The sequence below is a fragment of the Astatotilapia calliptera genome, chromosome 3, assembly GCF_900246225.1.
Source record: "Astatotilapia calliptera chromosome 3, fAstCal1.2, whole genome shotgun sequence".
NCBI lineage: Eukaryota > Metazoa > Chordata > Actinopteri > Cichliformes > Cichlidae > Astatotilapia > Astatotilapia calliptera.
In genome coordinates this window covers 36,271,404-36,415,582 of record NC_039304.1, presented here as the reverse complement: position 1 = coordinate 36,415,582, position 144,179 = coordinate 36,271,404, and the positions used below count along the sequence as shown (strand labels likewise).

Genomic DNA, 144,179 nt, shown 5'->3' with positions numbered 1-144,179 from the left:
TTTTGTGTTTTACACCAACAAAAAAAACATTGATCATAACTGAAAATAATCATTTTTTCTTATTTACAAGAAAAACTATTTTTTTGTTAGTTTTGATTAATTTAATGCTGTATCTATATGTTTCCTGCTTTATTTCCTGCAAACACTCTATGACCTATAATGTTATCTTACTGAAGATACTGACACACCTGACACACCTACACACAGCTTGACTTCTGAACAAACCAGAAAGTGTGTGACGCAGTACCTCCTTCAAACTGTAGGTGTCCCCCCATCATTAAATGGGCCAATAATTTTTGTCTCACCTTGCACTGAACTGACCAACAGCTAAATCCACTTAAGCTGAGACAAAGTGAAATGGTGTGTGTGTGTCTTTCTGAAGCACAATCTCTCCATCAGCTTTTTCTCCCTTTTAAAAATCAAATCCACATACACATATTTTTGTGTGTAGTAACTGTGTGCTTCATGGTCAAACTAAGGTATCAGTCATCTTTATCTTTTGGTTGGTAGGTCTGTGTGTGTGTGTGATAGAGAGTGTGTGTGTTTGTTGAAACAAATAACATTTATCTATCTTTACATACAAATATGTGTTTGCTCTAAATATGCCTATGTATGTGTCCTGCATGAGAACAATACTGTGTGTGTGTGTGCGTGCGTGTGTGTGTGTGTGTGTGTGTGTGTGTGTGCGTGCGTGCGTGCGTGTGTGTGTGTGTGTGTGTGTGAGGTCCTGGATGTGTTTATTTGTTGAATAATTCACAGCTGGGTGTTTATAGAAGACTCTACGGCCTCAGAGCTCCAATAACACAGGACAAATATTGTGACACACACACACACACTTTATCAGCCATTTCAGGGTTGACAGTTTATTTGGACACTGTGGACGCTGGAAATGGAATGTACAGACACACACACACACACACACACACGTGTATGTGTACCCACGGAAGCTTCTCAGTGTCTTCATATGTCCCATATCTCCCTCTTTGTCAGTCCCTGTGGAGGCCAGTGATTGTGTCTATGTACAGGAAGTCGGCTTATATGGAGACACATGCAGCACACATTCATTTATTCAACGTTCACTGATTTAACACCGTGGTTTGTTCCGGCAGATAAAATATTCAATATCAAGTCACAAATGACACATTTTTTCTTATTTTATTTGAAAAATGCAAAAAACGATTCATTAGGCAGATGGATTGAAATAGCGATAGTATCGATATCAATGCTGATATTGGTGTTAGACTGATATTAGTGCAACAGGATTGATACTTTGTTTCTACGCTCAGCATGTAGCCCACTGAATTGTGTTCATTTATTTTGATTGTTAATAGAAAGTATAGCTTAAATATAAACTATCTGAACCTTTTTGTGTTGACTGTCACGTCTATCGTTATTATAGCTTGTGGCACATTTAAACAATTGTGAAAGGTAGAAATCATTGATGTAGGGGTCATTAGTATGTTCAGAATATGCAAACTAATAATTAATGATCTCAAAAATCATGTGAAAATGTTCTCCTCTACATAAAACAAATTTATAAGATAAAAGTATCCATATTAATATTGGTACCTTGTATTTACTTATTATTACACTGCTACCAAATTTGCAGTATTGCACAGCACTGTCAGTTACTGAGTGGTTGTAACGGTCACTGTAACAGACATGCCATGCCAGTGAAGTTTCATCATTGCACAAATTACAAGTTCATCATATTTATGTATTCAAGACAGAGATATCGTCACAAAAAACATAATACTATGTTTCAACTGTTTTTAAGTGTCTTAGCTTCTCATCACAGTATCTTTGAAAATTAAACTGAAAATTGAGCTAAAACTAAACAGATAAAATTCACTCACTGTCATCTCTAAATGACACTTTATTTGCTTATATGCCAATATCAGCAACAAGGCCGATGTATTGAAGCATTTCTAATAATAATAAATTCAAGATCAAGCTTTATTATTGATCAGCGTTCTCTCATTTTTCTCCTAATATTGTTTTGCCGGGTTTGGTTTTTAAGAGGGCCTTTTTATGCTTTTTAAAAAAAAATAAATTAAAACAGAGCAGATTTGCATGATTCACAGTTCAAACTCAATACAGTTCAGTTTTTACATAGTGCCAAATCACAACAACAGTTCCCTCAAGGCGCTTTATATTGTAAGGTAAAGAGCTTACAATAATACAGAGAAAACTCCAACAATCAGATGATCCACTATGAGCAAGCGCTCTAGCACTTGTTGATAACTGTGTTGTTTGGCTCTATGTCTGAACCTGAGCTTTTGTGTGTTCTGACCTAGTTATTTTAAACTTTGGCCATGTTTAATGGGATCATCCACCGCTGTATCTGTGTTTGTATGACAGAAAATAAGGGAAAAACACAGTAGGTCCCATATAGTGTGTTTGTATGTGATTCCATGTAAAAGCTAGAAAATTCCATCGTGAGTGTGAATAGGCAGACGTAACTATAAATTTCTGTTATTCTTTGAATCATAGGATGTAGCATACGAAGGAAGTCTTGCACTGAACTGAACGTCCTTCACCGAGCAGCTGGTGGAAAAATATCACCCCTGAAAGACACACACACACACACACGGCAACACTGTTGTGTGCTCGGTAGTTGTTTGGTGATGGAACAGAGAGAAACGGTCTGCTCTAATCTGGAGAAAATGAAACAGACGTTTGAATGGAAATATTGATTCTTCCTCCAATTTCAATCTTCATCTGGTATTATCTGTCCCCCACTCTGTGCGTAAATGTGTGTGTGATATACAAGCTTACCTTTCTTGCTATCTCTCACAAACCCTCAGAAATGATTTTCTGTCCCTTGAAACAAATGCACAGTTACTAATAAATTATATATTTATGCACCTATAAAGTGCTCTAGACTTTTTGTCTCTCTGTCTCTGAACTGTGTGGAGAGGAGAGGAAGTAAACCAGTTTGCATTAATAGCTCTGTGACAGCCACGGGTGTTTGTAGAGCACCCTAAAAATGTGCATATCACAGCTGGAGTTACAGTATCACTGTGCAGTTTATCACAGCTCTTTTCTCTTTCACTGTCTACTTTACTGTATCCACAGCTTCTTATGGATGACTAAAGTACAGGGATGAATGTTAAAGGTGTTCAGTTTTGTGTCTCTGCAGCTATTTCTCCAACACACCTGGTCAGTCACTTCTCACAATAAGTACCGGTGTTGCAGTTTGTTAGCCAAGCTAGCTAGGATTAGCTGATCACTAAGATCTGCACCATTTCATCTTCTAAAAACCAAACTCTGCAGTGTTCAAAGCGCTAACATCCAAAATTCCAAAACCAATGGATGATGCTACAATGGCTACCTCAATCTTTTGTGCTGTTTGCGATATTAGCGGCTAGCTAACATCACAGACATTAGCTAGCTGATAGCTATAATATTAGCTGCTGAAAGGAAGCTGTGCAGTTATTTAGCCTCACCGTCAATGGCGTGTCCAGCGGGGTGGCCTGGGGGGGCACAGGCCACCCCCCAAACCAGACTGGCCACCCCAGGTGCCACCCCAAAGGCAAAACAATAAAATTCAATCAAATATCAAATGTCCGATTATGTTTTCACGGTGACGCTCAGATATCCGAGTGTAAGTGAATGCAGCATCGCTTCTGCGCTATGCCATCACGTTAGCAAAGGTAGGAGAGCCAAGCGCGAAAGATGGCACTGCAGGAAACAATTTTTCGGTGAAAGAAAATGAGGACAGAATAAATGTCCCGGTAAGTAATATCAAGTTTGTTGAGTTTAGTAAACTTCGGTGAAATTAGAATCCCAAGGAAAAAAAATAACACTTAAAGAATTATTGCAGCTGTGGAATATTTCAGACAGTAGGCTACTGAGGGCAGCTAACATAAAAGAGTTATGAGTTATAAGATATAATCTAAGTCGTAACATTGCTGTATGGAGCTGCAGATTTGGTTGCAGGTTAACATAGCTGGACTGGCCATCGGGCATACCGGGCATATCCCCAGTGACTTATTTTTTTATTTTTTTTGTAATGGCATGAACAATGAGAGGTGGTGGATTGGCCAGATGCAGGTCGATGTGTAGAAATAACTCCGTTGTTTGGTGGTGGCTATGACGGGGCTTCCACAGAGGCAACAGGTGGATGAGGGAAGGGGAGGCAGGAGGAGAGACCCGAAGCAGCCGCCAGTCCGAGTGTCAGGTGAACTGAACTTCAGGTAAGAAGTTATGACCTGCAGTCTATCTGGGTCAGATATAAACTAAGTTTAGGTGGAGTTTATTTTCATGTTGCTGACTTTTTACTGTCAGTTGCAATAACTCATACTGCGTTCTAGCCAGTTTGACGGAGTTTTTATACAGCTGGGTGGGTGCTATGATGTTACTGATAGTGAACTTTATTTTATTCATAAGGTTAGTAGAGTTGCCAACGGCTCCTTAAAAAAATGGAATGGTCCCTCAATCAGAGAAAATATTACGCGTTTCGTATTGAGCTGAGAAGAGACGCAGTTTGTCCCGAACTTTAGCTAGAATGGAAAAAAGACACAAAGCTGGATTTATTCTGTCTTTATGCTGCACAGCTGCCTCTTCTTCTCTCATTCTCTCCCCCTCCCTCTCCTGTTGCTACTTCAATCATGAAACTGATCAATGATCAGCTGATCGGCTTTTCTCTCTTGTTTGTTTATCGCCCACTTTGCGCCAGAAAGAGGAAACCAGCGGATATTGCGCTAAACAACAGCAGCACGTTTAAGCTTGATCAGCTGTTGTTAGAATGTATTTAATATTAATTTCTAGTATCAGCTGATGTTTGCTGGAGCCACAGCTGTAAAGCTGCTGGTCATGATGTCGGTTTGGATATGTGGTGAGAGGGAAACATGAAGATGAAACCAGGAGATGTCCTTACTGAACCATCAGAGCTGAACAGGTGATGGAGAAACAGGTTTACCTTTTAGGTGACATGAATGAGTTGAAATTATCAACTGTTTCTGAGAGATAAATAACACCAGGATCCTTTTTTATGTAGCTGACAGCTGGTAACTGTGCAGGGGCGGGTCTAGCAAAGTTTTGCCAGGGGGCCAGGTAGGGCATTAACAGGGAAAGGTGGGCACAAAGAAATACTTTTCTTTCTTATTCTCATTTAAAATACCTAGTTTTTATTAAATAATTATCTAAATCTTACAACCAAAGTTTTTATCTGACGTAAAATGTATAGAAATCATACATATACCAACAAGACTGTACATCACTGTCACAACAGCATTTGTTTTCATTCAAAGGCTTTATGGCTTTAACCCTTTAGAGCCGATCGGAGCGGGAACGCTCTGTTATGCGTAACTATTTTTAAATCCCGGTAGCACTGCAACCACGTAAGCTAGCGCAAAAAATTTTTTTGCATATGAAACCGGAGGAGTTGTACTTACATATTGTGCCATCAGCTTGTCCTAGGTCACGGTTTCCTTCCACATAAAGCTTTGCAAAAACTGCATAAAAAGCGCTTGCAGGAACAAAAACAAAATATTCCAGAAACACGCTTTGCCGGTCCGATCAGCTGTTCAAAACACTTCCTACGTTGGAATAGACGTCAGCGCGAACTTTTGCATTTCCGCCATTACCTGGCCGAAACCGGAAGTGACGTCATTTTCGCGGAAATGTAGTCTTTTTTGCGATCAGGGCCTCAGGGCCTATACTGCTCTTTTTAAAAGTTATCTTTGACTTTATGACTTTCTGTGTCGTTTCTGGGATGCTTAGGACTCATATTGCACTGCTGGAAATAGTTTATTTTGATGCATATGCTGCTTTTTTGCAAATTTGCAGTATAATATTTATTTTCGTTTTTCCTGCAGTGTATAAAAATTGGTGTATTTCAAAAATAAAACTATGAAGACACTCAAAATAAATTTCCTGTGGTGGGAAACTAGTTTGTGCAACTTTTTTGTATTTACAGTTTTGAGGGATAAGCCTCTTAAATTTCTCTAACTACAAATATATGTTAAAAAATCAAAAACGATTTTCAATTTTTTTGTAGTTTATTGCACTTTTTTGCAATTTATGTAATTACTATGCACTTAATGAATACATATTATTAAAATCTGGGCTATAATGGTTGTATTGATGTATAGCAACTTGAAATGCTCCCAAAAATGGCTCCACAGCATGTAAAAATATAATATAAGCTCTGGCGGACTTGGTTCTATGGTAGGTCTTAAAGGGTTAATACCTGGTGGGTCGGTCTGTAGTAAAAATGCCCAATTTTTTTGTCCCAGTCCAGCCCTGCAGGTTAATACTGGCAGTGTCACCATGCCAGCTGACTGTATTTTATCATCAGCCAGTGTTGTTCTTTATCAATATTACCAAAGTTTACCATAAGGCAGCATAGAAAGTATTTACTTGCTTTCAGGTTTTATTCAAATGTTAGTCTTTTCAGTTGTTTCCCCACTTTTTTCCTGTTTCAAAATCAAACACCAGTTTGTGAGAAGATTATCTTCTTTTTTTAACAGGCAGATAAAGTTTTGCATTGGCATTGGCTAATTTGTCAATTGTTTGTTACAAATGTTCGTATTTTAATTTTCAAAAATGTTTTTGCCCAAAACATATGTGCACTATATGTCAGTAAAAATACTATGCAAATATTGATGTCCTTGAATGCTGAGTAAGCACTGACAAAGCACTGATTGTATCTCTTGTACTTTATCAACGCAGTATCTAAAAACTTTGCACCGTAGTGGTTAAAATCTCATTCTAATAAGAGTTAAAAGTGCATTTGGTTATTAGGTTTATAGGATTATTGAATTATGGTTAAGGGTTGGTAGAATTTTTTTTTTAAACATTATCTGCCAATTAAATATGCCACCCTTCTCCAAATCTGTGCCCCTACCTGGCCCCCCCAACAAAAATTTTCTAGACACGCCACTGCTCACCGTCACCACCAAAGTTTGTTTTAAGTTTGTCTGTAAAATTGATACAGAGGAGAGAAATTGTAAAATTTGCAAATATTAATAGAATTCTTAAATCAAAGGTTTAAAAATTGAGACTCACTATTTAGCCTACCAGTGAGTAATATTAGCCTTTTAGCCGTTGGCAAGCAGTGTTGGTCAAGTTACTTGAAAAAAGTAATCAGTAACTAATTACTGATTACTTCCTCCAAAAAGTAATCATGTTACTTTACTGATTACTTATTTTCAAAAGTAATTAATTGCTTAGTTACTTAGTTACTTAGTTACTTTTTAAAAACACGATTTACAACCTGAATAGGTGATAAAGCGATAGATCTTTCATCCCAATTCTACTTTTTCTACATAATCCATCATACAAAATGTAATCAAATGGAAAAGTCTCTTTTTAAAACTTGTTTTATTTTTTATCTTTTAACTTTATGCATCAAGCAAAAAATTAATTATATGCAACATTCTCTGACTGGAAGAAATTTGTTTAACATTTAAACTTATTTTCTGCACATTCCAGCACATAATTATTTTTTTTTTTGTGTGTTAACACTCACTCTTTCAAATAGATGCAAGTAAAACACAGCAGAAAATAAATAAAGTCAAAGACTAGCGGTCCTTTTGCTCTATTTTCACCTGTAAAGCAGGAATAGGGTAGGCGGAGGTTTACCCTGGTGCAGGTGACTAAAATTTCTAAATTTTAATTGAGATGGCAGACACGACGGGCTAAAAAAATGTTTAAAAGATGTCAAAAGCAAAATGTCTAAAAATAATCTGAATAAATTATTTGACCACGCATGAAACAAAACTAAATAGTGACTAACAAAATTAAACAAAAGTATTTAAGGAATAGGAAATGATGAGAGTAACCTGTGAGTCCAAAAGAAATCTCATTCATTATTTTTGGCCTACACCCTGATTAGATATTTTTTTAGAAAAACTAAAACTTAAACGCAGTATAAAAATATTGTGTTTAGTTTCTGTATGACTGAAAATTGCATCCATTTGTGCTCCAAATTGTATACAAGAAATCAAAATAAACTCCAGAGAAGCATTTTTTTTAACCATCCTTTTCTTTCCTTTTTAAAAAGAAAAATCAAGTAGCTTAAAAATAATCTCTGTCAGCTCGGATGTTGACATTGCGGCTATTTCAAACTTGTTCACATCAACACTTTTAAGCCAGAGCAATAAAATGTCATACTTCTCTCCAGCTTGCTGCGATGTGACCTGAACGTGACACAAAGGAAGTACAAACAAAAAAGGTGACAGTAATTACAAGAGAGCGGAGAAATGTTTGACAGTGAGAGGTGGGAGTAAAATGAAGAAGAATGATGTGTGTGAAGGAGTCAGGTGAGATTTATAAAAAAGAAAAGTGATATTCTAACCCTGGATGGCCTGGTAGAACAAACACCATCATGTCTAAAGGTTAAAATTCAAATCTTTCACTGGCTCCCCCATTCAGTCTAATCTGTTTTCTTCTATTTAGTTTGCTGGCAGTTTGTTGTGTTTCCATGTCACGCAGGTTAAACAGGAGACAATCTGGCATGCTGTTTGTCCCAAACCTCTCCATGTACATCAAACACTCCATTACTCCCTATTCAGGAAACAGAGGGAAGGAGAAACAGATGACATTCAAAGAAAACTGCAGAGAAAACGGCAAACTGAAACAGAAATTGAAAGAAACACTTATTATCAATCGGTTCCTCCTCCCTTTTTTATTTTTCCTGTGAGTGGACAGCTTCAGCGCTCCAATTCATCTTCGTTCTCCTCACAGCGGTGTGTTCAGGGAAGGTCAAAACCCGGAAAATAGGCTACACACCAGGCATTTTGTCACCAGACACCCTTCACCTGCCTCCCAACGCCAAGGAGCCGCACACAACTGGGACACAGCTTCAGCCAAAAATACATTAGGTGGAGTGGAGCAGCACCTCTGCATGCATTTGCACCCCATTCGTTCTGCGTTTACGCTGCATTTGTTGTCCTTTTGGAAGAAGCAAAGACTGGGACGAGGTGACATTTAGTTGCTTTTAAGTTTAGAGAATTGTGCTAAATTACTGTGTCCATCCACATGTGTAGCAGGGCAGATTAAAAGTCATTTAGATTTCCTTAGACTTGATCTAAGAAAATCTAAATGACTTCATCCTGTATATTTTCAAGGCAAACTTTTCACAATGTGTTTTTGGTAAATCGCAGGAGGCATTTATCAGTTTGTTTGGGTCAAACAGTTATATTGTAGCTGTTGACAAAAACTGCAATAATTCTGGTAATTTTGGAAGCGAGTATATTAAACAGTACTTCCCAATCAGATAATACTGGCATACCATGTTGGCAACCCATTATGGCCTAATTTTTTGAAGCTTCTGGTTGTAGACAGCAGATATCCAAGCCTACCTGGTTTTATGTATAAATTTATTACAGCTGCGCTCTTTTCCTACAATCAACCTATTCTTCCCAAAACTTGACTCGTCAGCAGATCTCTGACTAAAACTGAACTACAAACAGAAACCAGAAAGCCTCTCTTATCAAAAATCTTCTTTATGTGCAGATAATGTTTTAGAGATTATACTTGCAAAACCTGAATTTTGTCACTAAAATCTAGGCTCATCTGTTTAATGTTCTTCTGGACGCTAATGAACATGTTAATGTACAGCTTGAACTTCCTGTTTTATTCAGTGAGACTGTTCTGTCGATGTTGACTGCCTTTTGTTCTGTTCTCTGTCAAGATGATACCCGCTGCTTTGATAATGTTGAGGTCCGTGCTCTGGGGGAGGCCAACCCATGACTGTTATGCCTCATCTCTGATTAGAGTAACACTTACTCAACTCAACCCTACTGAAGTTTGGTCACTTTCCATTACAACATGGGTAGAGTCGCTCTCATGACTCCACGAGTGACGCCATTTACTCACCAATCGGTTACATGCAGTCAAAAACATTTACTTTGAAAGCGAAATTTGTGTTGCACCCTTCATTTTCACAACTGCTTGGCTAGTAGTTAGCGAGTATTTGTTGACTAACATGGAAAAATTGCAGGAAACGGTGATCTCCTAGCAACCAAAGCAGTCACTCAGAGAATTTTTTGGTCAGCGGATACATGTGGTTGTATCATATCCAATAAGGTGGACAACACAATGATGTCAGAAACTACAATAGTTGTCTTTCTGACACAACCCATTTAAACAATCATGGGAGTCGCCCCCTGTTGGCCATTAGAAAGAATGCACTGTTTAAGGCGCTTCCACGTGCAGTCTCTATGGATCCTGTGTAGTTCAGCAAGACAAGGTAAAGGATCTGTTTGGTATTGTGGCGATGTTTTTGAAGATGTGCTGGTCTGCAAAAAGAGCCTGATAGCATGTTGTGTGCTCTCATCACACATCTCACAGAGGACATTTCCCCATTCTCCCCGCAATACTCACAGCTAAGCTGCTGACCAAACAGTCCTGAGTAACACTGCTAACAAAGCTAGCTTGGTGGCAAATGCATTGCATTTGTCTGGTGGTAAAATGAGGCCGAATCCTTGAAGTGCACACAGGACATAGGAGCACAGTAGTGTGTTGAAAGAAAAAAGAAACGGCTTGTGAACAGAGACATGCATATTCATAGTGTAAAAAAAGTAACCATAAAGATGTGCTCTCCAAGGATTTTATGACACTTGTCACAAAAAATAGATGCTACAAAGCTCTTCTGTTAGTTTAATACTCATGCAATTTGGAGAAATGCACCAGGGAGAAATTTAGGTGCTAACATGCATCTCCTCCTGCGCAGATATTAGCTCATAATAGAAAAATTAAACTTCTTCTGTGGTCGAATAAAGCAGTGAAGGGAGTGTCAGGTCACATTTCCAAACACACCCTGAGTTTCAAGCCCCGTGGGGACGATTCAGCAACGACACTAATGGCAGCCTGCATGGCATTTAGAGCAGAAAGGTGTGACATGCAAGCCTTCACACTCGCTGCCTGTCACACACATTTGCATACACACTCATCTGCTCTCCTCGGGGCCTGCCATTAATAACAGCTGACCTTTGCACGTTTAGGCTGTGAAATGATAGTAAAACAGATCTGAGGACGGCACTCCCTTCATCTTTCATCCATCCATCTCGCATCCATCTTTCTGATCAGATCATCCCTCCGTCCATCTCCCTATCACTTCTGCCACATATCCCTTATAATTATAGAGGCTGTTTTGTTTAGTTTTGCATTGTTCAGTCTTTTCCTGGAATACAGAACACAGCATCCTTTATGCTGATCCAGCCTGTTGACAGTAATTTAGTCTGCAGTAACTTTTACTACAATTTAATTACTTCCTCCATTTATCAAGCAAAACCGCCCAATCACTCTCTGACTCCAGCTCTCGTATTGTTTGGATGTGATTAATTTCTGTAGTCATAAACAGCATACAGAAGAAATGCTCCAACATACCGGACGCTCCATCGAACTGTCAGTTTTCCATCTGATGTAAGCCACAAATATTTAGATCACCCCTCCAGATAAGAAAAGCAAAGATGTTTGAGAAAAATGTAACTTTGGGCACCTTGAATCTACATCCAGGACCTTTAGCAGTTTCTGCTAGAGTTCCAGTATGGTGCTTCTTTTTTCCAATCATCTTATGGTGCTTCCCTCCCAGTATGTTCCCACTAGAATGGAAAAGTACTGTCTATATTTTATATAAAAATAAATAAATAACTCTGTGCTTTGCTAGCAATTATAGACAAACTTGGTGACTGTTGGTGCATCAGGCTTGACAGCAATTATATCACGCTTCAATAATGTTATTGTTTCTACTCTGAAAAGTAAAACAAATACTGTAGGAGGACTTCATAACACTGATATCCTGGATGCTGAGGAGGGCTGAGTCAGTGGTTAAAAATAAAGGAGTGTAAAAAAGAACAAAAGAAAGAGAGAAATTGAAACAGCAGAATATTTTAATACAAAAGTGTTCTGACTTTTGTTTGTCTGGACTTCCGACTATGAGACTTGTATGTTACATTTTTAAATTTTACAAATGAATCTACGTCGAGTTTAGAAATAATCTAATTACAATCAAATGTTGTATCGTTTTACATTAAAGTGCTAAAAATTGCAATCACATTATTTTCTAACGTTACCAATCAAAACAAAAGTTCTGCATAAAATGACTGGCCAAAAATAGACACTGGTCAAATAATTAAGTTTAAGGTTTTTGTTCATTTTGAAGTTTGGTCCAGCCATTAGCTCCATTGGTCTGGCCATCTGCCCCTCAGCCCCATGCATCCACTTATCCAGGTCTTGTTTGAGAGAGCAGCGGTCTAAATAGAGATTCCCAGCCACCACCTACAGTTTTTCTTTGGGCACACCAAGGAATTCCCAAATCAGCTGGCCAGACACTATCATTCCTTTAGAACATGCCTGAAATAGAACCTCATAGAACCTTGTTTTGGAGGTTCAGATGTCTGAATCACCTCAAGTTGTTTCTTCAGACTTCAGACTTTGAGGAGCTCATTCTCATCCGAGCTGCTTCACACTAAATATCAACATGCCCCAGTCTTGCATCTTGTTTATATACCTGTAGAAACACTGACACCACACTCGTGAACAGCCACACTCTGGATTTCACTCACTTTGACAGTGTGGGGAATTGTATTCCAAACACGTCTGAAGCTAGCTGTTGAAGCTAAACTGCCCTGTGAAGTGGCTCAAAGAGGTTTCAGCTTGTGCCTAACTGTAACCATTTGGTGAGACCATCCCTAAATAATTAGACCAGTGACACGGACAAAAAAGTTTGTGTTTGCGAAAAGTTTTTTTTTGTCCAAAGTCGACCAACTCTTAACTTGCTGTGAAAACTCATCCCTTCAACTAAATTCAAAGTGATTTTTCTTGGCATAAAAGTTGAAAGGACGCAGCTCGGCCAGACTCGCAGTTCTCAATTGAAGTGAAAGCTTTATTTGGATGAAAGAGCACAAGAACAAAAAATAAATATTTGCCAGTTTTGTTTCTCTCAGTTCACTTGAAGCAGTTCCGCTTTTGCTCAGCTCCCCTCTCTCTTCCAGAGAGGTCGATGAACGACAGGAGAATTTCTTTTCTGCCGCTGCTCTCTCCTTAGCTCTCCATCTGCTTTTCAGCTCGTTTTGCGCTCGAGAACCAGAACACAAACCAATCCTAAAACCATACGAGATGGCCAGCTGCTATCTTTGTAAAGGTCAGCAAAGAATCCAAGAGCATCCAGCTAAAACAACACACATATACACTGAATCCCTGTGGATCAATTTCCACCTCACCAGCCCTCATTCCACTTTTATTTTAATTCCTCCTTCCATTCTCCCTTCTGCTTTCTTTCTCACGTTCTTTCTATCCTCATCTCTCTCTTTCTCTCTCTTTCTCTCTCTTTCTCTTGTCAAGTGTCTGTCCTGCCTGCCAAGCTCCTCTTGGTCTGTTTGGAGAAAAACAAAAACACAGTTTCTAATTTGGTATCAATTTGTGTCCAGTTTTGTCATTGCCCTATGTGTGAGAGTCTGAGTGTGCGTGGCTTTCTCATTTTATTCCCATGATACCATATGGGCCACACACACACACAAACACAAACACACGTTCCCACCCCCAGAATCGCAACTGACAGAAATAGTTGTTCCAGCATTTTGGCCGACGTCATTCACATCCTGTTGTCCGTGTTTACATCAGTGTCTGTGTTTATCTCTCTCTTTATCTCCCTTATGTTTTACATCTGAAATAATCAGTTTAATTATGTTTTTGGACTCGTGATTATTTTATCATGATTCCATCCATCAAGTTCTAAAACTGTTTAGTTGTACTGGAACATTTTAAATGGACAACAGACTCCCTTAACATTGCTTTTTAAAGTCACACCCTGTGTCCTTGGCTATCTTATATCAATATTTGTGCACTTGCACATTTGGTACAGAGAGTTTTGTTTTGTGTGTGTGCATGTGTTTGTGCATGTTTTGTTTTTTAGGCTATCTAGCAATCTTAGCATTTAGCTTGTGAGTGGCACTATTAATGATGCTCGTTACTTTTTCATATACTTTTTTCATGAAAGGTAACCTGTATTTTACACATTTGACATAATCTCAGTTCTTATGAGCATCAAACTGAATATTAACATAACTTAATGTAAAAATGGCCTTCTTTATCGATCTGTCATTTTGATCCTGAAGAGAGAAGTGGAAATGTGAAGCAGACTATTGGTTGTTGGTCTTGTGGTTTATCACCAGGAAATGAGGATGTAACACATAAACAAACTTTTTTTTTCTTTTTTTTTTCTTTAGCTAACTGCTGACCTCAGATAACCACTTGCAAGCCTAAACATCAGGGTTTTAAAAAAACAAAATATGTTGATTTGTTTTAGGCATAATCATGTATCTTAATTAAGACTGTTATTGTGCATCAGTTTTATGAGTATACAACTTAAAATAAGTAATTTTTCCATGTGAAAAAGGTTGCACATGATATGGTGTTTACCCGAGGTTATAGCTTACATCCATGTCCTTGGCCAAATTTTTTTGATGACCTACAAATTTTTTTGAAGGCTGTTCCACATAAAGTGTAATTTATCATCCCGCAAATGTGTCTCCTACGTGGAGATAGTGGGGACTCTCAAAGTGGAGCCAATGAGAATCGATGAGGGAACTGACAAAGAATCAAATCAATAACTGCTACTGATAATGTAATCAAAATAGCTACATTCGTGTCAGTTCCCATCCCTACTGACAGCTGAGTTCACTTGTAAGCGAATAACTGTTTAAAAAAAAGTGGCTGAAGTTGAGACTTTTTGTTTTTAACACTCAGTTTCGCTTCAAGTCTTTGTATATTATAACTTCATTCTTCTTCATGGCTGGCTCATGGACTAACAGCAGCACAACCAATAGTGTCCCACAGACCAGTTGCACCACATAGCGGTCCCCAGACTATCAGTGGAGTGTAAATGTGCTAATCTAAACCTTAAATTCAGCTTAAAACACATGCAGGTTATTGCTACACATCATTCTCGTTTCTATTTGAGCTGCTGAACATGTTTTAATACTTAGATTAGAGCTTCATCGTGCATATTCTCTGAAATAAACTGCCAAAAAAATCACAAATTCACAGAAAATCCCATAAATCACAGAGAAGTTGGTTATGTGCTAATGCTAATACACGTCGATTGTAACTAACTGATCCCAGAGCAGTGAAAGCAAAGCCAGTGGCAGCTTGTGGGCATGGTAGTTTTCTATCAATTTTCTGTCAAAGACCAGAGAACCAGAAGAAGCTGCTGTTCTCTGGGTCTGACATTGCTAACGAGGCATTCGTGTGCTCATCCAAATACTGGCCTCACTTACAGATTTCAGTGAAATTAGAGGCAAGCAGAGCCCAGCTTGTTTCCAAAGACACATTTTTAAAGGTGGCTGCAAACAGGCCAGAAGATCTGTAGAACTGACAATAACAGATGCAAGGAAAAAGAATGCTTTTGTGTTGGCACGTGTGTATTAATTGTTGCCTATTAATTGTCCTTTAATTGTTTTTAGATTTCACTGGGCAAGCACAGTCTTCCTTGCTTGCCCTGCGAAATTGCTACTGTTGTGTTGTCCTAACAAATTAATGGGATTCTAAATACAAGTAGAGAGGGTTACATTACATTAATTACATTAAGCAAACAAAATAATCATTTACACATTTAATTAAAATGTTAATGCATCTATGATTGACAGATATTTGTCAGATAAATATTGTGGTGTTATTTGTATACAGTTATTGTGACACCTCTAATTGAGATGTTTGGCCAATAGTAACCAGAAAAAACAACCATTTCCATATCTTTGCTAAAATAGGTGCTTAAGTGTAAATTTTTTAGTTTTTAAATGGTCTTTTTATACATCTGTAAGGCCCAGAGCAGCAGTCATTTTGGAGTCATTTCTGTTTACTTTACCTTATCCTCAAGTATGCTCTTCATTTATCTTTGTGTTGGAACCAAGGGCTCTTGTGGTGAGAAATTGTTTAGGAGTGCAATCCTCAGATTTCCCTCATTTCTTCTTCTTCCTTTGTGGGATTTGCAGTGATGACCTCGGGGTTCAAATCCTCCCCCGCTTCTCGTGTTCTCTGTGCTTCTGCTGTCCATTTGTCCTCTATGGAGATAAACTGTTGTTTACACTTCAGGCCACATCGGAAGTCAACCATGGCAAGAGGGATCTGTCTGTCTGTTGGTGTCGACTGCATGTGTGCTTGCTGTCCTTAATTTGGTCCTCGCAAGACTAGATAATAAAAAAAATCCCTGGAAGTTAACAAGAAAGTACTTAATGGTTTGGCTAGTGTTGGGAAATGGCAGCTTTGTGTTGTGGTGTGTCTGTTTGTGTACTTATACTCTCATGTGGACATCAGTTTGTGACCTCAGATGTTGTGTATAGACAGTATTTGTGTGTTTATTTGCTGCGTTCTTCTTTCAAGCATATTTGCACACATTGATTGCATGCGTTGTGGCCCATTTTAGGTTGTGTGCATCTGTGTGTGCGCGTGTGGCAGGTGTTTTGCGTCACCACCCACCATCCATCAAGTCAAATGGGCGAATGACAGGAAGAACAAAAACAAATCCCTCGCTCGGGCAAGAATAAACGAGTGATGCCGACCAATGACAAGTGTTTATTGTGTGCGTGTGAAAGAGAGAGATGAAGGGATGTGTGCGTGTGTGTATTTTCGGCTGTACGTATATGATTGTGAGATTGTGTGGGTGAAATTGAAAGAGAGAAGGACAAAGCAAATGAGTGTTGAGAGACATGGAGAAAGGAGAATGGGATGGTTTTTTTGTTTTACCAGTTCAGTAGGCGGACACACACACATCCTGACCGATTCGACCACTCAATCCTTGTTAGACTCATGATATACTTACTTTTTTTTTAATGAAAGGAAATGTTCACATGCTTTGGGGCATTTAGAGCATTAGAGTTGGAGGGCCAAATCATCCGTGACACAAGATCCTCTCCCTTGAAAATGTTGATTTTTTTGATCGCATTAAAGACATTAGAGATTAGTCCTGATGATCAAAGTTGTAAGCAGTGCACTACAACATTTATCAGAGTGCTGCTATCAGAGAACTCCCCCACCTCCTTTTGTTGTTGTTTGTTCATAGTCAGCTGCTGACTTTATTTCACATCCTACCCCCACGCTTCAGGTGTTTAATTACATCTCGCAAACGTGTAGAGTTTATTTTTTCTGAGGATGCACACAGCAGTCACTCTGAGAGAGCGCAGGATGATAATTTCCTCTCAGGATGGATGAGACATGAGCCACTTTTCCCGATCTTATTTTTATGTGGCCTTAATTATCTTTGCCAAGGACGTTGTGTAATTGGCTCAGTTATTACTCAGAATTTATGGATGCATTTACATGATTTTTTTAATTTTTTAATTTTTTTTTATCAGGGCTTGGCCGAACTTAGAAGTGATTACCTTTTGGAATTTGTCCAGATCTGGATCCAGGGGCTGATGGAAGGGTTCACAATTGTGAGACAGAGCAGAATTACACATATTCACAAATACAAATACAATTTAAATTTTAAAAAGAGAGATAATTTTTTTTTTTGATTTTGCCAAGAAAACTTTACATGCAGTGGAGGGCATTCAACGTCCTATCAGAAAGTGTCATCACCCTACTGGTATCAAGCTAACATCATGCAAATTCTCAGGTACATAAGATTGAAGGTACAGGTAGATGGAACAGTGAAACTGTGTTGGTCAGCTTTGGTAACTTTTACTATCGAATGAGCCACGGACAAATCTATATGGAGCTATTTGAATTTTGAATGTGGCACAGACCATTAAGAATAAGGTTGTTTATCAAAATGTCTCATATGTATTTTAATTAATTAATTAATTAAAGAAATATATATATTATAATGTTATATACTCACGGAGTGCATAACAAATGTATTAATCCACCATCAAAAATCCATAAAGTTTATGAGCTTATAATTTTATGTCAAGTTTATTTAAAAGTTATAGACTGCCCTGATTTGTTTCTGTAATGGTAAATCCACCACTGTGCCCACGGTTTTTATTTCAAATGTTTTTAATGCTAAAATTTAATTTTAGTTGTTGGCCATGAATTTTCACACTTCCTGTTTTGCAGTAGTTAGTAGTATTTAATAGTAAAGTGCTTTATACTTTTTCGATGCCAGATTTCATTTACTGATTCCTGAACCTGGTTGAATGTTATGTTTGATTAATTTCTGACATCTTTCTCAAACTTAAGTATAAAAAACTGAATTCAGTTTGCTTTTTGCTTAATGAAAAACAGTGTGACCTTTAGTTTTTTGACTGGGTTGCTTATTTTCTCATGTTTTGTGAAACCGCTAATCTAGTTTCTGAATTCATGACAACACATTTAATATTTGGAAGGAATTTGGATTGCAGTTGTAATTCTGATTTGGTTTACAGTGGTCCCTCACTATAATGCGGTTCACCTTTCGCATCCTCGGTGTTTGGCAGATTTTTTTTCTGCAATTTTGCATGCTTTTTTTCTTTTCTTTTCTTTTTTTTTACAGCACATTGTGTTCTGTGTCCTGATTGGCTGTAGACCATTGTCAATCAGTCCCGTGCCGTGTCTCCTGTACAGTACAGAATGCGTTCAGCTTGTCAAATTTACATAAATCTTTGATCGGTAGCAGCGTGACTCTGAAGTGCTGCACTGTATGTTTGTAAGTTTTCTCCCCAACAAACACAACAACGTATTGTCAACCGTACCTTTGGTTTCATTCCATAATACTGGACTTATTTTTCTACGAACGTTTGAACTTTGAGAGTGTTTAAACAACAGATAAAAGTGTGAAAATGTCAATGCTTGTCTGAGAAAAGTGTATAATGTGTGTAGTGAGGGGTTTACAGCCTTAAAACATCTATAGTGATTGTAAAAAAATAAAGCTGGCTACTTTATTTAGCCTATTACAGGTTATTTTTAGAACATAAACTCCTGCGATAAGCAGGGACCACTGTATTTTTTTATCTGTATAAAAAAGATATAAATAAATAGATGACTAGTCCTACTGCTATTGAAAAATCCCATTTGAGCATGCTTTGGTTTCATGCATGTGCCAGTGTTTGTGTAAAGTAAGGACTTTATAGACAGAAATTCAGTCTGTAAACTAATGTCTGCTGTCTAAAAGTGACAACTTAGCTTTTTAATAGCTTTTTAATGATGAGAAATGAGAGATGAGAAATGCTTATTTTATTTAAAATTACTGGCTGTGGTCGATCCATTAGTAATGTTTTTGCTGTTTTAGCCCACATTTAGAAACAAGCTAAAAGAGCGCACTTAACCCTACTTTGCAAAGTAGGGCTAAGTGTTAAGTTGGGTTTCCTACGTCCTGTCAGCACGTAAGATTTAGGAAGTTGCACAAGCTCTGCTCTTATTTTCATACTGCTCTATTTTCCTCAAGGTTGTATTTGAGAAATGTAGTGCTGCATGACTTGAAGGCATTTTATGACTTTTTGAAGGAAGACATTTTGTGGAAAGTAAGCTCATCCTGGAAAATTAAAAACACATTGAGCAAACTAGAGACAGTTTTTGAGAGTAATGAATTAATTAGGTCAGGGTTGTGGACTAGTGGATGAACAATGCCACCGAGGGTCCTCAGCAGTACAGAGAGTGTGTGTGTGTGTGTGTGTTTTTGCGTGACAGAGAGACGGGGCAGTGATGACCTCCTCCAGCTGTCTGTGGCTAATGAGAAGCTGTCAGCACCAAGAGGACAGGACACACACACGCTAATAGTTACACAAAGAAACACACCTTATATTTACGCACGCACTGTAAGGCAGTCGCATAAACACACGCGGTGACTCAGTCACAGGCCTGAAAACAGTCTGTGTGCCTCAGTTTCTTTATCCCATCCTGCATTTTAGAGAAGACAGAATAAGCCAGGTGTCAGGTGGTGCCAATTAGGCAGCAACCAATGGCTTGGCTTGACTCTTTTTTTTTTTCTTTTAAGTGATACAGCTGCCTCTTTCTGAACAGCTAACACTTTAATGTCCCTCCCATAATATTATCTGATTGGTTACATTCTGTAGATGGCCTATGAATACTGCTCTCTGTATTTATGAAAGACATAGCCACTGTAACATTCAGCACTGATGCACAAAGGCATGATTTTTTTTTAAGCCCACAAACGAATTCTTTTCAAAGTTGGTGTCTACAAATGAAGCAATTCAGTTGTCATGGATCGCTTTGTTGCAGATGGTTGATTGGTAACAGGAATTCCAGGCTCTGCTAACCTTTTAATGTATTCATATGTCAGTCAGTGGTATAATATAATTGTTGTGGCTGGCTAACAAATAACAAAAATAAATCAGAATTAAACTTAAATGTTTTGTAATTTTTTACCTGAGTCACCTTAAATACTAACTTGTGTCCAATGTCAGTGCTGCTGCTTTTGCCACTGTTAGTCTTTGTTAGCTGCTGCTAGCCTGTGGTAGCTGCTCTTTATCCAATCTTACTAAAACTTTTGTTGAAGTGTAAATAATATCATCAGACTTTGGCAATTAGTGGATGAATTCTCATATGTGTGAATTTAATCGAGTTGTTTATCGGGTGGAATGTTCCTTTTTTGTGGGGGGAATTGGAGAGGAAAGAGAGAAAAACAAGCTCTACTATAGGTGGTCTGAAAAAACAGACTCATTAGAAACTTATCAATCACAACTTATTAGATGATGAGCCTCAAGTTTTTGTCAGTCCTGCCCCTCCTTGTCACAGCTGTTTTTTGTTTGTTTTTTTCAACCATGATGGCAATCATGGAAATGTGCATCTCGAGGATTCAAGACGGGCCTTCAGAAACCAGTGGACATGCCCATCTTCCATATACAGTTTATGCGATAGAGTTTTTAAGATTTTTGTTTTTCTTATTTATTATATATATATATATATATATCTGAAAAAAAAGATCCCAACTGCAATGACACATTTGGTCTCCAGTTGCTCTGCTGATATCTGTCCTATTAGGTTCTCTAATTATGGTAAAAAAAAAAAAAAAAACAAATAAATAAGTGTCCGTCTTGTCTCGCTGGTCATACTGACAGTGGTGTATGTGAAGCCTCCAGAGCTCCACCTACTGTAGGGCCTACGCCAAACAGCTCTCTGACCTTGACACACACCGTGAGATACTGCAGGTGGGTACAGCACAGCTAACACCACAATTTTACAATATTTTTTGACATGTCTGCTGTTTTCGGGTCTTAGACTTTTCGTTCCTATCTTAGCCGGTAATACCCCATGTGCTCCTTCGCTTTTAGTTCAGTAATATATTTTAAAAAATTAGGAATCCTCACACAGTTTTTGATTTACATCATTTTATTTACATTTTCAGATCCGTGTGTGTGTGTGTGTGTGTGTGTGTGTGTGTGTGTCTGCTTGTATCAAATATCTAGTACATAGTTTCCACACACACACACACTGAGTTACCGTTTTGTTTCCTCTTTCATCTGCTAAACCTCATGTAGAAATTAACCACAGTTACACACACACACACACACACATACACACAGAGGCAGGTTGGACCCCAGGGTTCAGTTTGGGAGGAAACTCCCTTTCTAATTTTCCTCATAAAGGCCCTAATGAAGACTAATGATGGAGCAAGGTGTGTGTGTTTGTGTGTGTGTTTGTGTGTGTGTGTGTGTGTCTTAACAGCCTGGCTGCTCTGTCTGGGAATGTCTCTGTTCGCTCTCTTTTCCTTCCATCTCTCCATCATTTGAGTCGCCCTTTATTTCCCTTTGATGTATTTTCTTCTTCCTTTTACATTTTTCAGGTGGGCTGGAACATATAATTCAGGACTGATTAACCCGAACATTATTGTTAGTACTGGATTTGACTTATTGTTTTCTGTATACAGACACATACAGCACTGTGCAAAAGGCCCGAGGCTCCTTTCAGCTTTTTCACTCCCTTTCAGTCCAAGTTCTTGTAAGTGATCATTTTAAGAGGGATGTGTTTTTGTTTGTTAAAGCAGACTTTCAAGCTTTCATTCAAGATTAAAAAAGTCACCTAACTCACAGGCAAAGAACTGATTTTATATTGTATCTTTAGGCAAAAAAACAGATAATTTGTTCCCATTTCTGTATTTGAATCTATGAAAAAGGTCAAAAATAACACAGTTTGACAGACATAAAATAGTATTTTTGCACCAACAAAGTGATTCCCAAAGAACTGTTAACTGGAAACTTACAGAAGAGAAAGAGGAAGTGACAGGCCTAAAAGAAAAATATCTATAGCATATACATGGTATCTAAACATCATGTCTGTAAGACAGAGAGAAAGAAATCCAGCAAAGAGCTGACACACGACCTGAGAGATGCATCAGGACCTTCAGTGGATCCATCTACTGACCACTGAAGCCTCATCAGAAATGCTCTCAGTGGAAGGGACAAAAGGCTGAGGTCTGATTGCACAAGAGCTGGCCTAAAGATCAGTGACAACAGGTCTGGTAGAGTTATTAATACAAATTTGGAATTCTTGGTTGAAATCATCATGAATATGTCCAGAGGAGGTCAGGAGAGGTGCAAGCGTGAGTGTCTACAGCCATGAGTGAAACACGGTGGAGGCTGTGTCATGGTTTGTGCTGCATTTCAGTCAATGCTGTTGGAGATCTTATCAAAGCTGATGGAAACACACCGTCTGTCGTGGTCTTCCTGTGTCTGCCATGCTCCTCTATCTGCGTCTGTGACCCCGCCCTTTTGTATTTCAGACTCGGCGTACTTTCGTGCTTCTGTCTTTCTTGCTAATGCACCTGAAAACTGTTTGCACTAATTTTGTGACCGTTTTATTTTTTCTGTAAGACTGGGCTGCATATGTAGAGAATAATTATGTAACTTTTTTTTTTGTATGAAACTCTGCTGTAGCTTTTATGCAACGTGATGAAATTTATTTCAGATATGTTAGAATAGTTGCAAAAATGTTCCTGTAGACTTGGTTTCAGTTAAAAATGCTTGATTGTGTTTAGTGTGTGTATTTACAGTTTAGCCATGATGTGGTTTTTTTTAAATGCACCACACAGTTTGCACTTTGACAGCATTTCTGCCAGCTGGAGCTATACTAGCCTGTTTGGAATAAAACAGAAGACTTGAGTCATTAGACTGAGCATCAGTGATGTTTTCAGGTTGATTTCTCCTTCAGAAAAATCAATAATTAACCTTTTTATGATGGGCCACTATCTTTTTCTTACCCATAATCCACCACTCTCTCTCCATCGTCTTGTTTTCCATCATCTTTTCACCTCCCTACACTCTCCGTCCATCATTTCATCTGCCTTTCTTTTACTGCTTCCTCCCCTCATTCTCTCAATCTTCCTTAATTTTCTCCCACGTCAACTCCCAGGTTCTTCAGTCTCTGTTTCCCCCGGCTGTCACCTTTTCATCCTTCCTTGTTGACTCCTTCGCTTTCCATCCATCCTTCTTCATCTCTGGCTGTTTTTCCTCACCGTCCATCGCTCTGTGTTTCTGCCTCCATTAGGAGGAAATGGAAAAAGTGACATCAGCTATTTGGTAAACGGAGAGAGATGGAGGGTGAGAGAAAGAGACAGAAGATGAAACAAAGGACAGAAGGGGCAGAAAAATGGAAAGCAAAGGTCAGAAGAGTGACAGTGGGAATGATTGTAAAAGAGAAAAGGAAAACAGAGAAGGAAAGAAAACAGAGGCAGGAATGAGAGGAGAATAAGAGACAAGCACAGGAAGAGAGCGAGAGAGATCCATTAAAGAGAGAGTGAGTGAGAGAGGGGAAAGCTTCACCTCATTAACCCCGTAATGCAGAGTAAATATACAGTCTAAATGGAACATAGACGACGTGTGTGTGTTTACTGTCAGCCCTCTGCGCTTGTGTGTGTGTGTGTATGGCCACAAAATACATTACCAGAATACCAAAGTGCCAATCTGTATTTGTATTATGTGGTTATCTGTGTGTGAGTATGTGAATATCTCCTGAAATACCAGAGTGTTTGTGTGAAAATGCCTCCTTATCCCGGATAGTTGTTCTTCTGTCCTCTGGAATCAGATGTCACCCAGGAGCTTTATCCTTGCATGTTTATGGCAAACACCTTAATCATTATTAATCACAGATTTACTGAACTGTTTGAAGAGTTTCATCTTACACAAATTTCTTTGTTTTATATTTAAAGTTCAAATTTCATATTAATAGAAGAGGTGGAAGGAGTAGTAGTAGGAGGAGGAGCAATGGTCCTCACAGGAAGTGATTTCTTTGTCATTTATCCCTTTGTTGGTCCCTAGTGGACATTCCGGTTTCCAGTTGCCTAAGTGCCAATCTATATTTACCACCCTGTAACGTGTCAATCAATGTTATCCTTCACTGTCATTGGTATTCATGTCAGTCGTTCACTTAAAAGTTGATAAAAGGTTAACTCAAAACCTGCCCACCTCGCGTTGCCCGTGGTTATTATGTCTGTCATCGCTCTTAGAATGTCTTTGACGTTCTATGGTCTCTGCTCGTCTGGCTTCAAATCTGTGTGGATGCCCAGAACAGTGGGTGTTTTAGATGGTAAAGAGAAGGCCACAAGGCAAAGAGTCATAGCATAACTAACCAACACCTCAGTCGTGTGACCCCAGAAGCAGATCGGATGAGAGACGCTCAGACATCTGAAGACCAAAGCCAGCCTGTTCTCATGGCAAAACATGAAATGCTAATGAAACAGTAACCTATTTCCTCGTGAGCAAAACTCTTCCTGTTAGTCCTGACAATCTGCAGCACATAGTATGGTCTTGAGGCTTTTAAGAGGCAAAGCAGCACCATAGCAATAACAATAACCATGCTTGGTTTGTGGAAACTCTTGTATTTTCACCACTGACAAACAAACAAATGGTTCACACCTGCATTCTTTTTAATGGTGAGCAGGGGGTGATGGCTGTGGATGCATAAAGACTTCTTGTCCTGTAGAAGTCTATGGAAAAAAATAGCCCACTGCCCTACAGCTATAAACACAGAATCTCCATAAAAAATTAAGTCCATTTTTAAAATTTTGATTATCTTAAATTTGAGGAGGACTATTCAGGGTGTGCTCGCTGGCTGAGGACTTGTTAATTACACGTTAATTAACTTGTTAGTGAAACTTCATGTCCTATGTCTGACTTTAATACCATCTGTGATGATTTTTTTCCAAAATCTAACAAAGTATCATCATCAGTGGTGTGAAATCATCAGTGACACAAACAAACGGAAAGATTCAAGACAGACCCAAACAGGCAACCTTCAAAGATTTCTTCATTTTCAAATGGGCTAAAGCTGACGTAAACAGTGAGTGAGTGTAAAAATACTCCTCTGAAAAGGCCGGGTGTGCTTGATTTATAACAAGATAAAATGTTGTGGTGAAAATGAATACAAAAAGCAAAAAGTTGGATCATAATGATCAAATCTGTAATCAAGAATTGTATCTGTCGTTGGGCATTTCTGGCTCAACTCTTTCTCTCTCCTTGTCTTCAGACATTCACTTTTAATTATAAAACAAAGCTTAGAAAGTTTCTCAACTTAATTTTGGTGAGTAAAATGGTATTATATCAGTCTGTTACACTGTTCAACTACTGGAACTTCTTCTTGTCTAAAAAAAACTAACCTTGCTAAAAAACTGCGACTGAAGCTTCAAAGAAAACATTGTGTGAGGTGTGTAGCTATCTACATGATTTATCCACACTCTAGGACAGAGTTCATTTTCTCAAGGGCCTACATTAGAAACATGGTGCGGCCCTCCACAATAGTCCCATGTGGACTGTTGTGGAGGGCCGCACAAACAACATAAGGAGATCAAATTAATATTAAGTAGAATTTAGTTGAGCTTACTAGTGCGGCCCAGTTTCTCATGTGCGCCCTCATGGGAAAATTAATTACTCACCTCTGTCCTGGAGTGCATAATAATGACCTACACAGCCGTTGTGACCTCACCCACTATTTTCTCCATGGGTGCCTAGGATGAAATCGTAATTGTTTTCATCTGAATTTAACTCCTAGTAATCAGACATGCTTGACGCAATGCCTTGCTGTTCGTTCATTACATCCAATTTAAAAATACTCAAGCCACCAGAAATACACTGAGCACAATTGCTTTGCGTAGTTTTTTCCCCCATGTCTGTAAAAAACATAGTGATAGAGCATTAAATTCTGTAAACACAAGGATAACTCGATACAAGAAAGTGTGGTGTCACAGTTCGTAGGACTTTACGGTTCAAAACTCTGCAGAGTGTTTAAATCGTATTAGCTTATGATGCCGTTCACATAAAGTCAGCAACGTACATGAACTCATGATGTAAAACACCAGGAGACAGCAGTCATTATAATACTGTATATTTGCAGTCAGCTCAAACCCAGAGAACAGTGACAGACTGAGAGATCATCAGGAGAAAAACATAATAAAACAAAAATCAAGAAAACGCTGAATGTCATTTCTATCTACACTTAATATCCCTTTAAGCCCACCCACCCTGGCCCAGCCCTCCCTCGTTCCTCCCGTACACTTTTCAAATAGTAATTCAACAAATAAACAAAACACGCAGTGGAATAAACAAAACTTCAACACAGTCTGCACTCTTAGTAGGTCAGAAAATCAGGAAGTGAACGCTTTCTGGTGTTTGATGTTGCAGGAGAGCGTCTTCACCTGCGGTACGTTTGATCACTGAAAAGTTCTCAAATCCAACAGAAAAGGAGCAAAACTGAATGAGTTATAGAAAGTTCATAAACCTTTTTTTTTCAGGGCAGTTAAAAATAATAATAATAACAACAACAATAATAATAAAATAAACTCCCCATCTTTAGTTTGACAAACAACAGAAACTGTACTAACACTTCCTGGTAACAGGAACGGGCATCAAAATGTGAAAAGGTCAAATGTAGAGGAAGAGAATTCGACATACTTTTAGGATAGTATGTGTCTAAAAATCACTCCATTGCAATAAAAAAACAGTTTTTGTTTTTTTGCATTTTGTTTTTTTTTTGTTTTTTTGTTTTTTTTTTTTTAACTCTTGCATTGTTTCATAAACTGATTCCATAGGTTGTTTTAAGGGTGATAGAAAATACTTCATACATCGAAAAGCTGCATCCAACATTTTCAGAGTAATGTCTCCTTTACAGAGAGAGGGAGAGAGAAGACGTCGAAGAGGTAGACGGGAAAAAAACAAGTATGAAAGAGAGGAATTGGGCAGTGGGAATATACAGAAGGATGGGAGGGGTTTAATAAAAAGGATTTAAAAAAAATAAGAGGTAGAAATGAAATGAAGAGGTGGTGGGGAGTTCATAAGAGGGGGAAGAAAAGGGAGAGTTCAAGTTAAGGAGTGTATGGAGGTTAAAATAAGCCAAACAACAACACAAAAGTTTTCCCATGCATTCTTTTCAGTCCCTGTACGGAAAATAAAAATTAATGAAACACAAGACAGAAATAGCCTCCCAAGTTGTTTTCCTCTTTTCATCTTCAGTTTGTTCCTTCCTGATATTTTATACATGCCTCCCTTTTATTCATTTATTTATTTATTTGTGTGTTTTTTGTTTCTCTTGTCCAGCGACACACTTAGAGAGTGAGAGTTGAAACTTTTTAGCTCCTGCAAATCATCAACAGCCTTGGAATTTTTTCTTTTAACTGATTTTTCTAAATTATGTCCAACCATGTTGATTCTCATCTGTCCGAATTTGAGAGTATGTTGACGTCATCCAGCCCAGTCACATCTTGCTGCCTCTTTTTTTTTTTTTTTTTTTTTCAAATCCTTGGGAATGACTTTCAGTTTTCAGTTTCGGAAACAAATGAGGAACAAGTTCTGCTGCAAGGACAGATAAAGAGGAATGAATGGAGTGAAGTTTGTCTAAAAAGAAGAAGAAGGAGAAAGAGAAGGTAGAGAGACAGGCCCCAAAGTACGTCCAGATAGGGAGTTTGTCTCTTAGTAGTCCCATTTTTATCATAGCAACGTCAAAAAAAGGTCGCTCTGCAGCAAAGATAGAGTCCCGCCTGGGGAGGTCATATCTGTGGTGATCCAGGCTGCCGTGGAAGTGGGCTGGTGGAGTTCTTCTGTGCAGGGCCGGGATTCTGGAGGCGGAGTCTCCCTCTAGAACATCATGGGAGTCTTCAGAAACGGCCGCGATTCTAGGCAAAAACATAAACATGTCATTTAAAAAAGAAAAAGAAAAAAAAGGTAGCACATGCAGCTAGCATAGCACTCAAAGATTCCTGAATCAACAATTATTAGAATTCATGGGTGCAATGGACTGGCGACCTGCCCAGGGTGTAACCCATGTGTCGTCCTTTGACTGCTGGGAAAGTCTCCAGGCCTGCCACAACCAAAATGTTTGGGAAAATGCTAGAACAGCAAATATCTTGGTAAAAGTATAAAACTGAGTGTGTGTGTGGGGGGGGGGGGGGATCCTTTGGCACAAAGTCAGAAAACTCTCAGCTTCCATCATATTTGACTGGTGATTCCAGCAATCCCTATATCCCAGTGATAATAAATTTAGATACTACCTTAAAATAACTGAAGAACTTGTTTCTTTGGTAAAACATTGATAAAGTTATGGAAGTGATTGTATCAAACTAGGCAACTATTTTATTTTTTAAATTATTTTCATTATCTATTTGTATCTTGTAACCCAGCCACAAGCCAGTGATGGTGCTGATCCCAAACCCAGATAAAAGGGGAAGGCTGCATCACAAAGGGGATCTGGCATAAAACCTATGCAAAACCAAACATGCAGATCATAAAGAAGAAGATCTATGTGCATCTTGTGTCTGTCTCCTTAGTAATGTTTCAGTCCTAGGTCAGCAGACTGCAAAAAGCCCAGGTTATACATTTAGATGGTAGAACAATAATTTGTTTGCCAGACCTTTAAAATGACATTAATGGAATAATTTAATGAGGAAAAAAACAGCTTCACACACAACTGGCAAAATATTAACCCCTTAACATCTACCAGGCCAAACACTTAGGGATAACGTTGGAGATAAGTTGCTCTTTAAGGTCAAAGTTATTTTCCAAAACAAGTTTTGGAAAATAACGAGTTCTTCTTCTTGACTAGAGTTCTTCTGCGATGAAATTTCCATTTAAGTCTGCCAAATGGGGGAAAAAATCCTTATAAAGGGGTAGATGTGAAGCTAAGGCCGCTGTTACACAGGCCTAGGGACCAGTCTGTGACCTCCTGGAAACCACCAGTCATTGGGGGGAAATGTGTATCCCCTGACACCAACCACCCACGTGAATGAAAGTTTCGATTTTTTTTGTTCACCAGTTGCTGAAGTCTGTGAGGATTCTTGGCTGTTATGGCATCACTTAGGGGTCTGTGTGACTTGGACGTAACCCATTTCCTAACTCTAAATGCATTGCTACAGAGCAGATGAATGCTAAAAGGTTAGCCAGTTTTAAATTGTAATGATGTTTTTTTACCTTCTTAATGCAATACCTTGAGCTAGTTTGTCTGACCGCCAAATGTGCCAATGGAGTGATTTTACATACTGCAAATCCGCCCGTCCAGCTACTGCAAAACTGCTCAAGGAGCTGAACATTCTTTACTGAGCAACAGGTAAGCTGTACAGTGTGTATATGATGCACTATGATCATGGTTCAAACATGGTTCTAGTAGATGCACCCATGGTATCAGCTTAAAAATCTTTCTCGAGTCATCATTTTCACAAGATTTTGAGAAAACTTGAGCTTGACTTGAACTCAAGGTCAATGAGGTTTGAACTCTTCTGTGATTTTCAGTAGATGCATCTATGCTATTAATTTGAAAATCCTCATTCTTGAGTTAGTGTGTTCACAATCTTGGTGATGCCAGCAGGGTGATGACAATAACAAAGACTGAACACTATAATTAACTAAAGGGAGGAGAGGCTAAGAACTGCTGACAATAAAGCTGGGAATCAACCTCAGTATGTAAATCATCAGCAGGTAAAAATGGGGAGCTGGTATGGCCAAAAACTTGTTTTTGTTGTTTTTATTTCCAGATTGAGAAATTGGCTAATATTAAGCTTGGGAACGACTGCACTAACCTAAAACAGAAATCCAGAAGGTGGTGACACATTATCCCTGCTTCTTTCCTTCCTCCGCTGTCATATTTATACTCCCTGAAGGCTAACTCAGTAAACATTTTCCTCCAAAAATTGGCCATATGAATTAAAATTTCCACTTGTAGCAACTAAAATTGAGCTAAAGTGTCTTTAAGCGCATTAAAAATGCAGAGTTTAAAGTCTAATGAGACGTTTGCACAGGAACTTCACCCTTTCTTTATGATCATTAAAGCAGGAAGTATTTTTTCTTCACTTGTTCTCCCTTTATGCCGTTTACGACAGAAATCTCGTCTCTCCAATTTTGCCAGGGTCGACTCTCCCTCCTCTCTTTTTTCTCTCCCTCTCATTTCACCTCCGTCGTTCTCCTTCCGCTCCCCGTAGTGCTGTTGCTGCACCCACCCACACAGGAGCACGTGCGCACACTAAAACCCCGAACACACGCATGCATACAACAGGAACACACACACGTGTGCAAACCTTCCTCTCCCTGCGGTGTCATTGTTTTCTGCGAACGTTGCAAAGTGTTTACATTTCTGCATAACAGCAACCATAAACCTGCCCTCCCTCCTCTTTCCACCCTGCACTTCTCTTTCTCCTGCCCTCTACTACCTTACTACTTTTTTTAAGCTCTTAGTCATCTTCCTGCCCTCTCGTTTTGTCCTCTGCTCATGATTCTTTGTTATTTGGATATGAAACAGACCCATGGTCTCTGTGTTGGACTTAAAAAAAAGAAACTTTCTTAAATTTTCTCTTTCATCTCGCGCTCGCCCCTCGTTTCCTCCTTCATATTCCCTGCCTTCCCTCCTTTTCATCCCTCTCATCTCCTGCCCTTCCCTATTTTTATCACTCCACAATCCACTCAAACCCCCTCCTCTCCTCCTCTTTCATCCCTCTATTCTACATGCATCCCCTCCTCCTCCTCACCTCCCCTCTGCTCCCTCCTGTCCTCTATCTGTTACTCTCATATTATTTTTATCCCGCCCCATTCTTCTCTCTGTCCTCTCCTGTCCTTTCTTTTTCTCCTTTAGGCAGCAGGTTTGGCCCGGTGCTTAAAAATTGTCCTGCAACTTAAAGAGTGGAGAGCCGCGCTGATCCCCTCCGACAGTGCTGTCCTTAAAACTCGAACCTGTAACTTCTTCCAGTTAAAATATCAAAAACTTTCACATCAGCTTGCTTTTCTATGGCTGCGCTCATTTTTCCACTGTCCACTGGAACTAATCTGTTTTATTTTTGACCTGTTATTTATTCTTTGTTTGGTGGAAATTTTGAAAATGTCAATTCCAGGCTCCCACAGTTCCAGGAAATCTCTATAAATGTCTTGTTTTGTGCATCTAGCGGTCCAAAAGACAAAAAAACAGACAAAGCAGCAGAGCCTCACGTTTGAGCAGCTGCACCCTGAGCGTAATTTGAGATTTTGCCTGAATATTGAACTTATGTGTAAAGATTCTGCATAAGGAAGTGCAAAATTATTGGCCCCGCAGGCAAATTCATACCAAACGAGCCTAGATTCGCCTGCATTTGTGGCCCACAAGGGCAAAAGCAGGCATTTGTTTTTTATGTACGGTATCATTGAAGTAAAGGGCTTTTTTGAAAGTATAATAGTGTTTGGTAAATTCGATGTCCATCCATTCGTACATCCATCCAGCTTCTGACACTTATCTGGGTCTGGGTCCAGAACAAGCCCAGACCACACTCGCCCCACCTTCTCCTGCTCATGTGGGGAAACACACGAGCATCTCTGCACCAGCTGAGAAACAGGTCTACCCCGGGGCCTCCTCCCAGTAGGACATTCCTGAAACACTACTTTGTTTTGGTCACACACACACACACCCAACTGACAACTACCCTAAAATGTGTATTCTTGGAGGTTGCTGGTAGTCACTATATGAAATTGGTTGCAAAGAAGTAAATTGTGTTGCGCAACCTCTTTGTGACTTTGGCTTCAAACTAAAAGTTGTGCGTTATTCGATGCAACAGTCTCCATTCTATTACCCATTTTTCCCAGTTTTGCTCCCACTCAGCGAGTGTTTGCAGACGTGATCTATCGAAGCGACAATCTGCTTCCAACCAAAGCAATCTTAAGGAGACTTTTGGTAAGCACTCCCTTGGTGACCGATTTTATCTATCAACACTCAGCAAATGCCAACATCCTCAGAGGTTGTCGGGGGGTTGCCAACCAGTCTCTAGGCCTGCGTGACTGAGACCTTAGGTAGCACTTTACTCACTGTTCATTTATTTAGATTACAGACCACTTAAGAATGTAAATAATGTAAGAGTATATACATTCACAATAGCAAATGTAAGTTCAAAGTCATACGTGATGTATTACTGTTTGACTGAACTGTGTGTGTCTAGGAAGAGCACAAGAGGCCCACGGTCAGGAAAATCAGTCCATGTTCCAGGGATATTTGTGGGTCATGGAGTTGGAGACCCAACGGCCAGGCACTCATTCCTGGTAGACTACTTTGAAGTCCACGGCACAGGTCTCAGTTTGCAGAGTCACGAAAAAACAGTTAGGACGTCCGCACAGACCCTCAAGCTCATTTTCTGATGATCAAATTTACATTTAGTTATTATTAATAAAATTAACGCAGCTTAAGTCTTTCCCCCATAAAGTATAAAATGTGTATTTAATGCCACATGATGATCCTCCCTGTACCCTTAATGACAAGTATGTATTTTGAGTTTTAGACTGTTGGGTGGAACCAAATGAAACCTTAGGCCAACGACATCGTGCTGGGCAAAAATGCTTTCCAATATTTTCCTCGAGGAACGAAAAAACAAATAATCAACAAAAATACATCTGTAATAAAAGTAATTGTTACTTGAAGCCCTTAATGAATTGTCTAGTACTTAATCATTCTTACAAAATAGCACCAAATGTGTCCATCGCATTTTTCCCAAAGCTCAAATCAACAAATCACTTGTTTTGTTCACGAAACGCCCAAATATTCAGTTCAGTGTCAAAGAAGACAAAAGAAAACCAGGAAGCTGTGAATTACTGGCTGTTTCTGCTCCAAACATTCATTTACAGACTAAGAATAACTCGCTTTTTAGCACTCGGGTTTCCTTTTTCTTCTCTGATGTTTTATTACTGATTTCTTTTCTTCAAATTATTATCTGCTAAAATAAATAACAAAACATGAAGCAGCTGAGTCTTTGTGAGTCTGAGTCTTGCCTTTTTGTAACTGCTTCGGTACACTTCCCTCTCACCTCTATCTGTCACTATAAAATACACCTCCAGCCCACGCGTGTGTGTGTGTGTGTGTGTGTGTGTGTGTGTGCGCGCGTGTGTGTGTGTGTGTGCGTGTGTGTTTGCTGTCGTAGTTAAAAATGACGCTGACCTGCCTTGTTAAAAGTCTATCAGCAGGGTGGAGAAAATGTCACCAGGTCTCGGAACAAGGTCACATTTTTCAACTCCGTCCCAAGGAACCTGCTTAGTCTTCCTCCACCTTCTCCACTCCTCCTCCTCCTCCTGCTGTCCTCCTTTCCCACCTCTTCCTCTACTGCACCCCACTTTTCCTCCCTGGTTTGTTCATCTTTTTTAATCCTCACTGTTTCATTTCTTCTCTAACCCTTCCTCTGCTCCCCCTTCACGTGTCTGGGACTACATATAAAAACGATGTCCATATACACACGGACACCTTCTCATCCTGCTCTTTCCACCTAACATCTGGTATCCTTTGATTTTTTCCCTCTTCTTTTTCCACACATTTACTCTTATCCTGTCTTCCTTTGCTTTTTTTCCCCTCGCTCCATCAACCTTTTCTCCCTGCTTCATTTTACTGCCTTTAACTCATCATCCTCTTCCTTTTCTTCTTACCTTTCCCTATCCTTTCTTTTCATTCATTCTGACATCATTTTCCTCTTCTCTTTCTCCATCTCAGTCAAACCTTTCTCCTTTTTCTCCATCCTCCATCCTATTTGTCCCTTCTCTTGTTTGTTTTCACTCCACACCCTCCTTCCAGCCCATATTTGCCTTTTCCCTCTCAAATCCTTCCCTTTTTGCATCTCTCTTTTTCCCAAATCTCCCTTTCTCTCCCATTTCTCTTCCTACTTTTGGCCATGTTTCTATTCTATATTCCTTCAGTTTTCCCCTTTCACCATCTCAATCTTTTAACTTCCTCCTTCAGAGACTCCCACCCCACAACCTCTAAATCTTCTCCACTTTCTTCGCCCTCTCCCCCTTTCTAACTTCCTTTTCTCTGTCTTAATTTCCCTCAATTCTTTTTTTTTTACATGGCCAATTAGCCTGGTCAGCTTTTAACAACCAAATGAAACGGATCTCACTTCCTTTCTTTTTAACCCTCTCTCGCTTTCCCTCCCTTGCTTATCGTTTTTCCCTCCCTTCCCCTTCGTTCTCTCTCTTTTTGATTGTAATGCGATGTCTTTCTTTGTATTCAGCACTTTTCTTCCTCACTCGTTAATTAAGAGTGTGGAAGGTGAGAGAGGCAGGGGAGAGGTGTGTGTGTGTTTGTGTGTGTAAGTAAACCACCATAGGTGCAAAATGCTTTTATGGCAGGAGGGATGAGTGTGTATTTGTCTATGTGTGTGTGTGCAAAGGGGTCCTACTGGGCCAATCAACATTAATGAAATCAGGTGGGTGTGTGTGTGTGTGTGTGTGTGTGTGTGTGTGTGTGTGTGTGTGTGTGTGTGTTTGTTTGTCGGAGTGCTTGGCTTGCAGAAGAGAGGGGATCTAAAAGGGGTCTAAAGAGGAGTGAGAGCTAATTAGAGTTCCCTGTCTCACAAGAGTGTGGATCAAACACACACAGAAATGCACAACTACAGGTACAGAGCACACACACACACACACACACACATACACGGTGTGCGCCTGTAGATATTCATTTATACACACGCAGAGTTTCAAGTGAAGGTTTTCAATGTCAGGGAGGACTGAGCACAGCTGGTGGAAAGAGGACAACACATGCATACTAACACAGACGCACACACCGGCGCTGTACTTGTGAGGACCCTCATTGGCATAATGCACTTCCAAACCAATAACTCGGACTTGGACCTTTCCTCCACTTCAGCTCAACTTTTCAACCCCCTCCACCTGAAAACAGTCAGACTCCAGCGCCGCTTCCTTCAGGTTATGTTCATCTGCGGCCGGAGGTTAAAGTGGGCCGGACCCATCCGCAGAGGTGCACCTTTGATTAATAAGTAAATAAGTCTATTATTTATGAAACTGCCAAACAAAGTAAAGCAAGTTCATTTTTCATGCGCTACAGCCTGCCGTTCTTTCCACCCGAGGCCACGGAGATGCTCAACAAATCAGAAACTAATGTCACCCCACAGTCCCACCCCGCAACCAACACACGTCCTTTTAACAGTCGGCACTCGTTTTATCCATTTTCATCTGTGTGTGCCAAAGATATCACCGATTTACTATCGCCTCTTTAATCCCAACAGTAGCCATGCTCTTATTTTGAAAGAGCCTAGACTTAACAACCTAGCTCCAGGCCTTCCTGTCTTGTGTTTTTCCTTAAGGTCATCTGATCAGGTCGCCGTTATAGTCTCTCATCCTGGACCACAGCTGGAGATGGTGGTGGTACTTATTCTGCTTTGCAGCGTTAGTGAGCGACACTCAGGAGCACCATCAGTCCAAGAAGGTGAACTTTGTGGAGGTGGTGGTACTATGTATTTTTCTTTAAATTTTGGGTGTGGCTGCTCGCATGTCTTACCGCCACCACCTCAGCGTCAACGGCTGTTACACACCAAGCGCATTGTGAAAAAAGCGCATTGTGAAAAAAACAAGAATATTAAATTCTGAACTTTTCGGATCCGAAGTTGTTCAAAAGTGTTAGTTTTTGTTAAAAATTCATCATCAAAAATGCACACAAATAAAAAAATGAAATCGACATCAAGCATTAATGAGATGGTCCTGATGGTTCTAGACAAGAAAATTAAGAAATTGAGATTCTGGGTTCATCCAGTTCCCAGGAGAAGGCAGCAGCAGGGAGAATCTGATGGCTTGATCCAGCAGTTGAAGCTTTCGTACATATTTCAGGATGTCAGTGGAGCACTTTGAGCTCAGAGTTGGGATCACATTTCAGGAGGCAGAGAGCGATTTGAGCGGTATAATCAGTACTGTTGCATGTTTTGAGCTACGAGCACACCTGTTGCCTAATGCAGTGGTCTGATTGGCCATATCTGTTTATTCTGAATTTGTCCGGTGACATCACGTGGTTCGTGTGATTAACAGGTGAGTCTAAAACAGTTTTAGCTTGCCTAATTGTTATGCGCCTGATGTGCAGAGGCCTTAATTCAATGGGAAAAAAATCTAATCTACTCAACAAACATCACCAAACAAATGTGTGTCCATCTGTTCTGCTACACAGCGGCACTGTAGCTGTATTTACAGAGAGTTTACAACATTACTGGATGTAAACTTTACTTTTAAAGATGGAGAGAGCTGCCAGAAGAACAGGGCAGCAGAGGATGTCCTGGTGCTTTTAAGGATAAAGTCTGCTCATCAACTTAATCTAACAAAGTGGAAGAAATTTAAAGCCCACACGAGTATTGCCATTTATTTACGAGTTACATTAATCAGACAGGCTATATAATGTGTTGTTAAAGTTCCATTTTGGCTCTTTTACATGGCATTTGCTTATTCATTTTAAGCCGGAAAGCAGCCATGAAACTACGACAGTCCAGTGACAGTATGACAGTTATGGAAGCTTGTTTCTTGTTTGCATAGATAAGCTGAAAATTTAGGTTATTATCTCAAAATTTAGAGTGAGGAAGTTAAAACTTTGAGATAATAACCTGAAATTTTGACTTGTGGATGGGTAATTACAGTGGTGCAAACAAGCTTTCCCACCATACAACACAGAACGGAGCTGGCTAAATCCACAAAGTGTAGTAACTCCCAGAGCGGCAGCAGTAGCACTGGTCAGAAAACAGGCATGTCACTTTTTCCTAAACTGCCAAATCCCACTTTAACCTTCTATTTGACTAAACTGTCGTCTCACTTTCAGGCAGCTTGAACTGAAGTTGTCAGGAGGAGCGCAGAGCTTGCGACTCTCTCATTTGAGCCCAGGCTGGAGTTAAACGCAGGTCACGAAATCAGTTTTGCTCGGGTTAGACACGACTGTGGTTTTAGTGAAATATAAATAAACTCACTCTGGAATTTGTCTTTAAACCAGACTTGGATCTTTTCTTTAACCAAGTGCTGCTGGCATCTAAAAATAACTCGCCATATGTTTAGTCTCTGCAAGTCTCAAAATATGCTGATTAACCTTACTACAGTCCTTTTAAAATGTGTTTGCTGTGAGTAATAACAAAGAATTTTCTAAATGACTAAGCTTTTAAGAAAGTCTGCACTCTATTAAAATGTCTTCCACTGAACAGCTCACTACTTTTGAAGAAATGCAAACTCGAATAAATGCAAGTTTTGACTTAAAGATTGATCTTTCTCTTTGCTTCACTTTGCAAAATCTTTGTTAAATAATATCCTTTGTCTTTGAAAATTGAAACAATTTCCAAAAGATCGCCAAGGATGTTTCTAATGTTGTTGCTCTCTTTCCTCTTACTTTCTGTATTTACCCCACCTCCCCGAGTACGCTCTTTGTGATGGTGGGGAGAAAGAAGTCCCCAATGACAGGAAGAGCCATGTGGAAGAACCGGGCCCAGCCAGAAGCTACCTTCTGCTATGACAGGCTTTTTAATAAGCATGTCCCTATTTTCTTAATTGTTCAACCTTTAGTTTGATTTTAAAATAATCCAAAAATATTGTTTATCTTTTTCTAAAACTTTATACATTTCTTAAAAACCTTAAACTGGTCCAGACAAAGATGGAAGTACAAGAAGATGTGCACACAAATACACTTAGTACACTCACCAGCTACTTTGTCAGGTACACCCAGAGCCCTTAAGTAAGTCAGAGTTGTGTCAGCTGGGGTTCAGAATTCAGGGTTGTCACGTCATGGGTCATGTACGGGTGCATAGAAGGCAGTTGAAACACTGCATATGAAACCTCTGTGCTATTATATCTTTATCGCGCACCTAGCATATTTTGATAACTTTCAGAACTACTGCAAGGCTCCAGGATCTGCCATTGCTGTAAAAAAGCAAAAACAAAACTCCGCTGGAATGAACGGAGATGACGTAACTCTTCCATTTAATGGCTCTGGATACACCTGGTCAGTTGCTTGCTAATGCAGAACTCTAATCAGCCAATCGCATACCAGGTATGCAGACATAGTCAAGATGACCTGCTGAAAGCCTGCAAGTTCTCAGCCATTAAGGTCAGAGTAGGCTTTAGAACTTTAAAATAAAGTTAAGGTGAAGAAGTTTTTAAATGGAGTGGGAGATTCACATCATGGCTGACAAATCTGCAGCAGCTGTGTGATGCTGTCGTGTCAATGGACCAAAATCTCTGAGGAATGTTTCCAGAACCTTGTCAAATGTGCGCCATGAAGAATGAAGGCAGTTCTGAAGGTACAAGGAGCTCCAGCCTGCTAGTAGAAGTGGCTGGCAAGTATAATTTTCAGTGTTTGTTGCTCAGTTGGTTTCCCAACAGTGTTTATGCAGAATAACGGGCCAATAAGAACTTTCAAACTGGCCCAAAAACCAAACAAGTAGCCTTGATACAAAGTCGCTTTTGCCAAGTAGCTCAGTCACTCTGTTCCTCTTGTTGTTGGTATCTCAATGACATGTTCTTTTAGTCTTTTTATAGAAAAACGTGTTTCTACAGGACAGCTAAAAAAAAAGCAGGATTAGTTCCCATGAATATTATTTATTGTCAAATCTAAGACACGCTGGAATTCCAGCACGGAGAGCTTAAAGCCCCGTGACACGCAGCTGTCACACACTTAAACGTAAGCTCTGTGAAATATTTACAGTCGTCGTCACATGCGTGTCTGTTGAGGTGCACATCAAAGGGAGGCCACTGCGCCTGCTTAACATCTCCACTGATCTCAAATGGGCCCCAACACACACATGTGCCTGCCATGTGTGTATCTGTTAACGTATGGCACTTTGCGTCATGTTGTTTGCGCGTGTGTGTATCGGCGTGACTGTGTCTGAATGAGCACGCGCTTGTGTGTGTGTGTGCGTGTGGATACCTTGTACAGCGCCGTTGTCTTGCTGGTTCCCATTAACTTCAGGTTTGTCCTCGGCTACAGCAGCGTCTGGTTTGTAACACAAAGACAAGACAGAGTCTCAGTGGGTCGGCCAATAAAAAACAAACAGCACCTTGTAACTGCGTGCAGGTGAAAGACAAACCGGATCCACAGAGGGTCCAGCCCCAGACAGTGTTTTTTTTTTTAAACTTTTTTCTTCCTGAGAATTACATCGGTAGGCGTTGCTATGCTTCTTTTCTCCTTATTAATGATAAACAGGCATAGTCACTGCCATCGGCCTGCACAGGAGCACCAACCTGAAGCAAACGTGGAGCTGCTTCTACGAGACGTAGTGCTGCAAACTGTGCTGGCGTTGTTTTTCTGCAGCGGTGCCACGCAGACAGATTAACTGCACGTTTACTGCTGCTGGTGATTATTCCGAATTTTATGGAAGGACGACAGAAAAACAGCAGCAGCCTATAACTCTGCTTTTAAAGCTGCTTGTTAGGGTAAACAAGAGGCTGAAGGGGGGGGGAAATCATTCATCTAACAGGCAAACATTTAAGCAGTTTTAAACGCAGGCAGTTCGAGCTAAAGCGACAAAGGGAAGAATTTAAAAAGACGAAAGAAGAAGTAGTAGGAGGCGGCGAGAAAACAAACCGTTCTTTTTGTTGTTGTTGTTGTTGGCAGCGTGCAGCGGCTCAGGAGAAGGGGAGGACGAGGACGAGTGTTTCAGAGCGTCCTCCACTCTCTCCCTCCTCTTCGACTCGAACTCCAGCGCCTCCTGCAGCTTCCTCTTGGCCTTCTTCTCCTTCTTCAGCCGCTTCTGGATGGAGGCTGGAGGAAGAAGATAGCTCGTCTTGTATCTACCATGTAACTCACTGGCAAATTTCCATTCTTTCTAACGGCCCCTTTATGTTCTAACATTGCTTTTGAGGCTCATCTTCAAAGAACTTGTCAAATGCCCCCCCCTCCTCCTCCTCCTCTAACCTCTGCTCTGTAGTTCAGAGGTGAGCTGTCGTTCCAGACTCTCTCTCATCTCCCGTTCCCTGTAGAGCTCCATCTTCAGCTCCCTCTTCTCCGCCTGGATCTGTTTGTCCTGTGCCCGGGCGTTCTCCACAGCCACCTTCAGCAGGCCCTGAGTGCACAGATTGGAGTTTATAACCTCTAACACTGTTCAGGACGTGCAGATGAGACAGAGACCTGCCGTGTCGTCAGTGTTTAAATTAGGAGTACTTAGAAAAAAAAGAAAAGAAATTAAATCCCAATTTGTATATATGAATTTTTCTTTTGTATAAGTTAAAGTGCATCTGCCAAATTATATTATTTTTACTGATTTTTAATTTTTTCAAGGACTTCTTTAGTGAAACAGAGAGATGAGGAGAGAAATGTCACGATTACAGACTGTGACCATACGTGTTTGTTTCCTTACTTTAGTTAGCTAATACACATGCTCATTACAAAAGCATCAGCTCTGTTACATCATGTTCAAGTGACTGTTTAACTCATTAACCCACTGTCTCTGCACATGTCCAAACTTTGTCTTCAAACCACTCAACCTGAGCTGTCCCTCATTTCTAATCGTGTCCACCTTGTCTTTTTAACAGCACCACCATCTACATCCTCTTCATCTTTCTCTCTCAGATCACTCCTCGTCACCCACTCTGTTCGTCACCTGTCTTTGTTGACCCCGGGTATTCAAACTCATCCACCCTCACTACCTCGTCTCCTTTCCACCTGCTTCCCTCTCATTCACACACACGTATTCTGTCTTGCTTCTCATTCCAAACATATGCAACCATAAGAATTATATGACCTAATGTAATATTGCTGTAGTGTTCTTTGCAGTAGCATTAAAAAAGTGCAATAAGTCCCTCGTACTCCTGGAGTCCATCTGCTGCCTTTTCCCAGCGGCTGTTAAAGCGACAGTGACAGTGAGAACAGCATCACACCTGTATGTTGGTGAGGAGGGTCTCCACTGACGACAGGCCGTCAGCGAACAGGAACGGAGCAGGAAACCCGGGCGGCAGGGTTTGTCCGAGCGGAGACTCCTCTGTGAGAAACAGTGAACAGAGCAGGCAACTTTAAATATTTTGGACCTGATGAAATGGTTTATCTGCCTGGTTCATTTAAGACGCTGTCTTAATTTGTGAGGACCCTGCTCCACAAATTCAAAAAAAGAAGAAAGGTTCCTTCGACAGTACTTGTCACGAAGTCAGAGTGAAGTTTATGAAATGTTTACTAAGGTATAAAAGGCAACGAAGCAGCGTCACAGAAATCAATTACACCAAACCCACACGCACACACACACACACACACACACACACACACACACACACACACACACACACACACACACACTCTGAGGTCGTTAGTATTCAGACAATCATGTGGGGTACTAATTGGCAAGGATTAAAGACATCCTTGATTTGTGTGTGTATGCGTGTGTGTTCATTGTGAGTGCGTCACAGTGTCTGCTCAGCCCTTAATGCCTAACACACTGACAACTGGGTTAACTCTGCTGTGAAATTAACGCTGATTAAGATGCACTCTAACACACACACACACACACACACACACAAAATCTCCATCCCCTATCTGCCACTTCATCCACACATCCCTCGACTACCTTTCCCATCGTTCCCAGATCTTCCTTCATCATTTATTTCTCCACCTCAGCTCATCTCTTTTCTTCATCTTCATCTTTTCATGCTTCTTTTTTCCCTCTGTTACTCTTTTCCCCATTTCCTTAAATCCATGTCAGGTTATCCTTTCTATCGTTTCAACCCTTTTTGTCTTCCCTGCTCCTTTCCTTATTTCTCTGCAATTAATTTCCTTATTTCTGTTCCTCCTTCTATGTTAAGCTTCTAGTTTGTGGTTTTTGGCTACTTGGAGTGGTGGAAACAAGCTTTAAGGTAGAAACTGACCATCTTCCAGTTGCAGGTCCAGTACTAACACACCTTTAGCTCTGTTTTTGGTCCCTACGAACATTTTTGTCACTTCTGAATGATCGACTCATAATTCTCTGCAAGTTTGCCACTATGAGCAAGCCCTTTTACACTAACTACAATATTTGTTATTTCTCATTTATAGCTGCTTTGAGCCTCAAAATGCTTCTTTTTCTGCTTTATCTCCTTATTATGTTTCCATCTTCACTGATTCATCACCTCCATTTTTTTTATTCCTCTGCTTTTCACTCAGACCCCTGCCACCCCTTTCATTATCAAACACTGAAAACGGCCAGGCTTTTCATATATTTACCCTGATTTCTTTCACTAAAATATGTTTGGCCAAAAAATAAATAATGAATAAATAAAGGGTAGAGACGGTGAAGAGGTGGAAGAGCAGAGAATGATTTAAGAAAAAAAGGTAGATTAAATAAGGAGCACAAACAAGGAGATAGTAAAGGAACAAAAACAGGAGCTGGAGGAAATGTTCATCAGTGTTAGACATATTTGAGCTTTTATTTTGAAAAATCAATAGATGGTGAAAGAGATTCATTGTTGGCTGGCTACAATTTGAAGTTCATACCATCCATACTACAGCTCATACTACTAAAGAAAGAATAAAAAACACTATGAATGAAATTTCATGTCAACTTCCAAGTTTCCATTTAAAGAAAAGACACAATAAAAATACAACCAAGGATTTGAAGCGCTGTCAGGTCATTTTTGATAACAAGTTTGGTTTATTATGTTGCTCTGCTACAGTAATTACTGCACTACACCGTCCAGATGGAGCGAGGCCACAGGGAACATTGTGGTCTGTTAACACCCCAGAGAGGAGCGGCAGCACTTCCTGTGTCTTTTTGTGGCTTTTAAAAGTTTTTTTACTCAATACATAATTTTTGTTGAATCACTCTCCAACAATACCAACTACACTACAGACACAGTAAATATTGTAGGTTACTTTCCTGTCTATCTGAAAATAAAACATAAAATCCTTTTAGCACATAAACTCCTTAAGACTTAGGAGTCAAATTATCCTAACATATGTATTTTGTTCTAGAGTGAATCATTTGTACAATATTTGATTTTTGTGGTATTCAACAATCTTAAATTTACCTGGAAGGCAAAGAATGCATTATATACATGGAAAAATGTAGGTCTGTTTATTATTTATAACTAATGTATAAAGAACGTATATAGAATAATTCTAAACATCAATTAAATGGTAAATGTACTTAAATTTAAAGCAGCTTCTTACAAAAGGCTCATTCAGCCACATTTTTTCCATACCAAGAACTTTGAATCTAACGTTCACGGGATCTTGCCCATAGACTTTTTGACATGCAGGTTGGAGGAACCAGAACCAAACCACCATCCTTCCAATTAGTAGATCCAACCATACTCAACAACTTGATTTGTAACATGTCCTTTTTTAGAATGTCAAAATGCGACAGCACAACAAGCTGTTAAAAAAACAAACAAAAAACAGTCTGCTTGATGGACTTTTTGTGCTTTCCAGCGTCCTCTGCAGTGCGTCACCCCTCTTTCACCCACATCTGAAAATCTCCAGACAGGAAAGGAGACGACCCCGTTCATTTACCGACATCAAAAGCAGCCTTTGGGAGTTTCAGAGTCGAGTAAATATGCGTAAATGACCCGGTTCTGTAAAGCGTTCTGCAGAATGACGCTCAGGTTAGGGTTCATCCTTTCACACGCAGGAGTGTGGCTGCTCCATCATTCAAAAAAATTTCTTCACAGACAAACTTCATAGCAAGCAGCTTGATGCGGCCTCCGTAAAAGAGTAGACTCTTCTGGAATCACTCTTCTGGAATCACAATCACTGTCTTGAGTCGCCGAGATCATCTCTGGTAGCGACACTGTAGCTAGAACTTAATGCACCTGGTTTATTCCCACCCATTATTTTCCAAAAATGAAAGGTGGCCGTCAGTGCTTCCCTTTTAGTTTCTACTACAAGCACCTATGGTAACAATTTGGAAATCCTACGTTGCCTTGTTCTGGAGTTATCATGTTCACAAAGTTAGGTTTTTCTTACGGTGGTCCTGAGAGGTCAAACGGACTGTAACTTAAGAAAACACCAGCAAATAGAAAAACGCTGCAAACGGACACAAAATGCAGCGGAAGTTGAATAAATTACATTTAATTTCCGTTTCATTAATAGTTTGATAAAACTTCATCACTGACCTCGACTTAGAGTTTAAACTCACCAAGATTCAAACTCATCCAAGGTTCTTAGTGTATACACCTGTTGTATCAGTTTGAAAATCCTACATGACATCTTTCGAATGATCATGTTCTTGAAGATTTTCATGTTCAAGATTTTCAAAAAATTTGATCTCTGACCCAAGATTCAAACTTTTGGAGATTATGTATCTGAATTTCAGGAGCGGGACCACGCCTCTAAACACGCTCCTTCCGGTTGCCATCTATATAGGTTTCACCAGTTCTGCAACTGTTCATTCTCGCTTACGTGCCCCACCCTCCCTCCCTCCTTGTACTCAATTCTTTAACTTCTTCACTTCTATTTAGTACATGGGGATCTGCCAGGCCCAGGAGCCGTCGCCAGTCCCCTTCGAGGCCAATTCATGTCCAAGCATTCACCTTTACCTACTAAAACGTTGTCAATCCTAAAACGAGGACATGGGCCCAGCTAGTGAAATCTGTGATTTTTAGTGGATTCATCTATGGTATAAGTCAGGGGTGGGCAATCTCACCTTGGGTCAACACACCTGAATCACATGATTAGTTTGTTACCAGGCCTCTGGAGAACTTCAAGACATGTTGAGGAGGACACATTTAAAACCTGCAGGGACACCGGCCCTCGGGGCCTGGAATTGCCCACCCCTGGCTTAGGGGGTAGAGCAGGTCATCTAATAATTGGAAGGCTGGCGCGTCAATCCCGGGCTCATTCAGTCTAAACATCCTTGGAAAAAATATTAAGTCAAGTTGGTCTCCGGAGTGTGAATGTTAGACAGAAAACACTTAAGCACAGGAAAAAAAGTGCTTATATGGGTGAATGAGGCAAGTTGGACAAAGTGCTTTGAGAACTCAGGTAGAGAAGCTCTATATAAGAACCGGTCAATTATCGTATTCACAAAGGCAGGTGTCGACAACATCAACCTTTAATGGCCGAGTGGTAAAAAGCGTTTTTTAAATGAATCATTTTAAAGATTATGAGAAATCTGCCACCTGTAATCAACACTTTTCTAACTGTATTAGGAACCTCCATCTGGGAAAACTTTCATATTCATCCATACATGGCAGAGTGTTTATGTGTTAGATAGTTCCTCTGATAGATAAAAAGCAACAACTGAATTATGTGAAACAAATTGTGTTTGTGAACCTTAAAGCTCTTAAAGTAATTCTGATGCTTTCACTAGCTAACATCAACACAGTCTAAAAAGCCTCAGTTCTGATTGGTTCACAGAGCCTACTATAAAAGGCAACACACCATCACATTTATGAAGGAGGGCTGGCGCGGGGGGGTCACGTGGCCTGACTCCACCGCAGATATCGGATTAAGAAGACAATCTTCGAGACCGAGTTATCTATTTTTCTTTAGCCCTTATTGATTTTAAAGGAAGTAGCACTCCTGCTGATGTCTGCAGTGGAGCTTCAGGAGCGTGAAAGGTGGAGGTGGGGGGAGGGGGTGAGGATGGAGAAAGAGGAATTACAAGAATAATGTGTTATAAGAATGGAAAATACAGCGGACGGGGGGTGGAGAAGAAAGAGTGTGAAGGAGGAAGGAGAGGCCCTGCTTGCTTTTAGTGCGTGACCTCCTGACCCCTTTTAGCCACGCTTCCTTCACTTAGCTTTCCTCGCTCACCCCCACCCCACATCCATCTATCCATCTTTTATCCATCTCTCCCTCCCTTGCTCATCTGATTGATGGTTTGGAGACAGGTGATCAATAGGAGGGGCAGAACATCCTGACTCTTCTGTTTCTCAGTGTGTGTTTGTCTCTGCATGTGTGCGTGTGAATACAGTAGATGAGGAAAGCCCTCCTAAGTGAGGAAATTTATCAGATGTCAGAAGTAACCGGGAGAGGGCTTAGATTAAGGCGAGTAATGGAATATCCTCACTTATATTTAAGTGTGTGTGCGAGTGTGTGGTCCAACCTTTGTCCTTTGTTATTTTCTTGATGGGTGGAGTAGAGTTGGTCAGCGCAACATCTGCATCAGCTGACACCAGTCCTGTTGAACGAAAGCATGCTCTGGTTATGTGTGGGCATTACAGTGTGGACGCATGTGTTTGCATACATGTACATCTTCGTACTTGTGTGTTGTCTAGTGTGTAAGATCTTTACTATACATGCTGCTTTGTTTAAAAAAATGTAAGACAATTACTAAAAACTTATGTTTTGCCTGTGTTCAAGAATGAAAGACAGCATAACCAAATTAGACATATTTAAGACGCTTAAAACCATTAAAGATTTATTTTTATGTTTAAAAACTTACTTTCATGATAACCAGTCAGCAAATCACTTAAAAAAAGCTCAAAGTACACAGTTTACATTGATGTGACAAAGAAAGCAGCAAATCCTCTGATTCAAGAGGCGGAAATGTGAGTACTTTGCATGGTTTCTCAGATTTTTGCATTTAATCTGCCTCTTTGCTGTGTGTGTGATGAGTATGTGTGTGTGTGTGTACCCAGTCTTTCAGGCGAGCTGGAGGCTGAGCTGCTGGGCTGCGACTGCAGAGGAGTATTGGTTTCGTCAACAGACGGGGAGAGCGAGGGGCTGTCACACACTCTCTCCTGCAGGAGGAGAGGCAATGAATGAAAGTAAGTGGAGAGATTCAAACATGTTACACTGGCTTATAACTGGCTGCCAGTGATTAAAGCTCTCTCTCTCTATAATCATTCTCAACATGTCATAAAGATAAACTTTATTAAATTTTTCATTGATAATTACAAAGTTGAGTAAGACTGGCTTTGGATGGTCCGCTGCACAGATGTTTACGTGAGATGATTGAATGAATGTGTATTTGTTGTAGAAATACAACTAATTCATATTTTGTCAGAAATTTGATTAAATAAAATAAAATCCAAAACTTAAAGATATCAAACTGACAACAACACAGCCAAGCTTCCCAAATCCAAATTCCCTCCGGATATTTTGCTTGAAAAATGTATTTAATTATTGCATGTATTTATTTTCACTTAAAATGTGTATTTATTATTATGAAACAATACATCATTACACATCTTTAGAAACTTTAACATCTATTCCAACATCTTCACAGTCTGCACCACTGCATGTATGTGTATAAACATGACGTACGTGTTGTTATTGTCTGTGTAATGTGAAGTACATTTAGAGCAAAAGAAAAATAACTCCTGCATGTGTACACATACTTGGTCAATTAAAGCTGATACTGATTGCACTGCAATTTAAACCAAATGAGCTTTTCTTAACAATTTAAGGACTCAATCTGCTTCTATAAAAGGCTTTAATCTTTATATTTGGGTCTACTGTGTTATTGCGCAGCCTAAATATTTAGAAAAGTAGGGTATATGGTAATTATCTGGTGGGCTGCAGTAGCCACATAAGACTAAAGAGCACTGTAATGGCAAACAAACTCTCGAATAAAAGATTTATGTAAAGATGTAAAAGATTTTTCACACAGGAGTTCCTCATGGATCCCAGTCGGATCCTCTGCAGTTGCGTGTCGTGTTACCTTGATGACAGGTGCACGGTGTACGTGAGTGTGTATCTGCTGGGCTGCAGCGGCCATGTTGGCAATGGTGCTTAGGTGGTTCATCTGTGACATCGCCATGGCAACAGACGCAGGCGGCAGCCCCATGGGCAGCAGAGGGTGGGGCATCATCATAAAAGGCAGATCCAACCCTGAGAGACAAAAAGAGGATAAACTCTCCTCACTCTGAGGCAACCTGACATTAAGGCAGGGGGTCTCAAACTGTGAGGTGGACCCCACTGGTGGGACGTGGATAATAACTAGGTGAAAGACAGGAAGTGAAACCAAGATGAGTCCATATCATTTATTTAAATTTTCAGAGAAAAGTTCTTGCTGATGCTATTGTGCTGACGTTGATTTCAGTTAAATGAAACTGAGAATTTTTTTTGCAAATAGTGATTGGTAAGAGTTGTTGGCTGTGGAGCAGAAGGTTATTATAGTTAACCAAAGCTAAACACAAAACTTAAAGCTATATGTGAAAAAAACTTTTAACAAAGGCAAAAAACAGACTTAAAAAAAACCTAACTGAAATGATTTTGTGAACTTGGAAAACATAACTAAAATAAATATGAAAATAAAACTGGTAAAAATTTAATTACAACTTGTCTGATGAGGCACTGATGACTGTTTAATGAGAAGTTAGTAGTCTAAAAAAACTGAATCACTGCTTTGAAAAAGTTGTTAAAAAATACACACAAAAATCTGTAAAAGCACATTTATTTGCCTTTTTACACATTTTCCTGAATGGTTAATAACTAAAATACATAAATAAGCCTTTGGTTTTATATATTTCAGGTGCATATTCACTTAAAATTAATTTCACGTTTATTGAGGGTAGTCTTTTTTTTTAATTTGAGTGTTCATCTGACATTTGTCCGCCATGCAATAATAATTAAAAAAAGACTAAAACTAACAGTGAGACTAATAAAAACTAAAGCAAAACTAAACATTTTTTAAGCAATAAAAAGCAAACTAAAACAAGGAAATCCACCCTGGCAAAGAACTGAAATCAAACAGGATTAAAAACATAAAGTGAAAATAAAATAAGAATAAAAACAAATGAGAAAATTAAAAAAATTATAAAGGTGGTGAGGCACAACACAAGTGCGGCCTCCCAGAAAAAGCTTGCAAACCATTGCTTTAAAGCAGCTTAACTTAAGAGGAGCATCCACTAGTGTAACAGCAGAAATATGACATGAAATGAAGAAAATGCGAATATGTTTTCTTTTGAACCCAAGTAAAATATTACATACGAGATCTTTTTCTCTCTCTCTTTTTTTTTACATTTGGTTACTTGAAGCTTGATGGTGAAAACGAGACAGTAACACAGTCTGAGATTGTGTCTGTGAACTCAGGTTGAACTTAACCTTGAGGAGAGAGGGAGAAGGAGAGGTGTCATTTCAGTGTCGAATGTCTCGCTAACAAAAGTTAACCAAGCAGAGGAGGACAGAGAGAAAGAAAGACAGGAAGACCAATAAAACACGGAGGTCAGAGGTTTGAAGGGTGATGAGGTGAAAGAAGGGAAAAAGAGAAGGTCAGTTTTGTAGGTTTTTTTCTGTTTTATTCTCTGCCTGCGCTCTTTGAATACATCCTGTACTGGTGCATGTCCTGTCTCCAGGTTTTGTGCTTTATCTCTAGCAACACTTTTACGTTTATTTGCCCAGCTCTCCTTTTTATCCTCCTCTTATCCACCTCTCAGTTTGCCCTTTCCCTCCCCCTCGTCTTCCTCTCTTTACCTCATGCACAGATGCACATCACCAACCACACATTTCACCGTGTTTGTTAGGACTATCCATTAGCTTCGATTCATCCTTTAAAACCCCCCTTCCAAAACCTCTTAGAAGTCCAACCTTGACCTCTGACCTCCAACCTCAGTGACCCCCCCCCCCCCCCCTTGACCCTCAGATAGGCCACTTATTTTCCAAGACGAGCTCCCAGCTAGATGTACACACTTGAGCAGACGCCTCAGCTGTCCCACACACACACACACACACACACACACACACACACACACACACACACACACACACACACACACACACACACAAATGTGCAGCGGCTGCTTTCATTCCAATGAAACAATAACACTGATTGCTGTTGTCGTGACGATTGAAGTGATAGAATAATCAATGTGAGTGTTTGTTGCCGCCGCTGTTCTTTTTGTGTGTGTGTGTTTGTTTGTGTGTAAATATATTACTTCTGCAGTTAGAAAAGGAGTATGAGTGTGTCTCTGTTTATGTGTGTGTGTGTGTGTGTGTGTGTGTGGTGTTGATGAATTGAGTCATTTAGTAGAGTGTGTGCTGATTAATCCCGGCAGAGTGTTAATACAGGAGATGGGAACAGATTAAATGGCGTACATTAACAAATATTGCCACCCTTTAAACACACAAACTCACACACCTTCAGTGTGTGTGTGTGTGTGTGTGTGTGTGTGTGTGTGTTGTCCTTTTTTTCCTTGTGGTTTGTCTCTCGTGGCGTGGATGTGTGCACTCACTGTTTGCCAGTAGCTGTTGCTGCTGGAGTTGCTGTTGCTGATTGACAGCTCCTAAGGCGGGCCCCCTCCCGGCACCTCCCGCTGCACCACCAGTACCAGCTACTCCTCCTCCTCCCACTGGTGGTGCTCCTCCACCACCACCACCTCCTCCTCCTCCCGGCCCTCCGCTGTGGGCACCAGCAGGGGGGCTGGTCAGACGCTCCTTATCCCAGGAACACTCACTTCCTCCTGGGTAGAGATGGAGATATTTTTATTCCAAATGGTCCAAAAATAACAAACAAATACATGTTTGTGTGTCTTTTTTTCCTCATTTTTAAACAACAGTTCATCGGTTCATCCATCTCTGGGTACATTTCTGGGGAAAGAAGGACCCTATAAAGTACTGTGGCTAAAAGTTAATTTCTGTTACAGTCTTACAACAGCGTCGGACAGGGTACCACTATTTTACAGCCCTCCAAAATTGTAACCACAGCCTTTAAACCTTTAAACAGAAAAGCTGACATTTCATAACGACACCTGTTACAAAACTGTGTTCAGCATAGACTGTAAATAAAAGATGTAGTTACTATCAAGCCACCCACTGGCTAGCAAGGCATTACAAATCTTGAGTTGAGCATTTTTGTTGTTGCCATCTTACTGTTGTGAAACCAGCAAGTAGGCTGTAGATCTCAATAACCTGCCTATTGTAAAGCATGCCCTGCTTTATCATCCTTTTTTACCCTAAGGTGGACAATAATGTACAAACTGAACGTCACTTCCTGTTTAGTTAGACTTAAAATTAGCTACTGAGACCCTGAACTCTCAAGGAAATGTTTACCAAGGCCATGAATTAAATAGGTAGTATGGTTGTTTTATCTAAAGCCTGTGCAGCAAGTACTCTTTCAATATATAGATCACCAGCTCAACCAGCTAGTGGTACCCTGCACTTAATGGCTCACTATAGTATAATATGACAGGAACCAGGAAAAATGTTTGGTTGCCCAGTGATTTGTTTTGCTTTTGTTGACTGATTGCAAGTAGTTGCAGTGACCAACTCGTCCACCACTTTAGATCAGAAGTGACTGGTGGTCCAACTCTACTTGTAATCACTCTTAGACAGATTGCCAACAAGTTGCAATCAACTTGAGCGAGTCTGCGCCGATGACTGCAGCTCGTCTCTGACACGTTTCTTTACAGCACAGGACTCGACTCATCTTGACGCTGACTGGTTGCATTCTGGTTATATTCCTATATAAAAGGAATAATGCAGAGCACCTGTATAATTTTGCAGTTAAACTACCATCCTGCAGCAACTACGTCACTATTTGTTGATGAGTTTCTGAATTTCTGTTTTAAAGCAAGTGACTGAAGCATAATGTAGCTCTGCTCTGTATGCGGGGAGCACAGGAGTTAAGCACATGGCAAAAACCCAGAGCAAAGGAGAGAGATTAGCGTGACTATAGATGATGTCAAAATGTAAAAGACACTCTCACAGTGGAAATATGAAAAGAGCGAAGTGCACATAAATCAGGTTAAAAAAAAGAAGCCAAATTTAATTTTACATGTTTTCTCAGAAAGGCCGAGGTCTCTGTGGAGCAACTCAGACCACTACTGATGGATATATCGATCGATAGAATTGATCTAAAAATCCTGGTACATTTTCAAAGCTTCTTCAAACAGCAGGAAACATTTGGTTGTCTGTGAAATTAAAAGGGAATAAAGAAAGTGTCCAAAATCCTGTTTCTTATAATTAAAAATGATAAATGAAATACATTTAGCTTGTAAACAATCACACGCGTGTAAATGACTGACTGAAGCATTATTATTGTGATAAAATGATGATCACCACAACTTTTTTCCGTTGTTTGGATCCAAAATGAATTTAATCACTTTCTCACTTCACACCTTCATTCCCTCTCTCTCTCTCTGTATAGTGCTCCCTCTCTCGCTCTGCACAGTTCTCTCTCTGCTCCCCTGTTCCCTCTCTCATCCATCTTCATCTCCCTCCATTAGTTTGAATTAGCAACCGTCTCTCTCTATTATTGCCTACTGAATTCCCTGCGCTCTGTGAGTGTGTGTCTGTGTGAGAGTGTGTGTGTGTGGATGACAGCTGGGCCTCATCCCCTCTGCCATTTACACCGGGGAAGAAAAGAAGTATAAACAGATGGGCAGATGTTCTCTCTCTCTCTTCTCATTTTTTCCTTGGCCTTGTCCTCTACCTCCCAGCCTCTTTTTTTCTCTTTGCCTCTCCTCCATGTTTCTCTGTCTTTCACTTTTTTGGGCCTTTTTTGCATTTCCGTGTGAGTCTTCTGTGTGTCTCTTCCTCCTTTTTCTCTCCAACTTTCTTAGAAACTTACACCTTTGCTCTGAGGCTACAGCTTGCAGCTCTGACACCTGGATTTCAATTTAGCTGCTGCAAAGTTGTGGCTCTTGTTTCCTTTATTTTGGGGTCAGTAATCATTCCTCTTGTTCATAACATTAGGGTAAAATAAAATCCAGTCTTAACAGGCTTTTAGTGTGAGGGAGTGGGGACTAAACCCAAAGCAAGTTATTTAAAGCTAATAAGAGGGTTGTGAGACTTTATCTTCTGACCTTATGGTCTTTTTAGGAAAAAGAATTTGCTGTTTTTGTTACTTGCCCTCTATCCACTCCACTCCAGAGGATATCCACTTGGATAGATGAATTCAGATTCCTAAACCCTCATTAGCTTCAGATATAGTTGACACACACAATAAGGACTGCATGACCCCTATCATTTCCTCTGATGCTAAACTACAAAAGGACAACCAGCATGAACAGGAAGAAATATGTTTTGGTTAAAGTCATCGCTCCACCTATTCACTTTTTAAAACATCAACCTATGGTAACTGGGATAGGCTCCAGCCCACCCACAACCCTAATAAGTGTAAGCAGAAGACAGGATGGATCGAACCTGTTTTAGGTTTATATGCCACTAACTATGGTGTCAAATTAAGTTTGCTACAAAACTTCTCTTCTCCTACAGCTTATTTAGGCATCAGTCACACAGGCCCAGAGACTGTGCTGGTCTGCAGGCACTAGTCACCTTCAAAGGAAAAGTTGTGCTTTAAAAGGTTAAACTTTCACCGTCAGTGCAAGTAGTTTCAGTCATTATGCAAATGTACTGTTTATACATTAACTGCTTCCTTCACTACAGTGAACGTTTGCAAACATAATCTAATTAGTGATTTTGTCTCCTATCACAGCAGCTCTATAATAATCAGCAGGAGTTCGAGTAATGTAGCTCTTTCTCCATTAATAAAGCAATTAGAGGCAGATTTGAAAAATAATGAGATATGGCGTTACCTTCCTTTGTGAATACCAAGAAAATATCATCTCAATGTGGTTTAATAGTAATTACCCATGTGTTCATCTCTCACTCTTGAGTTTATGGCCCTTTTAATTTGAGTAATCCTCACTGAAATAACACTGCTCTTGTTCAAAAATTCATTTTGATTTCATTCATTTATATTAGATAGATACGATTTATTTCGAACATGCAAATATAATTGAAATAACAAGAGAAAAAAACAAAACTTAAAAATCATCATGTATATATCGATGTCTACAGAATGTGTGTGCTCGAAAAGGAGTAGGATGAAGTTTACAGTTTTCCTGTTCCTACCCCCTTACTTCAAATTTCATTGCTTACAAATCCATATCCAGGATTCAACATATTTATTGATTTGTTATTTAGTATTTATCCACGTTTCTATACAGAAAAAACACTTGTTTGCTTTTCTAACTCGACACAAAAACCTGACACGTGAGTAATTTTGCTGACATGCTTTGGCCCAGCGTCTCACATGTTCTCACTGTTCAATGGTTAGAAGCTGCCATGGAGACATATGTCATGTTACAAGCACTTTATAACCAAAGCTGCTGCCACAAAGTTGCTCTATATGAAATCACCATGTTGCTATGAAGTATTTGCAGTTTTTTCCTCCTCATAGGTTTTATTAACTCCATCTTCTTTCTCACCTCCACCTACAGTGTTTTATTTCCAGTGTGACACTGTGGAACATCTGCATCTACACACCAAATCACACCGTCACACAAAACATCGGTGTGGACAAACAAATGGCGTGATGTGAAATGACATTTAAAAAAGAAGACTTTAAATGTGCTGATGTGACTCACAGAATGGCACAAAAAGTGTTGCGCTATGATTTAAATGTCAGGTTTCATGTTGGTTAATGATACAGAAATAACTGCGGGCCGACGATGCAAAGGTTTAACTCTGCAGCAGCATGTCAACTGTCCTCTCTCCTCAAGAAGGCGGCAGAAAAAGAAGATTCAGGTGAGCAATCAGAGGGGTGGTCTCTTGAACCATGGACAGTTTACACCATTTGTGTACACTTATAGCATTTGTTCTTTAATTGTTGTACACGTGTGACATGCTTTTAACGCCAAGAACTGTCTTCCACTTCCTTTGGTTTCTCCCTTCAGAGGTCACCACAGTGGATCACCTTCCTCCATATCACCCCACTTCTAGCATCCTCCTCTGCATGTCCTCCTTCGCTACATCCATGTAACTCGTTTGAACTCTTCCTCTTCAACATCCTTTGTCCAATATATCAACTATCCCTCCTTTTCAAACCATCCAAGCCTTGCGTCTCTAACTTTGTCCCTCTGAGGTACTCACTGTTAGGTTCTGCTTGCTGGTTGATGGTCTTTCAAACAACTCGCACCAATAATTATCTGCCATTTTGATATCTTGTCCAAGGGAGGATTTTTGATTTCGAAGTTGAAGGCAACATCTAAAAATTAACCTTATGAGTAAAAATAAGGAGAATCACAATTTTTATATTTTCTATATTTTATGTTTACTTGCTATATTACATGTAATGTCTTTGAGTGGACAGGAATGGGAAGCACGGAGATATCAAGACCCCGAGCTTATAAAGAATGTGGCTCAGGGTCGTAAACAGGTTCATCCTTTGTCCTCATGTGCAAAACGCTTCTGTAATTATTTTCTTATCCTTCTGCCTGCTGGTGTCGACAGTAGGCTTAAAAAAATATAAAAAGTTGCGTTGTATTTATGAATAAACCTGCAATTAATACAAATATATGAATTGCGCAACTCCTCACGAACACGTTATTTCAAGTTCTTGTTTCTTCTGTCCTTTCTATTGCACTTCCTCTCCTCCCATGTCTGCCATTGTTTCCTAAACTTCCTCTTCCTCGTTCTTCCATTGAAAAAAAAGAAGATATATTTTCCATTCACACATAAATTGGTCCTTCTCATTTTTCCATCATTCCAATCTGTGTTTTTCTCATTTTTAATGAGAGGAAATACAAATAAATACATTTTAAAAAACGTGACTGTCACCATGATCTGGACAAGCCCGAGCGATCGACTTTCACCCATCAAAACAGCAAAATATCTCTTCTTTTTCTCCCCTTTTCCTCTCGCCCTAAATATCCCTTTCTTTCCTCATGAGTCCATTTTTCCTCTCGCTTTATTTTCTTTTTCATTTCGTTCCTCTGCGCTATTGTCCGCCACAGTTTCCCAGGCCGGTGTGAGTGTCCCTTACAAAGAAAACAAGGTCGGACAATGAAAAGAAGGCTTTCCACGCACTCATGAAACAAAACAAAGAAGAAAAAAATCACTCTGAATGAAATAAAAGAAGGAGAAGAACACAGAGACGAGCAGGAAGGAATAAATAAAAAACGACAGAAGAAAATGAGAGAATAGAGTAACTCTATCGGCCCATTTGCCAGGTCAGCTGAAGAAAAGGAAGAGAAAGAAAAATAGAAACAGGAGAGTCTGGGTGGAAACAGAAGGAAGGACCCCACGCTCTCTCCTTTCTTTTCCTTTTGCTTTTTGTTTTCTGTCTTTTTAATAATTCAGAGAAGCAAACACAGCAGAGATTGACTGAGCCGGAAAACACGTGTGTGCCTAAGTTACCTATGAAAAAGGACTAAAACATAATACTTATAAATTTAAAAAAAAAAGGACTGATTAATACATTTGTTTAATGTTTCAGCTATTGTCAGGCTGTAATCTGACCAGAACTTACATAAGAGATGAGCAAATTTCCATGGAATTCAGGCACTCAGGTTTAGTTTCATTACTTTTGTCTGAAGTATTCTTTTTCTTTTGTCTGTCTTTTATTTCCTTCCTGTCTTCTGTCTTTTTTTGCTTTACCCTGCAGTCATCAGGCAGACAAGAAACTTTAAATGGTGTTAATCGATCTTCAGGGACCTCAAAATGAAAGTAAATGGAGGTTTTACATTAACAAAAAGGCAGAAATCTCAAAGAGTTGCAATTTAATGATTTCCCCTGATCCCAAATTTTGTTTGTGGTGTACTGAAATTCAAATAAGACGAGAGTTACAGACTACACTACCAAAGCACAACTTGACTGTTATTATTATTGGTTTTTTTTAAATCATTGTTATATCTGTAACGTTTCTTCATTAATTTATGTTGTTTTAGATGTGCAATTGATTTGTCTTTTTTTTAAATAAATACCACCACTCCACAGTAAGGTTGGGCATATTTACCAAGGCTTACCCCATTAAGAACAGAACCTGGCAACACACGGCTGCTACTCACCCTCTGGATTGACTGATCGTCAGTATAGAGCACTTCTATGAAAGCTGAAGTTTTGGCAAACTGCTGGTCGGAAGCATTCAGGTGTGTGTTAACACAAAATCAAGAAGGAACGATATCAGTAATGATCTTAGAGAAGCAAATTTGCTGTCCAACCATCTGGGAAGGGTTAAAGGACATTTCCAAACAATTTTAATCTCTAAAAACAAAATGACAGTGTGGCTTTGGTTTCATGTGAACAAACTTCAAGACTTCTAAGTTGGTTAGACGGTGGAGACCAAAGTGGAGTTCTTTAACAATAATGCACAGCAACATATTTGCCACAAAGACTTCACACCAACTGTAAAGCATGGTAGTTAGAGAGGTGATGATTTGTGCTTGTTTTGCAGCCACAGGACCCAGGCTCTTTGCAGTCACTGAGTTGACATGAACTCATTGACTCTGGGGTCAAACGTAAGGCCCTTATGGGTCGGTCTGATGGCTAAAGTTTGGTTTAACTTAGGTTTAAACTGCAACGGGACAATGATCCCAAGCACAGCAGCAAATCTACAACAGAATGGCTTCGTTTCTATGAAATAATTTTGACACAGTGTAATATGTCATGTTGGTCTTCAGCTTAGGTTTTATAATTTTTAATACAACCTTAGAAAGAGGGTATACTTTCCTTTTCCTGTATATAATACAATAAGCAGGTTTTTTTTACTTGAGTATTTTTTTTACCACATTTCTTTAAAAGAAAAATGAATTCCTTTGAAAATAACTTTATCAAGCACTGTTAGCATTAATTAGAAACCTTTTTACTTTATTTTCAACCATTAAGTTTCATGAATTCAGCTCTTTGTCTTCACATTACGTTGTATATTTTATGTTGTACCTATACAGTTCTTGTCTGGCTTGTGAGCACCTATGAATTTCAAGTGACTGAACATACTCAGAAATAAACGCAAAATAACTAATTTATATAAAATAACACCATCTGTGACCAACTTTCATTAAAACTGGCTCCTGGAGTCTTTAAACACCTCTTATGACCATGTACTTGTGTCCCTGGAGACTTCCACACAACATCTGTGTTCTGACAGTCCACTCTTACATTTACTGATCCGTGTCGGTTTACACTTCAGTTTTTGAAAAAGTGAGGCGAGCAGGCTGAATGATTAGCAAGAACTAAAGTCTTTTCAGGTCATTGTTGAAGACTGGCTCACTTTCACACATATCGTAATATTTTTACACTTACATTGCATTTTACTTTGCTCTTTCCTTTTTTTTGTTGATTAACTAAACAGTTTATTGCTTTCAAAGCTGCTGGGTTTAATAATTATTCATTTATAGATGGAAAAGTGTGTGTGTGTGTGTGTGCCTTAGTATTTTAAAAAGCTAAAGAGTTGATATTAATTGATTTCATCGCATTTATTATTTAGAGATTACAAGTTTAATGTGCCATGGATTTAATTACAGTACTTGGCTGTGCGCTACATCACAAGCCCTTTTTTTCTGTAGTGCACGGAGCCATGGATCTTAGACCTTACAAAAGGGAGTATGTGTGTGTGCGACAGAGAGTGTAGCAGTGGGGGTGTGCATTAATGGTGCCATGGATACAGTTAATTATTTGTTTAGACTTGGGCAAACATAACCTTTTAAAGTATGCTGAATTAGCTTTTAGCAGTTTCTGTTTGTAGCTGTCTGCAAATGGCCGAGTCCGTCGCTGGTTGTTAATTTTTTGCTTCATGTTTGTCACTTTACTGTAAACGGTTAAGTGGTCAGGCTTATTCATTTAGGTCTCCAGCTTGCCAGTTTAGCCTGGTTTAAAATACAATAATCGCTCCATGGAATTGCAGAAAAGCAAAAGAATTCTAAAGCAATGAGCTCCCTCTTTCTATATCATAAGCTGCTAAATGATGTTAACATCTGCAAAATAAACAGGCTAGTGTTCATTATGCTGCATAATAAAAGAAACTGGGCTTAAAAACTCAAATTTGCCACCGATTTAGCACCGATATTCACAGGAACTTTCCAGAAACAGTTGACTAACTAGACTTGAAATGTACCCAATAACTTTGGATGCTAATGTAAGTGTGTGTTTGTTTGTGTGTGTGTTTGTCTTACCTGTATTGGAGTGTAAGTCCTCGTTGTCTGACTCATTACCGTTCTGGAGGCTCATCATCATCTTCATCTTCTGAAGCTTCTGGAGCTCGGCCATGGCTGCAGCTGTCAGGCCTGAAACACACAAACACACACACACACGGTTAGTTTCATCATGGCATAGCTCTTCAGGCTCACCGTCATGCCAGTCAATCAAAATTCAAATTAAAGCATTTGCTGCTCTCAAGTTCAACCATTTCTCATGAATAACCAATCACAACACTTGTTACAGCGTCCCTGGACCTCCCAAGTCCTACCTGCCTTTACCCATGATGACTTGCAGGAAGCTGGGACACACACACACACACACACACACACACAGATGCTTGCACTGGGCTGTCGCTGTCAAATTTTCTTTTCAGTGCCAGTGTTTTGCTGAAATGTTTCAGGTTGTGAGCGCAGTTTCAGGAGCCTTGGGCCTGATGTGTATTCGCTGATACACATGCAGAATGTGACACGCATGCAGGGAGATACCCCCCCCCTCCCACACACACACACACACACACACACACACACACACTGACCCCCCCCCCACACACACACACACACACACTGCCCCCCCCCACACACACACACACACACTGCCCCCCCCCCCCACACACACACACACACACACACACACGCACACACACACCCTTTTGTATGAACTAAGATCCCTGGCTCTGTGCACTGACCTGGAACTGACTTCTATACACAACAACCAGCAGAGTGAGAGAGATGACCCTGTGTGTGCGTGCGTGTGTGTGTGTCTTATTGTGTAAAACCCCTATTATGTGTGTGAGTGTGCACGTGAGCTTTTGCATTGTGCTGAGTGTGTCTGTACAGTTTGCTTTCATGTATAAATGTGAATGTGAGGGAATGCATGCATGCTTATCACTGCTATCCGTGCGTGTGTGTGTGTGTGTGTGTGTGTGTGTGTGTGTGTGTGTGTGTGTGTGTGTGTGTGCGTGTGCGTGTGCGTGTGTGTGTGGAGGTCAGTTGGCTTTGCCCCGGTCACGGTTGATGGCTTTGGAGGAATGTCCATTACACACAGTACAGTTGTCTGTACGCTATAAAGAAAATAAGATAGAGGGATGGAGGAGGAAAAGGGGGAAGGGAAAAGGGGGTTGTTTGAAATTTAATTTAAAGCAGGATGGAGGGATAGATGAGGGAGGAGGGGGAGGTGTGGAGGAGAGGAAGTTGTGTGCAGGTTAAACTAGACCTGATCTTTAATCAGTAGTAATAGTAACTAAGCACATTTATGTACTCGTAACAGGTGGATTTGTTTTCCAAAGTTAAGCTCCCCAGCAGCACATGAAGCAGTTATAACTGTCTCTACCAGCTTAACATTGTGTGGATGTGTATATGTAATGCTTTAATATACAAATATTTATCTCCATAATTCAGAAGTGAAAAGAAATACTTATCAAAATATTTTAATTGAATGTCCTATAAGCCAGCAAATGTACAATAAAAAAGTACATTTCCCTCACAGGGTATTGGAGTGAACCCATGATTGTTATATTGATTAATAGATAGAAAGGGTGAGCACTGTGAGTCCTATCACCTTCAAGGTTATTGTGATGTTTAGATTCGTTAAATTTGCAGTTATTGCAGTTATTAATAAGCACAAAACTCATCAACTGGATTTTTTAGATATATCTCGTAACTTTTTTTTTCAGTTTTTAACTTAGTAAGTTCCTTTTTGTATTACATTCACTTTTTTTGCTCTATTATTTATTTAGATTCTTATTTAATGACCTCCGCTGGGACTCTTAAAAAGCACCGTATTTTCACGACCATAAGGCGCACTTAAAAGTCTTAGATTTTCTTCAAAAAGTGCGGCGCCCTATAGCGCGGTGCGCCCTATGTGTTGTAAGGAGGACGTAGTAGAGAACACCATGAGAACGTTAAAGGGTGAAGTGTGGGCGTTGATCGTATATACCGGGACAATCGCACATACCTGTATAAAAGAACAGGTATGTGCATTATGCAGGACATCGTTGTTTTAACAACCCTGAAAATGGCAAAGAGACACGCTTACGAAGCACAGTTTAAACTGAAGGCCATCAGCTACGCGGAGGAACATGGAAATCGAGCAGCGGCGAGAGAATTTAAGATTAACGAATCGATGGTTCGCAAATGGAGGAAGCTGGAAAACAAGCTCTGACAGGTCAAGAAAACGCAGCTGAGTTTCCGTGGACATAAGGCGAGGTGGCCCGAGTTGGAGGAAAGACTCGAGCGGTGGATCATCGAGCAAAGAACGAGCGGGAGAAGCGTTTCGACGGTCACCATTCGGCTAAAAGCAGTTTCACTAGCTGAAGAGATGAACATTGAACATTTCCAAGGAGGTCCGTCTTGGTGCTTTCGTTTTATGAAACTGTGCCATTTTTCCATCCAGACCAGGACTACGGTAGCGCAGCAACTTCCAGCGGATTATAAGGAAAAGCTGGCCATCTTCCGCTCCTACAGCAGCAAACACATCGGCGACAAAAACATCCAGCCCAGCCACATCACAAACATGGACGAGGTCCCGCTCACTTTTGACATCCCAGTGAGTCACACTGTGGAGAAGAAGGGGACCAGCACAATAGCGATACGCACAACGGGGCACGAAAAGTCTTCTTTTACTGTTGTGCTTGGCTGCCATGCTAATGGACAGAAACTGCCGCCTATGGTGATTTTTAAGCGAAAGACTTTGCCTAAAGAGAAGTTTCCAGCAGAAATCATCATTAAGGCAAATGAAAAGGGCTGGATGGATGAGGAAATGATGAAAGACTGGCTGAGGGAGGTGTATGTAAGGAGACCAGGTGGTTTTTTCCACGCAGTTTCACTAAGAGTGGAAGGCAGCGCCGGGCGAGTTACGCCACAATTTGCCAATGGATTGTAGATGCTTGGGCTAACATGTCTGCTGGCACTGTTGTTCGAGCTTTCGCAAAAGCCGGCATCGTTTCCGAGGAGCCGCACGGCACGGAAAGTGACTCTGACAGTGAAGACAGTGAACCTGGCATGTTTGATGGAGATTTAGCGCAGCTGTTCAATTCAGACACAGAGGATGAGGACTTCCATGGGTTTGATTGATGATAAAATGTGAGTACCAAACTTTGTTTTGCTCCTGCTTTATTTTTAAATACGCACACTTGTATGCTTGTGTGTTGTTGATGATGACGATTATTGGTAATAAAAATGTGAGTACCAAACTCAGTTTTGCTCCTGCTTTATTTTTAAATATGCACACTTGTATGCTTGTGTGTTGTTGATGATGACGATTACCGGCAATAGAAATGTGAGTAAGGTACCGAATTCAGGTTTGCTCCCGCTTTATTTTTAAATACGCATACGGTACTTGTATGCGCCCTATGGTCCAGTGCGCCTTATGTGTGTGTTAAATACAGTAAGGGCACACATAACTGAGACTGCGCCTTTTAGCACAGTGCGCCTTATGGTCGTGAAAATACGGCAGTTAGAAACTTGTGTATTTAAACAGGCTTTCTGGTTCTGTTATTTTAAAACGGCCTGTTTATTTTACTGTGTCTATCTCTTTATCTTTTTACTTAATTTTACTTTATTATCAAAAACATTAGGTGTAAAATGCTAACTGTATAAAACATTACCAAAACACTGAACACAATAAGCTGAAAAAGGCAGAAACTTTATGGAGCTATTTTGGTTTTGTGTTATTTTATTTTATTTCATTTCATTGAGCTATTCTGCTAATGCTTATGGTTTGGCTGCTTTAACCCAAGAGTTTATCCACTTTTAGATCAATACAGTGCATTTCATCTTATCCTGTGGATGAGGAGGCAGTTTTATACAATTTTCATACCAAAAGAAAAAATATAGGATCATTTAAGAAAATATATAATAATAATAATAATAATAATAATAATAATAATAATAATAATAATAATAATAATAATAATAATATACTATAATAGCAGAATGCAGTACAATATTGAAATACAGTTTTTTTTTACAGCCGCTAGGACACATTTCACAATACTTAGGTCACTTTTGCAAAACTCTTCACACAACCCTCCTAACTGACCGTCAGCTTGGCAAAGCAGTTCATTTCACATTCAAAATGCACTACAACTACCAAAACACTTTATTCAGGTCTCAAATAAACTCATTCTTCCAGAACACTAGCAAAGGTTGACAGCCGACAAACACACTTTGTCACCCACAAAACAATGACCTAAAAAACACTAACAACATGTAGCATGACACAGTGTTTTCTTGTGTAAAACAAGGACACATCTCTCTTTATAATTTCAATATATGTTACTGGAATGAATCAGACATCATGCAGAATTTGTTAATATTTGTTTATGTATTTTTAATTTTTTGCACTGAGTAATCCCAAAATACAAGAATTTGTATACACACCATCCACTGATACATATACAATAGTAATGCTAATCTACTCGGTCTCCTCCATTTGGCCACAGGTTCTCATCCACATCACAGGGCAACACACCTAGGAAAGAATCTTCTGGCATTCCAGAATTGAAGGAGTTGAAAAATTGAAGGCAAGGCAAGGCAAGGCAAGTTTATTTGTATAGCACAATTCAACAACAAGGTGATTCAAAGTGCTTTACAGAGACATTAGAAACAAGAACAAATAAAAAGCATTGTGTAGATGTTCATCTACAATGAGAATAAGCTGTGGCTGGTTAAACTGCATTTTTAGATTTAAAATATGTTTCAATAAAATATTGCTGTTGCATTTTGCTGTCTTTTTAAGTTTTGCATTGTGTTATTGTTTTGACCATAAGTTTAACAGTTTAGAAAACAGTATGTAAGCACATGCAAAATGTCCTGTCCGTACAAAGATTTTTGGCAGTTGTTGTGTCTGAGTGAGAAAATAATTCATGAAATTTGAGAGATGTAGTCATTGAATGCATTTTGTGCCAAAACAATGATAACTGGTCCTCAGTTTAGCCCACATAGACTTCTGTTGTGCTCACTGTGTGAGGAGTTTTGCAAAAGTGACCTAAGTATTGAGAAATGTGTCCTAGCATCTGTAAAAAACTGTAATATGGAAAATAACCATTAGCTTTAGATCAATTTTGACTCATAGGTTTTCACACTTTTTATAATTTATAATATAAAGTAACACTTGTGAAGGGAAATATTCTCTGACAGAAAATTAAATGGATTTTTAATTATCAAAAATTATGAAAATGTGACATTTCTCTTATGCAAATGTAGCAAATACGAGAAATGTAGCAAATAAAATAAATAAAAACATCCCTGAGTTCGGGGCGAAAGCTGTACAGACTGGACATCATACCTACTTTTGGACCAGGTGATATGACAAAACATTTACACACTTACATATTTGTCAGTTCCAGTTTTTAAAAAACATTGCACATCAAAAAAAAGAAAACTTGGGCAAAGCCAAAACTGAAATTCCTCTTCAGCACACAATGACTCGGACTGTTAATCAGTCCACGAATGGCAAAAACAACAGATCGAGCAGAAAGAAAGAGCGACCGAAAGAAAGACAGAGGTCTATTCAGAGAGCCTGAGGGAGAGTGACCAGACGTATTGTCTGCTGCCTGCTGAGAGAGGAGGAGGAGGATGAAATGAAGAAAGATGATGGAAAAAAAGAGGGCAAAAATAAGTTTTTTTTCTTGAGTCGACGCCATCGAACTGCTGCCCAAAAACGCTAAAGAAAGCACATGATTCTAAATTAAATCATGTCACGTAATTTTCAATGATTTTTTAAAATTATTCTGTATAAATTCAAGAAATAGCTTTTGTAATTTAATATACACAACTGACATGTTTGTATTATTAATCTTTCATTTAATGGGTGAAATACCTTAGTGATAGTTCAAGGGGAAAAAAGTGAAGACAAGTCTTCTATTAGGAAGAATGAAGAAAAACATTCAGACAAGACGATATGAAGGAAGGCCCAAACATAGAAAGGGAGTTTGAAAATGGAAAAAAGGGGAATGGCATGGGAAAAAGTGGGACTGATAAAGGAAAGAAGGTCAGATAGATTAAAAAAAAAGTGAAAGGAAAAACTTGCTGTTTTATGGGGAAAAGGGAAAGAACAAAGAAGCATGAAACAAAACTATATTATGGGAAAGATTTGAAGAAAATATGTGGCTCTTTACCCAGGACAGTGTCAATGTGTCAACGAAATTCATACCACTACGGTTCATTCAGGAGTGTACAATTGTTAGGTGAATATGTGTGACACTGTGTTAATATTCCCAAATGAAACAGGTCAAAACCTCTGACTTTTCTTCTATTGCAACAATGAATTTAGCATTTGTTGCTTTGAGTTAGCTGGACTGACATAAAAGTTTGCACATGTACTTGTGTCTCTCTGAGGATGAATCCTTAAAATGATATACTAATCAATGAATGAACTGACTTTTCTCAGGCTTCATGGTTTCAACAACTACTGGATCGAGAACTATAAAATTGTGTATATTCTGATGCTTCACTTTAGACCAATGCAACAACAAATTTAGGTTTGTACCTTTAAGGTGAATATTTTGATGAGACTGAATGCCATTAATTTTTCCCCCGAGGAACAGTAGTAAATGCTAGCTGGAAAACTGTGACTGAGAGAACCTCAAAATTACTGGATTGAAACAAATGTTCCCTTCATAACAGCTAAGTTTTTGTCCAACATCACGATCAGGTTTACACTTCAACCTGGGTCCTACTTCAAAATGTCAGCAAAAACGTAATTTTGATTAACCTCATCTAATGCTGTAGTATAACACTAACAATATAGCTCGTTAGCATGCTGATGTTGGCACACTGAGAAAAGCATTTATTTTTAAAGCTACAGAGCTGTTAACATGGCACTCACCAAATTCTGCATGATTTTTACCTCATTCATACATCTCCATGTAATCAGCATACATCTGAAAACCTGCTCCAGAGCTGAGGGAAGTCTTTTATACATGAAGAAAAACAAGTGGGCTGAGAATAGATCCCTGTGGAACACCTGTTGGAAAGGACTAAGTTTTTTAAAATCATTTTTCTGATTAGAAAGGAAAGATTTGAACGTTTACCATGTTGATGGATGAGAATGTCATGATTTAATGTATCAAATGTCTTTGAGTAAAAGAGTAACTGTAAAGAAGGTAAAATATATATATTCATAATTCATCAAAAATGTTGCTGCTTTTCTTTGAATACAAATGAACTCCAATCTAATCTATTATTTCTTCCTTACCTTTTTTCAACAGGTAAACATCTTACTGGATATCTGTGAACAGTTTTTTAAAAGCAACCTGGTTTCAAAGTGATGCTATCATAGATGTTTTTACTACATATCAAAGAAGCTCCTTTAATTATCCAATTCAGGGGTGCAGGGAGCCTATCCCAGCCACAACAGGGCAAGAGGCAGGGTACACCCTGATCAGGTTGCCAATGGGACAAAGGGCTAACAAAGAAAGAGACACTTAGTGGCAATTAAGAATGGCTAATTAACCTAACATGTATGTCTTTGGACTGTAGAGAAAGCACCAGTACCCGGACAGAACCCATGCAGAAACAGTGACAGTCAGTTAAACCCACTTTAAACACTTTGAATTCACCATCTGGATTGCTCATAGGTGTGAATGGTTGTCTGTCTCTCTGTGTTAGCCCTGAGTGGCAACCTGTCCAGGGTGTATCCCACATCAAACCCACTTTCACCCTTAATTGGACAAATGGAAGAAAATGGATGGATGGTATCTGTATTTGTTGTCGTCTGAATGACAGACTTATTATTCCTTAATAGTTTTCATCTGAAAAAAAGTTGTTGAGATATTTTGTCCTGTACTTGTGGGCACAAGTGCAGAACATAAATAAGTCACTTTCATTTTGTTGCGTTGAAAGTTGAAGTCAAGATGTTCCATTCAAGTTTTTCAAATTTGAGAATGAACGCTTGGGAATAGAAAACAAAGAGAGGTACAAGGGGATGGGGTTAAAATAGAAAATGGAGTCCCTCTGTGGGGTCAGGACTGCATTTACACATTGATTACTCTGAGGAACACCTTGACACACACACACACACACAGTTGCATTTACAGATACAGGAAACACACATGGGTGGACACGTACACACATTTGATCTCCATGTACACACACACTCAGATACAGAGTCAGAACGCCCGCTCCGCCTCAATGCAACCAGAAGACGATCAATAGCAAAGCCAGAGCCACAATACTGTTCTCCATCATGACTATCAAACACGCACATGCACGCACACACACACACACACACACACACACACAGCTCTCTCTCTTCCTATCTCAGATCAATGGCTGTCCGCTGTGTCCACGGTTACCGAGCATCGACCCCCGTCCCTAATGGCGACCACGAAACCTTGGGAATTAGTGTGTGATTGATTGACAGACTGCTTCAAAGGCACACGCATCATATAGCCTCCGTGTGTGTCTGTGTGTGTGTAGGACAGAGAGAGGGAATATATATATTTTCCAGTTTGTCTTCAAGTGCGTGTGTTTCAGCATCCCCCTGTGGGTTGTCTGCACATCGTTTACCCATCTCTTTTTTCCATCTTGTGCATTGTAATGCTTTCCGAAGGACATACGGTGGAAAGGAGAAGAGGAGAAGTGATAAAGGAGGAGTGAAAAAACAAGGAGTACAGAGCAGATCTCAATAGAGAAAACAGAGAATCATCAGCATAACTTGGCAAAAGTCAGGACTAGATTGTAAGAAAGTGCAAGGATTTTCCCACCAGCACTGAGATGGTGTTACACTTTTTAAAAACTAGTGTCCAGAAATAAAGTGACTTAATATTAATAATCTGTTAACGTTACTGTTTGAAAGTTGCTAAAACGGGATCTGTTACAGCAATACTCCATGCATGACATTCATAAAGGCTATTATTAGCCTGTTTGGCCTGTAATATTAATAGGCTACTGTTCAGTATGTGGAAATATACCATTGTGCTTTTAGATCTCATTTTTAAATAAATAAAGTTTATCCTATGTTACAACATCCAATTATTTGAGTCACTTACACCAATTGGCTACAGCAATGAAACCACAGGGAGGTAATATGAATCACGCTGATATGTCCAGTGTCAGACAATGTCGAAGATGGATATAGCTACTGAGTCTGAAAAATAAAGACAAACGGGAAGTTTCTAGAACTTGCATTCATTTTTAATAGCCACCAGAGGGCGTTACCTGTGGTGCCAATAAGATTTCCGGTCTGATATATGTCAATGGGAAGAACGGCGCTCTTAGGCTACGTTCACACTGCAGGCGAAAGCGCATCAAATCCGATTTTCTTTGACCCTATGTGACCCATATCTGTTCATGGTGTGACAGTGTGAACGGCACAAATCCGATATTTTCAAATCCGACCTGGGTCACTTTCGTATGTGGTACTGAATCTGATACATATCCGATGTTTTAGAAAGCGACTGCTGTTTGAACGGTCAAGTCGCATTAAATCTGTCTTTTACGTCACTGACACAAGACAGACGCCAATTATCAGCGCCGGAGAAGCGCCCGAGAAGACATCGCGGCCGCTTCCTGGTCATCCCGTGTAGATGTCAGTGAAACTGTTGGGAAGACAATGTTGGAGAAACGTGAACATTTTATTTGTACTGTATAATCTGCAGATTCTGACAGAAATCTGCAACTATCCTTTGAAGCACTGCTCCTCTAAAACAGCAATAAGGATAATTATTAGGCCAAATGTAAATAACAAAATAACTTTATAACTTAAAGCAAAATTGGGAAACGTAAAGTCCGAAACAAGTCTTTATATTAAGGGCCACCAGTCCAACAATACTGTTTGGTCTGGGTCTAAACAGAGCGCGTTGTGTGTGACGTCTTCTTTTGCGCATGCGGGCCGCTTTGAGCGTTCACACTAGAGCGCGTTTGCTGTTGCATTTTATTTATAGTGTGAACAAGGAGACAAAAAAATCGGACTTGATCAAAAAAATCTGAATTGAGCATTAAGACCTGCAACGTGAACGTAACCAAAGTTGACCTAAGTAAACACTTTCCAAATGAGTTTAATAACTTGGGACTGACAAGTTAGTAGCCAATGAGCGTGTGGTTTCACAGTCAGATCGCACTCTCTGGCAGTGTTCAGGGAGCATGCAGATTGGCTGCAAATTGTGGCACCTGGTACGCTCACTGGCTTTCAGCCATACCACCCTGAGCACACCTGATCTCATCAGATCTCAGAATCAAAGCACAGTTGGGTTAGTACTTGGATGGGAGACCACCTGGGAATACTAGCTGCTGTAAGCTTGAGGCGATTGTGTACAGTAGATCATCTACTAACCGGAAGGCTGGTGGTTCGATTCCTGGCATGCTGAAGTATCCTTGGGTAAGATACTGAAACCCAAGTTACTCCTAATGCATTCAGAGTGTGCACGTTAGGTAAAAACGCTTGTATTGAGTGTGTGTGAATGGGTAAATATGACATGTTATATATGTGCCTTGACTCTACTCAAGTAGAAAACTGACATAAGAAGCAGTCTGATGATACCTGCTAATATATGCATGGTGGTAAGAACAAGACAGGCCAGTACACACGTCATAAATCCAACAACAATTCTGCTTAAGTGCTTTTTTCTTGCACAGGGTAAGAACATTTGCACATATTAGTAAATGAAAACCTCATTATTCAAGTTATTATCATGGCAGCAAAAGGAAAACCTAGACAGTATTTAACATGGAGTCTTAATGTTAGGACAGATCTGTGTGTATATGTATTCTTTTATTTAGCATCAAGAATCAAATTTATGGTATCATAACTTTCCTCCAACTGCAAGGTCTGTGAAATTGTAAATTACAGACGTTCATATTTGCTGAATATTTCCTAAATATACCCTGAAGTGCCAATAGCAGGTTGGGATTTGGGTTTGTTGCATGCAAAGATGAGGATTGTTAATTCTGAATAAAATCTGATTTGGTATTTTAAAAAAGTAAAAAATAAAAAAAAGGCCTTGTTGTCATTAGTTGTTTAATCTTTACTTATTGAAAAAGCACAAGCAGAAAATCCAAAAATCCAGACTTGAAACTTTTTGCAAGACAAAGTTCAATAAAGACTTAATACTCATCAATTGGGTAACCAGGAGTGGGTGGTTTTTATTTGATTTTATTTTCAACGTCATGCTACATTTCACATGCTACACCCAAAACCTACTTCTAAACACAAAACTTTAAGTCCATGTCCTACATAATACAATAGTTGGACTAATTCCTTAGCATCACAAACATGTACCTTCTTTAGCTACTGAAAGGCCTTTCTTGATAAAAGCATCCACCACATGGCAGGCGATATCCTAAATGAGATCTGACAGTGTCCTCCACAGTGGGTCTGGATAGTCTTTAATAGCTTTGAGTTTGTTGGTGGAGGCCGTTGGGTGATATTCAACAGTCCTGAACCCCCCTCCCGAGCTCGCGTGAAACCCACCCCATTTGGCTGCGGTTGTAAATATTTAATCCACTGCACCTACATCTCTGACGAAGTGCTCTGAACGTGCTCTCAGAGATGGAGTGACACTTTGAATAAAACAAACAGGAAAACAGAGAAATTGCTCTTTGTGTTCTGAATTTAGAAACACACTGTTCTGGCTTTTTTTTTGTTTTTCCCCTTCGCTTTCTTCCGGCGAGCACTCGAGAGTGCCAATTTACAAATGCAGTCGATTGCTCTTGTGCTGAGTCAAATAGATTTCAGCTCAGTACTCTGGCACTTAGGTCGCCCATCTTTAGCTCTTACTGAATGTTCACGATGCCCATTTGCAGCCATTTTGCAGCCGCCATTTTGTGCTATTTCAAATGGAAATAGACACTAGCTGGAGAGTGATTGTTTTTGCAAAGTCTTTGACTTTGAACAGTTCAAACTAGAAGGCTTGGGGATTGCATTTGTTCTCCCGAATCAATACAAACTTTTCCATTAGGTTTCTTTATGAACTGCTATAACAACTGGGTTTGTAGGTCAGGGACTTGAGTCAAATAGAAACAAGATTTGAAAGCCCGTTGAAGACAATGTTTGATGTAAACTTTGGGTAATATAATGAAATCCAGTATTAGGGCTCTATTCACTATGATATATACTTATTATTTAGTTTAGACTATTAGAGTTTGGGGTTCTGTTGCCTACTAAGATTTACCATCATATTCAGTCAAAAGTTATTGCCTATTCTGTCAACTGCTCAATGGTAGTTCTCAGTTTAGTGGTTAAAGGTCAGAAGTAAAAATCAATGATTATGGGTTCTGTCGGCCTCATAAATATTTGTTGGGACTTTACTGTCTAATTAGATGAACAATTTAAGCGATTTAATGCTTAATAAAGCCACCAGTTAGAGCTTTTAGTACTTGATTACATGCCAAAACCAAATCAAAGCTGAAAGTTTAAAAGTCATTAGCAATGATGAGAGGCTCTTTACAGGTAAATGTAAGTCCACCTTATACCCAAAAAACGAATGTTTAAGAAGATACATCGCCTATTAGTGATGGCTATTATAGTTTCCATTAACTATTAATGTTCTGTTAACTGTTCAAGTTGATGTCTGTGTGTTGGTGTGATTGATTTGTATTTTTTACTGCCTGACGTTTGTGGGTTCACTTTCCTGTTAAAAGTCAGTAGTTATGATCTCATTTTCATAGTCATGTCTGTAGTTACAGATTAAAGTTCAAAAGTCACACTTCAAAAATAATCCTCATTTATCTTATGTTGGGTGTATGCGTGGCTCCTCAGTTTAACCTTGATCTGAAATAAGCCATCCTTTCAGTAAGCAAACTTTCTTCTGATTGGCTGATCCATGCAAACAGCAGATGTGGGTGGGGCTTCTGTTCTCACTGTGCCTGAGATGCCCATATTAAGGATATTTTCCCTCCATGAAAGCCTGAAACTGAGTGTACGCCACACACTGACCTTATTACTGCAAACTTTTGGATATGGCTAATATCAGCATCACCACTGTAACTGTATATCTGCCTGAAAATAAGACAGGGCATAATAGGCTCCTTTGTCAGAGGCGCTGGCCAACGTCACTGGCTTTTATGAAGAAAGAGTGATTAAAAAGTGATGCAGCAGGAGGGGAAGGATTAAAAAGAAAAAACTTAATGTCACCTCAGTCCTCCTCAGACTCCCTCCCTCTCACTCTCCCACTCCACCTCCTTCATCTCTCTCCCTCTCTCTCTGCAGGTGCACATAAGAGTCCTCAGACAAGTGTATTCTTTTTAGGACAAGATTGAAAGCACTTCATCTGTAACCTACACAGAGTGTGCGTGTGTGTGTGTGCACGCGTGCGTGCGTGCGTGCGTGTGTGTGTTTTCATACAGCCAGATGTGTTCATCACTTCAAATTGGATGTATTTGCACAAGACTGTGCTAAAGAAAGGTGTTTACGCACCAATTGTGCATGGATACAAAGTCCGTTATAGGTGTGTGTTTAAAAAAGAAAAAAAATGGCACACTTGTGCATCCCTGTAAGTGTGTGTGTGTGTGTGTGTGTGTTTGAAGACAAGGCGAACCATTGAGCTGTTTTTGAAGTGAATTAACAAGTCAAATGAGTGCCGCAGCACCCTGCATAGGTTACCACACACACACACAAACACACTCCCACGCTTATCATCGCAGCGTCTTTGTTAAGGAAGATGAGGCCAATTAAACTGATATCACTCTCTCGCTGTTGTTGACGCCTCCTGCCCTCCCTTCTTCTCTCTCATCTTTACGTTCCATCCTCCTGTTTTTGTCTCCTTCCTCTCTGTTTCTCAGTTTTGAACCTTTTTTCCTTCTTCACTCTTTTTTTTCTCTCGTCTTCGTCGGCTGGTTTCTTTACTTTTTTCTTTAAAGTACTCCATCCACATTTTCCACCTCCTCCCTCATCCATGATTTCTTCCAACATCTCCCTTCTTCTCTGCCCTCCTCATTGTCCCGTCTTCTTCTTCTTCTTCTTCTTCTTCATTTTCCGCCCTCATGTCCTCTGCCTTTCTCTCACCATTTCCTCCAAACTCTCTCCTCCTCCTCCTCTCTCTGCGTTTCCTAACCGTGTGATAAATGTCCATCTGCGATTGGCCGATGCCCCCCATTGCTGTGGCGCCCGCGAGGTCGTAAACAACAGCCCGTCTCCCCCAGCAACGTGGTGTCTCCATGGACGCAGGGCCACTAAGACGACGGACTCTGCATGTGTGTGTGACTGAGACAGAATGCGACATCTGACAACTGCCAAGTGTGTGTGTGTGTGTTTTATATATGTTGTGCATGCATGTGCGTGAGTGTGTGTGTGTGTGTGTGTATGTGTGTGTGTGTGAGCTAATGAGCGATCATAAGTGAGCAAATGTTGTCTCTGGGTTCCACTAATGTTTAACAAACACACACACACACACACACACATATATCAGGTGTGTGTGTGTGTCATTAGTATGCCACAGTGAGCTGTGTCCATATGTCACTAAACAAAACCATGTTTTATTTATCCTGTAGAGGGAGAGGGAGGAGAGAAGGAGGCCAACAGTCACTGTCAAGGGGGATGGAGGGAAGGATGGAGGAGAAAAACTGGCGAGGTGATGGAGGGGAAAGATCTGAAGGAACGAGAGCGGCAAGAACGAAACGCAAATATGTGGAGAATGAAGAGGAAGCAAAATGAAGATCAGAGGAAGAGAAGTGAGGAGGTTCACAATGTGGAAGGAAAGGAAAGAGGAGATGATTGAAATGAGGGTAGGAAGGAGAGAAGGAAAGTTTAGTGTGGGACCACGATGAGGTGAGAGGGGAAAGATGGAAGGAGACAGTCAAGGAGGCAAGAGCAGAGGAAGAGAAAGGGAAAGCGTGGGGGAATTCAGGGTTGAAGAAATGACAGAAGAAACAACAGGAAGGAAAAAGAGGTGGAGGAGGAAGATCTGGAAAATGAAAGGAAGGAGGAAAGAAAGGGAAAGGAAAGAAAGGCTGGAAATAAAAGAGGAAAGGACAAATTAAAGAAAAAAGGAAATGAAGGGAAAGAAAGCAGAAGAAGAGAAGGAAGGGTAGTGACCCCAAAAAAGCAGAAAGGACAAAGGAGAGAGAAGAAAGCTGATAGAGGGAGCAGGAGGGAAAGAAAGATGCTTGGATTTCTTTTAAAAAAAGGACATAATTGGGGGAGAGGGAACAGGGGGAAGGAGAGAACGAAAGAAGCAAGGAGGATACAAAAACAGCACACGAAAAAAGGAAAGTGAGGAAAAATTAAGAGCTTGTGAGGGGATGAAGGAGGAATACAAAGACGGGAAAAAGAAGGTGAGGAGAATGACGCTGAGGGCATGACGAAGGGATGGGGTAGGGAGCAGGAAAGCAAAAAGGAATGATGGAGAAAGAAAGAAGACAACTGCAGCAAATGAGTGGCACATGGAAAGAAAATCATGGAATATGAAGACAAAGGAAAGGGGGGAAGACAAGGTATGGATGGTGGAACTAAGAAAAAGAAGGAAGAGTGAAGGATAGAAAAGTTTACAAGAAGAGTCAAGATGAATGGAATGAGTTTAGGAATAAAAATGTGAACAGAGCAGGGAAGCAAGGCAAGAGACAATCAAGCAGGATACAAAAAACAAGAAGAGAAAGGAAGAAAATGGAGGAAAACTTATAGGAAAAAGGAGGGAAGAGTGAAGGAATGAAGGGAAATGAGAAGGGAGGATAGGAAGTGTGTTAGGAGTTAGGAGCAAGTTTAAGGAAGGAAAAGAAGAAAACAAAGGTTAGGAAAATGGAGGGCAAGTAGGGGACAGTAAGATGAAGGAAGCAGGATGGAAGAAGATGGAAAATAAGGCAAGGAAGATAGAAAGGTTACAAGAACAAATTAAGCAGAAGAAAGTAAAGGATATAAGGAAATTAAAGCATGAGGAGGGGGAGAAACAAAAAGGAAGAAAGAGGAGGCACAGGAAAGCAATTACAAAAATGAGTAGACAAAAGAGGAGGGAAGAAAATAGAGAGGAGATAGAGAAGGAAATAAAAGGGGAGGGAGGAAGGAAGAAAGAAGGAGGAGGGGAAAGAAGGAAAGCAGGAAGTAGAATAGCAGAATAAGTAAAGGAGAGGAGTAGGAGAGACAAGAAGTGGAGATTGAAGAGGATAAAGTGACAAAATAAAGGAAGCAAAGAATAAAGTGAGAAAGGTGGCAGACATGGGGGGGAAGAGAAGGGAGTGAAAGAAGTAGGAAGTAATAAAGTAAGGAAGATGCAGGCAGGAGGAAAAGAAGAGACTTAAAAAATGAAGAGCATGAAAACCTGGATGACAGAGCAGGAAGGAGGGAGGGAGACGAGTTGAGGAAGAAGGGAAAGGGAAGAAAAGAGGGACACAGCAAGGGAAGGAGGGGGGAGGATGGACAGATGGAGGAGTGGGACCCCAGAGACGTGTCATTCATCACACCACCATGCAATCTGCACTCGTTCACTCTCCCTTTCTCTTTCTCTGCAGGTCTTTTTCCTCCTCCTCGTCTCCTTCGCTTTACCCGTTTTTTTCTTTCGTTGTGTCATCCACTCGTTTATCCATCTTCCATCGCGCCATTTTTGTCACACTCCTTGCCTCTTCCTCGGTTCCGTCTTTTTTTCCCACTCTTTGGTCCCTCCAACCATGTTTTCCTCAGTACTTTGGCAGTCATTTTTAGGTTTCATTACCTCCTCTGGCGACGTCCCTCCTTTCTTCTCTCCATTTCTCCCCCTCCTCTATCCTTTGCGTTCCCTCCATTTCCACTTTCTGTGGCTACAGGAGGGGGAAAAAAGAGGGAGCCTTTCATTTTGTTTTCTTTGCCATCTCGATTGCTCAGAAAGAAAGGATGAGGATAGAGGAAAAGAGCTCCAACATTCGGAGTACCGATGCGTGTTGGTTACTTCACATCACAGATCACCAAAAGGTGGGCTGCAGCCCTGCCCAGATGCTCTCTTTTATGGATCCACATTATTTACTATACTCTGACACACTGTGTTTTTTTCTTGTTTTATATTTTACATGGCTTCATTAAATATGCTTGTAATAGCTGATTCTGAGGAGGTCGAGTGGGGACCTCCTTCGTTTTTGGTTGCTCTGATAACGGAGTGACCCATCTGCACGCTTCTTTGGTTGGCAGATGCAAAAGGTACGGAGAAAACTGTTTCTACATGAAACTGCTCACAACAGGGTACGCATAAAAACACCTCATGATTTCTGGAAGGAGACATTCCTATTGAGCGTACAAATATATTTTATGGTGCTCTGAGCAACATATTGTGAGTACTCAGAGCAACGTCCGTATCTCTACAACTCGGCAACTTGCATCCACACAATCTAGATGCTTAAACAGCACTACAGGCACTACAGAGATGTTTACACATTTGATCAAAAAAATTTAAAAAACATATGAGTGTTTCCTTAAAATACAGCCCGCTCGGGATTCATGGTAGATGTTAATGTGAAAGCTCAAAATTAGTGAAATGTGTCAGTGCGCAGCTTTATGAGGATTACTGGTCATTTTCTCTGGAGGTTATAAGCATAACAATGTGATACTTTTTTCCATTAAAGGCCAGCAGTTGGCTCCTCTACCAGCTGTCACCAATTCGCAAACTGAAACACGTGTCAAACACAGAGCGGGAAACACATTAGGTCCATTAAACAGACACGGAAACGCAGTAACAGAGTGAGCCGACCAGCGCGAGCCGTTCAGGACCGACCAGCAGCGAAATTTAGAGCGGTCGAGGGGGAAACACGAACTTTGATATGACAACTGTTGTGCAGTATTAACAAAGTAAAGACTATGCATAAATAATATTTCACATTAAAAAACACGACTGAAGTTCCTGTGACCACATATTCATAAACATGTGCAAACTTAATGACACAAAAGGGAACACAAGTCATTTCTTAATCAAATTTTAGGTATACTCATAAACCCAATTAGAAATTCATGGAAACTAATGGTCACCGAGCTTTTCATTAGTTCTTCCTGAAAATGCACCAGAAAATCCTTTATTGCTCATACTCAAGTCCATCTGGTCATTGAGTGCATGTCCTTGACTAATGACTGAAAAAATATGTGAACAAAAATCTGTGTTCAGCCAATACTTTAAGTGCTGTAAAGGAGCTTAAATTGGTTAAAAGTTGAATTTTCTCTTCCAGTTCAGTGCAAAAATGCCCACAGCATTCGTAAAATCTACAGCCCTCACCAGCTAATTACACAGCCCAAGCTAACAGGAACATTCATTTCCTACTAACCATTGATCACTTTAGAGATCTTTGCAGTTTTAGGCACAAAAACAACTTTTCCCACAGATTTCCCCACAATCTTTCAGTTATCTTCCTGTTTGCTCTTACACCGCTGGTATGGAAGCAATCCAGTGTATCGCTGTGCTTTACCACAGGTGGTAGAGGTGATGAAGTCGTCACTCATCACTGCATCTTGTATGAAAGGAAGAAAATATCCTCCTTACGTTGCATTGTATGTGACCTGTCATCTGCAAAACCCGCCTCATTACCTGTGCTCTCCATTTTCATGGAAAGGCAAGTCAAGGCAAGGCAAGGCAAATTTATTTGTATAGCACAATTCAACAACAAGGTGATTCAAAGTGCTTTACAGAGACATTAGAAACAAAAACAAATAAAAAGCATGATTTAAAATTGATTAAAACAAGCAAACTAACAAACTAACTAAACACACACATTTCACACCTGTTCGTGCGATCTGAACCCTTATCGTAAGGGGAGCTACCAGTCCTTCTGTGGACGAGCTACTTTCTATTTTAAATTCCCTGAATTTAAAATACTCTCTAGACCCAGTCTAGACCCAGCTGGGGAGCTACCCAGAGCTCTAAGCCCACTTAACAAACAAACAAACAAACAAACAAAACAGTATATAAAATCAAAACAGATAAAATCAGAAATAGATAAGATCAGTAGTTAGTGTAAGTTTTGAAATTTAAGCTTAAAAGTGTGGATTTGGTGCTTTATTCAAATGCAGCTGAGAATAAGTGAGTCTTCAACCTGGATTTAAATAAACTGAGTGTTTCAGCTGATCTGAGGCTTTCTGGGAGTTTGTTCCAGATATAAGGAGCATAAAAGCTGAATGCAGCTTCTCCGTGTCTGGTTCTGACTCTGGGAACTGATAAAAGACCGGATCCAGATGACCTGAGGGATCTGGAAGGTTCATACTGGGTCAGGAGGTCACTGATGTATTTTGGTCCTAAACCATATACAAGACTTACAACATCAGGTCGCGGGACATGTTAGCATGAAAAGCATTGTATGTTTAAATTAAGCATCAAAGAGACGATTTCAGTCCCTACAAGTCACTGAATCTGAAATTCTTCAGTCTGGAAATAATCTAAAAATCAACACAGTTTATGCTTGTATGCGATCCCAGATTTTTCCACCTGTGTTTGGTTGGGTTAGATGAGTATTTATTGAAAGTAATTTGCATCAAACAGCAGTTGTTGACCCATCCATCCACCCCTACCTCCTCCCTACACAACTTCCTCTCTGTTTTCTGTCATAATTACTTTGACCAGTAGAGGGCACTATCACAGAGTCCTCAGAAGCTGCTGGAACAACAAAAAAAGGACTCAAAATAAATCCCAATAAGGTAATAAGATGCATTAAAAACGAGAAAATCATTCATGTCTCGGTCTCTTTCTCTTACCAGTGTGGGACAGCAGGCTGGGGGACAGCAGGCCGGGGAGGCCTGGGTGAAGCAGCCTGGGGCTTTCCTGGATCCCTGCACCAGAACAACGCTTGGGAGGACGGCCTGGGCGAGAGCTGGAGGGGGAGAGAGAGAAAAGGAGATTAGTTTCTAAGATTTTCCAGGGTTGAGTGCAGAAAAATGAAGCCATTATAATCTGTGCACGCCTCTCAGACCATCTGCATCAAACATGATACAATACGGTATCATTCAAAGCACTTAGGTTCATGTATATCAGTTTCACATCTGAGGTCTTTGTTTTCCATATAAAGATATCAACACTGTCAGCTGTGTCGGGCAGACAAGTTTCCAAGGACTCCGAGCAAAAAAGTAAAAGCTGCCTCACCGACATATTTCATCCTGCCCTTTGAGCAACTGAAAGACTATGAAGTACAAAGTCTCATGTCCACCAAGTGTTTCTGAAATCCTGAGTATGGCTGACAGACTTTTTCCTGTGAAGAAGCTCCTGGAAGGAAACTCAGCAGAAAACTTAAATGTTGTTTAGATATGCAGATTGTTATTGCTGCCGATGGACTTTAAGGAGTTTACAGTCTTCACGGAGAGACAGAGGAGGAACAAATATGCTAACACTCATGTAAAACAGCATTCTTTTTACATACATAAGCTGGGATACATGTTCTACATGAGCAAGTGAACCTGAATAAACACTCAACACACTCCAGCATCTCTCTCAACCCCCCTATTTCTGTCACACACACACACACACACACACACACACACACAACCTACTGTATTATGCATGTGCACGTAGGCATAAATAAACACACTCAAACAAGAATACTGTAACTGAACACATGCGGCTAAACATAAAGGAAGCCACACACACACAAACACACGCACACACACACACAGAGGAGGTGCGCATGCAGGCCAACTCTCTGCAGGGTAGCTAAGTAACAGATGGCCATCCAAAGTCATTTACACCTAGAGAGAGAGAGAGAGCGAGAGGCCAAAAAATAAAACCTGTTCAAGACTTCGACATAGTGCCACTGCATGAGATTAGAAAAAATAGAAGCAGGTACACTCTACTTTATTTTCCAAACCTAAGATTTCTGTAATGAAAGTACAAAAGTGTGACTTTCCCTGTGCTAACAGAAGGCACTAACGTTAGCTTGTATAGCTAACTAGCTTTTTATTACTTGACTTTGAAACAAAGGGAAACGACTTCAGTGCTAAATATGGCAAATGTGTGGTACACAATCTACCCCGTCAAAAATTAATTAAATAAATAAGTAGAATGGAGCTCATCTGCTTGCTGACAGTTAAACCAAGAAATACTGAGCCACTTGTGTTGTAGCTGTCGTGCAACCACAGTTTAACAAAGTCATTTGAAAAGTGACTCCAGTACTTACGCTAAAAAACCTGGAGGGTCAAACTTCTAATAAAACTTTTTTTTTAAACAAAATCTGAAATTTATGCATCCAGCTTATAAGTTTCTGTCATCATTTTTAGATGGGACACTAGTCTTGTATCTCCACCTGGGGGCAATACACAGATAACTAACGCACTGTTTTGTGATTGTAAAAGTGTTCTTAAATAATCCTTTTAGTTGGATTTTATAGTCTTTATACCAACACTGTCCCAACAAAAGCAGCACTGCTCTGTTATGTTAATGTCATTTGCAAAGACCTTGAAAACACTAAGAATAATGCCTTAAAAGGATAAGATCTACACATGACAGCAATGTATTTGGTTTTTAATTGTACATCAATAAAAGAAAAAACAAATATTACTGTTTTTATTCATACCAGCTGTTGATATAGAAAAGTGAAACATATGCACATGCTTTTCCAACTTATGAAATCATAATTTTGTATGTTTAATTGTGGCCCTCAGTGCATTAAGTTGTGTTTCTAGTGATATACTGAGAAACAGCTTTGTTTTTCCCTAGTAAATGGTCTTTAGGCCCTAGCGTAGATATCATTCATAGTGTCCAGATATGAATACAGAATTAACCTCATTTTGGAGATACAGTTTTACAGGTAACACACCTTCTCCAATTAGTACGACTGTCATCATGACTTTTACATAAAAGTCATCAGGGCTGTTATTCAAACATGAAGCCATCAGATAAATGGAAAGTGGGTGCAAGTCTGAAAAGCACCTAACAAGGGTGTGGGCTTACAGACGGGTCAGCTACTACAACAGCAGAGACTACAGAGTGGCTGTGCGGTTTTCCAGGAACGTGTCAAGTACTGAATATCGGTCAAATCCCACTGGGAGGTGCGGAGCAAGAGAGAAAAGAGAAAGTGTGCTAAAAGAGAGAAAACGTCTGCAAATGTTTTTGGGTGTGATCTGTATGTGAGAAAAAAGACGTGCACACACAAACACACACACACACAAACACACAAACACACACACACACATACAAAAACCGAAAAAAAGAGAGAGAGAGGCAGAGGAGCATGAAGAAATGAAAACATGAACCTTCACTTTTCCTCTGAACTCTGCTTCACCTCGTCCTCCTTCGATCACACACACACACTCATCTTTGCAATAAACTCCCTGTTCTCTCTCTTTTACAGATACACACACACGCGCGCAGGTGTTTGCATTCAAACCTTAAAACCTTTCCATCAACAACCCTCTGCTACCTTTCAACTCCCACATACACACAATGGATACATGTTACAGTACCAGGTGTGTGTGTGTGTGTGTGCTCATCTGCATCCATCCATGTGTAAGCAACATTAGAGTGTGTTTGTGCGCATCCACATGAATTCATGCAGTGTGTGTGTGTGTGTGAGTGTATAGAGGACACATGATATCGCCTTCTCATTAGCCTTACAGTTCTTTGTTCAGAGTAATGACTGCAGTGTGTGTGTGTGTGTGTGTGTGTGTGTGTGTGTGTGTGTGTGTGTGTGTCCCGTAGGGTTGCCATATGTTGGGCATTAATCCTCGTCAACGGTCCACTCTCCTTACTGCACCGAGCACAGGAACAAAGAGCAGGTCACACACACATACACATCACATAGACATGAGCTGGAAAAAAATGGAACCACATATGCTCATACATGCTACATATATGCACACACACACACACACACACACACACACACACACACACACACACACACACACACACACACACACACACACAGAAACTTCAGAGCCAGTCCATTGACCTACATTCATCTGTTAACCCTTAACCTCAACTGCAAACAGCAACAAGACCACTTCTTGTCCACAGGTTCCTGTTTCTGCACTGAAGATGTGGGATAGTTATGCCGGTGACCTTTCACCCTTAACCTCTGTACCTGTCCACATTTATCTCTCATTTCCATTTCAACCAAGGTTTAGGCCTCTCTTAGCCTGGTTCCAATCAGACCCTTTTGGCGTGTGCATGTGTGTGGATGTGGATCAACACAACCAGCCTTCTTTTTGTGGAATTTTTCATCCCAAATACAGGAAGACTGTCCTTGTAGTCTCCTGTAATTTTCATGTGCGATGCAGATAAATGTTGCCAACTGCTCCATGGGGAATGCTGCAAGTCCCAGCTAGACCTTGAGTCAAAGTTTTCCTATAATTGCGGACATCTTTACCATAGAATTCCAAACAATGCCCAACTCTAATTAATGTGTGACGAATGATCCAGTAGAATCGGCGCCGTTCATCCTGCCTGGTCTGCAGGTGTAACTATTGCAAAATGTGCTCTGGAGAGGTGAGTCAGAAGAGTTATTTGGCCATAGCAGAAGCAGATATGCTTGGCACAGACCAAAGACAGCTTTTGTTGAGAATAATTGTTGAGCTTTTGGTGGTGAAATGCTATGCCTTGGGCTTTGCTGATTTGAGGGCTGAGGATCATAACACAGAGTGCTTGAGGATAGAGCAAGTCCATCTGTCTGAAAGATGAAGTTGAAATGTTAAAGGACCCCTCGACAGGATGATGACCACAGCGAATCTATAGTGTAATGTCTCAGATGGAACAAGTGGAAATGGCTTCATCAAAGCCCAACTGAGATATATTTGTGGTTATTTCAAATGGACGGGTCTCTCTCTGCATGTTGTCCTTGTGTCTGCGTGGGTTCTTTGTGGATACTCCAGCTCCAGCGCTCTAAAGACATGTAGTTAGTGGGGTTAGTAGATTGTAAATTGCCCATAGGTGTGAATGGTTGTCTCTCCCTGTTAGCCCTGCGAAAGACTGGCCAAACCCTAACCCTTTATCCTGCCTCTTGGACAGGCTTCAGCCTCCCCACCCCGTGACTCTGGATTAGATAAGCAAAAGAAGAATGCATGCATGGAGGATATTAGAACTTTGGCCCCAACAGGTCTATGCATGAGACAACTTTAGAAACATAAGCTACAAATGTTAAGCTCGTCAATGATCCTATTACCTAACTGTTCCTATTATTCAATTTTTACTAATAGAAAGAAGATTGAAAGGGTCAGTAGAAGTATAAATAAAATGAATCACTTCCACTGTGAAAGGAGTGGAAGACAAAAGAAAAGTGAAAGATAAAGTTACCCCCTGTTGTCCAAATGTTATACTTTAAGACTCATAATCAATAACAGTCTCAAAAATTTAACTAGACTTTTTGTATAAAGGATTACAGAATGTCCGACTTCCTCGTGGTTAGAAAAACCGATGGATGTAGCCACCGTGATTAGGGATGGGTATTGATAAGATTTTAACGATTCCGATTCCATTTTCGATTCTGTTTAACGATTCGATTCCTTATCGATTCTCTTATCGATTCTTATTTTTAAAAAAGGAGAACACTAAGGTCGATTAGCTTAGAACTTTGTTTTATATCTTCTCTTTGAACAAGATAGAAATTTAGGAGTAACATGACCTTACAAACCCAACAGTGAGATCTTAAGAGATCCACAGCCTACGGCTCTTCAATGGGGTGTCACAGGGTCCCCAGGAAAAAAAACGTATATGTAAAATAATAAAATAAATATTCTCCTGTAGCAATAACAAAGTTTAACATAAATTATTCTGTAGCAATTACACAAGAATATCCAGTAATGTCCCTGCCTACAATTAAACACATTCACTTACCAAAGTGAAATCGGGGGCATCTGCTGTGGCAAATGGGTGCAAGCCTTTGACCACAAACTTAGACACTGCTGGGTGACATTCGTCTATCCTGGCCTGAAAGGAGACGCTACCGGTAGACTGCAGCGAGAACTGCCAGCATCTGAGCCAGCCAGACTCTGTCTCTCTCATCATGGTTATCTAAATGCAACGCACAGTAATAGCAGGTTTTGTAATAAGGTAAATCGCGCTAACATAATGTGCAATGCTAATTGATTAGTTACCTGCAGTATTAACGGGAGAGGACGTGGAAACACTACCGCTGCTGCTGGGTTGAGCTTCGCTAGTCCGGAGCGGATCAAAAACACGACATTCGTTGAAAGCAATCGCGTGTTTTTTGAGCAAATGCTTTTGCATATTCGTAGTGTTTCCTCCCTTTGATGAAATCTCTACTTTGCAAGTATTGCACGTTGCCCTGTTGTCATCCTTTCTCATAAAGTGTAACCAAACTTTTGAGCGTTTGTGCCGCTCAGGCGCCGTGTTTCCTACTGGGTAAAAGACGCTACTCAACGTGATGACGTCATTCGGGGCGACTGGAATCGATAAGGGAATCGTTTTTAAAAGTGGCAAACGATTCCAAGGAATTGAAACAGTGGGAACCGGTTCTCAACAAGAACCGGTTTTCGATACCCATCCCTCACCGTGATGTCAGCCACTAGTTAGTTAAGTCCAGTTCAGAATCCTGAAGTTAAGCTTTTCTTTCCGTGTTTTGATGCCTGATGCGATGAGCGAGTGGCGGATCTGATTGAGAAATTGACTTGTGATTGATAAATAGTTAGACAATGACCAAACCCTAGACTCTTCTTTGCCTGTTAAAATGACCATAATGTACAAAGTGGACTCACAATTGAGCCCATAAAGTGAACATAAAGGCCTTTAAAGCGGCGACAGAGAGAGGAAGCCATGTGGTCACATTCCCATAGACCAGGGGTGCCCAATCTCAGTCTTCGAGAGCTACTGTCCTGCAGCTTTTAGATGCATCTCTACTGCAACACAACTGAATCAAATGGTTTGATTACCTCTTCAGTATGCCATCAAGTTTGGCAAAGGCCTGATAACAAGCCATTCATTTGATTCAGGTGTGTCAGAACAAGGACGCATCTAAAAGCTACAGGACAGTAGCTCTCGAGGACCAGGATTGGGCACCCCTGCCATAGACTTTTATATAATCAGAAGACCCGGATTCACCCCCTGCTGGCCATAAGAAATAATACAGGCTCAAGGTGCTTGAGGGTTGGCTTAATTTTTCAGAACTAGAAGCTACATTCATCTTTTAAACCATAGCATGGTATGGTACATGTATGTTCTTGGCTATGGAGATATTCTGTGTTGTCACAGTGCCCAAACACTACAGCAGTAACTCATCACTGGTCTCTGTCTGAAAACACTGGATGGGCTTCATTACGATCAAGAAGAAACAGCCATCTCAAGTTACCCACATCTCCGGTTTAAATCCTGTAACATCACTTCACAGTTGAGTAAACGTTACTACAGATATTCGTTCTGTTTAAGCCAACCTTGAACCTAGAACTTCTTTCAGACATTATGCATCGTTAAAAAGGAATAAAGTCCAAACTAGAGTCCTTCATTCCCCTATGGAGAGATTTAGAGCTTTATTAATCAGTGTGTTTAATGATGCTGCTGCACACATGCATGTGGCATTATACTAGATCTGATTCATTGATTGCTATTGTGTTCCTACAGATAAAAAAGTACTTTGGTCAGTCTAATGAGTGTTAGTGGAGCTAAAGTGAGCTCTCAGAATAAAACACGAGCTGGGGTAAATCATGACTGAAACGAACTATGTGGCTGAAAAATTATACAGGAGACACAGTCTGCTCCTGTTTGTTTACAGTAATTATAATATTGTCTCATAATTACACAGGTAATGATTTATGGAGGTTAATTAAAGTAAGACACACAGTAGCTTCCAAATGTTTGCCACTGATGTTTTTTGGTTATTTGATGACCTTTTAATTGGCCGAGAACACCAGAACACGCCACGAATGGAAAACACGAAGGTGACATTTTACACACGCACTCACACACTCACGCCCACACCCCCAACGATCTGATGAGCCACCTTGAAGTAAGTCTTCCCACTTTGACACACGCGCCCCATCGCCTGTCCTCCCAAATGGCCGTTTCTATGGTGACGGAGCCTTGATCAATACTCCGTCATTGGCTCTGATGGCCGGTCAGGGTCGGTCACACACACACACACACCGATGCCTGCACACACACTCAAATAACACACGCACAAACAGGCATGGCGGTGAATAAGCACGGATTCGCTAACACGTTTGACAGATTGATTTAGCTCAGAACGTGCAGAGGTCACACACACACACACACACACACAAACACACAAACACACACACAAACACACAAACACACACACACACACACAGAGTGTAGTTTATCAAAGCCTAGTGCGGTCAATACGTGGGGCTGAGCGAGGGGTCAACCCTCTTTAACTAAAATCTTTCATCTTCACTCTTTCCTTTCTCCCATCTCACCATCAGCATGCTAATCTTTCCCCCTCCTCATTTTCTTTTGGTTTTTCCTCTTCTTGTTCATTTATTGGTTTTCTCTCTCGGCCCTCCAAATTTGGCTTTGTTCTTGGATTTTGTTTCCTTTTTTTCCCCTCATCAAATAAGTAAAACGTTTTTGTAACTTCTGTATTTTTGGTGTCAGGATAAAATGGGTTCTCAGTGAGTTTTAGATAGATTCATTATGTTTTCCTTTATCTGTTATTAGAGTTTTCTTTTTTGTCAAGATTTTCTTTCAAATGTTGAATCCCTTGAAAAAAATCTATTCAACATTTTTACTCCTTTTTTTTTTTTACATTAACTAAATATTTCACAAGTATATTTTTTTAGGATTACAGATGCATTCTTTGCCTTATTGTTGTTTATGTGTCAGTTTTTAGCTTTATAGTCACAGTCGAAAATGTTATAATCCTGAAATGTTACTCAGTTATTTTTATATATTTTTGGTATTGTTTGGATATTTCTTTCATCTGTCTGTTGTAGGAATGCTCCAAATACAGCACTTACAAATTCTAACTTTTTTTCTGCTTATCCAGGGATGGATTACGGGGGCAACACCCTAAGAAGCCCAGCAACTTTCTCCAGTTCTTTTAAAAGACACAGAGGTGTTCCCAGGCCATTCAGGAGACGTAATCTTCTCTCCAGTGTGTCGTATGTCTAGGGTGGAGGGCCTGGCGATCTGATCCCCAGCTGTTGAGGCCGACTGTTGGGACACGCTAACACCCATCTTCTGCTTATTCAGGGTCGCATGGGTAGGTGGAGCCCATCCCAGTTGCCATAGGGCAAAAGGCAGAGTACACCCTGGATAGGTCGCCAGTCTGGCTAACACACCTGTGGGGGACTTCTGGGTCTGAAAAGTGAAGCCAGTGATAAGGTGTTTTCAAACTACATGTTTGCTAATGATCAGCAGGGGGTGATTCTTGTTGCTGCAATGCTAAGTACAGGAAGATGTCTGTGAAGGTTCGCAGTCATCCAGGTCTTTTCTTTCCAAGCTCCTTAGACTAAGTACAGAAAATCTGAGAAAAAAAAAGTCACCCTTTTGGTTGTTTTGTCTGGTAAGTTTGGGCTTGGTCACTATTTCCAAGTCTTACTGAAAATGTGTTTGGTTTCTCGATTGTGGCACTTTTTTGTGTTTCTGCACACTGAAGCCTTGTCCCCATTTAACTGATAGCTGCCTGCTAGCATACATTGCAGGGCTACAGTTGCATAGCCTCCTGAGACCCTGTGTCCTCATACAGGGACATTACATTTTTGGTTATTCTGCATCTCACACTTCATTCTACTCAGCAGTGTCTTAGACTTCGTCCCCACACGTACTTTCTCTCGTTCACAACTTCAGGTCAAATTATGTCACAACCTCTGCTAATCGTTTATTTTCTTTGTCTCAGAACCGCCGGTTGGTGGACACTTATACATTTCCTTCTTTCCATCCATCTTTTTCCTCCTTATTTTCCTCTTGCTCCCTCTCCGTTTTCTGTCTCCCTGCACCTCTCAACCATCATAAATCGTGTCACTGACTTACATCCTCTCTGTCCCTCTCTGTGTGTCTTTACTCTTTGTTTGTAGCAGAACAACAATCCATTCTTTTTAAAGAGACACCAGAGAAATGGGATACATGTCTGTCCACGCACACACACACACACACAGACACACACTCACTCACAAGGAAAGGCATCATAATCATGGACGCTCACGGACTCACAAGAGAGAGGGAGAAAGAGAGAGAGATGGATGTTTACTTTCTTCTGGGCTTCCGCCTCTTTGATTGGACAGATGAATGACTTCATTGTGTGTGTGTTTCCTTCTCTCTTTTTCTGTCTTTCGTTTTCGACATGGAGAAAAAAGAGCCAGAGGAAGAGGTGGGGAAAAAAGAGAAAGAAAGACAGGGAGAGAATGAGAGCGAGAGAGCACTGGAGTAAGGTAAGCAATAATAAGTATTGACTGATAAGGGAAGTAGAGCGAAAATAATAAAGGAGGAAAAAAAATCACCCTAAAACACAGAGTGGAGGGAAACAGGGATCCTGTATTGATTAACTGATGACACCTCTCTCCTTCTTCTCATCCCTCGCTTCTTTTTCACCCCTATTTATCCATTTCTGCTTACTTACTATTTATCTTACCACTTCCTGTCTTTTATCCTATACTTATTTTCTCACATCTGCTCAAATCTTAATCTATCCTTCTGCCCATCTTATTTTTCTATTCATTTGTCCATTTAGCAGTCTATCTATCACATGTACAATCCATCCAGCTTTTCCATCCATCCTTTATCTGCAACCTAACATTAAAGCCACTGATTGGTCAAGTAGCGCTTACCATCTTTTTATAATGCAGTCTTTGCACTCGGCTCTGGGATTCATGTGGATATACTCTGACAAGTACTAATAAACCTGAAGATTGCTGCAAACCAAGCACACTCTCTATGGCAATGGTGCTCCCCAACTACTGCATCTTCCTTCTCTGAAGACGAAGAGCCCAAGTTTGTTCACCCAGAATCAAGGTTTTCCAAATCCCAATGATATCAAGAATCCACAGCATGCCCCTGAACAAACCGAATCCTGGGAGGTAATCGCCCTACAGGACCAAAAAGGACCCTTTTTCAACCATCAAGTGGCATCACAGGACACCCCCAGAGGTCCTATGACCATTCCTGAAGGGGACAAACCTGCTGAGATGAATCTATACAGTAGTAGGCAGAATACCATGGCTTCAAAACTAAAATCTAAAACAAATATTTACTTCAATGTTGTGACTGATCGGTATATACATGTATCAAATCTCATATCCATCTATTCATATTTTAATCAACTGTATCTCCATCTATGCCACCATATGCTCTATAGGTTTGGCAAGTATGCTAACATTTAGCAATTGGACAACCAATAATTGTTGATACCGCCTATTCACAAGTTCATTTACAAACTCTTCCAAATGGACAAAAAGGAGAGGATACTGTGTTACTGAATTATCAGGTTGCATGACCTGTAAGTTCAACAGCTGCTTTCCCAGACACGTATCAAGTCCCAGACTGAAAGGAAACTTCATTGAAGACCACCACGGACAAAGTTTTCAGTCTAAGACTTAATCTTTTTTAGGACAAAGAGACGTCAGAGAAAATTCTGAGCCAAAGGCTTCGACAATGGCGCTTTGTTCCGCAAGACTTCCAATGCAACAAGTCTATATTCGGTGGTCATTCACTAGGCATATCTCTGCTAATGTCTGTGTATGAACTGCAATTCTCAAAAAGCAATTGGAATTTACATGTTAATTATTGGCCACTTTGAAAAAACAAAACCCAAAAAGCAGTGGCCTCTCCAGTCGCCTATACACAATTTATTTGTTTATTCACTCAATCAAACAATCAAAGGATCTATCCAATCATCCACTTTTCTACCTACACCGTCTATTTTTCTTTGCTGTACCAATCAATTCGTATTTTTGTATCTATATCAGAGTCCATCCTTCTAGGAATCATTGTCCTCTACCTCTCCATCCATTCATCCTTTATCTGTATATGCATCTATCCACACAAACACACATTCTCTATCATCTGTCTATAAATATCTATCTGCACATCCTCCGTACCCATTCTTAGTATCCTCTTTTTTCTATCAATCCATCTACATATCAGTCATCTATGCAGCCATTTTGCCATTCTTGCATCCATCTCTATTTTCTACATCTACCACCACCCATCTCCCCCTCTCGCTCTCTCTCTCTCCAGTGGAACAGGTGTGCAACGGGACAAGAGACAAAAACACTCCTGCATTTTTAACCAGCACCTATTAAATATTAAACATGGCACACACACACACACACAGTCATACACTGAGCGACACACAATCGCTGACGAGACAAGTTATACAGGTCGATGGGCTAACGTGTGTCTGCATGTCTGCGTGAGTGTGTGCGAGTGTGTGATGGCTTTAAGCGCCATTACCTTACTTCCTCGGCATGTGGGCAAACACACACACACACACACACACACAGGCAGGGATAATTCATACAGGCATACACAGTGCTCTCACATGTTAACATTTAAGAGGTAAAACTATAACAGACTCCATGTTCTCTCTCTCTCCTCTTCTGTGTGTCCGCCCCCCCCACCCCCTGCCTTCCCTCCCTCGCCGTCTCTTTGAAGTGCTCCATAACAAACTATAACAACAGGAAGTTTTCAATGCGCCACATTGAGAAGGAATGTCACATATGGTATGAGCGAGGGAGGGACGGAGCAAGGGAAGGAGAAACACAGGGAGGATTAGAGGAGCTGGATGGATGGTTACACTGTAGCTGGGAAGCCGCCTTCACTTCAAGCAAACCTGCAACTTTATATAAAAGCTCCCCAAAGACCCTGACTTATGTGGTTTTCATAGAAAATATAGATTATCTAACAATTCAATAATCAATAGATTTAGTCTGCAGAATAGTCTTGAAAACCCTCTATTCCTCTCATTCAACCTCTGTTATTTTCCTTTATTTGTCCCTAATGTTCTTTATTCTTACACAGAAATCATAAAAGACAAAATCAGAGAGAGTTCCTTAATTGCTAACAAATCCTTAAATCACTCAGCTTGAAAGTCACTGTTAAAAAGAAATGTCCTATAATTAACATATGCATTAGCAATGTTAATTTTTGATACTTTCTATCCAAGATGGAAGCAATTCAGTTTTTTCACAGCACCACATCATAACAACAGTCGCCTGAGGGTGCTTTTTACTATAAGGTAAAAACCCTACAACAGTAGAAAGAAAGCCAACAGTCATACAACGCCCCTACAAGCAAACAAGCACTTGGTGACAGGGGTAAGGAAAAACTCCCTTTCAACAGGAAGAAACCGTAGAACCAGGGAGGGGCAGCCATCTGCTTCCACTGGTATACTGTAATAATAACATCTGGCAGATGACTCTCTGCCAAACAGATATCTTGTGTTAAAAAGGTTGTTAGCATGTGGTAAGAAAGACTTCCTGCAAGTGCCCTTGTGGCATTGGTGCTGCTTCAGTGTGTTAGAAAAGATGCTCCGCTGCCTGTCCTGTTGGAGGTGCAGAGTCAGGACTATTCATGATGGATAACAGCATGCTCGGTGACCTCAGCTTCAGGGGTTTCCAGGTTTGCAGCCAATCAGAGAACCAGGTATCCTGATCAGATCATTCAGTTCACTGGTGTCACCAGTTCTCATGATGCTCCTCAGCTGACCACAGCGACAGAAAATCTCTGCCTCTTGTTCATGCCCAGGTACTTGTACACCTGCACATCAATATCCTGTCCAAGGACAGACATGGGCCAGGAAGCCCCCATCTTCCTTGTGAAGTCGAGCCTGGTCTCTCTGGTCTTATTAATATTCAGCAACAGATGATTCCTCCCAGACCGCTTCACAAAAATCCTCCACCAGTGCTCTTTCCTCCTCCTCCTGACCATCACTAATTCATCCAACCATGCAGCAATCTTCACAGTATTCCTGTAGGTGGCACGGTTTGGAGTTGTGCTGAGAGTTGTAGAAGACAGTTCCTGTACTGCTCAACATCACACAGAGCACCACACAATCTCGCAAATGAGACTTAAAAGGATTTTAGATAAACATTTAGCAGCAGAGTATCTGGTTAGCTAATCCCTAATTTATCCCATATTTATGAAACTCACAGTAACAGTAAGACGTTAATATGTGAAAAGAGAAAGTTGCTATCATGTTAAGGAGCATATGTTCTTGGCTGGTTCCAGTTCATTTATACTGGGACTTCTGCTCACATTATAATGTTAAACTGGGCAACTGTCCCATATTGGGTGAGGAAGTGGTGGCAAATACCTGCCAGTTTAAAGATGCTGATCATCACCAGCAGATGTATACTGCCTAATGTCAAGGACCCCACCAAAAAGGATATAGTGCTGTTTATCTTCTGTTTATGGAAATAAAGAAGAAATCACATTTTTCACATGCAAATAATCAGATCTGACCAATCAGATCACTGCATTTAAAAACAAGTGTGCTGTAGCTCACTGATGCTGAAATATTAAAATAATACTATTTTATGTCAGGCACACAGCTTTGGGTCAGATGTGGTAGTTTTGTATTTGCTTATCAGTTTTTCTTTTACTGTGTTTTAAGATAAGATAAGATAGAACTTTATTAATCCCTCGGGTGGGTTCCTCTGGGAAATTCGACTTCCAAAAAAAGCACAGCAACGACCGAAGTTACAGTTACAGAATTGTTATATATATATAAATATATATATATACACACACACACACACACACACACACACACACACACACACACACACACACACACACACACACATATATAAATACAGAGACAAATATAAATAAAATATACGAAGGGGATAAATAGAATAAATAGGAATAAAAAATAAAAATACAAGTGAATTGCACATTTCAAGTATTGAGTCTATTGCACTGTTGACTATTTACAAAAGTATTGCACAAGGTATTGTACAGTGAGGTGAAGAGGCACTACAGCTTAGTTGTTCCCCCCTCCTTTGTTCTCCTGTTTCCCCTCCCTCTCCCCTCCAGAGAGGAGTTAAACAGTCTGATGGCGTGTGGGGCAAAGGAGTTTTTAAGTCTGTTAGTTCTTGTCTTTGGGAGAAGCAACCTGTCACTGAACAGACTCTTCTGGTTGTTAATGGCCGTGTGCAGAGGATGCCCGGCATTGTTCATAATGTCCATCAGTTTCTTTAATGTCCTTTTCTCTGCCACTGTCACCAGAGTGTCCAGCTTCATGCCGACCACAGAGCTAGCCCTCCTGATCAGTTTCTCCAGCCTGGATGAGTCCTTCTTTGCTGTGCTGCTCCCCCAGCACACCACAGCATAGAAAAGTACTCCAGCAACCACTGACTGGTAAAACATCCTCAGGAGCTTCCTGCAGATGTTAAAAGACCTCAGCCTCCTGAGGAAGTACAGTCGGCTTTGGGCTTTTTTATACAGGTGCTCTGTGTTGCATGACCAGTCCAGTTTATTGTCCACCCACAGCCCGAGGTACTTGTACTTGTTGACCACCTCCACCTCCTCCCCCTCTATCTGAACCGGCAGTGGACCTTCTCTGGACCTCCCGAAGTCCACAACCAGTTCCTTAGTCTTTGAGGTGTTGAGTTGCAGGTGGTTTGTGTGACTCCATGCGACAAAGTTCCTCACCAGACTTCTGTACTCCTCTTCCTGATCATCCCAGATAGACCCCATGATGGCCGTGTCATCTGCAAACTTCTGAATATGGCATAATTCAGAGTTGTAGCAGAAGTCAGAGGTGTACAGGGTGAAGAGAAGAGGGGACAGCACAGTTCCCTGTGGTGCTCCTGTGCTGCTGACCACTGTGTCAGACGTGATGTCCTTCAGCCTGACGTACTGTGGTCTGTTTTGACTTTTTGCTAGTGTCCAAAGGGGTTTGCTTTCATTTAAAGTGTTTAAGTTTAGTTAGTGTTTATTAGTTTTGGTTTTAGTCTTTATTACTTTTTATTTCATTTAGATTCAGGAAAGGTTTTGGAAAATCAGTACATGGATGAAGGGTTTGTAAACATCCGAGGGCACAATAAAAACATCCATCACACCCTCATCAGGCAGACTGTGAGAACACATTTACCAAATTACCAAATTAACTTTTTTTTTTAGTTTGTTTTCCAATATAAGGAAAGTGTTTATCTTATGTCTTTTCAAGAGTCTAGCTTCCAGTTTTATTTTAGTTATTTAAAATCTGTCTCCTCAGATTTGGTCCCAACAGCTCAAACTGCCCCACTGACATCCTGAAATATGTCGGGATGCAGCGTCAACTCCTAAGTCAAACCATGAAATCCTCCCTGCTGCCTTCTTCCTGTTCTTGCTTCGAAACACTAGGACCAGTTAAATTTTTTGAGGAAAGCTTTTCCACAAAATAGTTATAATATATAATATAATATAATATAATAGGTTTATATACATATAACTTACACTGCATGTTTGGATCTGATAAATTCAGAATTTCGTGTTGCTCTCTCGCGATGTGCTCGTTGTGTAAAGGCCTTAGCACTGCTTGAGCCTCGCGGTCAAAAGGGAAAGAGAAACCTTCATCAGATCTCTTTCTTTGCCTTCTTCCCACCATCCCTCCATCTTTCCCCAACTGTAGTTAATTTTCCTCTGACTGTTCATTCCTCACCCTACATCCATCCCTCCTCCTCCTCTTCCTTTTTACCTGTCCTTTCCTTCCTCCCTCTCTCTCTATCAATCTCTTCCTTCCCCTCTCCATCTCTCTCTCCTCTCCCCTCCTCTCTCTCTCTCTCTCTCTCTCTGCAGTTAAGTCAGTGTAATGTAAATGATGTGCCATCGATCGCCCCTGACAGTGCAAGGACGCTCACCTCTTCTCCTCCTCCTCCTTTTCTTCTTCATCCTGTCATCTCTCTCTCTCCCTCCTTTTCACACCCCTCCCTCACTCTTTCTCTACTCGGCTGCTCTTTCCTCCACCTAATATCTTTTTATCTCTCCTCTCTCTCTCTATTGCTGCCTTTCTAAGTCTATCTCTCTCACTCGTCCACTGCCTCCCACGCCTGTCATCTTTCATCTGCCCCTCTCTCTTCATTTTGCTCCCTCTCTCTTTTTTACCGACCATCATTTATGTCTCTCTCTTCCTCCATTGTTCTTTTCAGAGCATCTGCTCTCTCTCCATCGCTCTCTTCCTACCTATGCCATCTTTTATCTCAGCCTCTCTTCATTTCGCCTCCTGTCTTTCTACCGCTTGCTCCCTCTCTTTGCTGTCTCAGGTCTCCGCAGTCCATCTTTTGCCCGCTGGCCTCGCTTAAAGGAACACACAGACCACCACGGAAAGTTCAAATCGCCTTTTGCTGAAATTTTGGTCAAATTATATCAATTTATTATCGCAGTAGATTTAAGGAAAATGTAAGCAGCGCCATGTTCTTAAGCCACATGGGGGTCATGTGTAGGCAACTAAGGGCTTTTGCTAAGATGAAAGCTTTTATCGTACATCATAGTTACATGTCTAAGTTAATGATCTCTATCAGATGTACAGGAAGTGCAGGAAAAATGTGTAGACCCATAGATGAGGCTGTATTTGGCACCTGAGTAACACAAGCCATGAGAACTGCAGCCCTGATTTTTTCTACACATCACCTGATGCAGGTGAACGTGAAAACACAAATGTCCTACTTAAATCGGACATTAACCCGCCTTGAAACTGCCAGCTTTTCGGTACAAAGCTCACCAAATGTGCACAGGCATGAAAACTGTGCCGTACTAGCAAGTGGTCATCTGGTTGTTTTCAGCCTCCTGTAAGATAAACACACTTGCCTAAACTATAACCTGTAGTGGCGACAAAACAAATGATATGTCATTGTTTTGTCTCCCACCTGCGTGCTACATGCAAAAACAACTCAGTATCCACACTAAAAAAATTTAAATCAAGCCTAAAATGTCAGCTTTAAGTAAATTCTGTGAAACTTTTTAAAGTAATTTTGTTACATAAATAAAATGTAAAGGGTTGCATTAAATTTAAAAAAATAATCATTTACAATCATGTTTTGCGATCAGTGAAATATACTTGATTGGAGTGCATTCATATTTTCCGTAACTCTTTCAAACCTGAACCATGAAAGAATTACTTTTTTTTTTTTAAACGCAGTGTTTATTGAACCTTTATTCAGCCATTCTACATTACATTCTTGAGTCCAGGTAAATGTCCGTGAAAGGGAAATTTCAGAAGAGGGATGTCAAATGACCTGATAATACCTACTCTTTTTTTAAGTACATAGGTTTATTCACCACTGGGACTTTCTAAAATATGACTCTTACATTATTATTTTATGTTTCTTTTATTTACAACAAATCTTTATGATATAAATTACAGTTTCCAGGTAAACAGGTCAGTATTATGGGATTTTCAAACACCTGCCATACGGCAAAAGCATGCCAATATGAAAGCATTAAAAATCATATTACTAATAAGTGTACATGTCAGCCCTGTGGCCACCTTAAAATTCAGAAGCCGCAGTTACGGAAACACTCGTGGGAGCTGCAGATGTGATTGTGAATAATGTGAAGAAAATAAATGCTCCTTCATCTGTTTTACTGTCCTGTCGACCAGTAAACACCCATTTTTATCTTTTCAACGATTTCTCTGGGGAGGGGCTCGAACATAACGTGCACGTGTGTTTGTCACAATGCAGATCATGTCGGCCCCTTGTGCTGTCATCAGACTGTAAAACACTGAGAATTGATCACTTTATTTAGCACCAGACAGACATAAATTTCATTGTTATTATGCAGATTTTTAACACCACGCAGACATTATGTGCACAATAACCATTGTTCAAACTCTTCCCTCATTTAACAAGTACAGTGTAAAAAAGATTTTTTTTTAATTTTGCCTGCTAAATGTTTTAAGATGAAACAATCTTAAACACCTAAAATATATAAAAATATACACTTGCTAATAGGAAAGTATCAATTGTTTGAACACTATAGTATTTCTTGATTTATATGTACATTTTTTTTGTTTGTGAGGAGCCCAAAAATAGTGGTAAATGCTCATTACACATACACGTTAGATGCATCTTCATTAAGACCTTCTGTTCCTGTTAATCTTTAATGGAAAAATTCAGTACATGGAAAACATATCACGTTCTAATAATTGTTATCAGTTGCTTCTAGCTTGTTGAATTTGTCCCCTCAGCTGTACTTTTTACTCCATTTTCCTCCATCCTCCTTTAATTCTGCTCCTCTGCCTCTCTTGTCCCTTCTTGTCCTCCATTGTTCCCTTCCTTCTTCCTCGTGCTCCCTCTTTCCCTTCTCCTTATCCAAATAGAGGACACAGACAATCCAATAAACGCCCCCACTCGCAACAGCTGGAGTGTGTGTGTGTGTGTGTGTGTGTGTGTGTGTGTGTGTATGTGTGTGTGTGTGTGTCAGCGAAGCACCGAGTCAGCAGAAAACTAGGATGACACTCTGAGTGCCGGACAGGAATGTCACAGAAAAAAAAAAGAAAAAGGAGAGAAGAGAGCGATGAAGAAATAAAGAAAGAGAAAGAAAGGGAAGACAGATGGGAGGGAGAGAGCAAGGGAGGGAGGAGGGACATGATGAGAGAGAGAAAGAAGAGGAAGAAGAGAAGAAGAAAACTCTGGGGACTCAGAATGACACATGCAGTATTACTCACCGTCCCCACACACACACACACACACACACGTGGACGCACAGCGACACACACAAACAGTCTGAATCTTTCTCTTGTTCACAAACAGACATGCAAGGACACCAAGAGACAAACACTCTCACTTTCTCCTTCACCCACACCAGCAGCGCTTTCTGCCCTAAAAAATAGGCTTCAGGGAAATGCTGCCCTCTGTAAATAAACAGGGGCATTATTTTACTTTTATACTAGAATCTCTTCAAACCTCCAACTCTTTTACTGTCCATTATAAACACAACATGATCATTTGAGTAGTCGTCAGTTATTTAGTTCAGTAGTTTTTTAGCAACAATTCCCTGCTAAAGTTATCCCAAGGTGTTTTACACTGATGTTTCCATATGAGCAAAGACCTGGGAAGAGTAGGGAAAAAGAACTTCCTTTTAAAAGGAAAATAACCTGAAATTTAGAGTTAATAAGTCAAAATATTTACCATTTTTCTTGATTTATGGATGCCATATTTTATTTATTTATTTTTGGTTACTCTGCGGTCTGGGAAGTACCTATAAAGTAGTATTGTTCCCACCTAAAGTAAATATGTGCATAAAATTTAAATATACATCTGGAACACTTTAATTTAATCAACCTCATCCTGCAATGATGATTGTTTGGGACATCAACAGAATCCATTTTGGGCCAGAATTTCTAAAACCTTTTAAACGTTGGTCAAAACTTCTCTTAAATATATGAATCTGAATTCACTTCACCATATGCAAATTTGACTTTTTACTGTCTGTAATTGTGCCACACAACAAATTTGCTTTGCATTTGGTCTGAACGCACCATTAGAGAGCGACAGATAATGTCAGGGCCTCCGTATGAAGCAAGTTTTTGTGTTGGAAAACTGAGTCTAATGACTAAAGACAGCCCTTTTCCACCAGTACCTACTCAACTCTGTTTTAGAGATTTCTGTTAACATCTGATATCAGGTACTTTTTTAGTACCTTCTCAGCCGGGGTTCCAAGCAAGCCCAGACAATCTCATGAGAGCGACTACTTAACAAAACTGAAACCACCATTTTTGAAACCCGACAACGAGGGAAATGGTTAAACAAACACCAACCCTGTTGGCCCCGAGTTTGACAAAAAGCCATGTATGAACCAGCAGGTATACCATCACCTCAACGTACTCCATTATTGTGTTGCATACAAGTGATATCACGGGACATTTGGCCATGTTGCTATAACGACCACACGCACGTTGATGGTATTCAATTGTAATGGAAAGTGAGCAAAACAGAGTAGAGTAGATTTGAGTCAAACTGAGTAGGTACCAGTGGAAAAGAGGCAAAAGAGTCAGGGATGAAGCCCAAAAAGATCCAGGAAATCACCTTCAGTGTTACCAAAGCTACAAAGAGCAATTACAAACACATAAAATAGAACCCCCCAACAACAACTTCACAGTGAATTTTCCTGTTTGAGCAAATGATGCAACACAAACTGAAGCCCAGATGATTTTTCAATGAAAAAACAAAATGCCAATCAGATAGGCAACAAACAAAGCTAGCCTAAAACTAACAAAGGCACAGAGAACTGAACTGACGGATTTGATGAATTAATAAATGCTTGACTGGAACAAACCACAATGCTAGTCTTTGTGAACACTTAGACCTGAAAAGATAAATCTGAAACATCGTAAAACCCAAAAACTACTTTTACCCAACCGCACGCCTTAGCACACGGGGGCAACGGCGAACCGTTCAAAGTTTGATTGTTTTTGCTCTTGATTTGCAATGTGAAGCATTTGACACATAAACTGCACATGGTCTAAATCCAACCCAGGACCCCGCCACACCCACACACACAGAAACATGAGAAAGCACCCCCCCCCCCCACACACACACACACACACACACACAGAGTCAGAAGGTAAGCCTAGATCCTACAATAAGTCCAGTTTTATGACTAGTGTATAACACCAACAGCTGAATCAATATTAGTTTACACTGGTCACAGTGGACACACACACACACACACACAGCTCTGTTCTTTCATAAACACACACTCTGAATCTCCCAGAATATATTATTATTGCAGATTCACACACACACAGAGATTAGCTTTTATTCTATTACACCCTGGTGGTAGGTCTGCTTGGCCATGTAAGGAAACACACACACACACACGGTTAGCCATTATAAAAGTGATAACTGTAATGTAATAAAACACGCACACACACACAGAGAGCTGGTTATTATAAAAAATGATAAACATTCAAAGAGTTGTAAAGTTTTACAGTGATGAACTAACATATCAACTTTATTAACGGCTGACCGTCCTCGTTCTCAGGCTGCTGCCGGGTTTTAACACACCCATTTAAACCATTTTAATTCCCCCTTTTTCCCCCTTTATAACAGCTGATATGGAGTCAGAAACATTAAACGGCTTTATGGTGACAAAGTGACTTTAAGTGCAGAGTTTCAGACTTGGACGTCTTTCATTTCCATTGATAATCGCACAAAGAAGACAGCTTATCGGCAAAACTGAAACATTTGGAGGTATTTTGAAAACCCACCATAGCAGGAAAATATGAAGACTTTCATTTTATTTATATTATATATATTATATATATATATATACTATTATATATTGTATATATATTTATTAGTTTCAGATTTAGCCATTCGTATATTTTGCCTGTTTATGTTATTGTATTTTGCACAACTCTGTTGCTTGTGAAGCTCGAACACAAGAATTTCACTCGCATGTGCTGTACCAATGTACCTGCACATGTGATGTGACAATAAAAGTGATTTGATTTGATTTTAAGAAGGCTCCACCCAATACATACCTTTTTATTTGTTTATTGTTAACTGCAGTGCAGGTCAGACAAACATGGGAGTATCAAAATAAAAATGATAATCCCATACCATATCTTTTTGTACAAATGGAATTTGTACAAAAAGATATGGTATCAAGTCATCCCAACTTCATTTTTAGACTCCAGCGCTGGTTTTATGTTGCTTTCTGCCATGTGATTTTGCTTCTGTGATGATGATGATGATGTCGTTATTTACTGTGTGCTCCACGTGGGTGATTGCTCATTATTCATTCTGGCACAGAAAATTAAGATGAAAAATATGGAGTGCCCAGTTTCTCTCCCCAATCAAATAATGACTTTCTGTAAGAAGGTCTTTAACTTAGGAAAGAGTTTTTTCCAAGTTTTTTAAAATACAATTCTTTTTTACGTTAATAACACATTAATACTATTTTTCTTCTTATCTGGGGGACATTTTCAGAGTTTGAATGTAAAGAACACACTCTATATGATTATTCTCTGTATAATGATAGTACTTACCAAAATAAAAGATGGTTCTTTTATGAATTCCCAATCTTCATGCTTTGGTGCTGTAATGTTTATTTCACTTTATTTCTAGGTTAGGCAAAGATTTCAGAAATTATTTAACACACAAAAAGTCAATTGCTTGACAAACTACAGTCTTTCCCTAGCTTGAAGCACTTCCTATCTATTAAAACACACACAATCCTGTGCTCTGTACAAGTCACCCCAGTCTGTTCTCCAGTGTCAATTTTCAGCATGCTCATTTTGAGTGCCATATTTTTAATTCTTGGACTCAAGTATGTTAGCTTTGCATGAGTCGCATTTCAAACGAATACCTGTTCATTTATACTGGGCCTTTGTGTAGTTCATCATCTGTAACAAGCACTTTAGTTCCCTTTAAGACAACTTTCTTCTGATTGGCTGTCACTCACCAACAGAGGATTTCAATGGGAGGTGGGTGGGGCTTCTGCTTTGGCATGTCTTCTCTCAATGACATCATTTAGATACAAAAGTTTTAACGTTGTATATAAACCTCATTATTATAAAATTGGCCGTGCTTAACATGAGCATCCACCTTTGTAACAACATATATGGGACAAAACAAAAAAAATGTATTCCTTTCTCATTGCTCAACTCTGCTGAATTCTGTGTTTATATTAATTAGTAAAAAATCTGACATAAACCTACTTTAATAAAAGGTTATTATCAAGTATCATCTGTGGCCTTCTTGACCTCCAACTGGACCACCCATCTTTGGCACAGACTGTTACATCCCCTCAAGCTACGGTGGCCTGTAGATGACACAAACAATACAATCAAATTTTCCCAACAGAGGGAGCGAGAAGTAATCTGGCTAATTAGAGCAGAGATCCTGGAGAAACGTCCAGTGAGGAGGCAATATATCACTGTACTAACTACTGGAACAATAAAACTGCTTTGTCATGTGCTTTTTTTGGCATGAGAACAGGGGCTTTTCATCCCTCGTAGGTTAAATATTCAGCTGTGTTTGTTGTTGGTGGTGAACGGCTGGAGGAAAAGGAGGAGGGGGAGGGCAGGATCCTGCTTCAAAACAGAAAGTAAAGCCACAAACAGCAGCTGGTGAAGTCTTTATTGACCTGCTCATATTGATCAGCACTCTCCAATGGCGATATTATGGACATATTGTTCACTTGGTTAACTTATAGGTGAACATGGGGAAAAAAAACAAAAAGAAAGAACAAACATGACCAGACTTTCCACCTTCTCCTGGATGCACATGTATCTGTCAGTGGTGTTTAACTCCTTCTGCCCGAGTGATTTTAATCTAATCTGATCCAAACGTGGCGTCAACAAGCTCTGTCGGAGGAAGCCGAGCGGCTCGGTCTGCAGCTTTAACAGTGTCCTACTTTATAAGGCCCTCAATGGTATTTGATTACACACAAACTGTATCACTTTATTAGGCTGTTAACTCTGTTATCAGTTAGTCGATGGGAAGAAGGGGAGGGGGAGTTCACTAGCTTCATTATTACTGTTGCTGTGGGGTCACGCTAACATTTCAAAGTACAACCTCACCGCCATCTGCTTAGTTCGTCTGTTGTTCAACTGGCAGCTGCTGAGACCTTTGCTGTGTTGATTTTAGTCCTTCAGAACTATTTTTTAAATTATCTCTCTGAGGCATTCAAAAATTTCCTCAAAAAACGTGAAATGTATTATGTGAAATAGATGCAACGTATACATTTGTAGTTACTTGACCCAAATAAACTTAGCATGTTTCCATCAAAAATGTGCAATAGTCCAAAATTTGTTCATTAGGTAAAATTTTGTTCAAAAGCAGATGTAAATAGCTACCCAAGCCTGTTATACAGCCTAAATTATTATTTATATATTTATAGATACAACTATGTGAACTGACAGTAAAGCTACAGGCAAGATTTTAGTTAAAACTACACAGCCTACACAGTACAAAGCTCTGCTAAATTCATATTTATGAATTACAAAGAATATCGATGAAGTCAGCCATCTCAATGCCATGAAAAGAAAAATAAATTAGCATTTTTTAATTTAATGTGTAGAACGTTTTAACCGACAGCTTCATGCTGTCACTTTGTTCTGGTCACAGGGTTAGACATCCCCCACCCAGTGGGCGAGGGGTTGGTGAGTTGCTGTTGTAGGCTGATGGCAGTTAGTAGGTGAACTTGGTTGCAGGAAGGTTCTTGTTATTGCTTTGGACACGTCGATATCTTCTAATGCAAACTATGGGCAACTGTGTGCTAGCAACCACTAGCAATCTCCAACAACCACTCACCAAGTCTTGAAGGAATAAGCTTTTTTAGCAACTGGATGTTGCCAGGGTGCCACTGACCCATCGCTGGGCCTGTGTGACTAGGGCCTAGAGCAACCCTTAACACAAGAAAACATTCATAACAAACATCTCATGACCTGACTTGCATGGTTACAGCGATAAACAGTCTTGTTCTAATTACTTCAAGCCGAAGACTTTTAATGGATCACTCCTGTGAGTCTTTACAGCTACAGTTTGGATGTCGTGTTGATAAGATAAATAAAAAGAAACAACATTGATCTTTTAATTTGTATAAAAACTAGATTTCTCAAAAGAGACCTTCTCATGTTCAGGCTCCTTTTTGCAGCTGGTACATTAGCTGAGAGTGACGCAATGCTTCATTTCAGCAGCCACCCAAGAACATTATGCTCCAAAACACAATCTATTTAATACAAAATGACACAGTTTCTGCCATCAGGGGATTTCTGCAGGTCTCCAAACCAGGAGCGTTGTCATTTTGCATTAAACGACACCAGGTGAGCTGGAGCATGGTGGCGTGAGGAAATGAAAATGTAAAAGCGGTGTGTGAGCTGCAAGTTGAACAGTTATTAGTATCCCAGCTATTTCCTTATTTTTATGTTAAATATATGTAACACTTATCTGTTTAAACATATAACACCCGTCCTGTTTCAGAAACACAGATAAATCTTTAACCAGCTACCTCAGTCCAATAGAAACCAGGATGTTATGCTATGTAAACACCAGATTCAGAACATGTCAGGTGCTTTCTCAGAACAAGCCACATTAGCAGTTAGACAGTAAAACACTAAATATGATAAATAAGTCACTGAAATGAAATGAAAGTCACACCAATAAAGCAGAGGACAAATGTTATTGTAGCCCGAGCCCAATGACACAATGTTAAAGCTTTAGAAGCATGACGAACACACACCTCAATCTACAGGCAAATCTCTACAGTAAACTTCAAATAAAATAAAAAAAAAACATGGAAAATATCAACCTTTTAGGCTTTTACACATTGGATGCGTAAAATCCATCTAAATATTTCTTGATTTTAAAATATTTTTCAGATTTTCTGCATTTATTTTTTCAAATCAAGCTGGATTTTCAACAGATCTGACCAATCAGATTACAGCATTTGGCAACAAGTGCACTGTAGCTCTAAACGTGTACCGGTAGTGACTATGCCATTCTATGAAAATAGTAAAATAATCCGATTTTACCTCAGATACACAGCTAGACGCTGCTCCGGGTCAATCAGCTCTCTGAAATGATTTTGAAAGCAGCTACAGCTTCAACTCCTGGTTCAAACCATGAAATTCTCCCTGTTGTTGCCTTCATGTGAGAATTGGTTGAACCCAAAATCTGTTTCTTCCATTTCATGGTGTGTTTTATTGAGGACGTTGGTGTGTCAACATGTTACACAATTTTGGATCAGAAAAAATCTGAATTTCGTGTTGTTTTGCAACATTTTCAGTCATCAAGATCGAAGCATCTACCAAAAAAGTTGATTCTGGTCATCTGGAGGCAGCGTTTTCAGTTTCATTACTCTTCAAACCACTGATCAATGATTATTGGTCATTAACCAATGGTGATGACAGTTTGCATATTAACGATAATGAAACTGAGCTCACGGCCATTGTTAGTCAGTGGTGCTAGTGTCAGTCATTATGCAAATGCACCCTTTATAAGGTTGGGGAAACCGTCAGTCAGCTAAGACTGAAGAAGTCACTTGGAAGAGTGACGAAACGTTTCTCCCACTGAAAACTCTACGTCCAGATGAACATAATCAATCTTTTTTGGGATTTCTTTACCTGGATGATAAGACATCTACTTGGTTAGGTTTATTAAAAGAGACACAATTTTAAAAGACATCTTAAAAAGCAAACTTGTCCCACCTGCTTCACACAGATTTCTGATTATGACAGTTACACCTCCTTTGATTTCACTGATTCCATTTCAGATGGTTAGGGACTCTTACAGACCCTGTTACATTAATAAATAATCCTAAAGAGGACACCTACAGGTCCTAACCAAGTCTCAGTATGTGATGACATAAGAGTGAAATTGGGTTGGATATCAGCTTTCCTGTTGGGCGTCACAAACACGTTATGGAAGCTGACATATCAGGCGAGATAAGCTGGTGTTAAGATGCAATACTGGTTTACGCCAGATAAAACCATCAACTGCCATGGCTATATCTGTCACATGGGCCCATGATGGTGCCGAAATTATGCAGCCTGACTCTGGCATAACCTCTAAGTAGTTAAATGATTTGAACCTAAAATCCCACCAAACCTTAAAGGATAATGTTGATTCACATTCCCCTCTGCGTTAGTCGTTCTAGGTTTATCTACCAATGGATAGAGTCTGTTTCTGTTCATCCCTCTTTGTATCTGCTTCTAAAACCTCACCAGTGAAACAGCACAAAGCCTCTGCTTATGAGTTCACCGGTGTTTCCAGTAAATATCAGGCCCGGAGTGACACATCGTCTCTCCCTCTCTCTCTGTCTGTGACACTCATTCCCTTTCCTGGAAGCAAACGGCCTGTAAAAACGTGACTCTCTCTTTCTGCTTGACTACATTTCACAGACAGCAGCCACACAAACCAAACTTTGTTTTTCTTTAATAAACTGGCTTGTTATTGCCCTCATTATGCTGTCGTAGCCTAGTTAATCTGTTTTCAGGGAGGCCACCGCGCTCTCCACATTCTGCTGAGTCAGCCTTAACCAGCTACAAGCTTTAATGGAGTCAGCATTAGTCGTCTATTAATTATAGCTGACTGATAATTTTCCTGTTTTGTTCTTTTTTATTTAACAACACATGAGACAACGGCTATGCAAATGAAGCAGTCAGTGTTGGATGTCTTGTGGCTTTGGTTGATAATGTGGTTGCTCATAGGTGACTAGTACACTTTTGTTTTCTTTTACTTGTTCTGTTGTAGTTTAACCTTTACATTTTTTTCCAAGTTTTCAAGAGTAAACAAATAGTTTCATGGAAGTTCTGTTCTGTTCACACTTAATAAAGTACGTTTATGGAACTGGAAACGGAAAAATAGGGGGAAGAACTGCAGCTATATAAAGTACCCATGTACTCAAGTTTGTCATTGTACACTCATAAACAGCTAAATAATTATTTATTCCACAAATATGATTTCCTTTACTTAAAAGACAGGGTCCAGGTTTACCCACATCTGTCCTAAAATTATGGGAATAAATTAACTTTCTAGACTGTGCTATTGGAAGTTTCTCACCTGACACCATTGCTCAAGACTTGTTTCTACTCAGAACTTTCACTTGTCCGGCAAATGTGTAAACCACTACACTATCGAGTCACTGAGCAGTAGAATGATGACTAGACTCCCCTGCCCCCACTGCAATCTCTATTTCCATATACTTCTATATTATTATAATGACAGGGATTAAATTAATAATTTCTATGATTTAAGAAGTTTATCTGAGTCATCGGACTCTTTGATGACATTGACTATGATGAAGTCACTGTTCCCGATGGAATATAACTGTGATGATGATTTCACCACAGGATGGCATAATTATTAGATGGCTTTTGATCACAGAGACTCAAATTTCCAAGAAGTCAGCTGATTTTGGACTAAATAACACCAAACACAGAGTGAAACCTACAGCTGTGTGTCCACCAGCAAGTTAAGCTACTATAAGCTCAGGATGAAAGATTTTAGTTGCAATTTTCTCATTTAAGCCAAAAATATTCAGTAAGGGGGGCCTGTCCATTTTGTCTGGCATGCTTGAATCATCACCACACAGTCTGAGGTGCTCTTGTGTTCAGCATTTCTAGGACATGCCCCGAGGACAGCACTGAGTGACAGCAAATATAAGTGAGAGAGTAGTTAAGCCCTGAAGGCAGCGGGGTATAAACAGCACTACGTGTTTAATTTGGTTTAGTTTACTGCCTTTCCTGTGTTCATACTTCTCACGTGGCAAGCATAAGTATGGGATTTCGGACGTGTGGTGGAGAAGACTACAACATCTTTAAGTTAGAAGATGCAGAAGAGAAAAATTTTATTGTAAATCCTGAAACACTTCAGCTGCTAATGGACATATTAAATAGAAGTTCAGTCAATTTAACTTGGAACCAAAGTCAAAGGACTGTATTCTCAGTCAGTTGACAAAACTCCACCCCCAGGATTTTGCTCCACTTACAGTTAACTGCTGGAATTAACGAAATTTCAAACATGTTCTGACTGATAGTTTTAAGCAGGAGTTCCTCAGGGTTCCTGATTAAGATACGTTTTAATTTCGAGGTTTTTTCTTAGTCTTAAATTTCTTAATTAATTTAGTACGAATCATCTTAAACTCGACTTATAGGTTAGAAAAATAAAAAATGAATATAGAGAAGTTTTATACCATATGTTAAAGAAAGGTGGAGGCTATGGAGGTATGCCTCAAACCTGGTTTCTTAGTAATGGCCACCAGGGGATGGCATCTTTGGTTCTTAAAAAAAGTCCAAATACAGAGAAGTTTATAAGAATAGGGCCCTCCTTTTTGCTCTACACAGCAAATTCAAAAGTGTTAAATTTTTTGTTGTTAATAGTCTTCTTGCAAAAGTAGAGTTGATTTTACTCTAAGCAGAGTCACATTCTTTTAATGTAACTCTGAGGTGTAAAATGATAGTAGTTAAAATCGAGTGTTAAAAATGAGTGTTTCTCTGTCAAATCTGGAGGTGTTAAAATGGAAACATTAACTCTTGACCTCTTAACTCTGAACTCCTACAGGGGCTATGACACCAACAGAGTAAATTCACAGACTCCGCCCCCATCACGGCTCCAATCGAAGCTGAAGTGCAGCCGTTTCAGAACATTTTGCTCTACATATTTGAGTTGTTTGCCATGCTTGGTAAGTCATTTTTTCAACGATTGTTTCAATTATTATTATTAACTTTTACTTCTGTGGCTCTTTGGAGTTGAGACAAAGCTGTGTGAAAGGCATTAGCCATGTTGCTCGCTGATAGCATAATATTCTGTTTTAGCTAGCTGAAAGGTATTGTTTGCGGGCAAATACCACAGCCTTGAAAAAAGCTTGCATGTGAATTTTCAGTCAAACATTTGGTCAAATACACCTAAAACAATGTCTAGAATGTGAAATGTTGGTATAATGGTGCTAAAAAAACAAAAAACGAGCAAACAGCAGTAGCAGACGTCCTGACTGGGTTCTACGTTAGCATAGATCCCTCCAGAGTTTTGTGCACACGGTTTAGGTAAAAATTAAAAAGGTTGAGGTTTTACATTTAGTTCAGTATTACCTGTTGCCTGTGTCCTTGTCTTTTGGGAAAATACTTTACACAAGTAATGGCTCAAAGAGGATTCCTTTTTATTTTTTTACTGTGCTGCAATTGTTTACTGGATTATTTGTGCCATTAATTAGCGTCAACTAATTTTTATTCGATCTCCGCACAGGATATGCTTGTGAAGATGGAATATGGGGGAGAGCAGAAGTGCGTTGAAGTTCCACAAAGGGATGAATGAAGGACATGCATATTGTATTGAAGAAATAAGTGATGAGAATGCTGTTATTTGCATTTACCATGTCAGACCTTTTGATAAACAAAATTCTAATGAAAGTGAGAACATGTATGCTGTTACATCTTTCAGAAGATGTTTTGAAATTGTGGTGCACAGTTCAGAATAAATGTTTTTCAAAAACCATTGCGTCTTTTTAGTAAATGTTTATTTCCAAAAAAAATTTCTAGAAGTTCAGAACAGTAAAATTCCCGCTTTTTAGAATGAATTAGAAGATAACTCTTACGTAGTTAAACTAAAATACTCTTTGAGAGTTAATATATAAACTCTTAACACCAAGTGTTAAATTATCAACTCCAGACAGATTTGGTGTTTAACACTAAATCAGAGTTAACGTACCAACTCTCCAAAAAGAGTTAAATTAACACTCTGGTGTGGACCCATATGGACACTTTAATAGTGTTGAAATCAAATCCGACAGTGTTAATTTGGACATGCTGGATTTGCTGTGTATGACCTCAGTAAATACTTTGCCAATTAATTTATGTTCTCAGCTATTACTTTCAAGGCTTTTACTGAATAAACCATGAAGTCGATTTTGTAAATTATTGGTGTATTAGTGTCATTAGGAGGATGAGCAATATTAAAAATTAAGGTGTGGCTCATTTAAGTCATACTGTCCAATTTCAAAACATGAAAATGGAGAAGAAATGCTCAACTCTTCACTGAAGAGACTAACCAGTGAGTGATGATGGCGACGGTGGTTAGATCCAACTTTATATACAGTCTGTGAGACAAATAGACTCATTTGATTTGGCCTGTTGTTTGTTTAAACTGAGCCCTAAAACTTCAAGTACAATTTAAAGTTAAACTCCTGCTTCAAATAGAAGCACTAGCAGCCACAAAGAGAAAGAAAAGAAAAAAACAGGAAGTCAGATAACACGCTATGATAACAGAGGAAGTTTAGAGAAGCTGATTGCATAACAGCTGCCAGTAGTTTACAATAAAAGCAACAAATATTGCACTGTTGCCAGGTACACAATAGCCATCTCCTTTGTAAAGTGTCTAACTGTGTGTGATGTGGAAACTTTACACTTTAAAAATGTCTAACTGTGCAATAAATTGGTCAGAAGTTTACATCCACTCATTCATTGGCTTGAATCTCATGGTAATTTAGATCTTTTAATGATTTCTTTCAATTGTTCTTTTTCTGGGATGACTGTACAGCATCGTTAATGACTTAGAAAACAGGCATGCAGGTGCACAGCATTGAGTTTATTTTGCTGTAGTTGTGGTCACAATGAAAACTTCTGACCAAACTACAACTTTGTTGGTTATTTTCTGTCCATCCACTGGAGCTATCCCATCCACCCAACAGGGTAAAATATATCTGCTGATAGACTGTTTGGGTCATTGAAAACTGACGTTTAATCTGGAGATACTGTAGCCAGTCTCTTTTTTTTTCCTTGGAAAATTACAAAACTGGAGGTTTTAGATGATTAGTTGGTTTGAGACATGTGTCTGACAGACAGTTACAGACCGACATAAAAGTCTATAAAAAATCTTCTGCTCTGAATCAAAACTAGCGTAGTTTCATATCTGCTCAATTACTTCATTAAAGAAAGGAAAAATGTGGATTTGTGAAATCTCTGTCCTTTGATCCTATGCCTGTCTCAGCATTTATTCATCCTCACGTTGCTGGGAGCCAGAGTAAACACAGGGCCGAGTTTATTTGGATGAGCAGTTCTCATTTTTGGGGGTAAAGTTTCTCCCATAGTGACTCCCATCTGTTTGTGGGACAGCTTCTGATTCCCAACATTTCTATACAGTCAGACACCTGCTGACACCTGCTGAATAATATTTTGTTTTTGTTTTGCCTCTGTGATGTGTTCAGGGGACATCTGTAAATTAGAGCTACAAAAATGAACCAGGCTTAGATTCTTTGCAAACAGGCACAAGCAGAACGACTACAAGCAAAACAGTTATAAGAGCAGTAAGATGTTTGATGCAATGGCATTTCCATTTAAAAAGACTTTTCCTAGGTCCATAACGTGATTTGCTGAGCTTGACCTTGGATCACAGTCAACACTGACTCTTTTAAAATTCTTTTATCCAATACCATTTCCTCTCACTGCTTCCCTCCTGTTTTAATTCTTGGTCATTTCAGGAATTTCTAATTTAAGTTAAGAGTGAATAAAGTACAATATGGTAAAAATGTTACTACAACATGAAGCAAAGACAGAAGCAGAAGGAGAGGAGAATGTGGCAGCAAATGTGGCTTTTGTAGGTCACCCCAAAACAAAGCATAAGGGAATGAACCTTACACACACACACACACACACACACACACACACACACACACACACACACACTACAGGCTGGCAGAGCTCTCTGAACTCTCCACTTCTAATCTACAACCATCCGATCAGGAAGACACACACAAACACACAGGTGCACGCATTCAGGCTCATATGTTCTCGCTCCCCTTTCCTCCCAAACACACACACACACACAAACACACACTGATGACAAAAAAAAAATCAAGAATGAGTTCACAGGAACAGCAAGGCCTGTGGTATTTGTTGGCCTCAAGTGGGTCACACACACACACACACACACACACACACACACACACACACACACACACACACACACACAAAGGACAAATAATCATGCAGCTTTCATCCTCTGAGGCAGGAAATGCTGCTTTTAAGCTCTGTGTGTTTGAGTTAAAAGATGAGTTTACACACACACACAAGTCAGATTTTGGAAGTGTTACAGAGGAGTGAATCTGAACAAAAACACACATGAAAGCACAGGATAAACACACAAGCGTAAAAGTCATGTTAGTGTTATGGATGTTCACATACACACACACAAATACACATTCCTTCTCTCTTTACATTAGCGCAAAAAAGAAGAAGAAGAAGAAGACAGATAAAAGGGTTGCTGTCCAAAAACTACAAACATGGCTGAGATTTGATAAATCCTGAAGGAATCTAAACAACAACATTGAAAAGATTTGGGTCTCACACACAGGAGAGGTGGATGACGGGACGGGGAGAGGGCAGGGAAGGACAAGAAGGAAGGAAAGGAAGATGAGAAGGAAGGAAGGAAAGAAGGATGGAAAGGTAGGATTGGGAAAAAGCAGAAGAAGGAAAAAAGAGGGATGTAATAGAGGGATGCAAGATGGGAAAACATGAAAGAATGAAGGGGTTCACAAGAGATTGAAGCACCTCATCATTCAGAAAAGCAGAAAAGAAGAAGAGGAAGAAGACAGACGACCGACAGGCGAGATGAATGGAGGGAGGAAAGAGAGAGAGGGGAGCGGTGGGAGGGAGTGATTAATGAAGAAGGAAGGAGGAGAGAGAAGAAGAAGACGTTCTGTCTGTGCGTCTATTATGGAAAGAGAGAAAGAAACTTTGCATTTGATTCCAACATCAATCTTTCCCCACCTTCTCTTCCGTTCTTTCACAAGATCAAAGGTCAAGAGAGTGACGATAAAAACCACTGTCCTGCAGAAACATGTCACACATGTGTTTGATATTACACTCACAGCCAGGCTGTCGCGTAGAAAACGATGTCACACCCGAGTGGATTAAATCTAAACTCTGCTCTTTCTTAATTTGGTGAATTTGTTTTACTCCGTTTTTCCAGCTGTAACGTGTAAACGTTTATTTGTAGTGAGACTTTCCTATTTGGTATATTTGTGTAGCAGCTATTGTTTGCCTTGTTTGTGTTGGATGATATTTAGCAACAAGCAGAATTAAAGTGAGAGACAATAAAAGAGTGAAATTTAAAAAAAAAATCCTCAAAAAAGAGTAACTCAAACATTTTGATAAAAGTAGGAAGCTTTATATATATATTTATTTATTTATTTTAAATTCTGGGACTCCATCCGAGTCCTCCTATTTTCAAACGGAGCACTTTTGGGCTAAAGAAAATAGTCCTGTCTCTGAGGGACCTTTGGTAACATGGATAGATTTATTTTCAGACCATAAGCCACGCAACAAGAATCACAACCAGCCACTTCCAGCAGAAGGTAAACAAATTTATTTTTAGGTAATCATAAATAATCTGACGCTCATTTTATTATTAATAAGTTTGATGAAACATCTGACTGCTGAGCTGGTCTGCTGTTAACATCGTTACACTTGGACTGGGAACACTTTAAGTGTCTTCATTTATGTACAGAGAAGGAAAAATAAAATACATGAAAACTTGATGATTTTTAAGTTTTTTTGTTGTTGTTGTTTTTTCTGCTGTTATTTCAATTATATTTGCATGTTCGAAATAAAATTATATCTATCTATCTATCTAAAAATAAAATAAAAATTAAGCACCAGGCAGAAATTCAACATATAAGGGGACTTTTACTAAGTAAGTCCTTTGTGTCTTTTCTGGTTGAGTTGGTGGAAAACGTCTCCAGAACAGAGACGTCTGCAGGTGCCAGGACGGCCTCCGAAGAAACTACAGAAATTACATGTGTCGTATTTAAATTTGCATCCTTTAGGAAGCAAAGGACACACTTAGAAACTTTGAATATTTTGTTGAGGATCAGGAGGTTAGCTGTGACGATGCAGCCGCACAGAGGGTCGACTAAAGCTACCACATACGCTCTTCCCATGAGTTCAAGCAATTATACAATTTGAAGCCCTCTTCTTCAAAGATCTGCCAACAACAACTACTTTTAGCTTCATCCTTGAACATAAGGAGCCGCCACATGTTTGACTTGGCACATGCAAACCACTACAATATAGAACCACTCTGAGCAGCCAATAAATGTACAACCAATCAATCGATAAGTAAAATTACTGAATGTAAGTAATTTTACAATGTAAAAAGTTACATTTATTGGATTTTGGTCAAATGAAATTTACAAGACTGATATAGATTCAGTTTATCCAGAATATATTTTACTTTATTTGAAAAAGTAAAGCTTTGATTTTATATGTTTCAATTGCATTTTAATATGTTTTTGCTTTGTGTTTATTGGGGGCCAAGAATCTTTTGAGTGTAAGTAAATGTAATGAGATGGCTAAAGATTTGTTGCTTAAAGACTCCCTGATTTTTAAATCTATAAAAACTGTTGATGTTCAAAAAGACTTTATGCATTTTCCTCTTTACATGTTTTTAAGTTTTAACTTCTTTTTTTAAATGTGCTGCACGTACACGCAGCTTAAACACAGGAATGAAAATATAGAAAGACAGAAACACGATGAGACAACAACATGTCTGTGAGCTTCACAGTTACACATGACACCAGCAGCTTGTCCTGATTAAATCCTGCTTAAGAGCACAAAACAAATTAGTTAGAGACTTTTTAACTCTGCATTGCTTCATTTGCTTTTCTGTTTCTGGTCAGGTTGAACTTAAACTTGAAACCCAAACTTCTTTTTCCATAAACAGCTTAAGAAGTTGACCTTGTGGGGGGAAACAAAAGGGAAACCACTTGGCGCAACACCTGTGACTTGTTAAAATTTGGGTTTTGTTCGGGTTTATGATTACATTCTTTTGAAACTGCATGAGATTGAAAATGTGTTATGAAGTTAAGCAGAAAGCTGACAAACTCAGAAGTCTTCTCTCGAGTTGAGCTTTAACTTCTGTCTAAACTCGACTTGGATCGGCCGCAGTGGAAAAATAAAACATGCAGTTTGCAGGGATCAGATCTGTTCATTGACTACTTGACTATCTATCCGTCTATCAGTGTGTGTGCAGCAGTATTGTTGGTGTTAACACAACCTCAGACAGACTGATAATGGGGCAGCTGGAGCATGAAATCACAGGTCAAATCTTCGCCCCCAAGCGCTAGCATAGAGTTGTGAAGTTTGATGAAGAGCCATTAAAAACATGTGAGTAATACAATTTTTTTAATTGATTTTGACATTTGTTGTGACCTTGACAAGATTTTCAACAAAATTAAATCATCTTGAGCTTATTGATGATCTACCCATCACACAAAAATAGAAATAAAGAGAGAGAAAGAGAGAGACAAATAGAAAAAGACTAGACGCCAATAAGGAAAGAAGAGGGTGAAAAAAGGATGTCCGAGTACAGAGTGGAAAAGTAAAAGACAGAAAAAGAGAGGAATAAAAAAAGGGTTAAGTATTGGTTGTTGGCATGAGCAAGAGAGTATGAAGCAGGGTCACCGTGAGTGAGCAAGAGAGGGCAAGCGAGATGGGGGAGGGTGAGACTGGGAGAGAAAGAAACAGACACCAAATTCATTGTTTTCATTGTCTAATTTGAAGCACAGAGAGGGAGATGGTTATGGACGGACGGGGGAGTGGAGGAAGGGAGGAGGCGGAGAGGAAGGGAGAAAAAAAGAGTAGCAACATGAGACGAGTTAAGAGATTCACAAACATTCCTACTTCAGACTTGAGTTTGAGGCTGAAAATATTCATCTTCAGAGCAGCTCGATTCCCACCAAACCTTCCCATCACTGTTTACTTTCACTCCAAAAATTCAATTACAGCCACTTTAAGCCTCTTATTATTGCAAACTGCCATGTAAACACCTTAAAGACCAGCTTATCCTATTGGATTTCAACTGTTACCCCACACCACAGATTAGACTTTTGAGTATGAAACACTTAAAAGGACCAAAGTAAAACACACAATAGTTATTTAAGCAAACGTGGAAAAGTCCAGCTAATATTGACTCAGCATTACACATCTGTATTGATAATGTGAGCTTTTAAGTGCTTTTTTTTTCTCCAGAAAAATGACCAAAAATAAACTTCTAAATCTATTTTTTGCTACTTTCAGTTGTCCTGATGTGAGGGTAGTTTACATATATTATCCAGTGTTGGGAAGGTTACTTTTAAAATGTATTCCACTACAGATTACAGAATACATGCCCCAAAATGTATTCTGTAACGTATTCAGTTACGTTACTCAATGAGAGTAACGTATTCTGAATACTCTGGATTACTTAATAAATTATTATGCTGTTTACAACTACGTGAATGTGATTTATTACTATTACTGAAGGTCCGCGGCTTCGAACCGTAGTAAAGGGACCTCTGGTTGAAAAATAGCTTTACTTTGTTGTCTGGGTCAAGTTTGCTAGCGAGAGACAGAGAGAGGTGTTGAAAGGCTGCTGCAGCGGAGCTTATTGTTTCAGAGGAAAACATGAACACGGTGTACAGTTGAGTCTTAATAGCTTACTTACAACTGGGCTCATCAGGTACTCTTTTTGGCTGCAGTGGTTATTATTATATTTACATGCTTCCAGCTCCCGTTTCTGCTCGATGACAACTCGTACTTTTCCACTCTCCTTTTTCTCCAGTCCTGAATATCACGGCACAAGCAGGATTCACTGCACTGTTAATGTTAGCTATGTTATATTACTGCCTCTGTTCTGTGGTGTCGAGCCAAACGGACTTTAACGTGTGTTTGAACGAGCTGATGGTTCACTCGTTAAGCTGAAAGAAAGATGCTTTAATCACAGGAGTCACACATGTGTCCACTGTACCATCTGGGAACTCTTCTTGTTTAGCACTCGTAATAACACAAACACTAAATCCTCCTGTTTGTAGCAGTGTGTACACCTGAGACTGTCACCTGTCTGTCTGTCCTGCACTCTCTCTCTTTTTCTTTCTCTCTGATTGTGGAATAAAAGTATGAACATGTATTTATAAGTTACACTTGTGTTTGAATCCTGCAGCTTATCACACATTTGATTTCCATGTGTGACAACTGCAAGTGTCCAGAGTGAGGACAGACTGAGGGACCCACTGCTGCACATCATCTGTGAGGCTTTGCACCCCTGATGATCCACCAGGACAAAATCAGCAGTGTGTGAGGAAGAGGACGAGGAAGAGCCAGCAGCAGCTGACAGATGGAGAGAATAGACAGACTGTTCCCTGTTTGTGAAGGACTGCTAGACAAGTTTAGAATCACTAATTGTCTGTCCTGAATCAGTCTTATTAGGTAATGTTCAAATAATTTTATCCTCCCAGTGTTTTCAGTGTGGGAGAAAGTACTCAGGGCCTTCAGGTTACACACTATGAAAGGCAGCAACAAGTGTAATATTCAGAAACCTAAAGTATGTATCAGCAGCAGAATGGAGCTAAAAATAAATGTTTGTTTCAGTTCTATGAAGCTTTGAGTATTTTGGATTAGTAGCACTGCTGTGTTTGTTGCATCATATTGCTGTAATTGTTTATATGCTTTATATATTCTGAGGTAAGTTGATCTATAGTGTTACATCATATTCTATAAGGATGTTATGTGTTTGTATACTTTCTGCCCAGTTTGACCCATTTAGCAGAAGTCAGCCTGTTTAAGGCTCTGATATCTATTCTGTATGACTTAAAGCAGTTATGACATGGTCTGATTTTATTACCCAGTAAATGAATATTTAATTATATCAGTCTACTCTTCATTCTGTCAGAAACAGTTTTCACAGCTCGTACATTTTCTTTTTACACATGTATGTAAGCATTGAGCCAAATTTAGTAATGCCAACATACTGAAGGAACAATATTTGTCTCTTATGTATAATACATCTATATATACACTGTCAAAGATACTTGTCTTTGAGTGAAGATTTAAGGTGATAGGACATATAAATAACTGCAACTTGAATCTTTGACACAGAATTCAAGCTCACTGTTGTAATATACAAACACACACACACACATACATATATATATATATATATATATATATATATATGTATATATATATATATTTAAAAAAAATTTATATACATTTTTATGTGGCACAGGCACACCACAGCAATGGAGGATGTCGAAGTGACGGTTACCTGATACACGCTGTATGGCTTTTTGTCAGACTCCAGGGGCACGGGTTTTAAACATGGCAGTTTTGCTCTTATGACTCATCAAGTGACAGCAATGGCCAATCATCTCAGCTCACTTGGAACCCCAGCTAAGCAGGTACAAAACAAGTACCTAGTATCAGGTACTACCAACTAATGGAAAACCCTAAAATCCAAACAGAGTTAAGACGAGCCGAGGCAAATACTGTAGGTACTTGTGGAAAAGAGGGTAAAGCAACGACAAGGTGTACTCATGAACCTGAAATGAATTCATAAAAAAATGTAAATACCTGAAAAGTTCAAATGAATATAAAACATAAATGGAATTAAAATGATTTCATAAAAGATTACTTAAAATCACAACCACTCACCAACAGGTTGGGGAATACACGCTGGTTGGCAGGGTTTCAATCTCCAAGCATGTGTAACTGAAGCTTTACATAACTATGTTTATGAAAATACAGAATAATAAATAAAAATAGTTTTTGGATGCTTTCTGATGACCTTTAACTAAATGTTTGGGTTTTTTTTACTGGTCTTCATCTTCTCGTTGTTTCGGCCGCTCCCTTTAGCAGATCATCAGCCTCCATCTTGTTCTATCCCAGCATCCTCCTCTGTCACGCCAACCCTCTGCATGTCCTCCTTCACTACATACATGAATTTTCTGGATTCTTCTTTAATGGTAATGACCATTAAAAAACATGTGGGTGTGGGAAGCTTATTTTTGGCTTGTATAGTGGAGCATGCCGGATAACGTTTACAACCCCCTGGTTTACATGAATGTATTTATAGTTTAGACAAAACAGACCTAAACAATGACAGTTTGACTGCTTTAGGAAATGCCATTTAAATGATTTCGATGTCAAATAACGTTTATTTAGAGTAGTTACATGCATTTGAGCATGAGAAACAGTGTGGATGACAGGATGCTTGAGTCTAGCATGTGGGGGTACATCAAATAGGTTTCTAGTACTTTTACTGGCTCTTTTCATATACATTTACTGCCTGTTTTCTTATCTTCTTGTTATGATGCAGGAGTATCTACAGACAGGTGCTACAAACTATCTGTAGACATAAACGCTGAGGTACTTGCCAGGGTACTCGTTTCTATAAAACCTTCATAATACAAACATTAGAATAAATACAGTATATGTGGCTTCAGAAGTGGACTGAAAAGTATGTATTTATGTTTTGCTTTGTACTCTAAAAACAGGCTGCCACTAGCACCGTTATAGAGCCACATTTCAAGCCTGTAGAGGGATGATTACCTGTCATGTATGCTTTCAGCCAGGTGTCCAAACTGCGTGTTGCATTCTTGTCAACTCATGAGCACTGGAAGGTGAATTTTCAGCTATTTCCTTTTACATTGTTGACATAAAAAAACAGCATTTGGTTAATTGGTATGCACTTGATGGTCTCTTATAAAATGCAGCAGGTTACAAGCTTTGGTCCACTCGATCCTGACAGCCACGTGTGTTCTGTCTCTGTCCGAGTCCCAGGCTGAGGCTAAATTTACTCAGTGTGGGTTACATGCTGGAAAAACAGGGCTAAGAGCTCCTGATATAGGGCTGCATAAACACACGTGGCCTTTTATTCCGGCTCCGAGTGCACTGACTCTTTTTGAGAATGGTGCCGTATTTATCCAGCAAAAATGTTTCATGAGCATGTTTACGCTCATTTCTAATGACTTCCTGTTGCACGTTCTCACACTCCCACACATTCACAGGCACACTGAGCTGCAGATCGCTCTGGAAGCTGGGAGGTCAGTGCCTTGCCCGATGGCACAATGGCGATCCTGATTAAGGAAGGGGAGGAAATGTTTAATATTTACCTTCTGTTCAGATGCTCTGCTTTGGGTTCCTACCCATATACAGTGTTATTTGTGACTAGACTTAAACAAGACCTGGTTCCCTCTTATCTCTGGATAAAGGATTAACATTCAACAATGACCGACTTCCTGCGATTTAACCCACCAGCTTTGCAATTTATAGTACTTTTTGAACTTGCTTGTATTAATTTAACTGTACTTTTTACCCCACATAATGAGAAGTGGTGCATGTAAACTTCTTCTGCAAACACAAAGACTCATGGGACTGTCATTTAACTTCATATCCTCAAAGTACTAATGTAGTCATTATATTAATTATGGTATGTTTAGACTAGGATTCATGTTTGTGTGGTAAAGAACAATGTATTATCAAACCACTGTGACCAGTACTCATGCACCGATTAAGGACAATGACCGTGTTTAGATTTATTCTTCAAATATCATTAAAAGTAAATAAATAAGAGTTTTCCTGTAACTGTGCGGTGTATGGGGCACAGAAATTGCACTACATATATATATATATATATATATATATGTATGCGTGTGTGTGTGTGTGTGTGTGTATATATATATATATATATATACACAATGTCTCATTTTAAGGTGTGCTGACAGAGCTGTGTTGTTGTTGTTGCCTGCATGCACTGTAAATCTACGTTTTTACAGTCATCATGTCCTGGCCTTTACTACCACATCGCTAACGTCCTCAGCACATTACTGCAGCCAACTGTCGACTGAGGTGACGACAAGAAACCTTCAGTCGTTCCTACTAATATAACAACACAGATAACAAACTATCATGTTCCCATTTAATTTAGCACCAACAGAGAAAAACACACAATATTAAAACAGCTCAAAGGTCAGAAGTGGCGACAAATGCTGCGCGTGATGAACAACTGCAAAACAAAAAGGAACGACAAGAGAAAAAGGAACACGAACATATAATTTAATTGCGACCAAAACAAAATAAAGTCTTACAGTCAAATTCTGAGTCTGGATGTCCTTTTAAAACAAAACACACACTTTTCTCCCACACACACACACACACACACAGAGATAGTAGTTGTTGCTTACACAGACGATCCTGCCGTCCTGTAAACTGCAATAAACCCAAACACACACAGACACACCGTAAATCTCACTATAATACGCCCTCTGAGTGTACGTGTGTGTGTTTACGTATGTGTGAGCCTCTGTCTGTGTGTGTGAGGGAGAGAGGAGTGTGTTTTATAGGTGTTGTAAATTTGGCTGCCGGCGTTGTTTTTATCAGCATATTCGCAAGCTGTTTAGCCAACGGTGCAGATGTCACTGTTACGACCACACAAACACACACACACAAATATATATATATATACACATGAAGGAAGACACACAAAGAAGATGCAGACTAAGAGAAACATATTCACAAACACACACACATACAGGATATTTCACACTGTTTATATAGTGACACATGCGTGTATAATCCCATCGAAATTCACCTGATAGAGTGTGTGTGTGTGTGTCACATGCAAGCCACCCCGCTATTTGCATCTGCCTACGTAAGCCTGTATCATTGTGTGTGTGTGTGTGTGTGTGTGTGTGTGTGTGTGTGTGTGTGTGTCACATGCAAGCCACCCCGCTATTTGCATCTGCCTACGTAAGCCTGTATCATTGTGTGTGTGTGTGTGTGTGTGTGTTTTTAAATGTATGCATGATCGGTGTACGTGAATGCAAGTGTGTGAAGGTCAGCGCAGGACTGTGTGTGTGTTTTTCAGAGTGTGTGTGCGTGTGTTTGAGTGTTATTTGATTAATGCTGAGAACCGTGGAGTGTTTAGAGAGAGGTCGGGACCTTTCAGCTTCCATTCAATCAGACAGGGAGCGAGAGAATACCTCCGTCCTCCCGTCTTTTTCCCTTACCTCTCTTTCTTCTGGCTTTTTCCCCCCTCGCCTCCTGAGAATCTGATAAACCTTCGTCAGCACACACGTGCGCACACAGACATGCATGTACCACATGCTAATAAACCTTATATACCTGAGGGGCAGTCACTACACTTAAACTAGTAGTTGGACTGCCCTGTTTTTTTTGGGGTTTTTTTTAGATTTATCTGAGATGAAGCAAAACAGCCCAGTGTGAGACGAGATGTGGAGCCAAAGATTTTGCAGGCATCAATAGAAATTCTGGATGAAACTGTCCAAATGTGACTGCTGTTATCATCTATGTGTGGACGCTTGTTTCCACCTCTGGAAAAAATGTTCTTGTTGTCTGTAAGTCAAGATTTGATTTTTACAATTTGTTCCCCCAGATGTTTTGGGTTCTCAGAATATGTATCTCAAAATTTTAAGTTACTCATCGGCAAGACAAAAGTTCCAGACTCTTAGTGAGTTGATTTTTTTAAGATACTAACTCAAAATTTCAGTTTAGCTCTGAAAGAGCTAGAAAACGGCAGAAAACAGCATTGTAATGTCCCTCAGAGAAGCACTCTAATAGCTATTTTAATCAAGAGTCGTCAATTAACAACAAATATATAATAATAGGTCCTATAATGATTATTAAAACACATAAGCTTTATAACTTTCTGACCATTTACATATTCCTAATTGCATAAAATAGTTCTGCCAAGGAGCGAATGTTTGCTGGTTTTTGAGATAATCTGAAAATGCAGTGTTTTATTCTCCATGAACTCAAACTATTGCACTTTTATTCTTCAGATAACGGGTGGGATGATGGTTAGTGGATATCAGATTCTTATTTAGTTGGAGGACTTGTTGCCTTACGTAAAGACTCAAACCCATAGAGAATGTTTTCCAAGTAGAGTTTGAGAACCCAACTAACTTCTACAAAGAACCAACCTCAACATCATCCCACACCTTGGGAGAGTTGAAAGGCCAAATTTAAGTGAACCTCAAGACCGGAAATCAATGGATAACTTTGTCCAAATGAAGTGCAACGTCCAACATAACAAGATGGATAAATCTTCCAAAGTTCATTGATCCATAAGTCAAACCAGACTACTTGGATTGTCTGTTATTATCTCACTCAAAGCTGAAACAACACACTCGTGGAGGTAAGTCTCCTAGAATCTATTGGTCAACTTTCCCAGATGAGAGGAGGGTTCTCCAGCAGAGGATATATACCTGTGCTTTAGAAATAAGAAGTTTAACAACCATGCACTGGTGTTATGCTGTCCACATACTTTTGGCCAAGCAACATAGTTCACTCTTCTATCCACCAATCTCATCTTTCTCTGAGTCAACAATTTCTTTTTTCCCTGTCTTTCTCCCTTGTCATCTCTTTCCTTTCCTCCTCTTCCTCCCCTTCATCTTTCTTCCTCTATCTGTTAATTTGCTCTCTATCGCTCTCTCCTCTCTTTGAACCTTTCCTTTAGCCCCTGCGGCCCCAGCCAATTACACACTGTTTGTCCACCCGTTTTCAATAAAACACTGCTTCCCTCCCTCCTTTTTTTTCTTTTTTCCCCTCCCTCCCGCTCCATCCACCCCCGACTGCTTCCGTCCACTCCCGTCTTCCCTCTCCTCCTCCCTCCCTTCGATCTCTTTTTTCATTTTTAATTAACTTCTTTTGTAACTTGGAAGCGACCCCCCGCCCCTCCTTCAACATGCCTCTTGCACTCCCACACTCGCTCCGGCTTTCTCACAAACACACACACTCATTTGTGTGCGACTTCGGCACAAACACAAACGCACATGTAAATGAAGGTTAAACATGCTATTTACATATCAATTACCGGCAGACACCAAATCAATGATTAATGCAGCCTCAGATTAGCACAGAGCCCCGTAGCTTAACCGTTTTCTGCTGGTGTTAAATTGCTGTGTCGGCCGTGTTAAAGATTTTATACATTTGATTAAGATTTGAAGGCTTTTTATTTAAAGCAAATTGATTTTGATTACCTTCAGTCCCTGATTCATTGATTTGTGTCAGCTTGTATTTGTGGCTAAACTCTGAGCTTAGCTACTATCTGCTTGGACTCTAAAATGTCAGATGTCTACAAGAGCTCATAAAATTGGTTAAGAGTTAAACTAAGCCTGGTTAGTGGTCTTCCAGTGACTGAATCTATATTACTCAGTCTTTTATTATCAGATTGTGGTAATTTAAAAACAGCCTGCTAGCATAATTGATTACCACCTAATGAAAATAAACCTTTCAAACCAATAAACACACCGAATTCATACATTAATTTAATCAGATGAACATTTGAATTTATTGATTTATTGACCTTGTGTCTTGGTGTTAGCTGACACTGCTATGAAGCTACACACATTACTTGGGAATATAATAAAGGGCTCGGTATATGTGGGTTCAAATTAAAGATGTGATCTTGGAATATTTAAACTGTATTTAAGCTACAAAACAAAGTTTATGAGAAGACTTAAAATGTAAGTTTTCCCTCATTTATACCAGCACCTAATAGAGATGTAGAGCAATACAGTACGAGCACTTACAAGTTATCAATAAGTATGCTAGTAAGACGTCTTGATGCATGCTCAATCATCCAGGTAAGTAAATCTCCAAAGGTTGATTCTGTTCATCTGGACGTAGCGTTTTGTGGGAGAAACGTTTCGTCACTCATTCAAGCGACTTCTTCAGTCACTTGGATGCAGGTCAGACTGACTTCCCAGCCCTTTGTTCCTTCAGTGGGCTGGTTTCAGTCATTATGCAAATGTCCTGTTTATAAGATTGGGGAAACCTGCAGTCAGCTGAGACTGAAGAAGTCACTTGGATGAGTGACGAAACGTTTCTCCCACAAAAAGCTACGTCCAGATGAACAGAAGCAACCTTTGGAGATATGCTAGTAAGACAAATTTGCAGAAAATTTTAGTGTAGTTTGGGTTACCCTTCGAACACTCCAAGTTCCCAGTGAAAATTAGTCTTCACCAGCTTTAATTAAACATTTTTAATGAAATATTTTCTATTTTCATATTTAGATGATCTACCTCAACACTGCCAGCTTAGGCCCAGGCCACACAGGCCTAGAGACCAGTCGGTGTCCCTCTGTCACGAGGGGAAAAGTGTATTCCCAAACCAGTTGGGGATTGGTTGCTTTTTGTCACTCGGTGAAATTGCTTGTGAATAGGTGTATGATGCTCTACCAAAAATCCCTGTACATTTGCTTTGATTTCTTGCAGAGCGCCATAGTTACCCATATTTTGCATTAAGATGCCAAGTACTACACTTGCCAACACTTTCCAATATTTGCCAAGCAATACTTAGAAAGTAAATATCATCATTAAATTTGTGGCTAGTCAACATCTTCATGTTAACTATGGGCAACGATGGCAACCTGCTAGCAACCAAACCAATCCTAAGAAATTTTTTGGTGCAGTTCAACCAGTTGATGGCTGAATTAATTAATTAATGCCAGAAAACCTTCTAACTTTTGTAAACATTCTTAATTTAAACTGTTTAACTGAGTTCAGTAATGAAATCCATTACTTACTGCAGTATGGACTGGCACCAGGCTTTCTAGCATAACTTCTACCTGCAACACTATAGACAAGATGAAAGAGTTGAGCTGTATTTAAAAGGTGGTCTAGTTAAAACAGGAAACAGCCAGCTAGTTATAGGAGCAAATAAGTGGCCAGAATGGTCCACTTTAACTTATAAACGCTCTACAAAACCATAATTGTACACTAAACTGCCCACCACCATAATTAAAACTGAGTTAATGAATGAACAGTATTGGTCTTTATGCATGACTGCTCTATATTTCAGCAGTCTTTCATGTTACAGTATGTAGTTTTATTGGTCCCACTGTGCTTTTATGTCAGGTTGCAGTATGTGATTTTACTGGCTTTAAGCTGCAGTTTAATTTCACTTTATTGCATTCCTGCAGGCGATTCACATGTTTGTTTGGTTGACTTTGATTTCACACAGACATCATCATTAAAAGTAACTTTTTATTTATGTTTTTCATGTTTTATGTCATTGTTTTTACCACTATGTGTTTATGGGCTTTTGTGAGGATGTTTTTCTAAACGTTCATACAATTCATCAACCTGCCAGGCTGCAGATAGAAAATATGGCTAATGTACAGTTGTGTTATTTTTTCTACACATACAAGAATTTTAATCATTAAATCATTAAACTTTTTAATGATTAACTTCACTGCATCAACTTCAATGAAGACTCAGCTGACTTAAAAAGCCATTCAAGAAAGAAAAAAGAAGGATCAGCTTTGGAAAAGAACAACAAAACTTTCTTTGAAAGTTACACCCAAGACCAAAATTGACTCTAAAACTGATTTTATCATTCCACCTTTTCCAGGAAAATCTCATGACAAACCTCCTTTCATCCACTGCGTGTCTAATTCTGCTCTACCTGTCCCTCTTTCCCCACTTTCGTGCAATGATTTATTGGTGACACCAATACGTCAAACATTCAAGCAGCAGGTAAAAAAAATAGATACAAGAGAAAACATAAAGCAAAGAGAAAAAATGAGAGAAAACAGAGCCTGAAAGACATAAAGACGTTGCACAAGTCCAGTTGACACAAGCATGGACACACACACACACACACACACACACACACAAACACACACACACAGAGCGCTGAGTCTTTTTATGACAGCGAAGCATGTATTGTTGCATTGTTTTCTTGGAGTAGAAAATTACAGTGGACCGGATCGCTTCAATGACAAGCTATCAAAACGACAGCATGTGTGCCTGCACACACACACACACACACACACACACACACACACACACACACACACACACACACACACACAAAGCATGTGATAAGCAATAGCATGCATAGATAAATTAACATACAAACACACATACACACCACGCTGCTACTAAATGACAAGCTCATAGCTGGGATAACAAACATTGTTTTCACAATGAGAGCTTTTTCCCTGCAGGTGAAGCTGTGAATTGAGGAAGCCTTAAAGTGGTAAAAATGTATTTTAAAAAAATGCTAATGTGCAGGTGCTGCAAAGTTTAACAAGCTCATATATGAAGACTGAAGATCCTAGGTTTGGTTGAGGACTTGCTACAAAGATCTTAAAGGATAGATGAAGCAGTTGTGCTGAAACTAAAATACAGAACATACTAAGCTGCTTTACAGCACATACAATTAATTTAGAAAGTAAAGTGTGTAGCACTAGCAGTGTTTCATAGGAAATGTGTTATTTTGGCATAATAACAAGCACCTAAACGTATATCTCATTCACATTAGTATACACCGTAAGCAGAACAATAAACAGAATAATATCGTGTTAGCCGTGCACAAAAAATTGGAACTAATTATATCAACTTATACAACATATTTTACTGAAGCATGAAAACTACTTCAGTGAAATGAGAATTTTAAAGCGTGACAGGAGGTTAGAAACATTTTTTGAAAGTGTGGGAGGACGTTCATATGTATGCATGGTATTGTTACCTGTTTGCCATACGCACAGGAGAATCCAGGATCAAAATGGATGTTAAAGAGCTGCGATTACGTTTCTGAAACTATGCATGCAGTTAAACTACAAACCTAACCCTGAACCTACTCCGAAGTGGTTCACTGGTGATCTTCAGCATCATCTCAGAGTTTTTGTTAATCAAACTGTTCATTTGTCCCAGTTTGGTGGGTTTCAGTCAAGGAGCCGTGCTAACGCATTCCTTTGCTTTTATTTGTAATAAAAAAACAACTAAATACGGGAAAATTAAGACATTTGAGGTTGTTCATGTATTTTATAAATGTCTGTTTCGTTGTACTTTCCACTGGTTTTACTGGCTTTGCCCAACTGGGCTGCATAGTACATGGCCCATGAAGGAAGACAGTCATTAAAGTCGTTAAACCCTAAACGTATTATTTCTTACTTAAGATACAAATTCACAACAACTTTAAAATATGAAATTTAAATTCATACAGATTTAATTATTTCTTACCAAAGCTGAGCACAGCTGCGTTTAACCAAACTGGAGGAAATGGTACATTTGTTGGGGTCTGCACTATGTGGACAAAAAGTACTGAAACACCTACACATGACACCTCCAGGAGCTGCCATGGCATGAAGCTCCTGGTTTACAGTTAATGTGCTGCTGTTAATGCCAGAGGAGGTTTGGAGCTTTAAGCTGGCAGAGCGCTGGTGACTTTTACACACTCTGCAGCTCCGCGCTGTAACTTTATGTGGTCTGACGCTTTGAGGCTGAGCCGCTGTGGTTCATAAACACTTCCACTTTGTAATCTTATCACTTACAGCTGATTGTGGAGTATATATGAGGGAAGAAATGTCACAAACTGACTTGTTGCCACGGTGGCATCTGATCACAGCATCACACTCAGCGAGCTCTTTAGCGCGACCCGTTCTTTAAGTGCTTGTAAAGACAGACTGCACGCCTGTGGCAAAGGGACTCAAAACACCTGCATTCAAAGATGAAGCGGGTTAGCCCAGTACTTTTGTCCATGTTGTGTAACGCTTCAGCTGCAGATCAATACAAATATGATGCTGTCGTGAGTATTCGGGGCAGCAGAACAGTGGAAGTGCGGCTGATCTACAGTTTTTGACAGTAAAAATTAGGTTTATGTCACCGAGGAATAAGATATAGAATTTATTGACAATAAGAAGCTAACGCTCATGATTATGAAATATGATCCTGTAAAAGCTCCTTAAATGCCTGTGTTACGTGTCACCTGTTCCTAAATACATACTAGATTCTTCAGTGCAGGCATCTGGATGCATTTAGTCCGGCAACCTGACTATATGAGCAGTTTCCTTACGTTTTACATCACTTGAGTTTCTCAAGTTTCTCACTGACTTAACGGAGCAAAACTTTGACTAACAGAGAAAGTATTCGAGTCTAAATCCTCGGGATCTTGTTTTATTTTTTGCACATGTTAGACTTCAAACTGCAGGTACAGACTTCATCCCCTCACGAGACGAGAGAAGAAAAAATATATAATTTACATGACCAAGTTGTCAAATTCCAAACTTTATTTGGTGAACAGCGCTTGTTGTAACATCATTTTCTTGTCCAGAATCTCTTTATTATATGTAAACAAAAGAAGAAACGGCAGGAGTTTGGGAAGTTGGCACTCAACTGCAGCGCTAACGTGTTTGTTTGCTCACACACACACACACAAACACACACACCGGTAGAATGATGAGAACTTCTTCCTCCATAAACGTCTCAGTCAGTTTAACCACTGTTATTATTCTAATCATGATGACATGTTTTTAAATGGATTATTATACGTTTTCATTAATAACACGCTGTCTGGGAAGGATTTTTTGACGCGCGGGGAGGTGGTGAAGCACACACACAAACACACACACACACACAGAGGCACAACAATAAAAACTTAAACACTCATACAAAAGCTGCACACATGCATAAAAAGTAAGGGGGGGGGGGCAATAAGAAGAAGAAGACGAAGAAGTGACTTTGAATTTCACATGCTCCTGACATGTTTTCACACTGCTCATGACAAATCACACAAAGTTTTTGCTAATAACACGCTGTCTGGTAAAGTTTCTGTATGACGAGCAGTGGTGGGCGACACACACACACAGACACACACACTCACTCGGATATGTATGTATGCTCTTGTCATGTTTTTAATTGATTTCAGCTATAATTATTTTCTCTCATCTGCACGTCACTGTGTTTTAAAAATGGATAGTAATTACGTCTTCTTCCTGTTTTTATTAATAATATGTTGTCTGTGGGAGAGCGCGCACACACACAAACACACACATCACCTGTCATCCCCCCTAGCTGCCCTCTCTTTACCCTCTCTCAGCTCCTCCTTTCTGTTCTCCTTTCATCTCCTCCTTCGCCTCTGACCTCCTCCTCCTCCTCCTCTTCTCTCGCTCTCCCTTGCTTTGATATTGCAGTTTGCGGATGCCGCTCGCTCAAAACTGTAAATCTGTCAACCGCTTTTCCTTTTTCTTCCCCTCTCTACACACACACAAACGCACACCTCTGACAAGCTGTCACAATAAATAGAGAGATAAGACCAGGTGGAGGAAGAGGAGGGAGGGAGGGGTAAATGACAAGAAGATTGAATAAAATAAAGAATGGGAGGGAGGAGAAAGAAGAGGAGGAGGAGGAGAGGAGGAAGAACAACAAGAAGAGCGAGGAGAAAAGAAAAAAGGCGGGAGATGCGGAAAGAAAGGAGGAAAGGGGCGACAGATGGAAAGCTGTAAGAAAAAAGGGAGGAGGAGGAGTGATGGGAGAAGACACACTGGGATAGGGGAATGAAGGTAAAGAGGGACAGAAAAGGAGGAACGGGTTGGAGAATGATGACTGCAAGGAAAAGGAAGGGGATAAGAGAGGAGTGAGATTAACTGAAAGAAAAACATGAGAAAAAGAGGTGCGGGACCAGGGCAGGTGGAAGAGAGGAAGAAAGAGGAGAAAAAAGTAAAAATGAAGTATCAAAGGAAGAAAGGAGGAAGATGGCAAAAAATGATGAACAGATGGAGAGACGCAGGAAGTAAGGAGAGAAGGAGGAGACTCAGAGGAAAGGAAAGAAAAGAAGAAAATGACGTGGAAATATTTGAAGGTTTGAATCGAGAAAAGAACGGGAGAGATGAGAAGGAGGGAGTTAAGAGAAGTGCAGGATGGAAAATAAGATTAAACCCGATAAAGGATAAAACTAGAAGAGGAGAAGAAGGGTAAAGAAAGAGAAGAAGAGGAGGAGGTGAAAGGAGGAGGAGAGATGGAGAGATTACCTGGTGAACGAGAGGAAAAGCTGTTGTGACACTCCCTAATGCGATTTCTAAACCAATCTGCTAAGTGCACCTAAGAGACTGTGTGTGTGTGTGTGTGTGTGTGTGTGTGTGTGTGTGTGTGTGTGTGTGTGTGTGTGTGTGTGTGTGTGTGTGTGTGTGTGTGTGTTCACAGGCATCAAATAATCTTGTTGCAGACAACAACCTCCCTCCCTCCTCTCTCACCTCCCCGTCCCTCGATCTCTCTCTGTCACTTGGAGTGCGTCCACACCGAGCAGCTAAATCTGAAAAATGGTTTCCATTTCTTACAGCTCTCGCCGGCTGTCCACAGCGAGCTGGAGCATTTTTACATTCAGTGGGAAAAAAAGAAAAAAGAAAAAAATGAAAACAAAGACTGTGACACATTAGTTTATGAGTCGCGCCTGTTTTATACACGGTGACAGTGGGAAGGAAGAACTCCCTTTTGACAGGAAGAAACTTTATGCACAGCCAGGCTCACAGAGGGGCGGCCAGCCATCTGTCGCAACAGGTGTGAGAGTAAACAGAAGAAAGACAATAACTGTGCACATCTTTGTACAAACAGGAAGTGACGGACCAAAACCACTGATAGGTTTGACAAAGAGCAATAATTCACACCACAGAATAAATTAAAACAATAATAATAATGATAATAATAAATAGTTATGGAAAGGGATGGTGAAGAGGTGTGTGACCTGGGGAACCATCCTAGAACCATCATCTGAAAGAATCTCAAATATAACATAATAATACATTAGAAATAAATAATAATGGCAACTTTTAATAAACTGTCTTCCTCCCCGAGCCTGGTTCTCTGCTGGAGATTTCTTCCTGTTAAAAGGAAGTTTTTCCTTCCTACTGTCGCCAAGTGATTGCTCATACTGCTGCTGTGATTTGACGCTATAAAAATAAATTTTGACTTTTAAAAGAAGAAACACATAAGAGGAAAAAGAGTGAGCGAGGAGTTTATCCAGCATGAAGAGAAAGTAAAGTAGGCTGTACCAGCAGGAGCGCCCCAGATCACAATGAAATTATGATAACAGTCATAATATTTGCGTGTTTTCACTTTTACTTATTCAAGTTAGTTCTACTAATTAACTAAATTAGCTGCTAGTATTGTTCAGTCAGTGCAGGATCTATCTGTATCTGAGACTAAGCAGGGTAACAAGAACACCAAAGGTCAAGGGGCACTTTAGGCATTTCAACCCAACAGTATCTGATAGGCCAGAAATAAATATACATTACACTGCAGACACAGACTGAAATGTTAGGGTGTTTCTGATGTTTGGTGGCTCGATCCCGGGCACACACAATAAAGCACTGTGTGAATGTAGTCAACAGCACTGTGAGTGTTCAGTGCCATATATGTACCAGCCTATAAGGCAGGTTACTATTAAAAGAGCTGCTTTTCTGTTGCTACTAATTACGTAACTAATGGTTAAGTATAGGAGATGTCTGCCAGTCGGGAGCAGAGACTTAGCATGTCTGACCCACAGCTGGCCAGATGAGCAGTTTTAAAAGATGATGTTTCACAAAAAGAGTCAGAATGTTATAGAAAATGTTTGTATTTTTGTTATTCTTCCCGCTCTCCTGCTGAAATCAACTTCCTTCCTCTCTCGCTCTCTCTTTAGAACTATCAGTGTCCCTCGCCCCCTGCTTTTGGAGTCTGGCTCAAAAGTTGGAGACTGAAGCAGCCTTTGTGAAACATTATCTATTTCCCAACACACACACGTTGACCTGCCTCTCCCCTTTTGCCGTTTTGTTCAGTCCACACACACACACACACACACACACACACACACACACACACACACACACACACACACACACACACACACACACAGGATCAGTTCTTTTCCATGGTGACAGAGGGTCATATTTCTTGCTTTGATCTTCACTCCTCCCTCCCTCACGCTCTCCCTCCCTCTCTGTGATCCTTCACTCTCTTCTATCTGTTTTCATCCAGAAAACAGGAGGAGAGAGAGAGAGCATCTTTCCTCAGTGTCGCTCGCCCTGGCCGGTTGGTAGGTTGGTAAGTGAAGCATGAAACCACCTCCTCGGCCCCAGAGATGCACAAGCACACACTCAGCCACCAAGCGGCTGGATAGAAAATGTGATAAACATTCAAACTGTACACAGGGTGTGAGGAACCCGATAATCTGAGATGAGCTGTGCAGTTGTCTAAGCCCATCTCCCAGAAATATTTATATACTGCTGATACGACACAGAGATGTTTTTGAGTAAACATAACTGTGGCCATAATTACGTGTTTTATCAACATGATGCGAGCTAGTCGATTTAATGATTAAGACAAGCCACATGTATGTTCAATGGCAACCGAAATGTCAGCTCTCTTTCTTCATGACAGTGTTTAAACGATAACAGCAGTTTGATAAGGGCAGAGAAAACACTTTTTAGTCTTTTGCTGTCGTTTAATTGTTGTTCATTTGATCATTTTTTCTTTAATGCCTGAAATATCAGCACGAATTATAGGTGTTAAGCATCTTTGTTGAGCTCACGATCAGCACCGTAATTTAAAGCACGTATTTAGAAGTTAAAGGAGAGAAAGCCCACAGTCAAAACACAGACTGTGTTTACTTATGTTAAATCAAAATTACCAGATTTTTTTAAACCTTAAGCAAACTGCTTTCACTCGCTAAAATACAGGAACCTACACAACCCTGAGTCTGCGATACGAAAATGATGAGGCTTGCATGCCCTTTAGCAATTATAGTCAAGCTCAATAACTGGAAAAAAATTACAACATATAAAACATTTCAGAAATATTTAGATATTAATTTGTAAGAGACTAGGTTGAATTTAACTGGCATTTAATTACATTTTTGGTGTTTTTAGACATGAAGTCAAAGCAATGTACAAACAAAACACAAATGACAATGGCCCAACCAGTTAACAATCCATCATTATTGCCATAAAAGGACAAGTGTGACTTGTCTGCAGTTTGAGTGAAGATCAATTACACGATCAGTGTGACCAAATCTGACTAAATAAGGAAGATAGCAGGAGTAGTGATTGTTTTGAATAGTGGACAGATAGAGGAACCAACAGACACCTTGCTACGGTATAAACTTATTGGTCAATCAGCCGGATGAACGAAATAAATCAAATATTGATACTTTCCTTATTTCTAATAACCCAGCACCAGTGTATTGTAAATGAATGAAACGATAAATGAAAATCAAGGTAGTAAAGAAGAGATGGGAGGAACAACCATGTTGTGAATACTGATGTTGCACAGTTTGGCCACCAGAGGGCACTCTTTGGAATGCTGCAAAAACAACAACCAGCTGATCCGGAGCGTAAACGAGCAATCCACAACTTGCTGTGACAATAAAACAAGAATATTTTTAAACTGCACTGGCATGTTAGCTTACTCATAATTAGCCACACATAACACACATCGTTTGGGAAATTTTAAAACCACCAAATATTGGTATCAGTATCAGTTTTAAGATATCGGTCAGGCTCTAATCCAGATTGCAATAAGTTAAAATCTGATATTCTCAATTATGTGTTAACAATAACTAAAATTTCTCAGATACTCATATGTGTAACTCTTCAGGTTAGTTAGTGGTTAGTTGGTAGTTGCTGTCTTAGTGTCGCTCCTTGCCCAGTGGGACTCATCACACTGGAAACCCTGATGGAGGAAAAGCTCTGTGCTGCCACATTGGAGTTGAACACTAGTTTCATGAGTTAAGGTTTTGCAGATCATACTGTAGCCCGTTTCCTTTTACATCTTTAAAAATGGAAACTATTTTGTTGGAAAGAAAAACACGAGACCTAATTGTTGCTGTTCTGTGTGCGAGTCAAATTATCAGGGACACGTTACAGATTGTTTGGACCTGAGGACCACGTTCTTTCAGTTGGACTACTACCAACGGCCACATGTTTGGTATTGTGGCGTCTCCAGTTACAGTTAAACAGGTGAAAAGCAGCACTCTAACTGACCTGTCGGGCTCACAGTGTGCATTAATGTGAGCAGATGCTTTCAGAAAATCAAATAAATGAACAACAATAAAACTCTCATACTGTGTGGCGATTATAAGAGACTTCTAAACAAACTTGAATTTTTTGTGCCTGTCTGCGAGAAAAAAAGGGTGGAAAAAAAAGCACCTCTTTGTCACGGATCAATCTGATTATTGCAATGTGTGAAGATTACGTCCGATTGGTCACCTCCTCGTTGCTAACGCGCACTGTCACACTGCAGCGAGGTGACCTCAGCTCCCCGCCGGCCAACGCTTTAACCTTTATCAATTAACCAACAGCACAAAGCGGAGCTGAAACCAGACACACTTGCGCGCACGCGTGCGTGGGAAACATCACACCAACAGAAACAACACACACGCACACAAGCACCAGCAGGACACACATGACAAGAACAAGACACACAAACACACAGATGTAACCTGACACAGTGTGACAACTGATAGCTCTGTTTGTGCTTTCTACTCCGTCACACACACACACACACACACACACACCTCAGGCAGAAGGCAAAGCGACTGACCACATTTGACTGTGTGTCTTACAAACCACTGTGCTCCATTAAAAGAACTTAATGCCCCATGTAAAAGAATGAAAAACAGCAAATTGATGAAAGGAGTTCACGCTGAGTGTGTGCGGATGTTATTCTGCGAGAGTGTGTGAAGCTGCAACGCTTCAACAAACCAAAACGACTTTTCTCCCCTTGCGTTGCAGACAATGCGACCTCCATCATCGGTATGTGTGTGTGTGTGTGTGTGTGTGTGTGTGTGTGTGTGTGTGTGTGTGTGTGTGTGTGTGTGTGTGTGTGTGTGTGTGTGGGCTCTAACAGCCTGTCGTGATAAGGAGAGACCAGAATAACACTCCGACATCAGCAACCCTCCCACCTGTCACTCACTATCGATTCTCTCTCTCTCTCTCTCACACACACACACACACACACACACACACACACACACACACACACACACACACACACACACACACACAAGCAAGGAGGTGACAAGGAGGCAGAAAACACTCAGACCAAAACAGCTCTGCGGTTTGATAGAGATCGTCTGCTTCGTTTTTAAGCAAAATAATGTTTACATTCAGGAGGCAGTAAAGACACCAGTCCTCCACCTTTTTAGTTCAGTTAGAGGGCAACACAAACACTCTCAAGGATACAACAAAAACAACCAGTCCTCCAACAACATGACCACATCAACAGTCTTAAAGGATCCCTGTGAGCATTCCTGAAACTGCATACAGGGGAGTTTCGTGGGTGCCATCAAAACACAGACTTTTGCTCAGATGAGTCTCATCTGGGAGCGGCTTTCAGATGCTGTTTGGTTAGGCTTAGTCACTGAAACTACTTGATTAGGTTTAGGGGCGGAAAAATTATGGTTTGAGTTAAAATGATCTGTTGCAAGAGTGCAGAGTTCGACTCCATCGAAATGGAGCACGCAAACACAAATAAACTAGCAGTGATGTGGCAACCAGATCAAATTGTGCAACTTGTGGTAACGAGAGTCAAGTATTAAGTACGTTACCTTAACCATTCTTTAACCTGTGAACTCTTTGGTTCAAAGTATGCTGACCAGACGCTTTAACACTGCTAACATCGACGCATTAGCACCAGAAATACTGTATTATTGTTATTATCATTTTATTAACGTCTAAGCTGCTAGTTTAAAGATGTTACAACATCACTAGCCCCCTCTCTCGCTCCCTCTGAATGTAAGTTTTAAACAAACGGAGGTTGAAAACAAATCAATGGCAGCCGTGTTAGCTAGCACTCCTTTGCTGTACTTTGATGTAAAAACAAAAATGAGCGCCTGGCTGTCGGCTTCATCAGGATAAAATATAACTAGAATATAACAAAAGCAGTTGAACCGATGCGTAAAATTGTTCTGCACCAGGGTGTAGACGCTAGCAAAGAAGAAACCAAGGCTTCTGGTGCTAGCACTGATAAGGTTAGCCAAACTCTGCAAACTGATCTGACAATGCGTGTTTTTGTGCAACAGTATACTCGGGTCAATGTGCTGCATATTTCAGCTACATTTGATTTGTTTAATGAGGGGCGTGATTAATGTTTAACTTGGACGGTTGAAGGGATGTTCTAAATGTTTTTTGAGGGTTTTCTAGTCAATAAGGGTTTCTCTTGTTTAAAAACAGCTAACAAATTAGTCATAAGGAACATGCCTAATGTGCTTAGCACAGCTAATGTTGCATCGCATTCGCAGCGGGCAAGTGGGCTGCATTAGAACATTTCTAGTAGTTGTACACCCAATGCAGGTTGTGGTATCCAATGCACCCAATATCCCCGTGTTGGTGTTGTTCCTGGATCATCGAAATAAACTTGGGTCCACATTCAACACTGCAAGGGACCGATCGCATTGTTGTGATGTCATAGATTTGTGATGTCAGGGTCAAGACGTGATCATGGTCAGGGTTAGGGTTGTGCAATTGGTGTGAGGGTGTTTCCACGTTGCAAAACTATGACATCACAACAGTGTGATTGGTCCCTTGGAGTGCTGAATGTGGACCGACGTTAATTACAATGATCCAGGAACAACAACAACATCAGTTTAGGGAAATCTGATTTTGCCTCTGGCTGCGGTCTGGGGTGGTGGCATTGGTGGAGTTCATGATACAACCTGGTCAACCAGCAGGTGGGGAAATATAAGACAGGGAAGGTCAGGCCTGGGCGGTTATAAGCAACTAAACTTTCAAAATTAGAGCACAGTGATTGTGCACTACAAAATAAATCTCAGACTGTGACTTTATCAGTTGGATGGAAAGTTAATAAAACGAGCAGCAAAATATGCTTGTGTGTTCAACCCAAAGGTAGTATGTTTTGCCTTTGTCACGTCAACACATTTTAAACTTCTCACATGTCATTTAATGGCGTAAAATGACACTCAGGTGGGCACCACTCTCAACATTGATCCCGCAATAACACTCAAAATGACCTGACCTCTTTCTCACGCGCCGTTTGTGACACCAGGCTCGATTCTCAAGTTATTTAAAGGAAAGTTTAACAAAGACACTGAAGACATTAAAAATGCGTCCCTCCCTCTTTCTCCAGCAGAAACAAAGAATAAAATGATCTGAAGGTCTGCGCTGCAAGCTCAATTTAACGTCCGCAGGTTACAAGCAGCTGATGTCACCTCCTTTAACTCATTCACTGCCAGCCATTGGCAGTGAATGAGTTAAACCCATTGACTCATTCACTGCAATTGACGGCTATAGACGTCAATGGCAGTGAATGAGTTAAATAACTCATAATTCATTTTGCCAGACTTCAGCTGCTGCAAGTGTGGGAACTTTGTTTCACTTTCTTACTCGCGCGCATCAGGTCTCCTTTTCCTGTTTCTTTTCTTTCACGTCAATAAAAGGGCAGATCTTTAATAAAAACAACATCAAGAGCACTTTAAATTAAAACAAAACAAGGCATAAGTTAACAAAACCGACACCAGAGGTACGAGTGGATAGAAGCGGTGATTGCTTTTATACACACACACACTCACAGAGAAACACAAACACACGGGTTACAGAGAAGACAAACTATGCAGAAGCCCAGTGGGAGTTCTCTTTCTTTTCTTTTTTTTTTTTTGAGCGTTTAATTTTTTCTTTCTTTTCCCAGACAATAATGTTAAGTGAGGGAGGGAATAGCCGGGAGGAGGGGGCATTAAAGAGGGTGAGAGACAGAGAGAGCGAGAGGCATTAGAAGAATGTCAATATGATTGGAGAGAGAGGAGTGTGTGTGTTCGCTGTGCGTTCAACAACAATGGATCTCCAGCCGTGTTGTTCCATGTGCATTCGCATGATCCATTATTACCCCTGACATGTACCGCTGTGTAAAGTGAGTGTGTGTGAGAGAAGCAGAGGGCAAGAGAGGAGAGGCAGGGTGATTGAGATTGAGAGGAGAAAGGTTTGGGAAGAAGAGAAAATTAGCCCAAAACAGAACTACACCTGTGAATTTAGGCAAAGTCGTAAAACGAACCTTGCCTGTTCTGTTCTTTATGAAATAGCTAGAGGACTGAACATGTCATGCTTAATAGAGTGTAACCTAGTGTGTGTGGTCAGCTTTAACAAAAAACAAGAAACAAACAGGCCACTCATCACCAGTCCAGCGACTCCACAGCAACATGATCTGCCGTTAATTATTAGCCGATACTGAACGAGCGCAAACAAAAAGCCGTTCATCCATCAACAAAAATAACTGAGCAGACGACATCCTGCGCTTCCAGCTTCAGCCCTCGCGTGAACTTTCACTGTCTCTCTTTCTTTCTCTGTTAAGGAGTTTCTGGAAACACAGCAATATATGAGGCGCTTGAGAGGTTTGGATTCTCATCAGAAAGCGGGCGCAACTGGTACTAAATTCATTCTGCAGCGAGATGACACGCTCAAACATTCGGCAGGAGTCATAAAAACTAACCATCTTCAGCTACAAATCATCCTGCAACAGATGGTCTGACCCACACACACCCTGATCTCAACATCATGGAGCCAGCCCAGGATTACACAAAGAGACAGAAGACAATGGAGATGAAATCCACAGAAGGCAAGTTCTCCCAACAGCCCGCTTCTTCACCGAGATGATGCCTCAGCTACAAACGGGCCAAACAGCCGTAACTAAAAGACTCCTCAAGCCACGTTTGACTTGATCAATTCCTATACAGTGCTTTTCTACTCTCCTTTGACACCCAGTCATATAAGCAGTTTTGTTCCTACCTAAGTGGTTTCTGTCCAACATTCACACGCTGATGGATGCAGCAGAAAGGAACTCAGGGTTTGCTGTCTTGCTTGAGGCTATGTTGGATGCAGACTGGAGCAGCCAGGGATCAAACCACCAACTTTTTGACTATTAGATAACCTGCTTGATCTCCTGAGCTACCGCCACCCCAGCAACTAACTCACTGACAGAGATGCAGCCCAGAGATTATCACAAACGTTACCCCAACATTTTCCAGTATTAGTGGTAAATATCCACCTCAAATCCTCAGCCACCAGAACACCTCCACCCCTCCTCAGCACTGATTATCCAAGTCTGTGGAAGTCTACCTGAGGGAATCGAGCACCATTATCCCAAATAAGATTCCCACACTTAGCATTTCAATCATGAGCGTGGAGAGCGCTGTGAAGCACTTGGTTTAGGTTGTTAAAAGTGGATTTAAATTCCATCATAATTAAACCTTTCAGTCATCTCTGGTGCCCCACGGATAGGGAGGCAGTGTCACCCCAGAACGGATCGCTCCCATCAGAGGAGAAGAGCTTTATCACACAATAAAGGTCAGAGCAAAGGTGGGCCAGCAAAATTCCTCCCCCAGAATAACGCAGCCATCAGAGAAGCTGCTGATGGGGTCCAGTGTGCCTGCCTGTTTGGTCTCATTAAAGCTAGACGTAGCAGCTCCCGTCTGCTTGTACAGGCAGCTCGCAGTGGATCACACTGATAGTGACGTAAACCTATAGATGATTCTCAGGTAGGTTCCAGGTTTTGTGAGGTGTGCCATTATGTCTGATTTCTAAGCAGATTTATGGATGTCTATAAGAGATTGACATTGAAAACATTAACATCAGAGTAATGATCATAAGCAGAAGTGCAAATTTTGGCACAAAGCGCAGAAATCGGCTGCCAAGTGTTTTTTTTCCTGCACAGGGACAGTGAACTTTAATAAATTATGCAACCAGAGTCAGCAACAAAAACATGGCATGAGACAGCCCAATGCATACGAGCCCATCAGTGTAAAATTAAGAACAAGAGCAGTCCGAGGACGAGCGCCTCCCACCCAGGCTGGTAATTCTTGGCACGAACCGAGTTGTCAGATTATCTCGGGATGTAATTTGATTTGTATTTGTGAAGATTTGACGTGAAACGCCTCGCAGCGGTAAAAGAAAATATTAATTTCTAAGAAAGGCCAAGCACCACCTGTTCCATCCACAACGAGTTGCAGATGGTTTGAAGATTCCCGCTAACAGACGGGCGAACCGAGCAATTAGCACGAGCTCCTCGGCAGAGGTGATCAAATAAACTCGACAATCGCGGCACGAGTTTGGCCAGAACTCAAGGCTGGTTTTAAATATTTTAAATCGTCAGTGTTTTTCTAAGTAATGAATGAATTTCACTTTACTTAAACTGAGAACGCAGACTGACTGAAGGTGATCTTTCTAAACTTTGGTACTGGATCACTTGACTCTTTCCAAGACGACCATCAGAGCAAAATACAGCTAAAAATAATAATAATAAAAGAAAAACTTCTGTGACCATTTTGGTAAAAAGGCCAAGTCTGAGTGATGAACTCATTTAAACCTGCTTTTCTGAACTCAGAACGCATCTGTCCTTCTCACATGACCAATTACCAATTTTTTTTAACCTTTATGTCAAATTTCCCCGACATCTTTAAAGTTTAAATTTAAAACCGAAATACTTTAAATCTATATGAAGAGGGAAAAAAGAAGCGGGGAGAAAGTCTTAAAGTCATCTTTGTGGAAAACAGTAAACGTCAGAGTTTAAAGAGGGTGCGGAAAATCGGAAATTTCACAGGAGATGCTGCAAAAAGTTTTTTAAAAATTGTGGCAGTTACATTTTTTTCTGTCCAAAACGAATTCACTTCAATTCAGTTTGAGGTGCCTAAAAGAAGAACTAAACACAAATCGTGTAAAACCAAAAACACTTTGATTTAAACGTCTTCCAATATGTTCTGTAAATGAGGCTCGACACAGTTAAAAACAACAGAACTGAGCAAATAAAAGACATTTCTAAAAACTGTGAGGCCTCTTCTACTCAGCGCTAAACTGGAGAAATATTTTAACTTCTTTGGTTTGATTGTCTGAACAAAACTTGATTTAATCTTTTCTATATTAGTGACAATAATTTTTTTTAAATGTGAATGCAATGAAGCAACAGCAAGTCCAAAGAGTTCATTGCAGCTTCTAACTTCTCTTTAGTTATTTTGAAATCATTTGAAATGTGTGTTGTGAACTATTTTTGCTTCGTTCTGTGGATTCACATCAAAATTTTACCCACTGGAGAAAAAAAACAAACACTTTCGAGTTTGAACTTGAAGCCAGCTAAATAGAAGCTGTGGGCTCAGACAGGTGAGGTGGCAGGTGTACAGCAAGTATTCACACACACACAGTGAAAAGCCTATTTACACACAAACGCACATCAATGCTGCATTTCTGCAACACACATCCACTCGATTCCCGTTAAAGCCTCTCACACACATATTACCTTTCATACACCACATAAAGACACAGAAAAGCTCTTTCCCTTTCACTGACACACACACACATGCGCACACACACACACACAGATCTGCTGGTGAGATATAAGGTAATGGATTATGTGTAAACAGGACAAAGCAGCGGGTTGTTTACTTTGCATTTGTTTGCCATAAGCTTTTTGTTCCTGTAAAAAAACACCAAACTAATGAAACATGTGTCTGTCTGTGTGCTCATTTAGCATCACACACACACACACACACACACCTTCCAAAGTCGATACAGTAAAAGCATCATCCAAAGTAAAATAAGGAACAGTGCTGATAACAGAACAGGAAGTGTGGAAGATAACCATTAATCAAAAACAGTCCCGAGCCTCCAACAAATGTTTGCAGAGTGTCATAAAAATGCACCCTAGAAGCACACACAGAGAGAGAGAGAGAGAGAGAGAGAGAGAAACGCAAAGGAAGCAGGAGTCTAAATAGAAATATGAATGAGCTGTGAACAGAAAGAGAAACAAGAGTGGGATAAAATTAAGAGAAAGACTCTGGATGATTTATTTCAGGAAAGTTTCGGGAGGATTTTGCAGAAAAACTTCATATCAAAAGATCAGGATTCCCACAGCTCGGTGTTTTACCAAAAACATGCTTGTCACAGTAAATTTAATCATTTCATTAAAAAACATATTGCAGGACCACTTTGTACACAAGTTTAAACGTGCGGACGCAGAGCCAATCCAAGGCTGTAGTCCTAAAAGGGGGATGAAACCGCCGCTAAACTGACTCAGAGTTCTCTAAATGTCGCGATTCAATCACGCTGGAAGAAGTTTGAAAATTAGACAAACTCTTTTTGTTTTTTTTTTTGTTTTTTTCTTGAAATATGAAAAAGTGCGTAAAGTGCGGACCGACCTGGCGCTGGTGCAGTCCTGGTACAGCGTCTCGAAGTCCTTCCTGGAGATGAGCTTGCAGCGGTTCACGCCGGGTTGGATGGCGCCGAGTCCCCGCAGGACGCGCACCTGCTCCACGGTGCACACCACGGGCGTGATGTCCAGCCTCTTCAGCTTGGTGTAGACGGTGTGCAGCCCGCCCACCAGGTGCTTCAGGAAGAGGTCGAACACCTGCGGCAGGCATATCAGCTCCTGGCCGTCCACGCTGAAGCTGGCCACCTTCACGCCGTGCACCTCCACCAGTTTGCACTCGCTGCACAGACCCGAGCCGGACGAAGTCTGCGCCAGGCTGGGGGAGCCCGGAGTCAGGCCGGCTGTGCTCAGCGAGCCCAACCCGCTCAGGGGACCCAGAGGGGCGGTGGAGCCGCCGTTCCCCAAGCCGGCCAGTGCGCCTCCCGGTCCAGGCAGGAAAGCGCTGAGCATGCTGCTGGTGAGCCGTGGAGACGGGGACAGGGAGTGGGAGTGGGAGTTGGTGTGCGCCGGGCTGGAGGTGCCGGTGGAGGCGACGGATGTGTGGAGCGCATCCGGGGCAGAGCGGTAGAGCGCGACCGGAGTTGGGGCGCCCGAGCCCGGCGAGAGGAGCGGAGGGGAGCCGGGGAGCGACATGACGGAAGGTCAGCGGTGAAGACGCGCGCACGCACTGAGGCTTTCACACTCTCACACGCACTTTCTTTCGTCCTCTCGCTCTGTCCAGCTGGGAGAGGGAAAAACAACACTTGTGCGTCTCTGCTGTTGGGCTTCCGCTCACTTTTTCCGTTTCTATTTTTGATTTCCTCGCCTCAGCTTCCACTCGCCTCTCGTTCTATCCAGAAGGAGCTCTCGCTCCGGGTATCCGTGCGTGGAAAGCGGACTGTCCGGTCTGTGCGTAAAAGCGACTGGAGCAGAGTCCGGGTCAGCCCTCGCCGTAGCCCCGCCTCCTGTAGGCGTGACTGACTAAACATTGGGCCAATCAGACGCGGTCCTTTGTAGGACTGTGAAGATGATTGGTGTAGAAATGAGAGGAGGACTTTATTGCCCCCCATTGATGTGTGTTTGTGTGTGTATGTGTGGAGGGTATCGGTCAGATTTCTCGCTTTGCGGCTTCATGAACTTTCTCACGAGTTGCTTGAGTCTCTAACGGGAACTTTTTATTTTTCTTCTTCGAGTTTTTTTTTTTAATTACATGCTGCGTGTTTGTGCGTGTGCAGGATGACCTGCGAACAGCTGAGGTTTAGGAAGAAAGGAGGGAGAAAGAAGGAAAAACAGGTGAAAAGGGAAAAGGAATGAAAGAAGGGAACAACACAGGTAACGATTAAAAGAATGGAAATAACAAGGAAGGAAAAACAAATAAAGAAGGAGTGTGCATAGGTGGCAATATCGAAGGAATGAATGAAGGAAGGATGGAAGGATGGAGGGAAGAAGGAATAGCAGGTCACAATAACAACAAGGAAAGACGGAAAATGAAAGGAATATATATTTAATGAAGGAAACAAGGAAAAGGAAATTTAAGGCAGGATTGAAGAAAGGAGGAAATAAAGGAAGAAAGTTAGGGAATAATGTAGGTAAACGTAAAGAAGAATGAAAAGAACAACAATAGGAAGGAAGGAAAGAAGGAAGGAAGATCAAAATCAAATGATGAGGTGAAGGTGTGGACAGGTAAAAATAAAAGAAATGGAAGGAAGGGGAGATGGAAGAAATAATAAAACTGTGATAAGGAAGGAGAAGGAGGACATGAGTAGAGGAAAACAAAAGGAAAAAGACAAAAAGTAAGACAAGGAAGGATGGAAGAAACAACATACGTGACAATTAACAAAGTGAAGAGGAATAAGACGCAAAAAGGAAGCAATGAATGACAGGAAGAGAAAAGAAGGAAGGAAGGAACAAGAAAGGAAGAATGGAGGGGGAAGAGAGAGGGAGAGCAGTGAAATAAACAAATAAAATAAGGAAAGAAGGGAAACAAACTGAGCAAAGGCGAAGTGATGATAAAAAAAAGAACAAAGGTGTAAAGAAAAGAAAAGAAGAAGGAATAAGAGGTGACAGCAAAGTAAATGGAAGGAAGGACAGATGTGGAAAGAATGAAACAAGACAGTGTAAGAAAGGAAGAAAGAAAGAGAACAAAATAGGTGATGATAAAAAGTACGGAAAACAAAGACAGATTGGTAAGGATGGGAAGGGAGGAAGAATAAGATAAATAATAAAACAGGACAGAAAGAACAACAATAAACATAAGGAAAGAAGGGCAATGAAAAGTATGGAAGGGTAAATATATAGTGGAAGGGAGAAAAAGTAAGGACAAGAAAGAGGTGTGTAGAAGGAAGGAAGGAGAAAGGAAGTATGTGGAAAAAAGTATAAACAAGGACAAAAGGAAGGAAGGAATGAAGGGAACAAAATCGGTAGCAACAAGAAGGGCTGAAGGAAGAAAAAAGAAATCACAGTTTGGAAGTAAAGAGCAAAGGAAGGAAATGAAAAGAAGGGAACAGCAGGT

At 40.1% G+C, this 144,179-nt stretch overlaps 1 protein-coding gene and 1 pseudogene across 1 annotated transcript; one reads left to right on the top strand and one right to left on the bottom strand.

The window, feature by feature from the left end:
• Positions 1-26,861: 26,861 nt before the first annotated feature.
• On the bottom strand, positions 26,862-142,581 carry LOC113019418 (dachshund homolog 2-like). The gene is made up of 12 exons (XM_026163139.1): positions 141,678-142,581; positions 78,382-78,497; positions 58,788-58,898; positions 50,127-50,354; positions 47,615-47,784; positions 46,586-46,691; positions 46,055-46,129; positions 40,923-41,023; positions 39,961-40,108; positions 39,631-39,807; positions 38,974-39,039; positions 26,862-27,988 (listed from the first exon to the last, which is right to left on the bottom strand). Exons 1-12 carry the CDS (start codon positions 142,319-142,321, stop codon positions 27,951-27,953), a joined length of 1,980 nt encoding a protein of 659 aa, XP_026018924.1. The 5' UTR covers positions 142,322-142,581; the 3' UTR covers positions 26,862-27,950.
• Positions 68,940-69,053, top strand: LOC113019792 (uncharacterized; annotated as a pseudogene).
• Positions 142,582-144,179: the final 1,598 nt, after the last annotated feature.

What these genes read in the sequence shown, in the direction of transcription:
- LOC113019418 (XM_026163139.1), bottom strand. Translation starts at nt 142,321, where the DNA reads ATGTCGCTCCCCGGCTCCCCTCCGCTCCTCTCGCCGGGCTCGGGCGCC. An exon ending in GGACTTACACTCCAATACAG is followed by an intron (nt 50,355 to 58,787) that starts GTAAGACAAACA and finishes ATCTCTACCCAG; the next exon opens with GAGGAAGTGAGTGTTCCTGG. An exon ending in CAGCTCGCCTGAAAGACTGG is followed by an intron (nt 46,130 to 46,585) that starts GTACACACACAC and finishes TTCGTTCAACAG; the next exon opens with GACTGGTGTCAGCTGATGCA.